The 133,439-nt window shown below is 41.8% G+C and overlaps 3 protein-coding genes across 6 annotated transcripts; 1 reads left to right on the top strand and 2 right to left on the bottom strand.

Moving 5' to 3' along the window:
• Positions 1-385: 385 nt before the first annotated feature.
• On the bottom strand, positions 386-109,238 carry LOC139471183 (endothelin-converting enzyme homolog). 4 transcript variants are annotated; one of them, XM_071253464.1, is made up of 21 exons: positions 109,127-109,238; positions 100,275-100,313; positions 34,101-34,350; positions 32,025-32,228; positions 30,985-31,271; positions 25,873-25,941; positions 22,848-22,967; positions 21,716-21,802; positions 20,723-20,871; positions 19,856-19,959; positions 17,743-17,855; positions 14,970-15,068; positions 14,031-14,108; positions 12,742-12,845; positions 10,078-10,188; positions 9,054-9,121; positions 6,484-6,608; positions 5,739-5,804; positions 3,531-3,626; positions 2,406-2,482; positions 386-1,411 (listed from the first exon to the last, which is right to left on the bottom strand). In XM_071253464.1, exons 2-21 carry the CDS (start codon positions 100,296-100,298, stop codon positions 1,312-1,314), a joined length of 2,331 nt encoding a protein of 776 aa, XP_071109565.1. In that variant the 5' UTR covers positions 100,299-100,313; positions 109,127-109,238; the 3' UTR covers positions 386-1,311. The 4 variants fall into 4 exon arrangements, with proteins under 4 accessions (XP_071109565.1, XP_071109564.1, XP_071109567.1 ...); XM_071253463.1 differs by having other exon boundaries at positions 17,737-17,855; XM_071253466.1 differs by lacking the exon at positions 100,275-100,313 and having other exon boundaries at positions 17,737-17,855.
• An 8,136-nt stretch (positions 109,239-117,374) lies between these two features.
• On the top strand, positions 117,375-118,196 carry LOC139471207 (uncharacterized). Its single transcript, XM_071253492.1, has one exon. It carries the CDS (start codon positions 117,375-117,377, stop codon positions 118,194-118,196), a length of 822 nt encoding a protein of 273 aa, XP_071109593.1.
• A 5,429-nt stretch (positions 118,197-123,625) lies between these two features.
• Positions 123,626-129,651, bottom strand: LOC139471135 (perlucin-like protein). Its single transcript, XM_071253394.1, has 5 exons — positions 129,594-129,651; positions 129,109-129,173; positions 126,620-126,842; positions 125,467-125,619; positions 123,626-123,714 (listed from the first exon to the last, which is right to left on the bottom strand). Exons 1-5 carry the CDS (start codon positions 129,649-129,651, stop codon positions 123,668-123,670), a joined length of 546 nt encoding a protein of 181 aa, XP_071109495.1. The 3' UTR covers positions 123,626-123,667.
• Positions 129,652-133,439: the final 3,788 nt, after the last annotated feature.

Raw genomic sequence — 133,439 nt, forward strand, 5'->3', positions numbered from 1 at the left:
AAGACACACCTTGAGAGATAACTGAGATATACCATGAGACACACCTTGAGAGATAATTGAGATATACCTTGAGACAAACCTTTCTTTATCAACATTACAAAGAAAACTATCCATGGCTGATTCCACATAAAATAATTCAAAGCCCATGAAAATGTGAAAAGACGTCCGAGTTTGGAATACAATAGAACGAGCCTCCAAGTACATGAGCTCGGCATATGGCATGTGGCAGCAGTGGGAGGCCAGAAGTGGACACAGATCCTAGATGTGTGAAACCATCAGCACAGAATTGGGTCTGGAAGGCTAAAGATTAATCAGGTGACTGGGATTCAAACTCATGATCAGGTCAAGGGTTGTAACTCTTGGACAACTTGGCCCCCTGTGCTAAACAGTCACAATGTGCCAGTATGTGAACAGACAAATCTATGAGCAATGAGTCACTCTCCTATATATTGTACACAACTGAAGGCTGGCCAATGTGAATGCAAATGATATCATTCATGATTAAATAGAGAATCATTCTTGCCTGAATCTGTGTAATCTATTCATAATGATTCAATGGTAAACATAGTCATCATGGTCCGATTTATCTCTTCATGATAATTCAATAATCAATCTATTCATGATTCAATAGTTAATCTATTCATTGGGATTATGATGATTCAAAAGGTAATCTGTTTATGATGATACATAAGTTAATCTGTTCATGATGATTCAATAGTTGATCTTTTCATTATGATCATGATGATTAAATAGTTAATCTGTTTATGATGATTTAATAGTTAATCTGTTTATGATGATTCAATAGTTAATCTGTTTATGATGATTTAATAGTTAATCTGTTTATGATGATTCAATAGTTAATCTGTTTATGATGATTCAATAGTTAATCTGTTCATGATGATTCAATAGTTAATCTGTTCATTATGAACATGATGATTCAATAGTGTAACTCATCATGATTCACAAGGTAATCTCTTTATCATGATTCAATAGTTAATCTCTTTATCATGATTCAATAGTCAATCTCTTTATCATGAATAAATATTTAATACCTTTATCATGATTCAATAGTTAATCTCTTTATCATGATTCAATAGTTAATCTCTTTATCATGATTCAGTTTAAGACTTGTCTTTGATAATGCTCCTCACAGTAGTCCATGAGATTCAGAAATACATCTTCAACCAAACAGTAGGTGGGTGGGTTGAAAGTTGTTGGTCACTAGAGGGCACTCCAGTCTGGCTGATAGTGACCGCTGGTCGTATCACAGTGCGTAATGTGGGACTACCTGGTCTCACGCTGTGTCATGGCTCACCACACAACACACTTCTCCTTGGGGTTCATGGGTGAGCCGACTGGACATTTGTATTCCCGGGCAAATTCTTTAGAGTTGGACAGAGTCCCAATTACCCTGAAACAGAGGATTACAAGGGTGAGTGACTGAGTGAGTGAGTGAGTGGATGGGTGGGAGTGAGTGAGTGAGTGAGTGAGTGAGTGAGTGAGTGAGTGAGTGAGTGTTTAACGCTGCAGCTAGTAGTTTCTCAGCTACTTCATATTGGCCTGCAAAGTTTGGACCAGGCAATTCAGTGATTAATAGCATGAGCATTGATCCACTAAATTGGGATACGATGACATGCATCAACCAAGTCAGCTAGCCTGACCGCCCGATCCCGTTAGTCGCCTCTTACGACAAGCATAGTTGCCTGTTACGGCAAGCATGGGTTGCTGAAGACCTATTCTACCCTGGATCTTCACGGGTGGAGTGAGTGTGTTGGGTTAATGCTTCTTTCAACAGTATTTCCCCTTTGTCGCCTCTTTAAGACAAGCATGGTCTCCTTTTACGGTGTTTTACTGGAACTACCTGTACCTACCTGTGTTCACAGTGTTTTAGGGTGGTCAGGTAGCCTAGTGGTTAAAGCGTTCGCTCATCACGCCAAAGACTCAGGTTCGATTCCCGACATTGGTACAATGTGTGAAGCCAATTTCTGGCGTCCCCTGCCATGATATTGCTGGAATATTGCTAAAAGTGGCATAAAACCATACTCACTCACTCACTCACTCACAGTGTTTTACTGGAGGTGAGGTGAAATTGGGTTTAACATCACATCCAAGATTATTGCACTTATATAGTGATGTGCATGTTCTTGTGTGTGTTTGTGTGGCTGCTTGTACTAGTCCGGACTGATGCTGATCTATAGTGGTAGCCCACTGAGACACCATGCCGCAGTTTAACATGAACACCCCACTGAGACACAGTATACTGACTCCGAACCGACCAGTCCTTGTTTTAGCCAGACAGGGTTATAACAAATACCATCTTTTAACGTCTTTTGGTATGACGCGGCCGGGTGTCGAACTCCGGACGACGGAGGCGGTCGTGTTTTACAGGAACTACCTGTACTCACCTGTATTTGGCCGGACTGTGTGGGTCACTAACGATCTGCAGGTGGTCAGCCTCCTTCGTACTGCTGGAGCACCACACCTGGAATAGCGGGCAGTCGGTCAGTCACAACTTTCCTACACAGTTTCTTCCCAGTTTCAGGTTCCTCGTTACTTGGTTCACAGAGCATCCAATCCAAATTTCACAATTGTTGAATATAAATAAATTTTTAAGAACAGTTCATGTTGTTCACATTTGAGTCTGTTACCAAATCTCAGTACTGAAAAAAAAACCCAAAGTAGACTGACCAAGCTCCTCACAGCAATAGCCGGTCCGTGGAGTTCTCTATGCTATCACAGTCAAAACTCCACACAGTGATGGGTGGCTACAACCATGTTTGGAGTTGAACTCGCAACCGACTGACTGTTATGTTTACAAACAAATGATGACTGCTGATTACTCTTACCCAAGCAAAATCAATTTCTTTGTTTGTCAATTTGAATTTCTAGTTCATTTCAACCATTAATTGGTAATTGGTATAGTAAGAATGTAAGGGGGAAGCTGGGAGATTTGCTGTTTGTCTGCACTCTCAAACCAATCTGATTAAACAAACAAAATGTTAAATACATCGGGGAAATCTGGTTAGTCGTAAACCTTTTCAAAATTCACTATGATTGCATTCCCAAAGACATAAACCAACATATAAACATTACTGGAACTACATTTTGGGTGAGATGGCAAATTTCAAGATTCTTGTAATGGCAGCTTCCACACTGACACAGCCATGTTACCGAGAGTCTAATGAAGGTGTCGAACGAAGCGGAAGGCGACTGACATGCAAAGGGAGGTAACTATACTGGCCATAAAAAACCCAAGCAACATATAATTTCACTATTTTTCCCCACTTCATATGTTAAACCATTATAATTGAACATTGACCATCTGAATTACCTACAAGCTAAGTAATTAAAACTTTTTTTCTTAAGTTTGAAAATTTCATTAGTTAGGTCTATTAGGCTGAAAAAATTAATAGTCTTTGTTCTCAAGCACTGCCCCCATCATCATAAAGTCAGCCACACGCTACACGCCCGCACTATATTTTCAAAACTCATTGCCTGAGAACAAATTCTTTAATTTGTTTAAGCCTTACCTGTGCGAATCCCATGAAGAAGAGCTGCCTGTGAGAGAGGCCTACTGCTGGCAGAGCCACCTCCTCCCCCTTCTTAGACACCCAGTCTTCATACGCCTGAGAAGCACAAAGTTCAGGTTAAGTCATGGCTAGGAGATAATGAATGATTTGATCATCCAACATTAGCTTCCACAGGAGGTTCCAGGTAAGAATAGGTCTTGCTGTAACAGGTGACTATGCTTGTTGTTAGAGGCGACAAACTCAGCTCGCTGACTTGATTGATGTCATCGTATCCCAATTGTGTAGATTGATGCTCATGATATCAATCACTGGATTGTCTGGTCCAGACTTGGTTATTTACAGACTGCCATCAAACAGCTGGAATATTGCTGAGTGCGGTGTTAAACAACAAACAAATCCTATGAGGTATCTCTTCAATGAAATCGCATCACAATGCTAATTGCAAACCATTGTGATGTCATCGGTTACCATGTCGTCAAAATTAAATGACATCACTAATCTCTCTGCTACTGCAAGTTAGCACAACCTTTAACACTCACGGCACTAGTTATTACTGCTTACAAACTGAAAAAGTTGGAATAACGACTTGGATGATAAACAGAATTTCACCCTTGGGTATTATAAGGGTAATACTATTTTTCAGAGCATTATCATTTGCAGAAGCCCCAAGGTCTTCCATTAACTGCCCAATGAAGGAGGGCAGTTGAAAAGACCGATGGCTTCTGCAAATGATAATGCCCTGAAAAACAGCGTTACCGTTATTATAGCTAAAATGGACGGAATTTGTTATCAAATAAAAATAAACAACAATATCGGTTTTGAAACATTTACTGCAATCGACACCAATGTCACTGACCAACAACTTTTACAAATATGGAAACGTCATCGAACAAACCAGATGACATCACTATTGAATGTGACGTCACCTATCCCTATCCTATGACGTCACCTAACAACGGGCGTGATAATGGCCCATTATGGGGGCATTATCAAGTTACAGTGGCCCGCTTATTATTAACATGCGGGCGGTTTAATGATAATTCTATCCATTTTAGCTATGATTTGATATAAAATATATCAACACTTAGCAAGCCATGGAGTTGTAAACTGTTATCGACTTGAGTTGATATATTTGATATTTTTATTTGGCCTCTGAATAATCATGTCTCGGCTAGGCAGATCAGTGACTGAAAACACAGACCTGATCCGAGGTTGGACACCTCGTCCTCATGACCTAAAGAAGTTACATATACCGTATCCGACGTAATAAGCGCCCAGGGCGCTCTCAAAATTACAAATGGGGGGCTCTTATTAGAATAGTATTTTGGTGGAAAAAAAGATAAATTTTGTGGTTTATGCTGACAGCCTGAAATGTTTATATACGACAGATATATTTTTCCAGCATTCAATTGCCCATAATTAAGGGTGTATATAACACACGATTGCATATTATACACAAATAAATAAGTCTTACATTGATCAATCGGAAGGGGTGCTAATTTGGATTGTCCACTAGCCAATATATTAACAAATATCGTCGTGGGCGCTTATTAGAGTGGGGCACTTATTACGTCGAATACGGTAGCAATATTCCAGCTATGTGAAGGTTGCCTGTAAATAAATGAGTTCAGACCAGACATTCCAAGTCCATATACAAGCGGACATGGAAAGGGTGTCATCTATAGAGACACTCCCTGTAAACAGAAGGCACGCCTCAAGATCCACAGCCGTGTCCTGACATTTAACTTGTTCATGAATCTGCTCAGACAAATGTTTGGCATGAAAGACGTGGCTATAAAACTGCACAGTCTCTTGTTGGAATACATTAAATGGACCTTCTGATCTGAGGTTGGATGCCTTTTCCACATAACCAAAGATTTACCTCAACAGAATTGACCCGTGAAGATCCGGGTTAGAATAGGTCTTTAGCAACCCATGCTTGCCGTAAAAGGCGATTATGCTTGATGTATGAGGCGACTGACGGGATTGGGTGGTCAGGCTCGCTGACTTGATTGATGCATGTCATCGATCCCAATTGCGTGCATTGATGCTCATGATATTAATCACTGGATTGTGTGGTCCAGACTTGATTATTTAGAGACCGCCGTCATATAGCTGGAATATTAGTGTGGCATTAAACAACCAACCAACCAACCTGAACAGAGTTATAACTTTCAGCAAGACAACTCACAAGCCTGCTCCACTTACATAGTATGCTGACTTAAGTCCTCCATTGTCTGCTATATTTTCTCCCAATGTCTGTTCCCCTCGGACCTGAAACACAAGAAGCAAGGTGTCAGGCGATCAAAGAAGCTGATGTTTCTTATTTCAAGTACCATATTCAATAATAAGCGCCTGGGGCACTCTCAAAATTAGAAATAGAGGGCTCTTATTAGAATATAATGTTGGTGAAAAAAATAAAACAAAGTTGAAAGATTGTGAATTTCATAGTTTATGTTGACAGCCTGAAAACATGATACAATAGAAAAGTCTGTGCGTATCATACATGACAGATATATTTTCCAGAATTTAATTGCCCATAATTAATGGTGCATATAACACATGAGTGTGTATTATACACGAATGAATAAGTCTTGTGTACATTGATCAATCAGAAGGGGTGCTAATTGGGATTGTACACCATCCAATATATTAGCAAATATCGCCGTGGGCGCTTATTACATCGAATATGGTAATCATAAATTTAAGTTTTTGACTCGAGATGCACCATTTGTTTGTCCAGGATTATCGTGTAAATTTTGGAAATCACGGGTAGCACATCGTGCTAAGAATAAAGACACTCTGTGGTAACACTTGACTGATTGTTACTTTTGTCATTAAGTGGTACACATTGGAAACCTCTCTTCTTAACTTACATACTTCTCTATATGTTCCTATGGTGCACATATATATATATATAAAGTTGTGTGTCAGAGCGTATGTTTCTACTTACCGCCTCTCCATTAAGCTTGTACTGAGAGTACTGTTTGATCATACATTGTGTCCGCTGTTTAAATTTCTCTATTGACTGGTTGTTCCACCAGGGACGTAGATTACCAAACTTGTCGTACTCCCGGCCTGCCAATAGATATAACACATAAAGATACATGAGTACATGGGGTACATGACGGAGTGAGTGAGTGAGTTGGGCTTAACAGTAACAGTATTTTAACAGTATTCCAGTTATATCGCGGCGTGTCAGCTTAATGTGAGAGGAAAGCCTGAAGTGATGCAGGTCTCAGACTTTTACCACTTTGGTGAAACCCACGTGCACGGGTATGGCGCTGACAAACCTAGAAACCTAATCGGGGCGAACCCACATTCATAGGTTTCTGGCGTGCCCAAGGGACGCGACTCAGCACAGCGAATTGTGGCGCCTTAGACGACTTGGCCAACCATGGCCCCGACATCCTACAGAGTATAAATGGGACAGCTTACAAGGATCTGGGATTAATTCCAATCCTCAACCATCTCTTGCAACTTTCAAACAGAGATCACATCGGTGCCCCAGTGACTACAGCCAGATAACATGAACCTCCACCAAGTGTTAGTGGGTAGCCACATGGAACTCCTTCCACAAACATCAACCCTCAACCATGGCAACAGGAACTTATCAGTTTTCTTACAACTATCGGCCATCTTTACAGCAGATACTACTGACCTCTCAACATATTTCAAAACTGGTTCAATGTACAGCTTGATCTTTTAGCATTTCTGTATTTTACCAAGTTTTATCATTTTATATTTATATTGAATAAATACAGTTTTCTTTCATGAAAACATATTTAGCAATTATTCATTCAACCCAATTGATGAGGCATACTGACACATGCAACACATGATCCTCAAGGTCACATATTTATCCATCAAAACCCCTTTTACTCGGCTCCAACCACAAGTATTGGGTACTGGGGACTTCTGGCCCAGAACCCCTTGGACTCAGCTCTCACAAGCATAGGGTACTGGGGACTTCTGGCCCAGAACCCCTTGGACTCAGCTCTCACAAGCATAGGATACTGGGGACTTCTGGCCCAGAACCCCTTGGACTCAACTCTCACAAGCATAGGGTACTGGGGACTTCTGGCCCAGAACCCCTTGGACTCAACTCTCACAAGCATAGGGTACTGGGGACTTCTGGCCCAGAACCCCTTGGACTCAACTCTCACAAGCATAGGATACTGGGGACTTCTGGCCCAGAACCCCTTGTACTCAACTCTCACAAGCACAGGGTACTGGGGACTTCTGGCCCAGAACCCCTTGTACTCAACTCTCACAAGCACAGGGTACTGGGGACTTCTGGCCCAGAACCCCTTGGACTCAACTCTCACAAGCATAGGATACTGGGGACTTCTGGCCCAGAACCCCTTGTACTCAACTCTCACAAGCACAGGGTACTGGGGACTTCTGGCCCAGAACCCCTTGGACTCAACTCTCACAAGCACAGGGTACTGGGGACTTCTGGCCCAGAACCCCTTGGACTCAACTCTCACAAGCACAGGGTACTGGGGACTTCTGGCCCAGAACCCCTTGTACTCAACTCTCACAAGCATAGGGTACTGGGGACTTCTGGCCCAGAACCCCTTGGACTCAACTCTCACAAGCACAGGGTACTGGGGACTTCTGGCCCAGAACCCCTTGGACTCAACTCTCACAAGCACAGGGTACTGGGGACTTCTGGCCCAGAACCCCTTGGACTCGGCTCTCACAAGCATAGGGTACTGCCCAGAACCCCATGTACATCAGTGTTTTATGCCTCAGTCAGCAATTTTCCAACTATTTTACTATAATCTGTAGTGAGTGAGTTTGGTTTTAACGCCACTTTTAACAGTATTCCAGTTATATCACGGCGTGTCAGCTAAATGTGGGAGGAAAGCCCGAAGTGATGCAGGTCTCAGACATTTACCAAGTCAGTGAAACCCACGAGCATGGGTATGGTGCTGACAAACCTAGAAACATAATTGGGGCGAATCGGGATTCGAACCCACAATCATAGGTTTCTGGTGTGCCCAAGGGACGCAACTCTGCACAGCGAATCGCAGCGCCTTAGACAACTGGGCAACCCGTGGCCCTACTATAATCTGTAAATAACTGAGTCTGGACCATGGCAAAGTATGCTTGACAACATGAACAATACCGGCCATGTTATCTTGAATTAGTAGACTACAAGCCTAGAATACAAGGGACCATTTTTACTCTGGAATCTTTTCACTACTGCAATAGGGACCCATCATTTGTGACTAGGTCATGGAGGTTTGTTGGAGAAATACAAGAAGTTCAGTCACAGCTACAAAACATACAATTTTGGGAGGGGAATCATTCATTCATTAACAAACACAATGAAAAACGTTTATAAATGTATCAAAACTTAATGTGATATAAAGTTTGTTAGAATGAAAATAATGTTCACAATATTTGATACCTCATGTGCAATGGCTGCATTAATTTGATTTTCTCAGTTTAAGGGCAAAATTCCTAAACCAGACACAGAAAATGCTCCTGCGTCATTAAGTGTTAGTAAAGCACCTTGATCATCAAAACCGTGAGTGAGTTCGTGCCCCATCACCACACCCATAGCACCAAAGTTTAGTGACCTGTGAAGTAAACAGTGTTATGTTAGTTACAGTGTGTGATACGAGCAATAACTTCTGGGTAAATAACACAAATAAATGCCTTTACAAGGAACACAAATGTTAAATAAACTCAAGTGCAAATGTGATTACTTTATATGCCGTTTATTCTTGACAATTTTTAAACAATGACTTAATCTCTAGTCAAGGCTAAGAGTGAGTGAATGTTTTTAACAGTAAGCAATATTTAACCTATATCACGGCTTATAATTGAGCCAAGACCGGGCACTTCTGGCTTTAGAACCAAGGATCATAGGATTCTGGCATGCCTAAGGGACTCTTCATTGCAAAACACAGCATTTTAGATGTCTTGGCCATCCCATACCAGGAATGGGGCATGAGAAAAGTTATCAAAAAGGATCTAGAATTGAGTGAGTGAGTGTGTGAGTTGGGTTTAACACCGCTTTTAACAGTATTCCAGTTATATGTGGGGGGAAAGCCCAAAATTATGCAGGTCTCAGACGTTTACCACTTCGGTGAAATCCACGAGCACAGGTATGGTACTGACAAACCTAGAAACATAATCGGGGCGAACCGGGATTCGAACCAACGATCATAGGTTTCTGGCGTGCCCGGCGAATCGCGGCGCCTTAGACAACCGGGCCACCCGTGCCCCCGATCTTGAATTGAAACACCACATAGATGTTGCAGTGCAAAGACAGCTGGGAACCAGTCTAATCCTATAACACCTACCGGTATCATGACACAATCTGGGCTTATCGGATGGGTGAGTGAGTGAGTTTTACATAACTTTAGGCAATATTCCAGCCATATAATAACATATGGGAATTAAACCCAAATCTTCAGCACAACTAGCAAGTGCTTCAACAACTGGGCCAACCAATCCGAAATTGATGGTCTAAAGTGGGATAATATGAATACGTTGCAAACTGTTGACATCTATGGCTGATTGATCTTACTTGGGAAAATTTTGATCATAAAATGGTGCTTGGAGTATTCCTGCAGGGAAGACGATCTCGTTCTTGGTGGGTGTGTAGTAGGCGTTGACTGTAGGCGGAGTCATTCCCCAGCTGAAAGTAGCAATAACATGGATCTTATAGACTTGATTGTAAACACTTCCAAGAAGTTTAAGGGACATTTTTAGCATTTTTCAAATACAAAATACAAAATATTAACTTCGAATGCCAAAAAAGGATTGCTCCCACCAGTGTAGCTCACATGGACATTACACCAGTGGAGCTCACCTGGACATAACGCCAGTGTAGCTCACCTGGACTTCTTGCCAGTGTAGCTCACCTGGACATCATGCCAGTGTAGCTCACCTGGACATCACACCAGTGTAGCTCACCTGGACATCATGCCAGAGTAGCTCACCTGGACATCACACCAGTGTAGCACACCTGGACATCACGCCAGTGTAGCTCACCTGGATATCATGCCAGTGTAGCTCACCTGGACATCACGTCGATGTAGCTCACCTGGATATCACGTCAGTGTAGCTCACCTCGATATCACGCTAGTGTAGCTCACCTGGACATCATGTCAGTGCAGCTCACCTGGACATCACGCCAGTGCCGCTCACCTGGATATCTCGCCAGTGCAGCTCACCTGGACATCACGCCAGTGCAGCTCACCTGGACATCACGCCAGTGCAGCTCACCTGGACATCACACCAGTGCAGCTCACCTGGACATCACACCAGTGTAGCTCACCTGGACATGTAGTCAACAGCTTGAAATATCAACAAAGACAACCAGTTTAAAAACAAACCAAGTTGCTGTCAGCATAAATATTCAAACATGTTTGGTATGACAATGTGCAAGAATGAATGTACTATTATTGGTTGGTTGGCTGGTTTGTTGTTTTACGTCGCACTCAGCAAAATTCCAGCTATATGACGGCGGTCTGTAAATTATCGAGTCTGGACCAGACAATCCAGTGATTAATATCATGAGCATCAATCCACGCAATTGGGATTGATGACATGCATCAACCAAGTCAGCGAGCCTGACCACCCGATCTCGTTAGTCGTCTCTTACGACAAGCATAGTCATAACATTGTTGAATATTGTTGCAATACACAACTGCTATACACAAACTTTAAACTCAGTGCCATAATATACTTCTTAGGAGAATTTTTCCAATACCAAACAAGTTTAATGATTATTTTATAAAAACACTAAAATCCAAATGATTTAATAACAAGAAAACAGTGTTATCACTATCAATTGAGTAAATGAGTGAGTTTGGTTTTACGCCGCTTTTAGCAATATTCCAGCAATATCACGGCAGGAGACACTAGAAATGGGCTTCACACATTGTACCCATGTAGGGAATCGAACCCGGGTCTTCGGGGTGACGAGCGAGCGCTTTAACCACTAGGCTACCCCACCGCACCTTATCACTATCAACCACCATGGGGCAAGTTAATATTAACTATTAAAATAAGAGTCTTAAAATGCCTTTAGAAGAGATAAGCAGTAGGATGTTTTAAGAAAATCTGATTTAATGTGAAACAATTACACAGAAAAGGCCCCTTTTAAGTATGGAGCAAGGGCCATAACTCTGTAAAAACATAACTGGCAGGAACATTGTCGAACTCAGTCTTGACAGTGTGTCTTATGTAAGACTTTTATTCATGCAACTTCAGTAGCTTCTGAGATAACGTGTCCCCATTGCATACACTAACTTGAAAAGCACAGAGAAAGGGTTGTAACTCTGTAAAAAACTAATTGATGGGACCAGTTTTCAAACTTAGTCTGTTAGGTAAGCTTGCAATGTTTCATTCATGTAACATCAGTAGTTTCTGGGAAAAGTCACCCATTGCAGACATTATGCACTAAGTGGAAAAGCACAGAGCAAGGGACATAACTCTGTAAATAAATTATTTACGGCACCAATTTTTGAACTCGGTCTTGGCAGTATCACTTATATAAGCATGCAAACTTTCATTCATTTAATTTCAGTAGTTGCTGAGAAAAAACTTCACTCAGTATGCACAAGTTGAAAAGCATGGAGCAAGGGCCATAACTCTGTAAAACAAGAATTTGCGACATTAATTTTTGAACTCATTTGAGGTCGGGACCAGTAATATCTGTGTGCAAAATTTCATTCCTCTAACTTGAATAGTTTTTGAGAAAATTTGTCACAATTGAGAAGCGGACGGACTGACGGATGGAAGGACAAACTCTGTTCCAATATCCACTTCATGGCGGGGGATAAATATACTGTCATCCTAAGGAGAACCATACGTGCTTACAGAGCCAAAAAATGTGTTTTGAGAGAATTTAAGAGCAATACATTATATTTTGAGCCAAAATTGCTACGGATTGGCCATAACTGTGGCAGAGGCATCCATATTAAGTGTCATATATAATAGTACTAGAACATATAATTGTACATTTTAGATATCTCAACACCATGAGGATTACATTCAAATGTAATATCATCCATAGGTTAATACTTTACGTATTCACTACATTTTTATCGTGTAGCAAGATTGACGGTATGATATGAGTGAGAGAGGATCTGTGCAAAGTTAGAGACAGGTGGAGGTGGTGACGTCACTTCTGAAATGGTAGAGATATGATACTCTGGACAATCAAGGAAGAGGTGAATCTTACGCATTTTTCTTTGGAGGTTTCCTGAGTTTTTCTAAGTTCTTCACAAGAGCAAATCGTAGATTTCTGAAGTTGTTCATAAAATACTCTGACTTGTTGATTTGTAACTGAAAAAAGAAAAACACAATCACGTTAAATATGAATGAGTGGTTCTAGAACCTGTTCCGCATAGAGATCATAGCGCTAAGTTAGTCGTAACTCCCATACTTTATCTTAGGCTTACGATCAACATAGCACAAAGATCGCTTTGTGGGATAGGGCCTAGGTCAAGATTTAAAAGTAGGTTTATGAGATTGTTAAAAATCTGTAGAATCTGAATTCCACAACAAAAGCGAAGGCTGAACTTGTCACGAACGAGATGGAGGGGAACAAAAAGGACTGGCAAAGTCTTCACGCAGTTGACAGTAGAAAACCTGCAGAGGGACCAGTGCTATTTGACAAAGTGTCAATCAGTGGGAGGATTTCATGTCGCTCTAGCAATATTCCAGCGGAATAACATGGGCTCCACGTATTGTACTCATGTCATTGGGGGGCCAGGTAGCCTAGTGGTTAAAGCGTTCGCTCGACATGCCAAAGACCCGGGTTCAATTCCCAACATGGATACAATATGTGGAGCCCATTGCAGGTGTCCTCCGCCGTGATAGTGCTGGAATATTGCTAAAAGCGGCGTAAAACCAAACTCACTCACTCACTGCTCATGTGGGGATTGAACCCAGGTTTTCAGTTGAGACCAGTGAATGCCTGAACCACTAAGCTAGCCCACCTCCCCCTTACAACAAGTATGGGGTACGGGAACCTTTTCTGCGAGGAAATCCCTCGTATAGGAATCAGCTTCACCAAATTGGTAAAAACTAAGGAAATGCCTTAAACATGCAATTCTTTTCCCACATCAATGTTTCATGACATAACTGAAATACTGTTGAAAGAAGCATTAACCCAACAATCACTCCACCCGTGAAGATCTGGGGTAGAATAGGTCTTCAGCAACCCATGCTTGCCGTAAAAGGCGACTATGCTTGTCGTAAGAGGCGACTAATTGGATCGGGTGGTCAGGCTCGCTGACTTGGTGGATGCATGTCATCGTATCCCAATTGTGTGGTTCGATGTTCATGATGTCAATCACTGGATAGTCGGGTCCAGACTCGATAATTTACAGACTGCCTTCATATAGCTGGAATATTGCTGAGTGCGGCGTTAAAGAACAAACAACATGGAATACATGTCAGTCTAAGTTTAATCTGCACTGATCTCCTAAAGTACTGTGTGAAGCACCAGTAAAATCTTCCTCTTACCCTCTGGTACTGTTTATCGAGACGGGTGACATTTAGGATATACTCCGGGAATCCAATCATATCCACAACTGCATTTGCCTGGAAAATATCACAAGATATGAATATGCGCCATACATGTACATCATTAATATTCAGGGTCACTTTGTCTGAAGCAGTTGTCAAAAAACAACCTATCACTAGAGCCAAGTTGAAAATACTTTCAACATTTTTTTGAGAATTAGTTATCTACTTACGTTTGTCTTACTCTTTGTGGACTGTGTTTATATAGAGATTATCACCAGAGTGTTTTTGATATCAAATATATCAAATATATCAACACTCATTTATAAAAGTGGAAAAACTCCAAGGTAGCCAGTGGTAAAATCAAGAAGTCAAGCCAAAATTGTAGCTAGCCAAAAGCATTTAAAAATGATCTTTTATCAATTAACTATCATAATATGTACAAGCCATTGCACTAGTCTTGGAATTGTATATTAATGGAAACTGTACTACATTTTTGTTACTTGTGACTTGAACAATGATTGAGCATTGTCAACTAAAATAAAGTACTAGTTCTGTTCATTGTCACCTTTAGGAGGAATTATTTGCGAGTACAATTATTAGCAGACAAGTTTTCCACGATCAGCTGTTATTTATTTTTGTGTCCACATATGTGTAGCAATAGAAATTAGTTGCCACAAGATATTTTTCAAGGTAGTCATTTAGGTCGCATTGGGGACTGTGTTAGTCGCAACTTTGAGGCCTGAATTGAAATGTTGGTTCAAGATAATGCATAATTGACAAAAGACACTCTATTCCTAAAACATAATGGAGCTTTTAAACATTAGAATGACACGTTTTAAAGAATAGAATGACATGTTTTATAGTTTTATAGTTCAGATTTGCAAAAAGCGAAATCTGACGAAAACACAGCTGCATCCGGACCTCTCAGTGATGTACCTTGTCAATAGCTGCTCTGCGTGTCTCGTCATCCATCCAATGCAAATTGGGCAAGTTTTTCTTGAAAGCCATCTTAACCTCATCAATCATCTTCTCCGCCTGAAAAAAGAAAGGGTTTTATACCAATCACCATAATAACACTTGTCACTTTCATCTAACTACAAATTACACTAAAAACATGAGAACTACATATTTATTCCACATCTACTTAATGACGAAGAGATAATCAGATAACGATTAATGACTTGACTTTTATCTTTCACAAATCTTTCTAAAATCTTATCATACATGTGATATATCCACTACCTCTTCTGATTGGCCAATTTCTGGGGAATCCCCATCCGACTCAGGGGAATCCCCTCCAATGAAAAGTACAATGTCCCTTTCAATCTGGCTTATCTATCTAACATGCATGAACGAGCACCCCAAATTAATTGCTAATCAAATTTAAGTGAAACATAATTAATCAATTATGCTTTTTATAGAAATTTGATAAATGACAATGATGGAGCCACAAACTCAATGGTGAGTGAGTCGGTTTGGTTTTACGATAGTGTTAGTAAGGCCATACTTTTTTCTACTTGCTTTACAGACTGCTAACTGTAAATTTTGTTGAAATGGAATTATTTTTTTCTAAATCTGTGCTTTTTTTTCTTATCCTGCCGATAAGCTGATAGCATATTGCACCCAAAATCTTTTTTCGAAACAAGGACTGACTGAAGTTGACCTATACTAAACATGAGAGTCAAAATAAAGTTTTTTCTCGCTCATGACATTGATAGGATGCATAGATGCACAACAGCGTTCCCGCTTGAGGTTTGTATTGCTTAAAGCAACAGCTGTGTTGCAGCCTCTCCTCCAACATTAAAACACTTATATTTTTCCTACCAGCCGACCTTTAATGGAGCAGAAAACTAAAAAAAGAAGTTGAATTGCTTCCCCCCTGCCATATCCCCCATCGACAGGTTTTTTCCTGTAAAATATCTGCAAAGCAAGGGGAAAATAGAGTGGGTGCGTCCATGTGTGCGGGCGGGCGGGCGAGCGTGCGTGCGTGCGTGCGTGCGTGCGTGAGTGAGTGAGTGAGTGAGTGAGTGAGTGAGTGAGTGAGTGAGTGAGTGAGTGAGTGAGTTGTGTTTAATGCTTCTTTTAACAATATTCCAGTCATATCACAGAATGTCAGCTTAATGTGGGAGGAAAGCCCGAAGTGATGCAGGTCTCAGACATTTACCACTTTGGTGAAACCTACCACAACGGGTATGGTGCTGACAAACCTAGAAAAATAAACGGGGCGAACCGGGATTCGAACCCACAATCATAGGTTTCTGGCGTGCCCAAGGGACGCAACTCTGCACAGTAATGAGTGAGTGGTTTTATGCTAGTGTCAGTAATGAGTGAGTCGGCTTTTACACTAGTGTTAATAATGAGAGTGGTTCTATGCCATTGGGCCGTCGGGTAGCCAAGTGGTTAAAGCGTTCGCTCGCCACGCTGAGGACCCGGGTTCGAGTCCCGACATGGGTACAATGTGTGAAGCCCATTTGTGGTATCCCCCGCCGTGATATTGCTGGAATATTGCTAAAAGCGGCGTAAAACCAAACTCACTCACTCACTCTATGCTAGTATAAGTAATGTGTGAGTGAGTTTGGCTTTATGCTAGGTTTACTAGTGAGTGAGTGAGTGAGTTTGTTTTTCTGCTAAGTTTACTAGTGAGTGAGTTTGGTTTTATGCTAAGTTTACTAGTGAGTGAGTTTAGTTTTATGCTAAGTTTACATGTGAGTGAGTTTGGTTTAACACCGCTTTGAACAGTATTTCAGTTACTTCACAGCATGACAGCTTGATGGAGGAGAATAGCCCTAAGTAAAGCAGTAGAAAGGCAAACCAAGGATCATAATGGGGTGAAACCTCTGTTCACAGGATCCTGCAATGCCTCGAGATGCATCATATACTGACTGGTCCAGGCTGTACAGTTAAGACATGAGAGCGTTGTTAAATACCCTTTCTACATGGCGAGTAATATTGTCTCAAAATATGATCATCATCAACCAAATTTACTTACCTGAATTAAGACAACAACAACAACAACAACAAACAACAACAACAACAACAAACAACAACAACAAAAAACAACAACAACAAAAAACAACAACATCAACAAAAACAAACAACAAACAACAACAACAACAACAAACAACAACAACAAACAACAACAACAACAACAAACAACAACAACAACAACAAACAACAACAACAAACAACAACAACAACAACAACAACAAACAACAACAACAACAAACAACAACAACAACAACAAACAACAACAACAACAACAAACAACAACAACAAAAAACAACAACAACAACAAAAAACAACAACATCAACAACAACAAACAACAAACAACAACAACAAACAACAACAACAACAACAAACAACAACAACAACAACAAACAACAACAACAACAACAAACAACAACAACAACAACAACAACAACAAACAACAACAACAAACAACAACAACAACAACAACAAACAACAACAACAACATTAACAACAACAACAACAACAACAAAAACAACAGGAAGCTGTGTTAACAGGAAACAAATGACCAAAGTGTTGTGCTCTAACTGCACTTTTTCCCCATAGTAGCTGAAAGTGTGTTCATAGAGTTCATGGTATGTTGTGAAACAGCTCTTAACAGTCTTTCTGAAAGTAAATGGGATATTTTCCATCCCCAATATCACATGTATGAATGATGCTAGTGATAGAACTCGCCTTTACTTTGCTAGCACCGTGGAAAGCCTCCTTCACGAACATCGACCCGAGAGCAAAGCCGAGGACAACATCGGTGTCGGTGATGCAGTAGCGCCACATCTCCTCGTTACCTGTCACACCTGAAACAACAAACCCAGAGTCACTCGACACTGACTTGCTTGCCGTCCTGGGCCCACTTGCACAAAGCGATCTTAGCGCTAAGACTATTGTAAGCCTATGTTAAAGTATGGGAGTTACGATCATCTTAGCACTAAGATCTCTTTGTGCAAGTGGGCCCTGGACCCGTCAATATCCACCTTTAATACCCTATAACAGTATCCACCTTTAATACTCTACACCAGCAACCACCTTTAACCCTCTACAACAGCATCCACCTTTGATACTCTACAACAGCATCCACCTTTAATACCCTACAACAGTATTCACCTTTAACACCTTACAACAGCATCCACATTTAACACTCCACAACAGCATCCACCTTCAATACTCCACAACAGCATCCACCTTTAATACCCTACAACAGCATCCACCTTTAATACCCTATAACAGCATCCACCAGCATCCACCTTTTACACTCCACAACAGCATCCACTTTAAACGCTCTACAACAGCATCCATCCTTAACACTCTACAACAGCATCCACCTTTAACACTCCCCAACATCATCCAACCTTTAATACTCCACAACAGCATCCACCCTTAAAGGCGCACTGATCTAACGCAATTCCCCGGGACTGGTTGTTGCCTTTGTTATTGTTTTTTCCCAGTGAGTACCCAGATGTATAGCAAAAATCTAGACTAATTCGCGACCTCTGCTGCGCAATTCGTAAGCGCATCAGTCACTTTTATGGGTAGTAATAAGGGCGTATGGTCACATTGATCAACAAAAGTTTTCGAGATAATAAGGAAATGTAGGTATATTTGTGGGTAGCATCGGTAATGGTGACGAAGTTTTGATAAGTGACTTGCTTGGTAATTTTGCGATTTTCGTTTACACTATTTTGACTTGCAACACAAAGTAAATATTTCACCTGAGCATTGCTTTTTTATAGTGTGTATATTTTTTTACTGTCAAAATGTGTAACATTTTCAAATTTATTAAAAGTGACTAAAAACATTTCCATTTGTATTATTATGTTAACGAATTCCAAACATTTTGATGTTTAATGTCACCACCAAGAGACTGAAAATGTTACGTTGAAAAGTACATGTCTATGTTGTTTGGCTTCTAATCCTACATAATAATCTGTTGTGATGTTTGTAGGCCCTGTTGATCATCTTAATCAATCTGGACAGATTTTTTAGTCAAAATGCCTGAAATATTTACACATTTTATAAATTGCTTGAGAGAATCACATTTTACAAATTGACGGTAATATATACACGCTTACACCTTTAATACTCCACAACAGCATCCACCTTTAACACTCTACAACAGTATTCACCTTTAACACTCTACAACAGCATCCACCTTTAATACTCTACAACAGCATCCACCTTTAATACTCCACAACAGCATCCACCTTTAATACTCTACAACAGCATCCACCTTTAATACTCTACAACAGCATCCACCTTTAATACTCCACAACAGCATCCACCTTTAATACTCCACAACAGCATCCACCTTTAATACTCTACAACAGCATCCACCTTTAATACTCCACAACAGCATCCACCTTTAATACTCCACAACAGCATCCACCTTTAACACTCTACAACAGCATCCACCTTTAATACTCTACAACAGCATCCACCTTTAATACTTCACAACAGCTTCCACCTTTAATACTCTACAACAGTATCCACCTTTAATACTCCACAACAGCCTCCACCTTTAATACTCCACAACAGCATCCACCTTTAATACTCTACAACAGCATCCACCTTTAATACTCTACAACAGTATCCACCTTTAATACTCCACAACAGCATCCACCTTTAATACTCTACAACAGCATCCACCTTTAATACTCCACAACAGCATCCACCTTTAATACTCCACAACAGCATCCACCTTTAATAATCTACAACAGCATCCACCTTTAATACTCTACAACAGCATCCACCTACCCCGCATATAATGGCTGACAAAGGAAAAGGTTAAGTTGAATGTTACCTGTCATGACCTGTGTGAAAGTCTTCTTGGCTTCTCGGAATGGCTTGGACAGGTATGGCGCCAGAGACTTGACTACAGACCACATCAGGTAGTTGTTTAATGTGCTGCAATGACATGAAAGAGTGAGTGAACAAGAGTCACCAGGAGATGACATATCCCCCTGGTCTGGTACATTTCGGAAATACAGTCTTGCTACTGATAGCCTTCTTTTGGTTCATTGCGACTGGATACCTCCAGTTCAGTGAAGAAAAAAGTAATGCTGGATATTTCAAAATCCCAAATCACCAAAAGGCACTAGTTCACCACCAGATTGATCTGTATACCAAGTTTCATCGAAAAATATTTCACAGTTTTACCCTCTACCCTCATTTTCAGTAAAGTTGAACTAGTTGTCATGGAAAACAAGAGTTGTAAGAACAAACATCTGACTGTTACTTTCAGTCCAACTAATCTGTCTGTCCATATATGAGAGTAGTTATGGAGTTATCAAAACAATACCATGGAATTGGGCTTTTGAACTTTCTAAAAGTTCTGATTTGTGAGTCTTTATTAGCAAAATCTTGCAATCGACCGAAATCTGCATGTGGAAATCCATGCTACTTACGAACCAGATGTTAATTTCAATATTCAAATTTGACTGGACTATGCATAGACTCGTTAGTCAGGACAAAATATAACTCGCTAATTCCCGCCTAGTTTGGCAAGGGTGGCAACTGGACTTTTACAGTCAGTTAACTCCCTTGCCTCAGGAAGATGCTTCAAGGATAAATAGAAGTTCTCAACAATAACTGTATGGAAAGCAGATTTTCTGGATTAACGGGGTCTGGACTGAAGAGGTTTCACAGTTTCAGTAAGCAATGATCTCACTTCTTGCCATCATCGGAGGACTTGGCATTACTGAGGATGGCCTTGAGGTTCTTCAGGAACTTGGGGGCATAGACGACAACTTCCTCCGAGGACTTGAGTGTGATGTTGACAACGCTCATCATGGAGTTGAAGTATTGGAGCCAGTTCAGCTGCAAACCAACAGCAGTCAGTGACTATTGTTTAATGCCAAAGGGGAACAGTTTCTGCACGTCGACTATCGGTTTCAAAGGAGAACAGTTTCTGCATATCAACTATTAGCTACAAAGGGGAACAGTTTATGCATGTCGACTATCGGTTACAAAGGGGAACAGTTTCTGCATGTCAACTATCCGTTTCTCAAAAAGGGGAACAGTTTCTGCATGTCTCTCAAAAAGGGGAACAGTTTCTGCGGGTCAGCTATCGGTTACAAAGGGGAACAGTTTTTGCATGTCGACTATCGGTTACAAAGGGGAACAGTTTCTGCATGTCGACTATCGGTTACAAAGGGGAACAGTTTCTGCATGTCGACTATCGGTTACAAAGGGGAACAGTTTCTGCATGTCTCTCAAAAAGGGGAACAGTTTCTGCGGGTCAGCTATCGGTTACAAAGGGGAACAGTTTCTGCATGTCGACTATCCGTTACAAAGGGAAACTGTTTCTGCATGTCGACTATCGGTTACAAAGGGGAACAGTTTCTGCATGTCAACTATCCATTTCTCAAAAAGGGGACCAGTTTCTGCATGTCTCTCAAAAAGGGGAACAGTTTCTGCGGGTCAGCTATCGGTTACAAAGGGGAACAGTTTCTGCGGGTCAGCTATCGGTTACAAAGGGAAACTGTTTCTGCATGTCGACTATCGGTTACAAAGGGAAACTGTTTCTGCATGTCGACTATCGGTTACAAAGGGAAACTGTTTCTGCATGTGGACTATCGGTTACAAAGGGGAACAGTTTCTGCATGTCGACTATCGGTTACAAAGGGGAACAGTTTCTGCATGTCGACTACCCGTTACTCACGAAGGGGAACTGTTTCTGCATGTCGACTATCCGCATCTTGTGGTAGTTCTTCTCCTCATCGCGTCTGTCTTTCGCTGGGATGGTGATCTGGAAACAACTCAAGCATATGTAACAGCCCAAGTGAGGTAAGCACTAGGCTTACCATACCATAGCAAAGCATACACGAGGTACATAATTGTTCCTAATAGAACCTGGCCTTTTAGTGCGAGCGCACTGAGAAACCATGCCAGGCATTGAAATACAAGAAAAATGATGTTCAAAAATCTGTGTCTTCCAGAAATTGTCACGTTTTGATACAAACTATGTATTGTTCTGTGATTTTGTGTGTGTGTGTGTGTGTGTGTGTGTGTGTGTGCATGCGTGTGGCTTGGATGATTAGATGATTTTGGTGTGTGTGTGTGTTTGTGTGTGTAGCTTGGATGACTTTGGTGTGTGTGTGTGTGTGTGTGTGTGTGTGTGTGTGTGTGTGTGTGTGTGTGTGTGTGTGTGTGTGTGTGGCTTGGATGATTTTGGTGTGTGTGTGTGTGGCTTGGATGATTTTGGTGTGTGTGTGTGTGTGTGTACTGTGTGTGAGTGTGTGTGTGTGTGTGTGAGAGAGAGTGTGTGTGTGAGAGTGTGTGTGTGTACTCTGTGTGTGTGTGTGTACTGTGTGTGTGTGTGTGTGTGCGTGCGTGCATGCGTGTGTGTGTGCATGTGTGTGTGTGTACTGTGTGTGTGTGTGTGTACTGTGTGTGTGTGTACAGTGTGAGTGTGTGTGTGTACTGTGTGTGTGTGTGTGTGTGTGTGTGTGTGTGTGTGTGTGTGTGTGTGTGTGTGTGTGTGTGTGTGTGTGTACTGTGTGTGTGTGTGTGTGCACCTGTCGATCAACTGTGGTGCCCCAGACCACAAGGCACCAAGCTGTCCCAACTTCCATCCAAATGATTTGTTCGATTTTTTCATTGTTTCACGACACACACAGCAATATTCCTTCTGTATGAAGGCGGTCTGTCATGAAGTCACCTCTTACGACAATCATAGTCGCCTCTTATGACAAGCATGGGTTGCTGAAGACCTTTTCTCTACTCGGATCTTCAAGGGTCACGTCCAAATGAAGGGGATATATATAACAAACCTGAATAAAATATTAACCTACCTCGGCTATCTTTGTCTCAAACTCTATAACTTTTATCATGTCATCTCTGGTAGCGTTGCGATCCTCAGCTCCAAGCAACATCCCCAACGTCGTCATGTACTCCAGATACCCTGACAACACCTACAACGTGAGCAACAATTACATCAATAAGCTGTTTGTGTGCCGCTAAGTCTGGTCTTCAGCGAATAAAGGTCAAAAACAGAGAAAATCAAGTCAAAAAGTTAAAATCTTCGTCCAATCTATGACACAAAAAACTTCAGCACAACGCTAATCTGATAAAGATTATTGATTATTCCAATTTTTTCACCTACATCGATGGGAAACATTATCAATTTATTGTACAAAATGGAAAGTACATAATTGGAAATTGGGCTTTTCGAAATAAGCTCAGTAGGGGACTAGACGTTTTTAGATTATCACACATTCGGGTAAACGTTTAAACCCGTAGTTACCATCTTTGCAACAGTGCAGAATGAAGGCTGCCTAGAAATAGTCACGTCTTGAGCACGCAAGCCAACAGATGGGGTATGTAACACACAAAAAGCCAGTTCATACTATGTGGCTGTTTCTTGTTGTTGTATGCAGCACTTAGCAATATTCCAGCTATTAGACAGCGGTCTGTAAATACTCAACAACTAGGCAGTCCACTGAGCAAGGATCAACGCTGTTGGGGTACGATGACACGCCACCACCCAAGGCACCCAAGCGGCTGTCGGGTAGCCTAGTGGTTAAATCGTTCGCTCGTCACGCCGAAGACCCGGGCTCGATTCCCGACATGGGTACAATGTGTGAAGCCCATTTCTGGTGTCCCCTGCTGTGATATTGCTGGAATATTGCTAAAAGCGGCGTAAACCCATATTCACTCACTCACTCACTCACTCCCAAGGCACACAAACCCCCACCAACCCCTGGATCCATTTCCGTGGGTTCTTGCGATCACAAATTACCCGCCCTTGATTTCATTAACAGTTTACCGACCAATCGAAAGTCGACATATGGGAAAGGGTAAGCGAGGTAAATTGTTTTACCTTGAAACCAAAGCCACCGCCAGTTCTAACAGACATGAAGACATCCTTTCCATAAAAAATATTTTTCAGGGCTTTCTTCTGCGTCAGTTTTCAATGTTGAATTTCTGGCGAACTCGATCATGATCAGTGAGACTGTCCAACCCAAGATTTAGGCTGGTTAGTAACTCGTATTCTGATTGGTAAACTGAACCTAGTTGCTTAACCAATCAAATTGGCAAAAGATAATATAGGGCGGGTAATTTGCAATCACAAGAACCATGGGATTGAATCCAGGGGTTGGCTTACCGAAATGCCCATCCCTACGACTGAATCCCCACGACTGAGGACCTATTTTTACCTGGAATCCCCATGGGGAGACAAGCATAGGTTGTTGGGGACTTATATTCTATCCCGGAATCCCCACAGGGAGACAAGTATAGGTTGCTGGGGACCTATATTCTTAACCGGAATCCACACAGGGAGACAAGCATAGGTTGCTGGGGACCTATATTCTTACGTGGAATACTCATGGGGAGACAAGCAAAGGTTCCTGGAAACCTATCTTCTTACTCGAAATCTCTTAAAGGTGTTACTGGAGAACTATTCTGTCTATTTAAGTATATAATAACAGTTTAACATGCCTAATATTGTATCACAAAATGATGGCTCGGGGTGCCCTGTTCAAAGCTCCTGCCATTATTATCAGTGTTAATTCCAACTTCATTTTCAGTTCCTCTGGGAGAATACAGATAAGTGATGCAATCAATCAGTACAGCCGATCCCTATACCTTTTTAAATAACGTATTCGACGTAATAAGCGCCCTGCTCTAATAAGTGCCCACGGCGATATTTGCTTATATATTGGCTAGTGAACAATCCCAATTTGCACCCCTTCCGACTGATCAATGTACACAAGACTTATTTTTTCGCGCATAATACGCACTCGTGTGTTATATGCACCCTTAATCATGGGCAATTAAATTCTGGTAAAATATATCTGTCGTACATAAACATTTCAGGCTGTCAGCAAAAACCACGAAATTTATCTTTCAACTCTGTTTTGTTTTTTTTCACCAAAATAATATGCTAATAAGAGCCCCCTATTTCTAATTTTGAGAGCGCCCAAGGCTCTTATTACGTTGAATACGGTAACAATTTCCTTACATGGACCCATAGCAGCTAATCAATGACGTGGGAAAGTTTAAATGGCAGTCTTCAAGAACCTCTGTTAAAAATCCTTAATGTTCTCATTACAAGGTCCTGAGACACCTTCAAACATCCATGGCTCTTTGTATAGTCTATATCAGGCCCATATTTACACTTTCCTGATAAACGAGAAACACATCCCAAAATCAATACACCTTTGAAACACAGCAGTGCTTTTTGCCACATGCCATTAAGGTGATGATAATGGGGCCTGGGAAAGGTTTTAAAATATTTTTTATTAAAATAATTTGTTCATGAAATTGATGGCAAAAAATTATTTTAGCAACAAAAAGTGGACTTACTGCATTGTGGGTGAAAAAAATTGAAAAAATGGTCTGGCTCCCACTTTTTGAGAGACCAGGCACTATCCTGGGTGTCCTATCTGTAACAGGGACTCAGAAATAAAATATCAATTACAAAAAAACCCAACTTTTTGAGTTGGTTGGTTGGTTGGGTGGTTTGTTGTTTAACGCAGCACTCAGAGTCTGGACCAGACAATCCAGTGATTGACATCATGAGCATCGATCCACGCAATTTGGATCGATGACATGCATCAACCAAGTCAGCGAGCCTGACCACCCGATCCCGTTTGTCGCCTTTTACGACAAGCATAGTCACCTTTTACGGCAAGCATGGGTTGCTGAAGACCTCTTCTACCCCGGAATCTTCACGGGTCCCCAACTTTTTGAGAGGCAGAAAGAGGAAAAGAACTTTTTTGGTATGTTATGGAGCTCTGACTGAAACATACTCTGTTTCAAACAAAAATCCCAATTCCGTCTCCAATGTTGAAGGATCACACCTAGATAACGTACCTTGTCTTCAGTAATGGACTTATTGAGATAGTAGTCCCGCTCAGGTAGGCCTAGGCCGCTCTGGTCAACCTGCAACAGAAGATTGATTAACACACACTTTCTCAAGAGGGTTCATTTACACTAGCACTGCTCCCAGGATGGCGTCCCAGACTCTCACCAAGGAAGGCGGTGGGGTAGCCTAGTGGTTAAAGCGTTCGCTCGTCATGCCGAAGACCCGGGTTTGATTCCTGACATGGGTACAATGTGTGAAGCCCATTTCTGGTGTCCTCCGCCGTGATATTACTGGAATATTGCTAAAAGCGGCGTAAGACCATACTCACTCACTCACTCAACAAGGAAGCATTGTATGGGCTGAAAATATACTGCTTATTGGAATCGATTTTCATAATGTTTGGATGAACCAGGGAAGGTGTAAGTGTACGGTTCTAACAAGGAGCTGTAAGTATATAGAGAAATGAGTGAGAGAGTGAATTGGGCTAAACACTGATGTCGACAGTATTCAGTCATATCATGTCACCTCACTAATATTGCTTTGAACAGTATTTCACTTATATCACATTAAGTATGCTTATCAATGAGTGAGTGAGTGAGTGATTAAGTTAATATCATAGCATGTCAGCTCGGTAATGAGTGAGTGAGTGAGTTTGGGTTTAAAACTGTTTTGAAGAATATTTCAGTTATATCATTGCACGTCAGTTTATTAATGAGAGAGTGAGTGAGTTGGGGTTTAACACTGCTTTGAGCAGAATTTCAGTTATATCATGGCAGTTCATTAATGAGTGAGTGAGTTTGGGTTTAACGCTGCTTTGAACAGAATTTCAGTTGTATTATGGCAGTTTATTAATGAGTGAATGAGTGAGTTTGGGTTTAACATTGCTTTGAAAAGTATTTCAGTTGTATCATGGCATGTCAGCTCATTAATGAGTGAGTGAGTTTGGGTTTAACACTACTTTGATCAAGATTTCAATGAACGCTGTGTAAGATCCAGACACAGGCATGTGTCATGATCACAGACTTCTGGCATGCCTAAGACACTAAACTCTTCACGATGAATATGGGGCCTTAGAAGACTTAGCCACCGTTTCCCCAGATAATTAATTGACGAGGAAAGCCCCAAATGACGCAGGTGGGTGAATTCAGTGACGTCAACAAGTTTAACAATATTGTAAATACGCATTATGACACATGTAGCGAGTGACAAGTCCTGCTTGATCACTGTGTAGCAATCTGCACTGAAATGTGCCTACAATTGCAATAAGGAAGTCGAGTATCATGTCATAAGTTAATGAAAAAGTCATCTGTGATTGCTGGAATATCGGGAAACAGGATCAGTTGTGTAACTTTAACATTGGACATCGTTTTAAGGGCTAATTACATGAAGAGGGGATATAGAACCAAATTCAGTTGGCCAAGTCTGGTGAGCATCGTCCTTCCAGTGTTATCATAAAAGTTCAACTAAGGATATTACTAAAGCAGATTGAAATACGATCCACGGTTTCCTAATTACATGACGAACAGATCAAACAGACCGATAATGTCCACTAATCCTTTTTGTGCCTCATACAAGATGAAAGCGAAGGTTTATCAAGATGGCCGCCTGGTCCGCTGAAATGTCAGCTGCATAACAGATGATGTGATAGTTTTTGGACAACGTCCGACTTGACAGTTTTCTTAATCTTCCAATATTCTGTTATTCATGATGATTATTTTAGGAATTCCACTTCAAATGAGTACACTGTGGTTATTTCTGACTTCATCACATTTGGGGGCAGTGGGGTAGCCTAGTGGTTATAGCGTTCGCTCGTCACACCGAAGACCCTCTTTTGATTTGCTGACATGGGTACAATGTGTGAAGCCCATTTCTGGTGCCCCCGCTGTGACATTGCTGGAATATTGCTGAAAGCAGCGTAAAACAATACTCACTCATGCCATTTGGTTTCTTGCTACAGCCTTAGAAATTAGTTTTTTTAAGACTATTCCAGAGGGATAGTATATACCGTATTCGACGTAATAAGCACCTACGGCAATATTTGCTAATATTTTAGCCCGTGAAAAATCCCAATTAGCACCAATTCTGATTGATCAATGTACACAAGGCTTATTTTTTCGCGTATAATACGCACTCATGTGTTATGCGCACCCTTAATTATGGGCAATTGAATTCTGGAAAAATATATCTGTTGTATATAAACATTTCAGGCTGTCAGCATAAACCACGAAATTTATCTATCGACTCAGTTTTTTTCACTAAAATAATATTCCAATAAGAGCCCCCTATTTCTAATTTTGAGAGCACCCTGGGTACTTATTACGTCGAATATGGTACCTTATTTCACTAACCCTCAGAGTAGTAGTTCTTCCTGCTTGAACAAGAATAAAATGTTCACTATGTTTACAGTTTCTGTCAGTTTTATTCAGTTTTATTTCCTAGCAAAATTGACACATCAAGACCTGGTTCAGAATTATAGCCCTCAAATCCTACTAGTCCAGTGATTGACATCATGAGCATTGATCCACACGATTGGGATACGATGACATGCATCAACCAAGTCAGCGAGCCTGACCCCCCGATCCTGCTAGTCGCCTCTTATGACAATAAGGTTGGATTAACGTAAGGATATGCGTCATTAAACTGGGGATGGGGTGGTAAGGGACGCATTAATTTCTGGATTGACAGTATCCATTTTAATAAAAGCCTAAGATACAACTAACAGGGACTGGCAGTCACATGAACTACCAGTCCAAGGCTAATTTTAAAAGTAAAAAACTGGTAATTACCGGTAAACGAGAGTGAGTGAGTGAGTATGGTTTTACGCCGCTTTTAGCAATATTCCAGCAAGATCATGGCGGGGGACACCAGAAATGGGCTTCACACATTGTACCCATGTCAGGAATCAAACCCGGGTCTTTGACATGATGAGCGAACGCTTTAACCACAAGGCTACCCTACCGCCCCGGTAAACGGGAACATTGATGCCTGATCCAATTTGTCAAGGAACACTGTGATATTTTAGATGGCAATAAGCACTGGTTCACATCACATGGTGATGAGGCAATTGAAATAACCAGAAGAGGGCCCAACATGATGTTGATTTGGTTGTCAAAGTAAAATTATTAATAATGGTTTACATTTAGTGTTTGTGATTTTTTGGGAAGGAACACCCCCACACTGTGACATTACAAATAGCCAAGGTGGAACCCCATCTTTTCTGAAATTCCTGGATCCACACCTGATCTATTCCAGCTATTACCATGGAAGTTACAGAGCATGCTACTGCATAATCAGTGTCCACGGGTTGATTTCCCAAATGAGTACAATGCGTGAAGCTGATTTCTGGTGTCGCCTACTGCTGGAGTATTGTTAAAAGTGGTATAAAACTATATTCTCTAACTCTTGTGGTACATTTTATTGTTTCATAGTTTGATTTCTTTGTATCAATCAGAGAGCAAGTGAGCGGGCAAATAAAATTACATTCAGTACTATTTCATTTGGGATTATTGTTGTGTTAGTATTGAGAGCCGGGCCCCTTTCCAGAAAGTGATCATAGCACTAAGACAAACTAACTCCCAAACTTTAACATAGACTTACAACAATCGTAGCGCTTAGACAATCCTAACTCCCATAATTTAACATAGACTTACGACAATCGTAGCACTAAGACAATCCTATCTTCCATACTTTAACATAGACTTACGACAATCGTAGCGCTTAGACAATCCTAACTCCCATACTTTAACATAGACTTACGACAATCGTAGCGCTTAGACAATCCTAACTCCCATACTTTAACATAGACTTACGACAAGTGTAGCACTAAGACAATCCTAACTCCCATACTTTAACATAGACTTACGACAATCGTAGCACTAAGACAATCCTAACTCCCATACTTTAACATAGACTTATGACAATCCTCAATCGCTTTGTGGAATGGGGCCCACCTCACCTTACTAACATCTGTAAACTGAAAAAGTCTGGCTTCAATTGGAACATTCTATTACATTCTATTAGTCAAGCACAAAAACAACTATTTTTTTTAATTTACTTAAAAAAGTTAACGAGTGAATGATACTTATGCCAAAGTCAGCAATATTAAAAGAAGTCATTTAGATGTTGGAATACATGGCACTTATTATGGACAGCAACTTCGTTTATTCAATGTCATGACGTTACAGAGCTACTTCTTGCTCCTTCATCAGGTGACTTGTGACATTGAATAAAAGAAGTTACTGTCCAGAAAAAGTGTTGAAATATTAAAATTATCGACGCATCAAGCAAATATTTATGCCACTGATTGACAATATGACCACATTCCATGCAGTCTGGGAACCTAGACACATATTCAATCAGGTCACACACTACTGAACCCTTGATTAGTCAGGCACTTTGCTGTACAGAGTTGTTTCCCCTTGACAGCCAGGAACCAAAGATCCTGGGTTCAAGTCCTTATTTTGATTCTGCTGCACCAAACTCGTAAACATCTTAGACCTGAATCACTTCATGCATTCTCCTGACAGTTGGATGGCACTAGGTCATATAACTCATATACTATTCAAAGTGGTGCTGAACCCAACACACTAGTTCATAAGTCAGCACAACCAACAAGCAGGGGCCAATGGAGATACTGCCCGTCCACAAAGCCATCTTATCGCTAAGATGATTGTGTCATATGGCAGTGAATTTGTTTAACAATGATTGTAACAATTTTACATTTCTTCTGTTGAGATTCAGTAGACGCTCACTGTATTGTGTTTGGACAGTGATCAGTTGTCAGGGGGTACTATATTTAGATGCTAGTGCGGTGCGTAAATATCCAGTTCAGTAAAGTATGTTATAGAAACATGGAAAATGTTCTATGTTGTGAGTGCACTATGTGCAATTTTCCAGGAACTGGTTAGATTCATGATAAAAAGGGACAAGACCATGTCTCTCATGCATTTAATAAAATCAGAACCAGCTTTCATGTGAGGACCACTCATCATGCCTGATTCCATGCCTAGCCCATCATGGAAGCTTGAACACTGTCCCCGCTGGTGAATATATATCATTATCACTGACGGCAAGGACCACAGGACTAGTGCCAATTTCTAATGCTGTCATTGTGTACTCACCAAGAGTATATTGCTGGAGGAATTGCGGTCGTTCCCGCCGACCCACATGTTGAACAGGGGGCTGACATCGATCATGTGCACCTTCTCCACGGCTGTCTGCAGGTTCCAGGCGTTCTGTTGCCAGGTGCCCGACTTATTGGAGATACCCCACCCCCCCAGGCCCCTCAAGATGTCCAGGAGGGGCTGGGCGCCCAGCGCCTCCACCGTCTTGTTCTTGTCCATACACGACACAAAGTAATCCTGGGCCTTCCTCTCGGCATTGCTGCGCGTCTTCACCGACACTTTTTCTACAAGAATGTATAAGACTTGTCTCAATGGTGGATTTACGTGAAGTGTGCATACCGTTTTCACAACTATACCTCCATAAACGCAAAAAGTCATTTATTATAAATAAATATGTCAACAATAATAGCTTCAGACTGATTAAACAATGACTTAATTGTGGATTTACACAACGTGTGCATGCCGTTTTCACAACTATACCTCCATAAAAGCAAAACGTCATTTATTATAAATAAATATGTCAACAATAATAGCTTCAAACTGATTAATCAATGACTTAATTGTGGATTTACACAACGTGTGCATGCCGTTTTCACAACTAAACCTCCATAAACGCAAAACGTCATTTATTATAAATAAATATGTCAACAATAATAGCTTCAGACTGATTAATGAATGACTTAATTGTGGATTTACACAACGTGTGCATGCCGTTTTCACAACTATACCTCCATAAAAGCAAAACGTCATTTATTATAAATAAATGTCAACAATAATAGCTTCAGACTGATTAATTATTCAGTAACACAAACAGGGACATAACAATACGAAATCAGCAACATTCAGCGCAGTAATGCAACACACGCCCTGCCCATTCTATCATGAGCCAATCGGGAAACTGTAGTAAAAGGGCGTGGCCTAATTTTGTTTGGTTCGGGGAACATAAACGCAAAAGATACTTGCTTGGTCAGCCAATCAAATGCTTGGGAATCGTTTGCGATTTGTTTAAGGGTACATTAACACAAGGCGGCACTTACCGATGACGTTCTTCATGACCAGCTGGTTCTCCTGCCACAACACACTGAACGTGCCCCACCTGCTGTGGCCTGATGGGATAGGGTGTGACTTGATCCACCCCCCACAGGCGTACTGGAAGAAGTCCTTGCAGGGGTCGGCGCTGCGGTCCATCGTGGTGATGATTGAGCTGGCCACCGTCACACACTCGGGGGTCATGCAGTAGTCTGAAGGAAGAGTGAGTGAGTGAGTGAGTGAGTGAGTGAGTGAGTGAGTGAGTGAGTGGGTGGGTGGTGAGTGAGTGAGTGAGTGGGATGGTGGGCGAGTGAGTGAGTGAGTGAGTGAGTGAGTGAGTGAGTGAGCAAGCAATATTCCAGCAATATCACAGCGGGGGACACCAGAAATGAGCTTCACACATTGTACCCATGTCGGGAATCGAACCCGGGTCTTCGGCATGACGAGCAAACGCTTTAACCACTAGGCTACCTGACCGCCGGAGTGAGTTTTAAACGTCTTTTAGCAATATACCAGCATTATCACGACAGGGGGACACCAGAAATGGGTTTCACACATTGTGCCCTTGGGGGGAATCCAACCGGACATTCAGCACGACATTCAATTGGCTGGGTAACACATATCACCAACAATGAGGACCAGGTCTTCAGCGTGACGAGTGAACACTTTAACCACTAGGCTATCCCACCGCCCCATCAGAAAGAAGAACAGTCACATTGAACACATAATTTCTTGTTATGGTGAGTGAGTGAGTGAGTGAGTGAGTGAGTGAGTTGAGTTTTACTCCACTTTTAGCAACATGCAGGCAATATCAGGACAGGCTGCACATCTTTTACCAAGAAGGAATAGTAACATGGAATCTACCCACAGGTTGCACTCTCCTGTGGCAGCATGCATCACTAGGCTCTCTCACCAATTCCATGTTAACAAGTATTTATATGTGTTCTTATTGAAAAGTTGTCTCTTGGAAACAAGATGGGGATGAGGAATAATGTGTATGTCTCAATTTTCATCATTGCAACAAATTTGTCTGAGCGGAGCAAGTAACGGCAACCAAAATGGCGGATACGTGATAAACTGTCACTGGCGCGACATTATGAATGGTCGGAGTGGCTGCAACTGAAGAGGTTTTCATTCATCAGCGTTTTATCACCGGGATGTTCCAGGGAAGAACATATGGTTAAAAGAAGGAAGAGTGAGTGAGTGAGTTGGGTTTAACACCGCTTTTAACACTGCTACAGTTATATCGTGGCGTGTCAGCTTAATGTAGGAGGAAAGCCCGAAGTGATGCAGGTCTCAGACGTTTACCACTTCGGTGAAACCCACGAGCATGGGTACGGTGCTGACAAACCTAGAAACATAATCGGGGCAAACCGGGATTCAAACCCACAATCATAGGTTTCTGGTGTGCCCAAGGGACGCAACTCTGCACAGCAAATTGCGGCGCCTTAGAGGACTGGACCACCTGTGCCCCCTTCCCCTACTTAAATGTGGAACGGGGCCCAGGAACTCCTTTCAACCATGCCAATATGACTCTAACCATGTTAGAGGGTAGGGAATGCCTATGCCAAATACCTTTTCACAGCTAACTCTGACACAGATCACAGGTAATTTTACCACCCATTTTACAATCATGGATAATTATTGTGTACATTAGATAGAGATGTAGAATAATTCTTATCAATCCATATCATTATCAAGTTTATATTTTCGCATCTATAAACTTGGACTGTATCTCATATTTTTGACAACTTGTCAGAAAGACCAAACTTTGGGGGTTTCTTGATATTTTTAGGCAACTGTCACCAAATGTACTACATGGTATTCCAAGTTTCGAAACAAAAAATGATAATCAATACAATAACAATTCAAAAGAAAGAAAAAAATCATTTCACAGAAAATGTGTCATTTATTTGAAAATTCAAGATAAAAGACTGATCAGATGAAACGTATCACAGCTAATTGGTAATGTTGAATACCGAATCATGGCAAATTAAAAGAGCCAATAACGAATAACGAAATAGGTATACCCTACCCACATATTACAGGTACACTAATATAGGGACATGGAAAACAAAGCTCACCTGTTCCTTTGCGCAGATCCTGTAGCTGGGACTCCCTGACGGCCAAGATGGCGGCGATGACGATGAGAGAGATGGCGAGGAGGATGAGGAGGATGATGAGGGCCTTCTCCAGGGTCGTCTTCCTCTGCCACAGCGTCAGACCTCCCTTGAACACAATCCCCGGATGGAAGTCAACTGCAGGAGGCGTGCCCCCATTCGATATTGTGTCATCGTCATCAAAGTTTGTACGCTTGTAGCGTTGGCCAGACATCTGAAGCATAAAAACAATGGATGGTAATTTCTCGTAAGCTATCTGATATTCAATAGTTGGCTTAACGCCACTTTGAACAGAATTTTAGTTAACAAGAGTCATCAGAAAGATGACATATCCCCCCGGCAGCTGTCTGTAAAGAAACCACTAGTGCAATTCTGTATGTAATGAGTCAACAGTTGAATGTTCTTTAAGAAGCATACATTGTTTACCCACTGAATGGTTTTCGAATTCTGGCCCGGAAACGAACCCGTTCCCCAATGGAGTCTAGGTCCAACTTCTTTCCATAAAAGTTGTAAAAAATAAAAATTTGTAAAAAAAAAATATCAAAAGGCACCACTTCAGTATGTGCCTGATAGCTTTGCCAAGTTTCGATCAAATACACTGAATGGTTTTCGAATTCTGCCCCGGAAATGAACCCCATCCCCAAATGAGTCTATGTCCAACTTCATTCCATAAAAATTGAAAAAAATAAAAATTAGAAAAATCCCAAAATATCCAAAGGCACCACTTCAGTATGTGCCTGATAGCTTTGCCAAGTTTCGATCAAATACACTGAATGGTTTTCGAATTCTGCCCCGGAAACGAACCCCATCCCCAATTGTGTCTATGTCCAACTTCATTCCATAAAAATTTACAAAAATAAAAATTAGAAAAATCCCAAAATATCTAAAGGCACCACTTCAGTATGTGTCTGATAGCTTTGCCAAGTTTCGATCAAATACACTGAATGGTTTTCGAATTCTGCCCCGGAAACAAACCCCATCCCCAATTGTGTCTATGTCCAACTTCATTCCATAAAAATTTACAAAAATTAAAATTAGAAAAATCCCAAAATATCAAAAGGCACCACTTCAGTATGTGCCTGATAGCTTTGCCAAGTTTCGATCAAATACACTGAATGGTTTTGGAATTCTGCCCCGGAAAAGGAAATGATTACGGACGGACGGCCAGACTGACGGGCGGACGGATGGACAGACAGACTGGCTGATCACTATATCACCCCGCATTATATGCCGGGGGATAATAATAGGCCATTTATACTGTGCTGTATCCACCACACAGGGGCATGATCAAGGTGCTACACTATTATTACCCCGGCCACTGGATCAGTGTGCACTGAACAATCATTCTCAACTCCCTGGGGAGAATACAACCCCAGCTGCCTGTAAGTCACTAGAAGGTTAACAACCACATTACCATCTCATCCTACCTGGTACCCACTCACTGCTGGGTGAACAGAGGCACATTTCGAACAAAGCCACCTGCCCAAGGAGACGCCACACGCGTTACATGTGCTTCAGTGTGGGGCAGGGCTGATGGGAAAGTTTGGGGGCATTCAGGGAAAGGTGGGGGTGGGGCTGCTTCTGTTTTTGCATGAAAACAAAGTACAACTTGGAAACAGAAAGTCCTACACCTGGAAGCTTTCGCTCTTCATGCCGAAGACCCGGGTTCGATTCCCGACATGGGTACAATGTGTGAAGCCCATTTCTGGTGTCCCCCGTCGTGATATTGCTGGAATATTGCTAAAAGCGGCGTAAAACCATACTCACTCACTCACTCACTCACTCACTCACTCACTCAAGATATAGAGGTCACAAGATTTTCGGACCGTCTTCTTCACTCAGCATGACCTTGACCTTCAACATCATTCTATCACAAATGACGTGTTATCAAGTCTCCATATCATTGTGCCAATACTTTCTGAATGAAACTATTTGCAAGTCATTTCATGAGTGAATGACCTTGAAAGTGACCCTGATATTTGAGTGAGTATTGTTTTATGACGCTTTTCGCAATATTCCAGCAATATCATGACTGGGAAACCAGAAATAGGGTTTACACATGTGACAGGTATTGAGTTCATTATTGTGAGTCTGTCATAAATGATTGGAAAACGTGCAGACTTTTCATGAAGTAATCAGAAATTTCATTAAATTTCAACCATGGTTCATGAATTGACCTCTAATCACCTCATATGGGTAACATCCACCCAAAATTGCCATCCAGCCCCAGCCTTAGAAAACTGTATACTAAGTTTCAATAAAAATGCCTTTTACAAATACAAAAGTTATCAAGTACACAAGCATAGGTCATACTGAGTGACCTTGACCTACAATGTCATGCAGATATTTCATGTCATAAAAAGATTCAACAAATTACTTTCACAAATACAAGTACACAAGCTTTTTGGATACCTGCAATGTCAAATATTTTATGTCATAAAATTTCCCTAGTCTCTAACATCTGTCAAAAGCATGTGATTGAAAAAAACAATTGCTTCAGCGGTTCCGGGGTAGAATAGGTCTTCAGCAACCCATGCTTGCCGTAAAAGGCGATTATGCTTGTCGTAAAAGGTGACTAACGGGATCGGGTGGTCAGACTCGCTGACTTGGTTGATGCGTGTCATCGATCCCAATTGCGCGGATCGATGCTCATGATGTCAATCACTGGATTGTCTGGTCCAGACTTGATTATTTACAGACCGCCGTCATACAGCTGGAATATTGCTGAGTGCGGTGTTTAACAACAAACAAACAAACAAAGCTTCAGCAGCAGAGCCAAAAAACAAGCAAACACCCCACCCCACCCCACCCCACCCCACCCCCTTACAGAGGGCATCTTAATTACTCCATCTTTGCAGCTAACACAATTGTAATGCAATTCATGACTAAAATTAAAAAACGACAAGAAAATGTTTTAATCGACAAAGAAACAAGAAACCTCATCACAAAACTCATCACCAGTTTGACCACTGACGGGTAACGTCCAGTCATCCGATTCACCACATAATACTCAGTAACATGCGTTTCATCCAATTGCAATTTCCCCTTCAAAAGGTTCAGTGGGTCTTTAGAACTTCGTAATCCTTCAAGACCTGCTCCGTTTCTTGTAGGTTGACAACTTGGGCTCGATGTGATCGATCATCGTTGGATCTCATTTGACCTATCTTCTATGTTCGATAGCATTGATGTGCCTCGTTTTGCCCATGTGCCCCGTGGCTTGTATTGATTCTTTTATCTAACCTACGTATTGCATAGCGCCATGGACCACATGAAATGGATGTTAACGAATTTGACTGCAGCTCTGCATGTCACAAAGACTGGATCACACTGTATAAATTTCACGGCTTGTGGATTTTTTACTAACAAATTATCTTGAGTAGTTTGACGTGTGGGATTTAGATTTGATAATTAACTAATGGATTTGACATACGTTAGCTACTTGTTGTTTGGTTTGTTTGTTTGTTGTGGAAACGTTTATGGTCCTAGGTCAGTTCTGCAGAGATTTAGATTTTCCTGAGTGTATGTCAAAGAGGTTAGTGTGTGTGTGTGTGTGTGCGTGTGTGGAATATATCGTCTTAGTGCTAAAATCTCTCTGAGGAACAGGACCCAATTCCATAAAGTGATCTTAGAGCTAAAACGATCATTATATTCACTATATATAGCACTAAGATAGCCTTATGGAATGCGGTCCGGGGTCCAAACAATCATTGTGGTTTAACTATTGTAACTCCCATACTCCAACAAAGACATGCAATAGTCTTAGCACACACAGGGCTCAGTTCATGAAGTTATGAATCACTATCAAATATTGACGAAACCAGGTGTTGGTGAAAAGGTGAGAATATCCTGCCCCACCAGTGGCACCATCACAAACACATGCAAAGGCAAGTCAATTGTTTGCCTGAAAAAATATGGGAACACATGGTACAATTAAATGAAGGAATTGCATCGGACATCATGTTTGTCACTGATGCTTTCAATACAGAAATGTCTTCCATAAAACATTTTGAAAGGTTTACTAAGGTCTGGAATGTTCCTGGGCAAGAAATGTAGCCTTGAGCGAGCCACTTATTAGTGAGTCATATGACACTCTTTGAAATCTTCATAGGAAGAGCACTGTACCTCAGACGTTGTGTAATCTAGACATGAAAGGCTGGAGCTGATGGAATATTGCTCGACATAAAGGGAAAGTTTATTCTGGAAAAGTGAAGTCATCCCTCTTGTCACACAGCCTTGTGGCTAGTTTTATGTCACTCTGAACCTTTAAGCCTTGATCTTAATATGAAACACTGAGAAGAGTGAGTGTGTATGGTTTTACACCGCTTTTAACAATATTCCAGCAACATCATGGCAAGGGACACCAGAAATGGGCTTCACATCATACCCATGTCGGGAATCGAACCCGGGTCTTCGGCGTGACGAGTGAACGCTTTAACCACTAGGCCACCGACCGCCCCTCATTGAGAAGAACTGGCCGTGGTCTCAGTATCCAACTAGTAACACATTACCGGTATGCAGACATGAGATATCGGCTGACCCGACAACTTGACCCTTGATATGCCTGCGGGAATAATGTGTGGGTATCGATTATCAACTGCCCCATATAACATACATAAGAGTGTCTGTTATTTCTGCTGGCCATTGGCAGACAGTTGACACCTCATCCTGTGTGGCTTTCTTCCCTGTGGGGTTTCCGGAGCAGGACACGTTCCCAGTAGGCTATGCTTGTTTTCCTGCAGAGTTTGAGGCAGAACAGGTTACCAGTAATTACCATGCTTATTCCCCAGTTAGTAGTTTTTGGCCCAGAACAGTTTCCTGGTACACCATGCTTGCTTTATCATAGGGAATTTCGGGCAGAACAGTTTTCCAGTACATGATCATTGTTTTTGGGCAGAATAGATCCCAATCGCACCATACTTGTTTCCCTGTATCGATTTGTGGTGAGGAAATATCCACAGTACTACCGTATATGACAGCGGATAAGCCGACCCTGTAGATAAGCCGAGGTGTTAATTTGACCATTGAAATACGAAAGAAAATGATATGACCCGCAGATAAGCCAAACCAGGAATTGAAAGACAAAAAACACTGCGAAGTCGGTGTGCAAGACATGTGCCGGTACTCGCAGATATTCAAAAATATAAGATGAAAAACGTTGTAATTATATTGAAAAAGTCATTATTATTTCTAATAAAGATTTAACAAACCAGTCATCCACTTTCATAACGTGGGAAGCTGTTTCTCGTGGGTTTTATTAATCTCATAATGATCGTTATATGTTGCCATCAACAAACAAGCGCCATTTTGTGAATCGGTGTATATAGAATTATGAACCCGTGAGAAAATATATCAGCTGGAGCGAAGACTTGCAGTTTGATTTCAGCATCGTAAGCATGGCGTTTTTGTTAAAAACTCATGATGAAAATGTCAGTCAGTAAAAATATAACTTTTATAACCCCCTTTACACCACTATTGTATGTTAATCCAATTGAATTAAATAAACTATCATACTATGAACACATTGAATGACCATCACTTACTCACAGGCTTTTCCAGTTTATTAAACTAATCTCTCGAAAACAAAGGAATTAAGTCCCTACTCCCAACACGATCGCACCCACAACTTGAAAATGTTTGTGTAAACAACATGACAATACCAAATGGCCCGTTATTATCAATGCTCATTTCCTTGTGTATCGTGTTGCTTTAAACAACAGGAAGCAATCACAGTGGTCACCGTTTGTGACGTCACAGGAAACAGCTGATCACGTGTTTTTGCAAATGGCGAACGGAATAACTCGCCGATACAGTTGTTTATTTGCCTCTTTCAATAAAGGTAGACACTTGTTCATTATCAATTTATGAACTTTGCAAAACGTACGTAATAGCTATTGGCGATTTTATCTGGGGATTATATATTATAGCTGTGAATTACATATATTGCTACATGTAAAGATTGTGGAGTTTACGAAGAACGATAAACTTTGAACATTCAATTGAAAACTTATTATAGGAAGTAGTAACATGCATAACATTTTTTTAATAATGACAACATTGGTGTATAATAATAACTTTATTGATAATTTATAACAATAATGGCTGTAGTCGTGGCAACTTCCAAACTTTCGGGAAGTTGTAATCTATCGGACCGTCATTCAGGCGATGTTTCTGACAGATCACGATCTGAAAAATACTATCATGAAAGTATATCCCGTGGATAAGCCGACCCCTTTCTACAGAACCTTTTTTCTGGTCCTCAAAATTCGGCTTATACGCGGTCACATACGGTACATGTTTGTTTCCCCATGGGGATTGAATACCACCCCAGCAACCTGGGATTAAATTGACCAGGTGGTCAAGATCACTCATCATAAAAAGGCTGCATCATATTGCTGGAATGTGTCAAACAACAAAAAACAAAACCCATAAAGTACTACTACTACTACTACTACATCAACATCATCAACACTCATTGTCTTTTCTTTTCCCTCGTTAAACAGTGACATGGCATCTCAGCGGACTAAATGAGCTTACGTCTGGACATGTACAAGCAACCCCACGCAAGTGCATGTGTAAATGATAAATGTTTCCAGGTCAATATGTTTCCGGAGGATAGAAAATTCACAAGGGAAAAGATTCCAGTGTTGGTAAGATACTGGCTGTGGAAATAATGATCCTTAGCAAAAATTTCTACAGGAAAGTTTTACCTAGGAAAATACTCCTGGAATGAATCCCCAAGGGGAAATTAAATATCTTGCTACAGTGAGTGAGTGAGTTGGGTTTAACGCCGCTTTTTACAATATTCCAGTAATATCGCAGCGTGTCAGCTTAATGTGGGAGGAAAGCCCGAAGTGATGCAGGTCTCAGACGTTTACCACTTCGGTGAAACCCACGAGCACGGGTATGGTGCTGACAAACCTAGAAACATAATCGGGGCGAACCGGGTTTCGAACCCACAATCATAGGTTTCTGGCGTGCCCAAGGGACGCAACTCTGCACAGCAAATCGCGGCGCCTTAGACGACTTGACCAGCCGTGCCCCCTCCTGTTACATATGCACATCGCTACGTTAGTGAAATAATCTTAAACACTACCTTAAATCTCATTTCACATCACCTGTTATCAACCATAATTTATTCCACTGATCATGGTATGTGCGGACGAGTTTAATATTAGCTACTTGAGGGAATTTGTCAGGGAAATAGAAGATATACCATTATGTCATTAAGAGCAAAACCTTCGAAGCTACTTTCAGATCAATGACCAAAAGAAATTTTTCAATTACACCAAAAAATCTCCAACACGCACGTAAGTTGAAAGAACCAAAATATCGTTCATAGTTTCAAAGAAGATATAGTGTTATTAGTCAACTGAGCATAAAGGAACAGATACTATTTCCGATCTGTCCCAGGAAAAGACCTTTGATTATCTTACAACTCGTATACAAGCTGTTATCCTGAAAGGTTTTCCCAATAATATTAAAAATTTGGTCCAAAACAAAAAATCAATGTAGACTTAGCATCTAAATATGATGACAGACAGAGATCACCGAAGAGTCTTTTGAAACAGCGGCTTCACAAGAAGTCTTCAACTTTTATCGACAAGTGTTGATATATTTGATATCAAAAGACAAAATGTGAGATTTTTATCCCAAATTATTCTTGTCTTGAGTGTAAAAAGAACAGGTAACCTGTCATCTTCAGTGGCAGAGTGTTTAGTGATGTCATTTGATTGTGATGTCATGGAATGTAAAGCACTGTGGTGCAATGTCATCTCCAGGGCCCACTTGCACAATGCGATCTTAGCGCTAAGACGATCATAAGCCTATGTTAAAGTGTGGGAGTTACAATCATCTTAGTGCTAAGATCGCTTTGTGTAAGTGGGCCCTGGAGATATCACTTGATCTCATCCAAGTGTTATCTCCTGTGGAAGCCAGTTTTCGATGTTAAATAGAGAATCGCACCTCAGTGTCTTTTGATATTAGATATATCAACACATGTAGGTAAAAGTTTAAGGTTCCGAGGTTCAGGTGATTCTTCCAACATTTTCAGTTTGTAAACAGTATTAACCTGTGTGCCTTGAGTGCTAAAAGTACAGCTAACTTATTTTAAACTTTAGTTACAGAGAGATAAGTGATGTCATTTGATTGTGACGTCATGGTAACCAACGACATAACAATGGTCTGCAAAGTTAAGTCATGCAATTTCATCGATATCTCCTGTGAGTGAGTGAGTGAGTGAGTGAGGTTTTACACCGCTTTTAGCAATATTCCAGCAATATCACGGCTGGGGACACCAGAAATGGGCTTCACACATTGTACCCATGTCGGGAATCGAACCCGAGTCTTTGGCGTGACGAGCTAACGCTTTAACCACTAGGCTACCTGACCACCCGATGACTCCTGTAAAGCCAGTATGGGATGATACAATACCATGGTGCTGTTGTACAAAACACCCTTAGCGCTACGACTGTCGTAAGTCTATGTTAAGGTATGGGAGTTACGATCACCTTAGCGCTAAGATAGCTTTGTACAATGGCACCAAGATCATTAATGTTAAGGTTAATCCCTTGTAGGGATTCTGGGTTAGATAAGATCCCAAACAACTAAGAGGTCAGAGGTAACTTAATGGTTACTTAATGGGGGTCACGCTCGGTGACTTGGTTGATAGCATGTAATAGTTCCCTGATAGCTGCTCATAACATCAATCATCGGATTGTCTGGTCCAGACATGATTATTTACAGATCATCCAGCGAAATATTACTGAGTGCAGCATTAAACAACAAACAAACAAAATATCAAAGACACAGTCTGGTTACCATACCTTTTTTCCAAAATAACACGCACAGAGGATGAAGCACTAGTTGCTTTACAGAACTGTAATTTCTCCACATAAAAAAAGCTAGATCAGGGACAGCAGCATGTTGCTAGCCATGAGTTACCACACAGTGAGGAGCGGCTCTTCGGCAAGCCCAATCAATACTCTCTAGTTCTCAGGGCATGGGGACCTGAACAGGCTGTGTCCTTCCTACCACTGCCTGACAAGATGTAATTGGGTGGAGCGAGAGGCGACGTTTTTATGACAATAACTTGGCTAAAAATATCAGTGGATGACACTCTATACAGGACCTCATCTAGGTCATCTCTGTTGTTCTAATTGAGTACTGATGGAGCGGGATGCATGATGAGGGCCAGGTTATCGGGTTGATCAGCCCTGATCAGTCGTGACTAGGGACCAACTAGTGGATATTTTTAGAAGGCCTGGGATGTTTTTAAAAAAATCATTTGTTACAGAAAATGCAAAAAAATATAATTTTGCCCAATGTTTTAGAAAAACAAACACAGGCACACACACAAATTGTTGATTGGATATGCTAGATTTCCTGAAAAAAATTTGTTTGAAAAAAATAATTGTTAAACTCCTTTCAGAGATCTATTACTGCATTGTGCATATTATTGTATTTTCATCGTGCCCATTGTTGTATTTTCATTGTGCATATTGTTGTATATTATTGTGTCTATTGTTATATTTTCATTGTGCCTATTGTTGTATTTTCATTTGGCCTGTTGTTGTATTTTCATTGTGCCTATTGTTGTAATTTCATTATGCCTATTGTTGTATTTTTATTGTGTCTATTATTGTATTTTCATTGTGCCTATTGTTGTATTTTCATTGTGTCTATTATTGTATTTTCATTGTGTCTATTAATGTATTTTCATTGTGCCTATTGTTGTATTTACATTGTGCCTCTTGTTGTCTTTTATTGTGCCTATCGTTGACTTTTCATTGTGCCTATTGTTGTCTTTTCATTGTGCCTACTGTTACATTTTCATTGTGCCTATTGTTGTATTTTCATTGTGCCTATTGTTTTATTTCCATTGTGTCTATTGTCATATTTTCATTGTGCCTAGTGTTGTCTTTTCATTGTGCCTTTTGTTGTATATTATTGCGCCCATAGATGTACTTTCATTGTGCACATTGTTGTATTTTCATTTGGCCTGTTGTTGTATTTTCATTGTGTCTATTGTATTTTCATTGTGCCTATTGTTGTATTTCCATTGTGCCTATTGTTGTCTTTTATTTGTGCCTATTGTTGAATGTCCATTGTGCCTATTTTTGTATTTTCTTCCATTGATGTGAAACGACAAGAGCAAACAGTGACATTTACTTTTCATATTTTGTTTTTCGTCATAAATTATTTATAATCATACTCAGGGTGAGAGGGGTGGGAGGTGAATTCTGACATGTTCGAGAATTAGAATCATGATAAGGAGTACCAAACAATACAGATGAGATCAATATAATCGGCACAGTGAATATGACCACAAGCAATTGATTCGTGGTTCCAGGGTTATCCTCAAAGTAATACAAATATTGTTGGATTTGGGGGATGAAGTAATAAAATTTATCAACAATTTGTATGGTCTACCTGAAAAAAAGGCTACAAAATAGAGTGAGTTGTGTTTAATGCCCCTTTTAGTCATATCTCAGTTATATCTCTGAGTGTCAACTTCTCATTATTCTGTCTTACAGAGTGTGGTTGGCAAGTATATATACAAGTAGGAAGCAATGTATCATTTGTCATAAGGCATGTGACATTGCTTCCTACTTGTATATATACTTGCCAACCACACTCAGTATATCACTTGCTTGATAAAGGTGTTAGAACCTACACCGAAACGTCGCTCTTTATTGTAATAAAGAAGTTGTTTATCCATAAATTCTTATCCTTACTTATAGCTAGGTTATCACTGAGCTAAGACTGGGTTATAGCTGGGTTATTACTGAGCTAAGACTGGTTTAAAGCTGGGTTATCACTGAGCTAAGACTGGGTTATAGCTGGGTTTTCACTGAGCTAAGACTGGGTTATAGCTGGGTTTTCACTGAGCTAAGACTGGGTTATAGCTGGGTTTTCACTGAGCTAAGACTGGGTTATAGCTGGGTTTTCACTGAGCTAAGACTGGATATAGCTGGGTTTTCACTGAGCTAAGACTGGATATAGCTGGGTTTATCACTGAGCTAAGACTGGGTTATAGCTGGGTTATCACTGAGCTAAGACTGGGTTATAGCTGGGTTATTACTGAGCTAAGACTGGTTTATAGCTGGGTTATCACTGAGCTAAGACTGGGTTATAGCTGGGTTTTCACTGAGCTAAGACTGGGTTATAGCTGGGTTTTCACTGAGTTAAGACTTGGTTATAGCTGGGTTTTCACTGAGCTAAGACTGGGTTATAGCTGGGTTTTCACTGAGCTAAGACTGGGTTATAGCTGGGTTTTCACTGAGCTAAGACTGGGTTATAACTGGGTTATCACTGAGCTAAGACTGGGTTATAGCTGGGTTATCACTGAGCTAAGACTTGGTTATATAACTGGGTTATCACTGAGCTAAGACTGGGTTATAGCTGGGTTATAACTGAGCTAAGACTGGGTTATAGCTGGGTTATCACTGAGCTAAGACTTGGTTATATAACTGGGTTATCACTGAGCTAAGATTGGGTTATCACTGAGCTAAGACTGGGCTATAGCTGGGTTATCACTGAGCTAAGACTGGGCTATAGCTGGGTTATCACTGAGCTAAGACTGGGTTATAGCTGGGTTATCACTGAGCTAAGACTTGGTTATATAACTGGGTTATCACTGAGCTAAGACTGGGTTATAGCTGGGTTATCACTGAGCTAAGACTGGGTTATAGCTGGGTTATCACTGAGCTAAGACTGGGTTATAGCTGGGTTATCACTCAGCTAAGACTGGGTTATAGCTGGGTTATCACTGAGCTAAGACTGGGTTATAGCTGGGTTATCACTCAGCTAAGACTGGGTTATAGCTGGGTTATCACTCAGCTAAGACTGGGTTATAGCTGGGTTATCACTGAGCTACAGCTCAGTTATCACTAGGCCAAGACTGGGCAAAGACTGGGTTATCACTGGGTAACTATGAGTTATCACTGTATTCATAAGTTTAATATTGGCATGAAAGTTCTGAGTCTAATGAGACTGTAGTGATGGGATGATACACCGATGCATTGATGGATCGCAATATATTTCGATAAGTATCGATCACTGTGAGTCGTACACTGAGTAAAAATATCGATTCATTCTTTAAATGTTTACTTTAATGGATGTTACACCAACACTAATTAGTAGTGAAAATTAGCATTAAAAAAGTAAATATTTTCATCCATTGTGTCATACTTGACACTGCCAACTGTAAATCGTCAGTGTACGAGGTATTTGACCATCCTGTCTATGAAAAAGATGGCTTACAAACCACAGATAAAAGTACATATGAGAATCGGGATACGTATCGGATTACACAGTTGGTGTATCGTCCCAGCCCTAAGAGACAGGCAAAACAAAAATCACGTTGCAATTATCTTGGAATGACCCATGGTCCTGCTAATGTTGTTGAACAAAACTGACTTCAAAGTCATCCTGCTTGGCCACACAACAATCTCATTAAAATCAGATCTTAGTTCTCGCTATCGCAAAACAAAGATCTGAGGACATCCCATTACGGGTCACGTCAGAACAACCTATCATCCGACCAATCAAAGCGTCGCTTACCCGATCATGAAAGTGACAGTCGGAATGTGTTTTCTTTTCATGCAACCTCGAAAACGTAAACACAGTGTATTCCAAACGACAGTTACGGCCCGTACTACTGATTCTGTCAAAATTATCGTCTATCTCTCGCTTCCATGGGATAAACATCAGAACGGAGGAGGCGTTGCACAGTACGTTGGATTCACTGCCATACAATCCCAACAATATATTAGACATTCTGGAATGATCGTTTGTTCAGTTTTCAAAATTTTAATCGAGAACTGTGTCAACATATTATTCGAGCGTAGTCTGAAATGGAAGTCACCAGGTTGAAACGAGTGCCGTAAAGCTCGAGAAAGCTGCTTCCTAATTGGCTGATGTCGACTTCTTGTAAGTAATTTCAGTGGTCGGTCGAAGTTCGCGACCCGTAAAGTCCTCAGATCTTTGTTTAGCAGCAGCGAGATCTTAGATATGATTTTAACGAGATTGGGCCACATAATCTCTGATGATGTGACCACAATGCTAAAGAGCAGGTGAAAGACGAACTAATGAGGTTTTCAGGCTCCATTAAGTCCAGGGAGCCTTTAGCACAGCTCACAAATACAACCACAAAATGTAATCAATTTTACGTGTGTTTCTTATCTAAACGATGAAGTCACAACAAAGGAATTGTCCTTTGTGCTTCATGAAACTTGTACATGAACTGTGACAATAATTAGAAACAAAAAAAACCGTACATGTTATTTCAGAACTGACTTCAATATATTTACGGAGTTATAAGCATGGCAGCCGGTGTGGACATTGTGCGTAAATCTGCTGTACCTCCGTAAACACAAAAGGACATTGACGTCAATTATTATAAATATGCAAGTCAACAATACCTTCACAGAGTGCATATATAATCATTAACAGAAAATTGTAGACATTTTGAAATCAGTGACAACATTCAGCGAAAGATTCAACACAAGCCCCGCCCACTCTGCTTTCAGTTGGGGATGTTTTAGGTTTATGGAAACGAACAGAAAACAAAAGGCTTGGTTAGCCAATCAAATGCATTGCATTATGAATTCACTTGTTATTCAAAAGGGTAAAAGCAGTACACCAGTTTCTTAAGTTCTCTGTAGCTCTGAGAGAGAGAGAGTGAGTGAGCGAGGTTTTATGCCGCATTTAGCAATAGCAATAGTCAAGCAACATAATAGCACGGCTGGGGACACCACAAATGTGCCCATAGAGAGAGAGAGAGAGAGAGAGAGAGAGAGAGAGAGAGAGAGAGAGAGAGAGAGAGAGAGATGCGAAGTGAAATTTGGTTTAACGTCGCGTCCAAGATTATTGCACTTATATAGCGACGTGCATGCACAAGTGTAGAGAGAGTGAGAATCTTGGGCCTTGGCACATTACCACATGTGCTGTCAGCAACTCAGCAGGGTCAGTGCACATACTGGATTAGTGAATGGAAGATAAATTAAAAAGAGCATTGATTACATAGGCACTATACTGTTAAACGTCATCAACACAAGTCTCCAGGGTCGGCTCCACAAAGCGTTCATTATAACGCTAAGGGGAGTTAACATAGAAGGGGTTTGTACAGATGTATAGGCTCTAAATTCACTTTTCAACATTTGTTTTCAAGGACCACTTTCATTCTTTAAAATAGAACATCGTGAACGACTAAATCATGTAAATTCACTCCCAGCAATGGCTGACTGTTTTGAGTATGAGATTGTAGGCACTTTCACAAATATCAACTTCCTTCCTGTAGGGGGCCGTCGGGTAGCCTGGTAGTTAAAGCGTTCGCTTGTCACGCCGAAAGACCTGGTTCAATTCCCGACACGGGTAATACCGTATTCTACATAATAAGCGCTCCGCTCTAATAAGCGCCCACGGCGATATTTGCTAATATATTGGCCAGTGAACAATCCCAGTTAGCACTCCTTCCGATTGATCAATGTACACAAGACTTATTTATTCGCGCATAATACGAACTTGTATGTTATATGCATTCTTAATCATGGGCAATAAAATTCTGAAAAAATGTATCTGTTGCATATGAACATTTCAGCATAAACCACGATATTTATGTTTCAACTCTCTTTTTTCCACCAAAATAATATTCTAATAAGAGCCCCCTATTTCTAATTTTGAGAGCGCCCTGGGTGCTTATTACGTCGAATACAGTATGTGTGAAGTCCATTTCTGGTGTCCCCTGCCATGATATTGCTGGAATATTGCTAAAAACAGCGTAAAACCATACCCACTCACTCACTCCTTCCTGTGGCAGCAACACATTGGTACTTTGAAATGCAGGCATGATGATAAACACTTTTCAATGATATAATTACTTTTCGAAGCTTCTGTCACATGTTGGGGGTGTCGATATAACATTAATAACCTAGCTCCATTTTAAGGGATGATAAAATGATAATTGAACTCAGTAACACAAGGCGCAAAGAATTTAACGCACCCTTTTGGGTGTAAGCGACAGAAAGTTAACAACACTTTGAAACTCGATCGATAACAATCTGGAGTAGCGATTTTGACAGATCTAGACTAATTTTATTTATATGCCAGCACTTTTCAACTACTGTCAATATGATTCCAGCACTTTCCAGCACTTCAGGATACATGACCAGTTTATGCACATTGTCAACTTTGACAAATTTATGAGACCACTGTGCAGCGTTAGAAACTGGCACTAGTCCTATAGTCCTTGACAAACTGCCCAATAGTAAAGGTATCATAAGGACCAGTAGAAATCTGGCATTTGCTAGGGGTTTGTTATATGTTATCTTCATAAGGACTTGTGGACTTAAACGGTTAGTTTCTATCCCTGCTGTGCAACTTGATTTCTTCTGGGGCATTTTCATTTTCATATCAGCATGGACCTGGTGCAAGCTAAATCAAGGATAAAAACCCCATAAAATTGAGAATAGATGCATCAAGTCCGATGTGATGCGCAAAAGTATGCAAGTTTGAATCATTAAAACTAATTGAGTTGTAGCATGCATGTTTGATCTTGTTTGTTTGTTTGTTTGTTGTTTAACACCACACTCAGCAATATTCCAGCTATATGAATGCGTGTAAATAACCTAGTCTGGACCTGACAATCCAGTGATTGACATCATGAGCAATTGGGATCGATGAGATGCATCAGGTCAACGAGCCTGACCACCTAATCCTGTTGGTCCCCTCTTACGATAAGCATAGTCGCCTTTTACAGCATGCATGGGTTGCTGAAGACCTATTCTAACCCGGATCATCATGGGATGCATGTTTGATATAAAAGATATTTCTATTTTGATAAGAAACACAATCAAACTTCAGACTGTCCATGTCCTCCTTTTTCACCAAAAGTCTCATTTCAAACAGAAATCACCATAATATGTAATTAGTGCAGGGATTCAGAAGATGAAACATGTTCATTAACATTCTTCAAAGCCTGCAACTTCTAGCAAGTCTGTACACGTCATGTATGTAAGAGTGGTCAACCCAGGTCCCCCATTTTCAGACTGCCAAATTATTCCCCAGGAAATATATAGACCCAGGTAAAATCCAGAATCATGAACAATCAAAGGAGACCACTGCAGAAGAGGAATTTAGTTATTTTTAATTCTTCCCCGGAAGACCAATGATCACACCTTCGACCACTAATTTGTCTGGGCCACAAAAGAAGTTCAGCTTGCAGAGGTTGACATAAATAATGGGGGACAACAAACGCCATGGCAGAAAGCGATAAAATCAGCAACTGATCCCATTTACCTCAGCTCTGCAGTTCATGTCCACAAATGCCTACTGTCCTGTCTCTGTTTGATCGATGATGAGGCAGCAAGTGGACTACAGCAGGGGTCTAAGCATGATGTAGACGTAATTCAAAGAGAAGGAGGATACACATGGTGAAAGGTGTGACAACCTGATTAAAGGTGAGTTTCACGTCCTTTTGATAACAAAGGAGAAAGTACAAGCCCCCTGCTGAGACCCATCCAGGGGCAAGTGGAGCTTAATACATTTGAAGATATTCTATTTTGGGTGATGCCTATTATTATGATTTATTTTCCATCTCTACTTTGAGTTGCAGTTAATGAAATATTTCTTCAAAGGTTTAGCTGGCTCCTTCATTTAATTTAAAAAGTGAGCGAGTGAGTATGGTTTTACGCCGCTTTTAGCAATATTCCAGCAATATCATGGCGGGGGACACCAAAAATGGGCTTCACACATTGTACCTATGTTAGGAATCGAACCCTGGTCTTTGGCGTAATGAGCGATGGCTTTAACCACTGGGCTACCCGACCAGGTAATTTGCTAGTACTTAATTTGGCGATAAAGAAACTATTCTTTCTATAAAAAATAAAAATGAATACAGCTGCATACATATTCTTGCTTTGTGAGAGGAAAATATGTTTTGTCCTAATTAGGATACCCCAAAATTACATCTCTCAAAATTAGAAATAGGGGCTCTTATTATTATATAATTTTGGTGAAAAAAAAAGAGATGAAAGATTGTAAATTTCGTGGTATATGCTGACAGCCTGAAATGAGAAAAGAAAAGTCTGTGTGTATTATACATGACAGATTTATTTTCCAGAACTTAATTGCCCATAATTAAGGGTGCATATAACACACGTGTGCGAATAATACACATATAAATAAGTCTTGTGTACATTGATCGGAAGGGGTGCTAATTGGGATTGTTCACTAGCCAATACATTAGCAAATATCGCGGTGGGCGCTTATTAGAGAGGGGCACTTATTACCTCGAATACGGTAGGTGCAAAATCATTGCAAATGAGACCCATCAAGATCAGGGGTAGAATAGGTCTTCAGCAACCCATGCTTGCTGTAAAAGGTGACTATTGTCGTAAGAGGCTTGACGGAATCGGGTGGTCAGGCTTGCTGACTTGGTTGATGCATGTCATCGATCCCAGTTGCGTGGATTGATGCTCATGATATTAATCACTGGATAGTCTGGTCCAGATTTGATTATTCACACACCGCCGTCATATAGATGGAATATTGCTGAGTGCGGCGTTAAACAACAAAACAAACCAAACCATTGCAGATGAAACAATTATGAGGATTAATAGGTATCGGACATCCATTAGATTATTATGAGATGAGAATAAACAGACAGGCAGTGTTTGAAGCTGACCTCAAATTGTTGGTTGTCATGCCGACCGGCAGACAGAAATATCTGCCGGTCCTGTTGGATCTCTAGTGAGTGACCAAAGGTGTACATGATGATAATCAATACAAGATGAAAACAAAGTACCAATCTGGGTTGTTTATCTTGCTGATTGAGCTGAGAGATTCCGGTGTCCAATTTGAGAAATAATCAACCATGCCCCAAAATAACAATGCCTGCTGGACCACCATTCCGTCAATGACACTGCTCCCTGAGAACATTCACTGAGGCCCATATACAAACAGGTGAATGAGTTGGATTTTAAGCTTCTTTACACAGCGATATCACTAGAGGTGAGGTCAAATGGGGTTTTAATGTCGCGTTCAAGATTATTGCACTGATATAGTGACGTGCACGCACGCATGTGTGTGTGTGTGTGTGTGTGTGTGTGTGTGTGTGTGAGTGCGTGTGTGAGAGTGTGAGTGTGTGTGAGAGATTGTGTGTGTGTGTGAGAGAGTGTGTGTGTGAGAGTGTGAGTGTGTGTGAGAGATTGTGTGAGTGAGTGTGAGTGTGTGTGGGTCTGTGTGAGAGATTGTGTGAGTGAGAGTGAGAGTGTGTGTGTGTGTGAGATTGTGAGAGTGAGTGTGAGTGTGTCTGTTTTTGTGTGTGTGTGTGCATTTGTGTGTGTGTGTCTGTGTACATGTGTGTGTGTGTGTGTACGTGTGTGTCTGTGTACGTGTGTGTGTGCATTTGTGTGTGTGTGTACGTGTGTGTGTGTGTGTGTGTACGTGTGTGTGTTTGTGTATGTGTGTGTGTGTATGTGTGTGTGTGTCTGTCTGTGTTTGTGTGTGTCCCTGTGTGTGTATGTGTGTGTGTGTTTGTGTACGTGTGTGTGTGTGTATGTGTGTCTGTCTGTGTGTGTGTGTGTCCCTGTGTGTGTGTGTAGCCTTATGGCATGTGGGGTGCATGGGTCCACGCCATCATTGTGGTTTAACTATTGTAACTCCCTTACTCCAACAAGGGTGATACTGAGATACCATGCCGCAGTTTAACAAGAATACCCCACTCAGACACAGTATACTGACTCCAAGCCAAGCTTAATGCCAAACACCAGGCAGGGTAACAAAAAGTACGATCTTTTAACGTCTTTCAGTATGACGCAGCCGGGGATCGAACCAAGGACCGTCTGCAAACGGACTGTAGACCACGGAGGGAGTCATATTCATAATGAACACAGTAACCCTGTAAGGGGTTGGGGGAAAAACATGCACACAAAAATGAGGTAAAAAGTAATAGAAATTGTCTATGACCTCTTAGCGTCAAACTGAATAAATAAAAAAAAGAAACAAATAAACAGAGCATAAAGAAGCCATTTTCCCAGAAAACAAACAATAAACTCTGGCACCTTCAACAAAATTCAAAAGAAACCTGCATTCTACGATGAGCACTTGTTTACACTAATGGATGTGAAATAGTGACAAATGATTTGCCTAAAGCCCTTGATGCCCTGAGGACACACTTCACTAATGAAAATGTTTCAAACAGGCAAGAATGTGACGTGAATCTCTACAAGAAACCCAATCATCCAACATCCAACGTCCAACATCCACAATAAAACAATAAAACATTGACTTCAGCCATAACCAGTGTGCACGCACTTGCTTCATGTCCATTGAAATGTAAGTACTACATTAAACAGTTTCACATCCGTGATAAAAACGTTGCCCACGCCTTAGTCATCGGAATGAAACGGACATGCAGAAATCCTGCATTTCAGGTCTGAGAGTGAACATGGTCTTAAAAAATACTTGAGTTTCAATTAACATGGACCCAACAGATACTGTTTTGAAATGATTAACACATATGGCTTGTTTAGAACTGATGCCAGTAACAATATTTTTGAATTTGTAGGTCACAACAGCTACAGCAATGATAATATGCATAAACATTCTTCTCTTTTCTGAATGAAAAAATCAACCAGAATTCATACCCAGTCACAGGTTCCTGGCATGGCTAAGGGACACAACTCTGCACAGTGAACTGAGGCAACTCAGATGACTGGAACACCTGTGCCCTCTTGTCTGTGAGTGAGTGAGTGAGTATTGTTTTACGCCACTTTTAGCAATATTCCAGCAATATCACGGCGGGGGACACCAGAAATGGGCTTCACACATTGTACCCATGTCGGGAATCGAACCCAGGTCTTTGGCGTGAGGAGTGAACGCTTCAATCACTAGGCTACCCCACCGCCCCTTTTCTACTGAAGGTGAAGAAAGTCCTTTGAAAGAATACCCAAATATCTCTTCAAACAAGGGGAATTATAGGTAAGTTGGGCAAGTCTGGTCTGTTATGCACTTGAGTCTAAATTATTCCCGCTGTATGACAGTGGTCTGTAAGAAATCGAGTCTGACCAGACAACCAGTGGTTGATGTCATGAAAACATCCTTTGGTGATTGATGACATAATATCAACCCAGTCCTGACCACCCAATGCAACCTAGTCACCTATTATGACAAACATGGGATGCTGATGACCGTTTGTAATCCAGGACACCATGGGGCAAATTCTCGCTGAAGGGGGTGATTGTCAGCATTTTGTCATTTGATAACAGTATAATAGTTGGATAGTCTACCATGGTAGTGATGGTTGTTTGGTTGTTGTTTAACGCCTCACTCAGCAATATTCCAGCTATTGGGTGGTCAGACTCACTGACTTGGTTGATGCATGTCATCGATCCCAATTGAGTGGATCGATTCTCATGATGTTAAACACTGGATTGTCTGGTCCAGACTCGATTATTTACAGACCGCCGTCATATTGCTGGAATATTACTGAGCGCGGCGTTAAACAACAAACCTTTGTGGCAACAGGATAACACTTGTTGATGTAACCATCACAGCTGCGTGTTGGTGATGCAGGTAGTAACATTTTTCTTGTTCTGCCAACGTTTATGAAAATTAATAAATAATTTGTATGATTATTTTCACATGTTTCCTGGATGATAAACAACATGCAATAATGCACCATATAAGCATCACTAGATCCAGGCATGATTTATAGAGCATAGCTTATAGAACTGCATCTGTCACATGCAGCCATAGGAATATTTTAAATAAATTAATACTGGTTTTACATGTTTATTTATATAAAACAACATGGGCTTAACTCCATTTTTGAGTAAGTAAGTATGCTTTATGCAGCACTTAGCAATATTCCTGCCATATCACGACAGGGGTTAATGTATCCAGGTGAGGTGAGGTGAGGTGAGGTGAGGTGAGGTGAGGTGAGGTGAGGTGAGGTGAGGTAAAATGGGGTTTAACGCTGTGTCCAAACAAATGTGTGTGTGTGAGAGAGAGAGAGAGAGTGAGTGTGTGTGTGTGTGGCGTGTGAGTGAGTGGGTGAGTGAGTGCCCATGTGGGGAATCAAACCCGGGTCTTCGGCGTGGCAAGCAAACGCTTTAACCACTAGGCTACCCCATCGCCCCTTGAGTGAGAGTGTGAGTGTGTGCGTGAGAGCGTGACGATTTTAAAGTATGAGCCCACAGAGGTGCCATGCCACAGTTTAACATGAATACCCTACTCAGACACAGTATACTGACTCTGATTGGACCAGTCCTTCTTTAACCCCCGAAAATGCTGAGCGCCAGACAGGTTAACAACAAGTACCATCTTTTAACGTCTTTTGGTGTGACACGGGGGGGATCAAACCCCAGACCTTCCGCTCTCTCGGCGGACGGTCATATCCACGGGCAGAGTTGACTACCACGTGCCCTCATTCCTGGTTTTGAGTAAGTGGCCCAGGCACATTACTGCCGAAACTGTATTGCGATATCAACAACAACGTATTCGAGATTCCGTCTGTCTTCTGTTTTCTCCTCATTTATGGACACAGGAAAAGCCACATTCCGTTTTCAACACATTTGAATCATCGCTTAAAAACATGACAGGTAAAGAGACACATTTAGACATAACTATAGAATGTTTGGGAGATTGAGTGAGCTAAACATAACAGTATGTCAGGTCAATGTGGATAGGAAAGAACAAATTCTGTATTTTGAATTCAAAACATGGACAACTGGGACTAATCAGCTTTGGATATCTGCCTCACCAGAGACAGTGAGTGTGAGTATGTTTTTACGCCGCTTTCAGCATATTCCAGCAATATCACGGCGGGGGACACCAGAAATGGGCTTCACACATTGTACCCATGTTGGGAATCGAACCTAGGTCTTCAGTGTGACGAGCGAACGCTTTAACCACTAGGCTACCCGACCGCCCTTGCCAGAGACAGAGCGATATAGAAGGGTAAAGAAGTGCCGAACATCGTATGACAGGAACACTGAAAATCAGTGATGACACCAGGTGTTTGCAAAAAGGATAAACTTGTCCTGCTCTACCTGAGTAGCACATGTACCAATTCAAACATTTACAAATTTGTCTGAAACAAGAATGCACAGACGAGAAGCTCACTGAGCAAGGATCACTATCAAGAACATCAGACATTCAAATCTAAGACCAATTGTTCCTTGCCCTCCAAGCAATTTTGCACAGTGGGTTGAAGGTCATCATTGGGGGAAATCTTGCAGATCCTGACATGGCAAAGGGATGTAACTCTGCAAAGGCGAGTTGTTGCAAATTAAAGCCATAGGGTCAGACATGCATGATTCTACAACATTCAGTTCCTCAATGCTGTATCTTACCTAGTTCTGATACCATAACATGATTATACAACAGAGTTCATGTTCTACAACAATCAGTTCCCCAATGCCATATCTTCACCTTGTTCTGATAAAAAGTTCCACAACATCAATGTTCTACAACATTCTACAACCAGTGCCTGTGTTCTACAACAATCAGCATCAATGTTCTACAACAATCAGTTCCCTAATGTTCAACAACAATCAGCATCAATGTTCTACAACAATCAGCATCAATGTTCTACAACAATCGGCATTAATGTTCTACAACGTTCTACAACAACCAGCACCTGTGTTTTACAACAATCAGCATCAATGTTCTACAACAATCAGCATCAATGTTCTACAATGACATCAATGTTCTACAACAATCAGCATCAATGTTCTACAATGGCATCAATGTTCCACAACGATCAGCATCATGTTCTACAACAATCAGCATCAATGTTCCACAACAATCAGCATCAATGTTCTACAACAATCAGCATCAATGTTCTACAACAATCAGCATCATGTTCTACAACAATCAGCATCAATGTTCTACAACAATCAGCATCATGTTCTACAACAATCAGCATCAATGTTCCACAACAATCAGCATCATGTTCTACAACAATCAGCATCATGTTCTACAACAATCAGCATCATGTTCTACAACAATCAGCATCATGTTCTACAACAATCAGCATCATGTTCTACAACAATCAGCATCAATGTTCTACAACAATCGGCATCAATGTTCTACAATGGCATCAATGTTCCACAACGATCAGCATCATGTTCTACAACAATCAGCATCAATGTTCCACAACAATCAGCATCAATGTTCTACAACAATCAGCATCAATGTTCCACAACAATCAGCATCATGTTCTACAACAATCAGCATCAATGTTCTACAACAATCAGCATCATGTTCTACAACAATCAGCATCATGTTCTACAACAATCAGCATCATGTTCTACAACAATCAGCATCAATGTTCCACAACAATCAGCATCATGTTCTACAATAATCAGCATCAATGTTCTACAACAATCGGCATCAATGTTCTACAACAATCAGCATCATGTTCTACAACAATCAGCATCATGTTCTACAACAATCAGCATCATGTTCGACAACAGTCAGCATCAACGTTCTAGAACAATCAGTTCCTGTGTTCTACAACAATCAGTATTCATGTTCCACAACAATCAGCGTTCATCTTCTACAAATCAGCATCATGTTCTACAACAATCAGCATCAATGTTCTACAACAATCGGCATCAATGTTCTACAACAATCAGCATCATGTTCTACAACAATCAGCATCATGTTCTACAACAATCAGCATCATGTTCTACAACAATCAGCATCAATGTTCCACAACAATCAGCATCATGTTCTACAATAATCAGCATCAATGTTCCACAACAATCAGCATCAATGTTCCACAACAATCAGCATCATGTTCTACAACAATCAGCATCATGTTCGACAACAGTCAGCATCAACGTTCTAGAACAATCAGTTCCTGTGTTCTACAACAATCAGTATTCATGTTCCACAACAATCAGCGTTCATCTTCTACAAATCAGTGTCTATTTTTAATCCATTGATATCACGCACAAACCGGATAATGACTATTGATCACATTTGAAATATCTGCCAAGTAAGAACACGAAGTTAATCGAGAAGTTCTCTTGCTCATAACTCAGAACAATTAATGATTCCATTAGTCACCAGCAGTTTGCTTGAACTTCCTGCACAATTAAACTATAATATTGATCATCATGCAACTATTTCAGCCCATTCTCTCAAGAGAGACCATCAAGCCTGTCTTCTGACATCTGTTTTTCATTCGACTACATCTCTGTGAATTCTGAATTCAATTGCTTAAAGTCTAAAGATGAATAAAGTCTTTGAAAGGCATTTAGAAGTGATACACATAAGGACGATAATCTATGGATGTCAACTTGACATCCATAAATTCTCTTCCTTAAAGCTCGCTGACTTGGTTGATACATGTCATCGTATCCCAATTGCCTAGATTGATGTTCATGATATTAATCACTGGATTGTCTGGTCCAGACTCGATTATTTACAAACCGCCGTCATATTGCTAGAATATTGTTGAGTGCAGCGTTAAACAACAACTAAACAAACTATTCCTTAAAGATTAATCAATAAAATTATTTTTTTAGATATCTTAATTGTATCTAATTGATGGAAATTCTATATTATTTTTTATCAAACTCTGTACACAAATTAGCGAGTATGATTTTGAACAGTTTTCAGCAATATTCTAGCAATATCACGTCAGGGAACACCAGATAGGGGCTTCACCCATTGTACCCATGTGGTTCTGACATTACCCAATTGATTGAGAGAGCATTGTAAGTTAGGCTTAAAGCTATTTTGGACAGTATTTAAGTTAGATCACGGTGTGTCAGCATAATGTCGGCGATAAATCTGAAATCATATACATTTAAGCGTAGCCGACTGGTTGAAATGTTCAACGTCTGGGTTTGATTCCCAACATGGGTACAATGTGTGAATCCAATTTCAAATTTCCCTAGCTATGACACAATGGGTACTGCTGAAAGTGTTTCATAACTCAACTCACAAACCACTCTCTGTATCATACATAGTTCCAAGACTATTCAAAATGGGGCGGTCGGGTAGCCTAATGGTTAAAGCATTCGCTCCTCACGCCGAAGACCCGGGTTCGATTCCCAACATGGGTACAATGTGTAAAGCCCATTTCTGGTGTCCCCCGCCGTGATATTGCTGGAATATTGCTAAAAGCGGCGTAAAACCATACTCACTCACTCACTCACTCACTATCTCACTCACTCTTCAAAGCATCAGTACCAGAGTCTTGCACCGGGTACGGAAATCCTCATTCTCTACAATCTCCTTGGTTCTACCTAACATGACAAGCGTCGCAGGCCACAATCAGACAAATTATTATTTACTGACTGTCCACAGCATACAGTGACAGGATTGAAATCAATGGCATCTAGAATATCAATTACCATATGCCATGGTTCCTCAGACAATCTCGCTAAGGGCACTTGCCAAAACCAGAAACCACCTGAGGCTCCATTGTTCTCACATAGGAGTCTATTCCATTTCCAGCAGTATCAGCGAGTTACAAATGAATTTACTGGATTGTATTCACTCCAACCCTTCTTGATGTCAAGAAAATCCAAAATAAACTGTTGCCATTACAAATGAATATACTGGATTGTATTCACTCCACGCATTCTTGATGTCAAGAAAATTCTAAATAAACAGTTGCCATTCACAAAAGAATTCTCACCAGAATTCCCACCTCAATACTCTAATATTTTAAAATAGTAATTAAATGTTGCATGGGGAATAGTATAATGAGAAACATCCATTATGACATTGTAGTATGTATGTATACACATGTTATAGCCTTGGATACACAATATGGGAACGTGAGATATTGTGGGATTTTAATGAGATACATGTATTTTTAGAAATTTGACATTTTTGGAGAGGGTGAACATAAAATTAACATTGGGAAAACGCTCATGGATGAAAGCAAGATGGGGATTGTGTGGTCTGCCTGGGATGAGTTGATTACGCGTCACCATACAGGGATTTATCTCAGAATCAAAACTAAGTGCCCTTTGCTGGCAAATTTGGAAAATTTGTTATTTTGTTCAAAATTGGGATTTTTTAATAGTTCATATTTCCCAAAATTCAGAGATATTTTAACTTTGAATTTTCACAATTCATTCGATGCAATAACATATTACTAGGCATTTAAGTGAGTGAGTAGTGAGTGAGTATGGTTTTACGCCGCTTTTAGCAATATTCCAGCAATATCACGGTGGGGGACACCAGAAATGGGCTTCCTACATTGTACCCATATTGGGAATCGAACCCGAGTGAATGCTTTAACCACCAGGCTACCCGACCGCCCCTCTAGACATTAAAGCCTCTTCATGCATATTGGTCCAGTTATCAGTGAAATATAGGTCCCTTCTACAAAGCCATAACATTAGTGTTAACTATAACAGTATCATCTGGCAAATATTTAAAAAATTAATTCCAATTTGGGAATTTGTACTGCCATTTTTTACAGACTTGGGGCTGAATATGATCTCTGAGCAAGTGTAGATAAATCCTTGTCAGAACTCCAAAATGTGGGATGTCAGTCGTGCTATAACCCAGTGGTGTTCCTTGCCCAAACTGGAACATATACAAGCTATAAAACAGCTTGAATGGTTTGTTCTGTAATGGCACATTCAACTATATGACTTGAGGCCTGTAAATATTGGAGTCTAGACCAGACAATCAGATAACAAAAATCCAGGCCATTAGGGTATGAAGACACCCAATTATGTATTGTTTGTTTGTTTATTTCTTAGTTTGTTGTTTTACGTCACACTCTGCAATTTTCCAGCTTATATGACAGCGGTCTGTAAATAATCGAGTCTGGACCAGACAACCCAGTGTGTGACAACATGAGCATTGATCCATGCAACTGGGATACGATAACATGCATCAACCAAGTCAGCGAGCCTGACCACCTGATCCCGTTAGTCGTCTCTTATGACAAGCATGGGTTGCTGAGGACCTATTCTACCCCGGATCTTTACTAAGGGTGAAACGATACACCGATATTCCGATGCATCGCGATACTTGACCCACGATACGATATACGATAAACGTGGGCCCATTTATCGATACGCCACGATACGGAACGCATATCTCAAGTAAAGCGTTTCCTCGCTATTGTGCCTTTCAATAAACCGCAAACTTGGTTATAGCGCTAACGCATGGCTCCCCAAAACGTACTTACATTTTTAATAAGCTCAGGTTTTACACCGACAGATATTTTTCCCCATCTCATTAAACATTATCAGCTGATCCCCGCAAGCACATAACACCGGAAATACCAGTCAGCAAATCCGAACTGAAGTACGCAATTCAATACCATTATTATACTATCTTGTTATCAAAACGTGTTCATTGTATATCTGGACTTGTGTTTGTAATATATTTTATTAATTTTACTCAAAATTTCATTTAATATTGTTTTCATTAAGTTAGGTGAAATCGTGTGTGAAGAGATACAGCAACCACGGTCAGATTACCGCTTTTGACGCTTTGAAACGAACTTTAGTTGCTAGAGAATGGATACATATATGAAAAAAGGCCCTACTTTGACTCGTCAAAGGTCATATTTGTGGCACGGGAAGTTCCTAGGATGACTGGTCAAATTGTTCCATACGTAAAAATATCCTGCAACAGCAATCACCAATACCAAAATGCTACACTTGTGGTTCTTATGATTTTAAATATATATAGTAAAACCTGCAACTAAGGTAACACGATATTGGAATATATTATTCCTGATGAAACAAAAAATTCAGATACAATTTCTTCGACCATTGCATCAAAATTCTTTGACGTTGTATCACTGGTGGAGCACATTAATTATTTTCTGGTGTTTGAACTTTGAATTGATTTTAAGGAAAGTTAGAGAAAGTTCCACTTTGAAGCTGAACAACTTCAGTAGTCTTTTTATCATAAAATAATTTTGACTGTTCCAAAATCATGAAAGATTCAATCTTGACATGCTTTAAGTTTTGTTTTTGTATCATTGCGTATCGAGATATGTATCGTATCGTGACCAGAATATCGAGATGCGTATCGTATCGTGACCTTCCTGTATCGTTGCAGCCCTAATCTTTACGGGCCAACAATCATGTAGAGGTTGCAATATATACTATAAACAACAAACAAACACAACAAACATCACATCATCCCCACCCCACCCCACCCCATCCCACCACACCCCACCCCACCCCACCCCACCCCACCCCACCCTATTATGGATGGCCAGTCTCTCATCAGATCAGCCTCATTTTTTCAAACATCACCCTACGTAACCATACATATCTTAAGATAATTCCTTGTTTTAGATTCTCGTCATTTCCTCTGCATGTTTCAGAGATGTACAACTGATGGGTAGAGGACTCTCAAGTGAGTGAGTGAGTGAGTGAGTTTGATTTTCCACCGCTTTTAGCAATATTCCAGCAATATCACGGCGGGGGACACCAGAAATGGGCTTCACACATTGTACCCATGTCGGGAATCGAACCCGGGTCTTCGGTGTGACGAGCGAATGCTTTAACCAGCATACCCGACAGCCCCAGAGGACTCTCAAAGCACCGATACAAAACTTCAACACAACAAACCCCTATGAACATTCACAAAAGCCATCTATTGTCTCTGCCAATAAGATACGTCACATCCCATTCTGTTAAACTACACAATCTCTTCATGACATCACTGTGATCTCCAAGCCATGACGATCAATAAAGAGTATTAATAAATCATTATTTTAGATTCTTGTCATATTCAAACAAGAAGCCTCTACAACCTGCTGAATATATCACTGCAAGACTACCAATTTTACACAGCCTCCATGGCCCTAAACCCACTCAGACCTTACTGGGTATAATGAAATAAAGGACAAAGCAAATTAGTTGATTACACAGCATCAACAACAACAGGATCAACAGCATCAACAACAACAACAGCATCAACAACAACAACAGCATCAACAACATCAGCATCAACATCATCAACAACATCAGCATCAACAACATCAGCATCAACATCAACAGTATCAACAACAACAGCATCAACATCAACATCATCAACAACAACAGCATCAACATCAACACTGTTGCCAAACCCAAAACTCACACAGACCTAACCTGGTACAATCAAAATTAAGGACGAAGCAAATTAGTTGATTACACAACATCAGCATCAACAGCATCAACAACAACAGCATCAACAACAACACTGTTGCACATGTCAGCCAAGGAATGCATCCCCGCCACCACGACCAACTGAAAGAGTCCCCACCACAACAACACCGTCCCCACAACCTCTTTGTTTACCACAAATGGACCCGAAAAAAACCAGCAAGGAGATCCATAACCACACAACAGGCAGGACATTAACATGTCATATCGCCACGACAACAAACATTACCGGAATATCCATGCTGGAAGTGATCTCCAAGTCCAGGACACGTTAAACTAGTCGTCTGGTGACCGTGACTTCCCAGATGTCTTTGTCCAATGCTCGGCAAAACACTCGAGCTCCCTGGATGAGGAGCTGTGGAACTGACTTGATATTTCCAAGCTCAAAAGAAGGACACAATGAAGTCAGTCAGCAAGACGATCCCTCCTGAATATAGCGTACATGAATTTGAATGCACCGTGCCAAATTACAGAGCATGCCCTGATGCCCTGTCTAAGCATGTGATATCCAAACATACAATGAATGGCGGCGTTGATATTTACGATACTGCCATACCATCAGTTTCTTCAATTATGCAAAAATCAATAACTAGGCAACAGAATTTCCAATCTCTAGGACAGCACCACACAAATGGACAACAGCCTGCACATGCTACGTCAAATCATAACTGTGTTCCCAATATCAAGGCAAAATGCTGGACGTAGAGTGCATTTATTATTTTGCATAATGTCAATAAGTGCTGTGTTGTTATTTGCATAATTAGTCTGCCTGTGGTTGAGTCCGAGACCTGGTCTTACAGAAGCATACATTTCTAACAATGGGGACTGATTTGGGCGTTGACACATGCAGTGTTAGATAACTATCACATTGACATACAGTTTCTGGAGGAAGTAATAATGCATCATGTGTCAAGTGGGACAATGATTCATTCCACGCTCATGCTCTCTATCAATGTAGCATTATTGATATTATGTTATTAGGAAAATAGTATTGAACAGTTTGCTGTACGACAAATATAGTTGTTATGAAAGCAGTTCCAGGCCTTTGTATGAAGACGATGTATAAGTGATTGATTACTCTTCATCAGGTCTTAAGCTATGTATTATATCCCCCCCCCCCCTCCTCCCCCTACTACAAAAACAAAAAACAAAAAACAAAAAATAACAACAAAAAACCCAAAAGAACATATATTTTAAATTGCACTCCAAAAAGGAATAATCATTATAGAGAAATATTGCTTTTGCCTTCCTTGTAATTGAATTGATACTACTGTGATTCAAAATGACCAAAGCGGAAAATTAATTATGTTTTTCTTTAACTATTAATGAGAATGATGACTTCCTGTCTATGACTTAGCCCTTAATATCATGGGGTTTTGCTAATGATTGTCGTTTACGTAAACTTGGTATATCTGTAACACATTTCTTCTGCGTTAATATCCTCATTGATGGCTACAAAGCATCGATGCCTGGAGCAATTCTTGTGCCAATAATAACACACATATTTCCGTCACAATAAACAAAAACTGTGTAAATCCTAAAAAAAATGGAAAGATGGAGGTTATTGGATGGGTGGGGTGAGTGGGTGGATGAGGTTATTGGATGGGTGGGGTGAGTGGGTGGATGGGGTTATTGGATGGGTGGGGTGAGTGGGTGGATGGGGTTATTAGATGGGTGGGGTGAGTGGGTGGGGTGAGTGGGTTGATGGGGTTATTGGATGGGTGGGGTGAGTGAGTGGATGGGGTTATTGGATGGGTGGGGTGAGTGGGTGGATGGGGTTATTGGATGGATGGGGTGAGTGGGTGGGGTGAGTGGGTGGATGGGGTTATTGGATGGGTGGGGTGAGTGGGTGGATGGGGTTATTGGATGGGTGGGGTGAGTGGGTGGATGAGGTTATTGGATGGGTGGGGTGAGTGGGTGGATGGGGTTATTGGATGGGTGGGGTGAGTGGGTGGATGAGGTTATTGGATGGGTGGGGTGAGTGGGTGGATGGGGTTATTGGATGGGTGGGGTGAGTGGGTGGATGGGGTTATTGGATGGGTGGGGTGAGTGGGTGGGGTGAGTGGGTTGATGGGGTTATTGGATGGGTGGGGTGAGTGAGTGGATGGGGTTATTGGATGGGTGGGGTGAGTGGGTGGATGGGGTTATTGGATGGATGGGGTGAGTGGGTGGGGTGAGTGGGTGGATGGGGTTATTGGATGGGTGGGGTGAGTGGGTGGATGGGGTTATTGGATGGGTGGGGTGAGTGGGTGGGGTGAGTGGGTTGATGGGGTTATTGGATGGGTGGGGTGAGTGAGTGGATGGGGTTATTGGATGGGTGGGGTGAGTGGGTGGATGGGGTTATTGGATGGGTGGGGTGAGTGAGTGGATGGGGTTATTGGATGGGTGGGGTGAGTGGGTGGATGGGGTTATTGGATGGGTGGTGGTTGGCGGCGCGTGAGTGGGGTGGTGTGTTGATTGGAGTTCATGCATGGTATGAGAGCACATCAGCCAAGTAGCACAGGCAGGGATCTCTTTAGAAGTTCAGAAGCCAAAGCAGATGTCAGTTAACATTCCCAAATGGGAACCCCATTGATGTCAATATAGTTATAACTAATGCAGTGGTTTAGTCGGAGTGATGTGTATTTCACTGACGGCGGGGTTATTAACACTTAACACTTAATTTTACGCTGCACTGAATACAGTCAATATACACTGATAAATTACCCCGAAATGATAAGAATTACAACTCTCAAATGACCAGCAAATTCAATCTTTTTCCAAACTGCCTGCCAAAGGTATTTAGTTTTGAATCGCAGATAAATCCGACAGGACAATTTGTCGGCCCTGTTCATCAACAATCAAGCATCTCTATTCATATTGAGCAGGCACTGCACAGCCTTAGGCTCAAGGCATCCGTCTAATGTTTAACAGAGGCAACCTGAGGGCATGCACACTGCGCCCTGATATCCCAGCTGGGACGGACACTGCGCCCTGATATCCCAGATGGGATGGACACTGCGCCCTGATATCCCAGCTGGGACAGACACTGCGCCCTGATATCCCAGCTGGGACGGACACTGCGCCCTGATATCCCAGCTGGAACGGACACTGCGCCCTGATATCACAGATGGGACGGACACTGCGCCCTGATATCCCAGCTGGGACGGACACTGCGCCCTGATATCCCAGCTGGGACGGACACTGCGCCCTGATATCACAGGTGGGACAGACACTGCGCCCTGATATCCCAGCTGGGACGGACACTGCGCCCTGATATCACAGGTGGGACGGACACTGCGCCCTGATATCCCAGCTGGGACGGACACTGCGCCCTGATTTCCCAGCTGGGACGGACACTGAGCCCTGATATCCCAGATGGGATGGACACTGCGCCCTGATATCCCAGCTGGGACAGACACTGCGCCCTGATATCCCAGCTGGAACGGACACTGCGCCCTGATATCCCAGCTGGGATGGACACTGCGCCCTGATATCCCAGCTGGGACGGACACTGCACCCTGATATCCCAGCTGGGACGGACACTGAGCCCTGATATCCCAGATGGGATGGACACTGCGCCCTGATATCCCAGCTGGGACGGACACTGTGCCCTGATATCCCAGCTGGGACGGACACTGCTCCCGGATATCCCAGCTGGGACGGACACTGCGCCCTGATATCACAGGTGGGACGGACACTGCGCCCTGATATCCCAGCTGGGACGGACACTGCGCCCTGATATCACAGCTGGGACGGACACTGCGCCCTGATATCACAGCTGGGACGGACACTGCGCCCTGATATCCCAGCTGGGACGGACACTGCGCCCTGATATCACAGGTGGGACGGACACTGCGCCCTGATATCCCAGCTGGGACGGACACTGCACCCTGATATCCCAGCTGGGACGGACACTGAGCCCTGATATCCCAGATGGGATGGACACTGCGCCCTGATATCCCAGCTGGGATGGACACTGCGCCCTGATATCCCAGCTGGGACGGACACTGCTCCCTGATATCCCAGGTGGGACGGACACTGAGCCCTGATATCCCAGCTGGGAAGGACACTGCGCCCTGATATCCCAGCTGGGACGGACACTGCGCCCTGATATCCCAGCTGGGACGGACACTGCGCCCTGATATCACAGGTGGGACGGACACTGCGCCCTGATATCTCAGCTGGGACGGACACTGCGCCCTGATATCACAGGTGGGACGGACACTGCGCCCTGATATCCCAGCTGGGACAGACACTGCGCCCTGATATCACAGGTGGGACGGACACTGCGCCCTGATATCCCAGCTGGGACGGACACTGCGCCCTGATATCACAGGTGGGACGGACACTGCGCCCTGATATCCCAGCTGGGACGGACACTGCACCCTGATTTCCCAGCTGGGACGGACACTGAGCCCTGATATCCCAAATGGGATGGACACTGCACCCTGATATCCTAGCTGGGACAGACACTGCGCCCTGATATCCCAGCTGGGACGGACACTGCGCCCTGATATCCCAGCTGGGACGGACACTGCGCCCTGATATCACAGGTGGGACGGACACTGCGCCCTGATATCCCAGCTGGGACGGACACTGCACCCTGATATCCCAGCTGGGACGGACACTGAGCCCTGATATCCCAGATGGGATGGACACTGCGCCCTGATATCCCAGCTGGGATGGACACTGCGCCCTGATATCCCAGCTGGGACGGACACTGCTCCCTGATATCCCAGGTGGGACGGACACTGCGCCCTGATATCCCAGCTGGGAAGGACACTGCGCCCTGATATCCCAGCTGGGACGGACACTGCGCCCTGATATCCCAGCTGGGACGGACACTGTGCCCTGATATCCCAGCTGGGATGGACACTGCGCCCTGATATCTCAGCTGGAACGGACACTGCGCCCTGATATCGCAGCTGGGACGGACACTGCGCCCTGATATCCCAGCTGGGATGGGGAGTGCTGCACCCAGTAGTTGAGGCCTTTTGAAGATGCTCTCGAGGCAATGATCAAACTTTTTTAATAAATGAGGTATGAACCAATGTTTTACACAATAATTCCTGATAGAAAAATGCACATTATTATAAAAAAAAATATCCTGCGATTTTCTGCTATCAAACAGATCTCTTGGAAGCATTCTTTTTATTTCATTCACAGATTCAAACTCAAGGCCTCTCTGGGCAGATTCCCACCCAAGGCCTTTCTGGGCAGATTCATACTCAAGGCCTTTTTCTGGGCAGATTCAAACTCAAGGCCTTTCTGGCCAGATTCATACTCAAGGCCTCTCTGGGCAGATTCAAACTCAAGGCCTTTCTGGGCAGATTCAAACTCATGGCCTTTCTGGGCAGATTCAAACTCAAGGCGTTTCTGGGCAGATTCAAACTCATGGCCTTTCTGGGCAGATTCAAACTCAAGGCCTTTCTGGGCAGATTCAAACTCAAGGCCTTGCATGGCAGGATATTAAATAATATCCCAACAGTACAGAAGGAAGCCCAAAGATTCCACTCTCTGATTCTTGGTTTGTCAGCACATTATCCCTGCTTTGGGGTTTCAACAAAGGGGACAACGTCTCACACGTGTTGGGGGCTGCATCGCTTCCTGCAGTTTTTACAACATGACATGTTAGAATAAACCTTATATCCTCATTTCATCAACTGCCTCAAAAAATACAAATGTAGACTCAAAAATTTAAGATATTGTGATGTGATTATTGAAATCAGTTAGCAGGAATTTAACAATTGTAATAGGTTACTAACATAAAACACATTAAACTTTCAATCTGATAATTCAGTAAGTCCGAGAAAATGTTCAAATTTTACTGGTTTGTCGCAGGATATTTTTTTGATAATGTGCATTTTTCTATCAGGAATAATTGTGGAAGACATTGGTTCATTTGTCCTTTGTTTAATGAAGCTTTGAATGTTTGAAATCACCCATCCCATTTACAGAGCCTTATGCTGAAACATATCCATCAGGCATGGTGCAGAAGTGTGCTGGATATTCAGCAGGTCAATGGTTAAGCTGGTTCCCTGTGATAACAATACTGTTCAAACAGGAATAGGGGCGGTCGGGTAGCCTAGTGGTTAAAGCGTTCGCTCCCCACGCCAGAGACCCGGGTTCGATTCCCGACATGGGTACAATGTGTGAAGCCCATTTCTGGTGTCCCCAGTTGTGATATTGCTGGAATATTGCTAAAAGCGGCGTTAAACCATACTCACTCACTCACTCAAAAAGAAATAAGCCCAACTCTCCCCTCACTCACTCCGACTCCTGATCAGTGAGTGAGTCGGGTTTAACAATGCTTTTGAGCATTGGGTCGGGTTTGAGCAGTATTATCACTTATATCATGGTGTGTCTGGTTAATATGGGAGAAAAGCCTGAAGTGATGCAGCTCTTAGATGTTTACCACTTCGGAGAAACCTACGAGCACGGGTATGGTGCAGGCAACCTAGAAACATCAATTTAAGACCTCATCACTGAGGGTTTGCAATAAGCTGGCACGCCATGACACAAATACTGTTCCAAGCAGCATTAACCCCCAAATCACTCTTCACCCACTCCAACCCATAATCAGAGGATCCTGGCATGACAAAGGGACATAAATCTGCATAGCATCTTTGCAGCACCTTGGAGCACAAAGCTGTTAGTCCTACAGCTAACCCTGAATTTTCTTCCTGTAATGAGTTGGTAACTGGATTAGATTGTCAACTCTCTGTTACACAAATCAATACAATTCCCATGTAGACACAGATGGGATGTCACCTTCTGGTCACATGACATCAGAATGCGCTCTAATTGGTCAATTAATAATTCTAGTTTAACAATCAGAAAGTCAATGAAAGGTGTTGATTTACTGTCAATTTTAGGGACCTTACTATTGTCAGTATGTTAAGTTCAATAAAACATTATAGTGTCATGCATTTCCTGTACTTAGAGCCGAGCCTTAAGCTACTTTTGATTGATTTTTTTTATTTTGGTCGCATTTGTTCTGCAGGGCTCCATATACATCTTCCAGCCATTGAATATTAACTCACACGGTGTCAGTTATACAAAAAGACGTTAAAAGATTGTACTTGTTGTTACCCTGTCTGGCGCTCGGCATTAAGGGGCTAAAACACGGACTGGTCGGCTCGGAGTCAGTATACTGTGTCTGAGTGGGGTGTTCATGTTAAACTGTGGCATGGTATTTCAGTGAGCTAGCAGTATAAATCGGCATCAGTCCAGACTTGTACAAGCAGCCACACACACACACACACTTGCATGCACGTCGCTATATAAGTGCAATAATTCCCAATTTCACCTCACCTCTGGGTATTGATATTTTTTTCTGTGTATTCAATATACAGTCAAGTCTCGTTAATCCGACACTTGTTAATCCCACAATCGGCTTTATCTGACACTAATGATGGGAACCGATTAAATCAGTGCTATTTAGACCCGTTAATCGCATTCCGAATCCGACACACCTAATTTGCAATGAATTAATCTCATTAATCCGACACAGTGATCCGCATACTCCGTGGTCATCTGCATGCGAGTACACAGCCCGTGTTTTGATGCGAGATGAGTCAGCTGGTAGCTGCATATTACAAAGCTGCAGAGATAAACTTTGCTTAACAATAAACAATTAATCACATGATTAGATGACCTCAATCTCATTAAAATCAGATACAAGTTCTCACTATCTCCGAGGACATCCCATTACAGGTCACGGCAGAATAACCTTCGCGAACTATGACTGACGAACAATGGTACTACTTAATTTCGTTTATCCGACATACTCGTTAATCCGACATAACCATATGCAACCAGCCATGTCGGATTAACGGGACTTGACAGTATTTTACTCCCTTGGGACCAGTCTGGGTATTTTTAGCTTTTACATCAATGAGTCCTGGTCGATTTTTTTATTATTTTGTTTCATGTGACTCCAAATTTGTATCTGTTCGTCTGCTGACAAAAGTGTAAAACATGTCGAGCAAACTCACAGCAGCGATAAACATGTCTAATTTAATTTATGCATTATTCACTGTAGTTGAGTTTATGCCTGCATTTGATCAACAACTATAAGATAGCTGCGCAATAAATCGCAAAGTGAGTGAGTGAGTAAGTTGTGTTTAACGCCGCTTTTAACAGTATTCCAGTTATATCACGGCGTGTCAGCTTAATGTGGGAGGAAAGCCCGAAGTGATGCAGGTCTCAGACGTTTACCACTTCGGTGAAACCCACGAGCACGGGTATGGTGCTGACAAACCTAGAAACATAATCTGGGCGAACCGGGATTCGAACCCACAATCATAGGTTTCTGGCGTGCCCCAAAATCGCAAAGAACAATGAAGAACGAAGCATGGTATATTTCATGATAAAACAATGTTCTATCATGATGTCATTTGTAGTCATTCAAATAGGCACTCGCAACTTGATGATGCATATATATTAGACGATGTTGATTTTTAGAGGGAAGTGTCTAGTAAATAGTTCCCCACAGATGTAGCTGGGCTATGCAGATAAATGCTATGACTGAACGATGGTGGGATCCAAAAGTGGGAGAGATATGACAGTGAGTGAGTGAGTATGGTTTTACGCCGCTTTTAGCAATATTCCAGCAATATCACGGCGGGGGACACCGGAAATGGGCTTCACACATTGTACCCATGTCGGGAATCGAACCCGGGTCTTCGGTGTGACGAGCGAACGCTTTAACCACTAGGCTACCCGACCGCCCTCAGAAACTCAGAACACATGAATTGTCAAATTCACTTCAGCATCCCTCAAGCTACAGTTTAATCGTCATCTAATATTTTATATAAACAGACAAGGAACAAGATAACAAACAAAATATATATTCCTGACACACGAGGTGGCACGGAGTCGCAGAAACACTCATGAATCGTGTTTTTCTTCAAGAGGTGAAAGTCACATTGTGGTATATTCTTCATCTGTGGGCACTCAGAGACAATAAATGATGTGAGGCGGCAGGGATGAAAATCTAATAAATTAATTTATTATGGCATTATTAACTTCCATCTACTTTTAGACCCGGCCAACGTTTGAGGCCTTGCAGACATTCTTTCTGTGTCTGTGACCTTCCATTCTTTGGCCAGACTCTCTATCAACTCTAGACAAGGAAGCAGTCAAAGAACATGGAAAGAAGGTGGGTGAGTGAGTTTGGTTTTACGCTGCTTTTAGCAATATTCCAGCAATATCACGGCGGGCGAAACCAGAAATCTAACCCAATATTTTGGCGTGATGAGCAAACGCTTTAACCACGAGGCTACCCAACCACCCACACACGACAAGAAGGAACAGCTTAGTTGAATAGATCTTACATTATTCATCTGATACGGGGAGAAATCCTTAGTTGTAGCTATCGGTGGATCTCGCTTTTGTACTTCTCGATAAGTATCGATCACAATCGCACACAAAGTAAAAAGTATTGATTCTTACTTTGAAAGTATTCTTCAATAAATTGTACACCAAAAACTAATAACTAGCGAAAATGAGTTGTGAAAACATAAATATTTTCATCTATTGCGCCATACTTGACACTGCCAACTGTAAATTGTTAGTATGCCAGGTATTTGGCCATTCTGTCTATAAAAAACATGGCTCACGCACCACAGAAAAGTGCACATGCAAGTATCGTGATATGTATCAGACGGTGAGCAAGGTATCGTGATACGTATGGGATCACACAGTTGGTGTATCGTCCCAGCCCTATAGTTGACCCAGGCCTTATTAAATGCCGTCATTTAATAAAGGAAATATGTTGAGATAAATTGAATTCTGTCTTCACTAATATTACAGAATCTAAAATGCCTCTTAAAGAAAATATGGTACATTGGATTATAAGGAATAATGTTTACCCAAGGCTGATCTTCAGAAAGAGTTCCATTTTATTTTCGCAATGACTTATTCAGAAACAGACAAATGTGAAGTGTTATTCAGATCGTTTAGGTTAGAAATAAATGTCCTTAAGTCATTTCTGAACTTGATAAATGCATTATCTCTCGACCAATGTTTAATCTGGGTCTGGCAGTGTCAGAGAAATATTCGGGAAACTTAGGGCTGACCAAATAATAACTTGTCTTACGGAACCTGCTCCTTTAGTTCAGCCTTTACAAGGAGTGAGTGAGTTGGGTTTAACGCCGCTTTTAACATTATTCCAGTTATATCATGGCGTGTCAGCTTAATGTGGGAGGAAAACCCGAAGAGATGCAGGTCTCAGACGTTTACCACTTCGGTGAAACCCACGAGCAGGGGTATGGTGCTGACAAACCTAGAAACATAATCGGGGCGAAGACTTTTCTAGGAGCAAAATTGTCACGACTGATAATAATTCTGTCGGCAACCTGCAGTGTTCTGCTTGTAAAAAAGCGAACATCGACAATGTTTTGATAGAAGTAGTTTATACGTCTGAAGAAGAACACAAACCTTAAATAATGTTGATATTTCTGCCCCTTTGGACTTGGTGGTAATTTTCAGTTGGAAATATGTGAAGTCAGTGTTGTGAATAAATACAGTTGAGAAAAAAACTGACAAGTTTCTGCCTTTGATAAGCTGATGAACGTTCACAAAGAAAAACAAAAGATCAACTCGCTTCCCGAGAATTACATTCATGATAATGGAAAAACTCTGAAACATCTTTCATAAAACTTATTCCTGTGATAGACATCAGTTCTACGCATTACTGTATTTTCTTCAGAATTCTAGATTGTTTCACTTGAGCACTTGAACCAAATTCCTTTTTTCCCACCCATGAAGAACCGGGGTAGAATAGGTCTTCAGCAACCCATGCCTGTCGTAAAAGGCGACTATGCTTATCCTTAGAGGCGACTGACAGGATCGGGTGGTCAGGCTCGCTGACTTGTTGATGTCATCAATCCCAACTGCATGGATCGATGCTCATGATATTAATCACTGTATTGTCTGGTCCAGACTCGATTATTTACAGATTGCCGTCATATGGCTGGGATATTGCTGAGTGCGGCGTTAAACAACAAACAAACAAAAAATCTGCATCAAGATTTTTCAAAATAATATCCTGTAGAGCAAATAAATTATTTGGTCTGCCCTTTCAACACATGGAAATCTCCATATATTCCAGAAAACAATGACATATGTTACAAATGAATAAGAATATACAAAACTTCAACAGCCAAAGTAAAAAGAGAATTGGCAGTCTCATAATTATATTAAAAGTTATCCAAACCCACTTTGTAATGTAATGTGATTTATAAGATTGAAACCATGCAATGTCCACTCAATTAACACAACGTGACTAATTACAACATTTAGACCTCGGCTGAACCTGGCAGTGGACAATGGAGCATTGTTTCTCTGCAAAGCCACAACCAGACATAGGTGTAGTTGCCACGTAATTAGCATCTGATAGCACTAATCATCTCGGAGGGCTCTCGGCTAATCGATCCTCATGCTAGACGGTTTCTCACTACACTAGAATCAGATGGAGTTAACCCTTGATTAAGGCACCGGCTCTTGCACAATGAGATTTATATGAACACATGGAGAGCATCCTTTGACATTGTATTGTAAGCTGGGCTGTTCACTTCTTTGATGAGCCATACTACAGTGCACGAGTGAGTGAGTGAGTGAGTGAGTGAGTGAGTGAGTGAGTGAGTGAGTGAGTGAGTGGGTGGGTGGGTGGGTGGGTGGGTGGGTGGATGAGTGAGTGAGTGAGTGAGTGAGTGAGTGAGTGTGGTATATTCCAGCAATATCACGGCAGGGGACACTAATAATGGGCTTCACACATTTTTCCCTTGTGGGGAATTGAACCCAGAACTTCAGCATGATGAATGAGCACTTGAACCACTGGCCTACCTCTCAGTGAGTGTGGGAATGCTTCTAAGCTTTGTTTTAATATCTTTTACTTTTTCTATTTTTTCTCATTAACTGTTAGGTCTATCTGTGGTCACAGTGATAAAAAATATTTAAGAAGTTTTATGAGATCTCACAAATTTGTCAGTTAACAGACACAGCAGGAACCAAAATAAATAATTCTTCGTATATATATAGATTTAGTGTGTGAGTGAGTGAGTGAGTGAGTGAGTGAGTGAGTGAGTGAACGAGCGTGGTATAATCTCTCTGAGCTTCGTGTACGGGAAGAAAATGTCATATTACAGTCAATGTATGGTAAGGACTTATGGCCATTAGACCAAATGTGGACAAAGCAAAGCCCGACTCTTCGTGAAACACTGTAGTGATAATAATTATACTGTAATAAAAAAATATTCATATCGATTTAGTCTTTAGATTTTCTAAATGCACTGATTTTAAAAATTGCAAATTTAGCAAAATACTGAATGTCCATGCCAGGGGTCCGGAAACCGTCATATGCGCCGGACATTTCCGATTGGGAATCTGAAATGTCCGGTTTAAAATATTGCTTACCGGACATTTAAATTTTTCTGTCCGGACATTTTAAAAAGTATTGTCCGGACATTCTTAAATTTTGACCGGACATGATCAACAGTTAGGACTGAGCAATTTCTGTCTGCAGTTGTAACACAATGAAGATTATCTACACTGACAAGCTTTGTTTGTTTTGATTGCTGTAAATACATCGTACCTAGAATGATAGTCCAATCGGTCAATCACTGTAATAGGCAATAAACTGAGTTGACACTGATTAATCGAGCATTTATTACTGAGAACATCTTGTTAATTTGAGTAAAATATGTTTACAACTGTACATAAATACCTTGCAACATCGATGTACCTCATTATCCTCACAATGCTACGATATGTAACCTCAGACAAGAAGCGAAAGCGTGACGACAGCCAGTCGACCGATGCAGATCAGTCGAGCGGATCTGCCAAACCCTCAAAGTCTGAATGAACATTTTGTAAGTCGTGGCTAACGACTTTCACTTGGTTGACATACAATGAGGATTTGCAGATTTTATTGTTTTCAGTAGATAGTCGTATATTGAATCTTCATTGACCGCCATTTTGCTTTCTGTGACGATCGATATCAAATTTTTTTATGGTCAATAATTAAGTACAGATGAAAAAGTATTCAAATAACTATTGCTATCAACGATAGTTTAGGATTTAGGATTATATTATCTGTCTTGTTTTTAAATAATCTTTAGTTTAAAAAAAACACTTTTCCCGTGAGGTCAAGTGATAACCAAATATGGGATAATAGTCTCGATCCAAATGTTACAACGCGTACACTTGAGCAGACTCATGAATATTAATTAGACCGTTCACAACGTTGACAGATCTTTATTATAACAGAAACAAACGTATGTTTTCCATATATATCTAAAATGATATTATTTGTTATTAATTGTCCGGTGAATTAAACAATTTAAATTGAAAAAATTCATAATTCATCATATTATGAATACGTAACAACTTGTAATTTGTGTGTAAAAAGTTGTTTGAAGGGGGCGTGGCATAAATGTAAATGTCCGATTGGGATTTTAAATTTTCCGGACCCCTGGTCCATGCCAACAATGTTGAAACGAAATGTATGTTCTCGTTTCCTCTACTTCTATCTATAGGTGTTACATACAGCTTCTGTCAACACTCATACAGTCATCAGTGGAAAGGTTTCCAACAATCTGAGGGGTGTGAACTTGTGACAAACTTGTGACAAACTTTTGAACTTGTGACAAATAGAACAACAGGCCAGGTGACAGGAGGACGGCTGTCTGGTCTGGTCTGGTCTGGTCTGGTCTGGTAATGGGCAGAATTGTGTCTGTAACCTATTATCTGAAATCTAAGTAACACTGACATTTTCACTATAAGTAAAAGGATTGCATTCCACCACACAGCATAGTCCAATGGATTGTGTGTATTTTACAAACAAACAATATGTCATAGGCACAATGCAGTAAAACCGATTTGCCTAGATTGGTCTAGAGGATGGTTGGAGCATGCCGCTTAATAACTGTGAATACAGTAACATTTCCAGACTAACAGAGTCCAGGCTAACAGGGTCCAGATTAACAGGGTCCAGACTAACCTGGTCCAGATTAACAAGGTCCAGACTATCAGGGTCCAGACTATCAGGGTCCAGACAAACAGCATCCAGACTAACAGGGTCCAGATTAACAGGGTCCAGTCATATAAACAGGGTTCAGATTAACAGGGTCTAGACTATCAGTATCCAGACTGACATGGTCTGGACTAACAGGGTCCAGACTAACAGTGTCCAGACAAACAGGGTCCAGACTAGCAGGGTCCAGACTAACAGGGTCCAGAATAACAGTGTCCACACTGACAGGGTCTGGACTAACAGTGTCCAGACAAACAGGGTCCAGACTAGCAGGGTCCAGACTAACAGGGTCCAGATTAACAGTGTCCACACTGACAGGGTCTGGACTAACAGTGTCCAGACAAACAGGGTCCAGACTAGCAGGGTCCAGATTGACAGTGTCTGGACTATCAGGGTCCAGACAAAGTGTCCAGATTAACAAGGTCCAGACTAACAGGGTCCAGACTAACAGGGTACAGATAAACAGGGTCCAGACCAACAGGGTCCAGACTAACAGTATCTGGAAACCTTTATATTGAGCCTTTTCGACAAATTTATCTTTACCTGTGCATTAAGTGCTCCAAAATATACACTAGGAGAAACAAACAAAGCCTAATTTCAGACCCTTACTCTACAACAAACTTTAAAAACAGTTTAAAAAAACTCACCACCTCATCTGAATCCATATTTACAAGGTAGATCAATTTAGTTGACGTATACCAGCAGTCTAGAGTAGAAACACTGCATTCAGGAAGACAGTATCTTGTGATGTGTCCGCCCACCTCATCACATTACCTGGGTGTTCTGGAGCGTTTGTGTCCAGCTAATTGTTGGTGTAAAGTATAGTCTGCTTCATGCTTGCATCCACTGGCCAATGTATAAACCATTCACAATGGGCATACACTGCTAATAATATCTTGTCATCTTTGAATCTCCATGGCACTGGTTAATGGTTACCTAATTCCTTCCTCGTATTACAAATACTTTGATGGTGGTGGTTTTCTGCGTCATATTTTCAGGTGGCTTTGTACTTCTTACATAATTATTTCAATGCATCTTCTGTTCGAAATATCAGAAATATTTTTACACACCTGATCTTACAGTTCTTGTATAGGGTACAACTTTAAAACATTTTCAGAAATAACTTGAATCATCCCAAGTGGTGAGTTTGTAGGGTATTACGCCGCTTTTAGCAATATTACAGCTACATAAAGGCAGGGGTCAGTAGACAATCAATTCTCCTTTTCTGCTAGGCTAAAGTTCAAAGATAACTTAAAAGGTCATTAAAAATACAAAATACATAATTACTCATTAACAGAGCTACAGATAAGCAGCATATTTGCGTAAAAGACCCCCCCCCCCCCCAAAATACTCAAAACCCAATTACTTTCAATTAACTTGTGTTTAAAAACGCATGCATTAAATGAAAAATTCAAATGTATAAAAACAGCTCATGTAAATTCCCAATGAAGCTTTTTCAGCATGCGTACAAAGGAGCTAATTTCCAAAACACAATTACAAGCTCATTTACTTTCCGGGTCAAGACTATTTATTTACAACAGATATATACATCTAAAACATTATTTTTATTTTTTAAAGTCTTAAAATGTTCACTAATTTCGGGAGCTTTGCGTTAACAAATGTAATTAACTATAAACTATTTTATTTACACTGACACTAGGAAATATAACCATACTTTCCATCATGACCTTGTACATGATCTATAAGGCAAGAGGGAAGAACCTGGAGTAATTACTTGGGCATCTAGCTTTTCGTCTTCGAAGCTACACATGTGTGTGAGGTCCTTAAGTAGATCATACACTCCACCTACATCTATCAGCTTCGTTAGAGTGAGGGGGACATGGGTACCCTCGTCTCAGGAGATGAGGTCCCTGAGCAGAGTTCCTTCCCTTTATACATACAGGCAGTACAGATGGTAGGGGAGGTTTGGCTTGTCTGGTCTGTAAAGATGGTAGGGAGCCCCTTGTGGAGCCTCGACTAAAACAGGCAGTACAGATGGTAGAGGAGGTTTGGCTCTTGGAGGTTTGGCTTGTGGAGGTTTGGCTTGTGGAGGTTTGGCTCTTGGAGGTTTGGCTTGTGGAGGTTTGGCTTGTGGAGGTTTGGCTAGGGGAGGTTTGGCTTGTGGAGGTTTGGCTCTTGGAGGTTTGGCTTGTGGAGGTTTGGCTTGTGGAGGTTTGGCTAGGGGAGGTTTGGCTTGTGGAGGTTTGGCTTGTGGAGGTTTGGCTAGGGGAGGTTTGGCTTGTGGAGGTTTGGCTCTTGGAGGTTTGGCTTGTGGAGGTTTGGCTAGGGGAGGTTTGGCTTGTGGAGGTTTGGCTTGTGGAGGTTTGGCTTGTGGAGGTTTGGCTAGGAGAGGTTTGGCTAGGGGAGGTTTGGCTTGTGGAGGTTTGGCTTGTGGAGGTTTGGCTAGGGGAGGTTTGGCTTGTGGAGGTTTGGCTTGTGGAGGTTTGGCTAGGGGAGGTTTGGCTTATCTGGTCTGTAAAGATGGTAGGGAGCCCCTTGTGGAGCCTCGACTAAAACAGGCAGTACAGAGGGTGGGGAGCCCCTTGTGGAGCCTCAGTTTAAATAGAAAGTACAGATGGTAGGGGCCCATTGTGGAGCCTCGGTTTATTTGAGTAAAGATGGTTCGAATGCCACTTGTGGAGCCACGTTTTATATCGCCACTACACTCCAGATGTAAGGGCCCCTTGTGGAGGTTTGGTCTATACAGACAGTCCAGTTGGTAGTGGGACATTGTGGAGGTTTGGTCTATACAGACAGTCCAGTTGGTAGTGGGACATTGTGGAGGTTTGGTCTATACAGACAGTCCAGTTGGTAGTGGGACATTGTGGAGGTTTGGTCTATACAGACAGTCCAGATGGTAGAGGAACATTGTGGAGGTTTGGTCTATACAGACAGTCCAGTTGGTAGTGGGACATTGTGGAGGTTTGGTCTATACAGACAGTCCAGTTGGTAGTGGGACATTGTGGAGGTTTGGTCTATACAGACAGTCCAGTTGGTAGTGGGACATTGTGGAGGTTTGGTCTATACAGACAGTCCAGATGGTAGAGGAACATTGTGGAGGTTTGGTCTATACAGACAGTCCAGTTGGTAGTGGGACATTGTGGAGGTTTGGTCTATACAGACAGTCCAGATGGTAGAGGAACATTGTGGAGGTTTGGTTGATACAGACAGTCCAGATGGTAGAGGAACATTGTGGAGGTTTGGTCTATATAGGCAGTCCAGATGGTTAGTGGGACATTGTGGAGGTTTGGTTATATATAGACAGTCCAGATGGTAGAGGAACATTGTGGAGGTTTGGTCTATACAGACAGTCCAGTTGGTAGTGGGACATTGTGGAGGTTTGGTCTATACAGACAGTCCAGATGGTAGAGGAACATTGTGGAGGTTTGGTCTATACAGACAGTCCAGATGGTAGAGAAACATTGTGGAGGTTTGGTCTATATGGACAGTCCAGATGGTAGAGAAACATTGTGGAGGTTTGGTCTATACAGACAGTCCAGATGGTAGAGAAACATTGTGGAGGTTTGGTCTATATAGACAGTCCAGATGGTAGAGGAACATTGTGGAGGTTTGGTCGATACAGACAGTCCAGATGGTAGAGGAACATTGTGGAGGTTTGGTCTATATGGACAGTCCAGATGGTTAGTGGGACATTGTGGAGGTTTGGTCTATACAGACAGTCCAGATGGTAGAGGAACATTGTGGAGGTTTGGTCTATACAGACAGTCCAGATGGTAGAGAAACATTGTGGAGGTTTGGTCTATATGGACAGTCCAGATGGTAGAGAAACATTGTGGAGGTTTGGTCTATACAGACAGTCCAGATGGTAGAGGAACATTGTGGAGGTTTGGTCTATACAGACAGTCCAGTTGGTAGTGGGACATTGTGGAGGTTTGGTCTATACAGACAGTCCAGTTGGTAGTGGGACATTGTGGAGGTTTGGTCTATATAGACAGTCCAGATGGTAGTGGGACATTGTGGAGGTTTGGTCTATATAGACAGTTCAGATGGTAGAGGAACATTGTGGAGGTTTGGTCTATATAGACAGTCCAGATGGTAGAGGAACATTGTGGAGGTTTGGTCTATATGGACAGTCCAGATGGTAGAGGGACATTGTGGAGGTTTGGTCTATATAGACAGTCCAGATGGTAGAGGAACATTGTGGAGGTTTGGTCTATATAGACAGTCCAGATGGTAGAGGAACATTGTGGAAGTTTGGTCTATATAGGCAGTCCAGATGGTAGAGGAACATCGTGGAGGTTTGGTCTATATGGACAGTCCAGATGGTAGAGGGACATTGTGGAGGTTTGGTCTATACAGACAGTCCAGATGGTAGAGGGACATTGTGGAGGTTTGGTCTATACAGACAGTCCAGATGGTAGAGGAACATTGTGGAGGTTTGGTCTATACAGACAGTCCAGTTGGTAGAGGAACATTGTGGAGGTTTGGTCTATACAGACAGTCCAGTTGGTAGTGGGACATTGTGGAGGTTTGGTCTATACAGACAGTCCAGTTGGTAGTGGGACATTGTGGAGGTTTGGTCTATACAGACAGTCCAGATGGTAGAGGAACATTGTGGAGGTTTGGTCTATACAGACAGTCCAGTTGGTAGTGGAACATTGTGGAGGTTTGGTCTATACAGACAGTCCAGATGGTAGAGGAACATTGTGGAGGTTTGGTTGATACAGACAGTCCAGATGGTAGAGGAACATCGTGGAGGTTTGGTCTATATAGGCAGTCCAGATGGTAGAGGAACATTGTGGAGGTTTGGTTGATACAGACAGTCCAGATGGTAGAGGAACATTGTGGAGGTTTGGTCTATATAGACAGTCCAGATGGTAGAGGAACATTGTGGAGGTTTGGTTGATACAGACAGTCCAGATGGTAGAGGAACATTGTGGAGGTTTGGTCTATATAGACAGTCCAGATGGTAGAGGAACATTGTGGAGGTTTGGTCTATACAGGCAGTCCAGATGGTAGAGGAACATAGTGGAGGTTTGGTCTATATGGACAGTCCAGATGGTAGAGGAACATAGTGGAGGTTTGGTCTATACAGACAGTCCAGATGGTAGAGAAACATTGTGGAGGTTTGGTCTATACAGACAGTCCAGTTGGTAGTGGGACATTGTGGAGGTTTGGTCTATACAGACAGTCCAGATGGTAGAGGAACATTGTGGAGGTTTGGTCTATATGGACAGTCCAGATGGTAGAGGAACATAGTGGAGGTTTGGTCTATACAGACAGTCCAGATGGTAGAGGAACATTGTGGAGGTTTGGTCTATACAGACAGTCCAGATGGTAGAGGAACATTGTGGAGGTTTGGTCTATACAGACAGTCCAGTTGGTAGTGGGACATTGTGGAGGTTTGGTCTATACAGACAGTCCAGTTGGTAGTGGGACATTGTGGAGGTTTGGTCTATATAGACAGTCCAGATGGTAGAGGAACATTGTGGAGGTTTGGTCTATATGGACAGTCCAGATGGTAGAGAAACATTGTGGAGGTTTGGTCTATATGGACAGTCCAGATGGTAGAGGAACATTGTGGAGGTTTGGTCTATATGGACAGTCCAGATGGTAGAGAAACATTGTGGAGGTTTGGTCTATACAGGCAGTCCAGATGGTAGAGGAACATTGTGGAGGTTTGGTCTATACAGACAGTCCAGATGGTAGAGGAACATTGTGGAGGTTTGGTCTATACAGACAGTCCAGATGGTAGAGGAACATTGTGGAAGTTTGGTCTATATGGACAGTCCAGATGGTTAGTGGGACATTGTGGAGGTTTGGTCTATACTGACAGTCCAGTTGGTAGAGGAACATTGTGGAGGTTTGGTCTACATAGGCAGTCTAGATGGTAGAGGAACATTGTGGAGCCTTGTTTTATGTACATATTGGAGATGGTTGGGAGCCCCTTGTGGAGCCTCAGGTTTTCTTGTCAAGTGGACCAGCCTGAGTGGAAATGTAATTTAATACATTTCCTTACCAATTCCTAGTGAGTTAATGGTGACATCCTACCAAAATTAATATGGAGAACTTGCATTTTTATGTTTTGCCAACTGGTAAAAGAAAAGGTACAACCACATTGTTTGCTGTTGTTTTTTGTGAGTGAGTGAGTGAGTGATAGTTTTACACAGCAAACAGCACTATTGAAGATTCATCACAGCAGCATGTAAATATACAGAAAAAACAGAGGCTGATAGCAGAGAAATCATCTATGTTGTTCGGGTACAATGACCCCAGTCATCGGGGTACAATGACACTTGACATTGGAGTACAATGACCATGACATCGGGGTACAATGACCATGACATCGGGGTACAATGACCATGACATCGGGGTACAATGACCCATGACATCTGAGTACGATGACCATGACATCGGGGTACAATGACACATGACATCGGGGTACAATGACCATGACATCAGGGTATAATGACACATGACATCGGGATACAATGACCATGACATCGGGGTACAATGACCATGACATCAGGGTATAATGACACATGACATCGGGATACAATGACCCATGACATCTGAATACGATGACCCATGACATCTGAGTACAATGACACATGACATCAGGGTATAATGTCACTTGACATCGGGCTACAATGACCCATGACATCTGAGTACGATGACCATGACATCTAGGTAAAACGACACAAATGGGACTAAAAATGTTAGTTTCTACCACAGCTATTCTGTTCCACAATTCTCACAGGACACACCAATGGAGCTTTTTAAAGACAGGATCATTTAACATTGATAAGCATGGGAAACTGTGGACTTATTCTGTTCCACAACTCTCACAGGGACACACGTACCGAGACATCGACACTGAAATTGGCACCTGGCTCCTGTGACGAGCATGGGGACCTACTGACCTATCACAGAGTTAGAATTTGGCACTAGACCTGTCGTCCTTGCCAAACTGCCCAATAGTTAAGGTATCATAAGGACAAGAATAAATTTGTCACTTTTTAAGGGTTTTGCTATATATCATTGTAAGGACTAGTGGACTAAAACTGTTTGTTTGTATCGCTGCTATTCTGTTCCAGAATTCTCACAGGGACTACCAAATGAGGCTGGAGTGAGTGAGTGAGTGAGATTTTATGCCGCTTATAGCAATATTCCAGCAATATCACGGCCGGGGACACAAGAAATGGGCTTCACACATTGTACCCATGTTGGGAATTGAACCCGGGTCTTCAGCGTGACGAGCTAACACTTTAACAACTAGGCTACCCGACCGCCCATTGAGACTGGCACTGACAGGATCATTTTACATGAACAAGCATGGGGAACTGAGCACCCATTCTGTTCCACAATTCTAACATAACAAACAAATGGAGACTGACACTGACTGCCGCCGACAGGCTGCTGTGACAAGCCCCTCAGATACTGGGAAACTTTGCTGTTCTAGAACTCTCACAGGGACATACAAAAGAGATTGGCACTGACAGGATCTAATGACCAGAAGACAATGCAGATATATTCTGCTCCAGAATTCTTACAGGACAAACAAATAGAGATTGGCGCTGACAGCTCTTGTGACAAGCTTGAGTATTCTCATAGGGACACACAAATAGAGATCAGCGACAGTTGTTTTGATGACCTATATAGATATATTTGTCCTCTGCAATGACCCAGAGATGTGTAAATGTTCTGTCTGACATGGCTGATCCTCTACCGGAAATTAGCACTTAAGTTGTCTTCTGACAAGAATAAAACAAAATGAAACCAAAGACAAGCAATGTGTTTTACACACTATGCAATGGTCTCCGCCATCCTGCACTTTCTGTTCTTGTCACTATTGAGGTAAGCCTGGATTTGAAGATTTCATGTGCTTCATCTCCAGATTTAGCAACTTGTGCTTCATATTGTCTTCCTCGTCGATATTTGATGTCCGCAGGTGGATTCGTTCCCAGATGGAGTCATTCTGCTTGTCAATGGTCGGTCCGTAAGTCTTGAAAAGTTTTCGTGACAACACAGAATTCCAAGGGACATGATGAGTGGGTGAGTGAGTATGGTTTTACGCCGCTTTTAGAAATATTCGATCCCCGGCCGTGCCATACCAAAAGATGTTAAAAGATCTAATGTGTTACCCTTCCTGGCGCTCTGTATTAAGGGGCTAAAACAAGGACTTGTTGACTTGTCAATATACTGTGTCTGAGTGGGGTATTCATGTTAAACTGTGTCACGGTACCTGACAATGAGCTAGCACTGTAAAATCGGCACTAACACAACTACCGTATATTGCTGTGTATAAGGCGAATTTTTCGTACCTATAATGAGGGGGTTAAGAAGGGGGGTCGACTTATACACGGAATCGAAGATCTCACGTTTTTTTTCAGGCGTTTTACTTTCAGCTTCCACTGACGATGTCAACCGGCGTTCGATAGCCAACCCAGCATTTGACAATCAAACTTTGCATTTCATCCTAAATAACTGTTCAAATAACTATTTCCATACATTAACATGATTTGTATCTGTTTTCCTTGAATAAGGTTTGATAATTTCTGCAAATAAAGTTGAAATGACCTCGCCTCGATCCAGCTGACACTGTAAAACAATCAACATCCTTGAGTAGAGAGCCGGAAGTACCGGTAAGCATTTGCATATTGCACGTGTGACCTAGACACATGCACTTGTGGATGCACGTTGCTATATAAGTGCAGTAATCTTGGACGCCCTGTCTGGCCCAGACACAATTATTCATGAAGCTGGGATAGCCACCATTGTAAAAGGAATTGAAGTGCATGCTTCAATCTGATTGGTTGAAAAACATTAAAAAAGGATTGAATCCAAGAATTATTGCCGACATTTCGCTGTGTATGAATACTTTTCAAGATAAGTATCCTTATCATGGAGATTTAAAGCACCTTATTTAAATATTATGTTTGATCAACATTTATCAAAACCACTTAATTTGACCTTCCACCATCCCATGCATACTGCTAACCAGGTGAGTTCAGTTGTTATTGCGATGTCGTCCATTTTATCTTGGCGACACTACATTCCAGGGTGATGTCATAGCATTGCAAAGTGACATCATATCAACAACTGTGAAAGCTTTTTGAGCAGCCCACTTAGGAACATGACTGACAACGTGTGTATTTTACATAAATAAACAAATGTCTTCTGATTTGCAAATTTATTGAGTATTCTATGTTTGCAAATTTATATTTAAATCTCTGGCAAATGCTGTCATTCAAAAAGAAATTTTCACGCTTCAAACAACAACAACACTCACTCATTCTAAGTCAACCAACCCTCGAAATAAATCTGCACTCGCTCTTGTTTGAAGATTGTTATCAGAAAAGGCCTATTATGAAATCTCAATACAAAAACAGTCTAAAGGCTTCGAGCATTGGAACGTCTAACACCCGTTGGACACATCATAAAAAAAATATAATGAATCACATTTAATTCTAGACATGTCCCGACACTTCTCATCGACCCACCACCAGTCTCGCTTCAATTTATTACCCTAAACCCTTACAGACATTGTAAAAGGTCTTGAGAATCTCCTAATTCTTTGTTTTAATTCTCTTGCAAACACGTCGCCTACTAGACTAGCATACTACAATGTGGTAAATGCTGCAGGTTGTGAACGCAGCAGTATGCTTGGCACAGGAGCAAATGAGATCGCAGACGACTTAGATCCCCAACACTATGGAATCGGCCAATACGGAGCTATTGATTTTCCTCAGAGGAGTGACGTGAACTATCTTACTGTCATTCCCATTTGACGGAGCTGTCGACTTCAATTTCCAATATGGTACCTATGCAACATTGGAAAAGCTATCTTAAGAGCATCGGACCTATCTAAGATTCTGGCAAGTCTTTCAAACACACATGTTAAACAATGTAAAACATATTTACCCAATGATTTTCTGTTTTTGGACACTGTTTTCAAGTTGATGTGTCAGCTTAAATTTCATTATATTTTAAAGGATTTAGAATCAACTAAACTACAGCTTTTTTTCCTAATATTTGAAAGTTTGTCATAATGTCCTAAATTTGATCACTGTCCTTCAATATTTAGAAGGCCAGTACAATTTAATTATTTCTATACATAGTTCTGCCATGAAAAAGTTGAAGGCAGGAAAGAATTTCAAAAAGAAAGAAAAGAAATTCAAAGACAAAAAAAGGGAATGACTTAATATTTTAGTGAGTGAGTGAGTATGGTTCTACGCCGCTTTTAGCAATATTCCAGCAATATCACGGCGGGGGACACCAGAAATGGGCTTCACACATTGTACCCATGTCGGGTAGGAAAAGGTAACCTTGTGATTTCAGAAGACATGTGCTTCATTCACATAACATAATGAGTGAGAAACAGTGCTATGGTTGTCACAATGGTTGTCACAAGTGATGACAGTGCTATGGTTGTCACAAGTGATGACAGTGCTATGGTTGTCACAAGTGATGACAGTGCTATGGTTGTCACAAGTGATGACAGTGCTATGGTTGTCACAAGTGATGAAAGAGCTATGGTTGTCACAAGTGATCCCAGAGCTATGGTTGTCACAAGTAATCACAGTGCTATGGTTGTCACAAGTGATGACAGTGCTATGGTTGTCACAAGTGATCCCAGTGCTATGGTTGTCACAAGTGATCCCAGTGCTATGGTTGTCACAAGTGATGACAGTGATATGGTTGTCACAAGTGATGACAGTGCTATGGTTGTCACAAGTGATGACAGTGCTATGGTTGTCACTATGGTTGTCACAAGTAATCACAGTGCTATGGTTGTCACAAGTGATCCCAGTGCTATGGTTGTCACAAGTGATGACAGTGCTATGGTTGTCACAAGCGAAGACAGTACTATGGTTGTCACAAGTGATGACAGTGCTATGGTTGTCACAAGTGATGACAGTGCTATGGTTCTCACAAGTGATGACAATGCTATGGTTGTCACAAGTGATCCCAGTGCTAAGGTTGTCACAAGTGATGACAGTGCTATGGTTGTAACAAGTGATCCCAGTGTTATGGTTGTCACAAGTGATGACAGTGCTATGGTTGTCACAAGTGATGACAATGCTATGGTTGTCACAAGTGATCCCAGTGCTATGGTTGTTACAAGTGATGACAATGCTATGGTTGTCACAAGTGATGACAGTGCTATGGTTGTCACAAGTGATCCCAGTGTTATGGTTGTCACAAGTGATCCCAGTGTTATGGTTGTCACAAGTGATGACAGCGCTATGGTTGTCACAAATGATGACAGTGCTATGGTTGTCACAAGTGATGACAGTGCTATGGTTGTCACAAGTGATCCCAGTGTTATGGTTGTCACAAGTGATCCCAGTGTTATGGTTGTCACAAGTGATCCCAGTGCTATGGTTGTCACAAGTGATCCCAGTGTTATGGTTGTCACAAGTGATGACAGTGCTATGGTTGTCACAAGTTATCCCAGTGTTATGGTTGTCACAAGTGATGACAGTGCTATGGTTGTCACAAGTGATCCCAGTGTTATGGTTGTCACAAGTGATGACAGTGCTATGGTTGTCACAAGTGATCCCAGTGCTATGGTTGTCACAAGTGATGACAGTGCTATGGCTGTCACAAGTGATCCCAGTGTTATGGTTGTCACAAGTGATCCCAGTGCTATGGTTGTCACAAGTGATCCCAGTGCTATGGTTGTCACAAGTGATCCCAGTGCTATGGTTGTCACAAGTGATCCCAGTGCTATGGTTGTCACAAGTGATCCCAGTGCTATGGTTGTCACAAGTGATCCCAGTGCTATGGTTGTCACAAGTTATCCCAGTGCTATGGTTGTCACAAGTGATCCCAGTGCTATGGTTGTCACAAGTGATCCCAGTGCTATGGTTGTCACAAATGATCCCAGTGCTATGGTTGTCACAAGTTATCCCAGTGCTATGGTTGTCACAAGTAATCGCAGAGCACTATTCTGCCCTGAAATATTCCTGTGGGAGGTCAAACGCTGAGATTTAACATGATACCAACACTTCACATGCTACTTATTCCACAAATTATATTCGCCTGAAAGGCATAAACTAGGTTAATGAGTTAATAATCGAGAACTGTCCAGTAACACCATTGCTGCCAAACGACTGGCGGTCCGCCAGTGGGTTGGTGGGTGAGTGAGTGAGTGAGTGAATGGCTTTGGGTGGGTGGATGGGTGAGTGAGTGAGTGAGTGAGTGAGTGAGTGAGTGAGTGAGTGAGTGAGTGAGTGAGTAAGTGAGTGAGTGAGTACAGTTTAAAACTTCTTTCAGCCATCTTCTAGCAATATCAGATAGAATCTATAATTTTCATGACATGAACCATCTCAATAGTTCTAATTTTTTGCATCCCCCAGGACACACACTTTACATTAGTTGCATCCATTGTCAAGTTGCATTGAATGAATATTGCTTTACACCACTTTTAGCAATATTACAGCACTATCATAGCAAGGACATCACAAATGGGCTTCAACCATTGTACCTATGCTTGGAATCGAACCTGATCTTTGGCGTGACGAGCGAACGCTTTAACCACTAGGCTACCCCTCACAAAGAGAACCATAGCACGGTTACTGAAGACACAGAAATGGTTAGTACTGAAGCAATTTTTTGTTTAAGCCTCAAGGATATAATACTTGGCAAACGCTGCCACATTTCCAGAACTCATGTGAGACAAGACAACAAATAATAGTATTAAATTTCCGGGTGTAAGTTAACCTGGTCTTTTGGTTAGGCCTAAGATGACCTGACGATGTCACTTTTTTTCTCCTTATTTTACAAATTCATTTGCATGATTCACCAACACAAATGTTTTTCCCCCAAACAGCACAATCTTTGTATTGTGGAGGAAATACATAGTCGTTGTCTCTGGTAGTAGAGCGCCCTTTCTCAGTTATTCATAAAAGTTAAGTAGAGTGATGTCAAAAGCGCATTTGACAGGCGCCAAAGGCCTTATTATAAATCTCCCATCCACCCACACACTGCATTGCACATCATGTGAAGTCTGCACTTCATCTTTGGGAAAACAGGTTTAAGTTACCTTGTCGTGTTAAAACAAGAGTCATCAGAAAGATGACATATCCCCCCGGCAGCTGTCTGTAAAGTAACCACTAGAAAATGTGCAATTCTGTATGTAATGAGTCAACAGTTGAATGTTCTTTAAGAAGCATACATTGTTTACCCACTGAATGGTTTTCGAATTCTGGCCCGGAAACGAACCCCATCCCCAATTGAGTCTATGTCCAACTTCATTCCATAAAATTGAAAAAAATAAAAATTAGAAAAATCCCAAAATATCTAAAGGCACCACTTCAGTATGTGCCTGATAGATTTGCCAAGTTTCTATCAAATACACTGAATGGTTTTCGAATTCTGCCCCGGAAACGAACCCCATCCCCAATTGAGTCTATGTCCAACTTCATTCCATAAAAATTGAAAAAAATAAAAATCAGAAAAATACCAAAATATCTAAAAGGCACCACTTCAGTATGTGCCTGATAGATTTGCCAAGTTTCTATCAAATACACTGAATGGTTTTTGAATTCTGCCCCGGAAACGAACCCCATCCCCAATTGTGTCTATGTCCAACTTCATTCCATAAAAATTGAAAAAAATAAAAATTAGAAAAATCCCGAAATATCTAAAGGCACCACTTCAGTATGTGCCTGATAGATTTGCCAAGTTTCTATCAAATACACTGAATGGTTTTTCAATTCTGTTCCGGAAACGAACCCCATCCCCAATTGAATCTATGTCCAACTTCATTCCATAAAAATTGAAAAAAATAAAAATTAGAAAAATCCCAAAATATCAAAAGGCACCACTTCAGTATGTGCCTGATAGATTTGCCAAGTCTCGATCAAATACACTGAATGTTATTTTAATTCTGCCCCGGAAAAGGAAATGATTACGGACGGACGGACGGACAGACAGACGGACAGACGGATGGACAGACAGACTTGGTGATCGCTATATCCCCCTGCATTATATGCTGGGGGGATAAAAATTAGAAAAATACAAAAGCCTTATAGAGCTTGCTGAAAATGATGCAGGTGTCATAGCAACTGATTTACGACATCCATTGTCTGAAGAACATTTAATTGCAAAGCCTCATTACCCTGGAGCTATGGCATCTATATGCCTTGAAACACTTAATTGCTGTTATTTATAAGATGCTAATCCTAATTGTTAATCCCCATCTTTGTGTACATCGACCGTCTGCCATCCTGCTGATGAATAACTGTTTACATTTATATTTATTACTAAATGTCAGGTGACCTTGGCTATATAAGCCTTGGTTGAGAGAGATTGAGGAAAAAGAAGAAAGAAAGGTCATACCCTTAGCCTAGCTAGTGTTAGGCTGGGTGCTCCGGGGCACCTAGACAACAACCACTACCACTATTTGCTGACCAGGCACACAGTGTCTTTTGTATGTATATATCTACATGTATAAAGTAAAACTGTATATACCGCAAGCCATCATCTCCAAGATGCCACTTCCTACCGGAACTCCCGGAAGCAAAGGCAGTCGTCCTATCAGACTCGCTAAGTGCACTTCAGGCCATCAGTGGGAGAAACTCAAACTCCAGGCCAAACACAGTCAACAATATTCTATACGAATATACAAAACTATCGGACCAAGGGCAACAGGTGGAGCTGTGTTGGATCCCCTCTCACATAGATATTCATGGAAATGAAAAAGCAGACTCACTGGCGAAGCTAGCTCTAGACAAAGCGGATATACAGCCTATTCCCTTTAGTAAACTAGAGATAAAAAGCAAAATCAAAGCCTCCATAGCAAAAAGATGGCAAGCCCAATGGGACGCAAGTAAGATCGGCAGATGGCTATACAAAATTCAACCCAAGGTCCAACAAAAGCCAAACTCATACTCAAATGAAAGTAAAATTGAAACTGCTATCTCACGCCTCAGACTTGGTCACAAAAAGCACTATGACAAGGTTTGCTCATCTTGCAATCAGGCTGAAACCATTGACCACCTGTTACTAGAATGTCAAGACCATGCCCCAGCCCGGGCTAGGTTAAAACAAGAATTGCAGTTAGATCCGCTATCTGTCATAGATCTCCTAAAGCCAAGAGATGCAATAGCGAAGGCCAAACTAACTCTATTTCTGAGAGATGGACAGCTGCTCGAACGTATATAAACAGAGCAGCCAAGGATAAAAATGAAAGCATATCAATATAAGAAAATAGAAATCATATCAATGCAAAAACAGAAATTATGTGAACACCGAAATCACAATAGATATGTGAACCCTTCTCACACACAGGAGTCCCAAAGAGGGACAGGTCAGCCGAAATTGCCTAGGCAGAAGGCGACCTCTTAAACACCTAATGCAACAACAGATTGAGGAAAAAGAAGAAAGAAAGGTCATACCCTTAGCCTAGCTAGGGTTAGGCTGGGTGCTCCGGGGCACCTAGACAACAACCACTACCACTATTTGCTGACCAGGCACATAGTGTCTTTTGTATGTATATATCTACATGTATAAAGTAAAACTGTATATACCGCAAGCCATCATCTCCAAGATGCCACTTCCTACTGAGAACCATACGTCAGCCCCTTGCATATACGAGTATGCAAATTATTCATTAATCAACATCATATCAGACCACACACGTTGTTACAGGACCAGAGACTAATAATACAACATTACTACAGGAAAAAAGATTAAGATAAATGAAGCAGTTTTTATGAAATACCTTTCAATCTGATTACACATAGACAGCTTTATCTTGAGGCCTAGTGGGCTCTAACTAATGCTGCTCCAAAACTTTGCAGCTAATCGAGGTAAGAAATAATCAAATTGTAAAGGCACTTGAGTTAGAGTCCCGAGCCACATTCCTTTTAAGTCTGGCCTTTATTTCCACGTCACAGATTGTTAGAACAGAGTGAGTTGGGTCACAGTGTCATTATGGTAGGTCAGTCTTTGGGGGAGGATGGTTCAAGGTCACACAAAGAAACCACTCAATTAGGCCTGGGACGTGTCAAATTTACTACCCGGGTACCTGCCCCCCCATTTCCCTACCCTACCCGGGTACCCTCTGTCGGTCTCAGGAGATGTCTCAAAATGTCCGATTGGGAACTTTTTTAGCATAGCCCTGGCAAAACATATTTAGATACATGTATTAAACAATCTGGTCATGCATACACTGAAGTTGACTTAAGTTATATCTTTATTCAACCATATGAAAAATAAGAAGGAATGGGTGCATAGTCAGAAAGAAAAGCGAACATTAATGACTTGTAGTGTAACCATAGAGTTCCAGATAATTTTAGTCATTTGACAATATATCACGTGACTAACCACAAGTCCGGGTAATCCTGTAGATACCCGGGTCCTACTCAGTACCCACCTGACCCGGGTCCTACTCAGTACCCACCTGACCCGGGTCCTACTCAGTACCAGCCTGACCCGGGTCCTACTCAGTACCCACCTGACCCAGGTCCTACTCAGTACCAGCCTGACCCGGGTCCTACTCAGTACCCACCTGACCCGGGTCCTACTCAGTACCCACCTGACCCGGGTCCTACTCAGTACCAGCCTGACCCGGGTCCTACTCAGTACCCACCTGACCCAGGTCCTACTCAGTACCAGCCTGACCCGGGTCCTACTCAGTACCCACCTGACCCGGGTCCTACTCAGTACCCACCTGACCCGGGTCCTACTCAGTACCAGCCTGACCCGGGTCCTACTCAGTACCAGCCTGACCCGGGTCCTACTCAGTACCCACCTGACCCAGGTCCTACTCAGTACCCACCTGACCCGGGTCCTACTCAGTACCAGCCTGACCCGGGTCCTACTCAGTACCCACCTGACCCGGGTCCTACTCAGTACCCACCTGACCCGGGTCCTACTCAGTACCAGCCTGACCCGGGTCCTACTCAGTACCAGCCTGACCCGGGTCCTACTCAGTACCCACCTGACCCGGGTACCTGAGTTACCCGTCCAAGCCCTAATTGAGTGGTCATGCAAGCTTGGCTCTAACAACCAGTAATGTTTTAAGCTTGTGCCATACAGACTATTTGTTTTATGTTATACACTTGCCAAATACCTCTGAAATGTTTCTGTAATTCAAAAATGTAAGTTTGCAAAGAAAGAGATGTTTTTCTCAAACACAACAATATATGGTATTGTCATGTTCATGATATTAATCACTGGATTTTTGTCTGGTCCAAACCCGATTATTCACAGACTGCCATCATATAGCTGGAATATTGCTGAGTGCGGCGTTAAACAACAAATCAACATACCTCATTGTTCTCAGTAGAATATCTCTATAATTATGCAAAACAACATGTAAAGTGCACTGAAAGGCTTGCATGAGGCAAATCTGCTCTGATTTCAGAATAAACATGTTTGTTTACAAACAAGAGAAACTTTTGGTCTTGTGATATGCAAATTAGGCTGTGTCAGTGGTGTAATGCTACATCATGACTGGAATATGCGTATTTCATGAATACGTAAACAATACATTGTACCAGCATCTTGTTTCATTCTATTTACGAACTTTAATTCATATATTGATGTAGCACATTGCTTCTGAATTCAATATTTAGAATTATACAATATTGTGATACACTCTCAACCTCCAATACCCATCCCTACAGAAACATGATCAGGGCGATCCTTTGATACAAAACCTGTAACAGTACACACATTTGGACAACAGTGCACAGTGAATTGCAGCGTCTAAGACTGGGCTGGGACAATACACCAACTGTGCGATCCCATATGTATCACGATACCTTGCTCACGATCCCATACGTATCACGATCCCATACGTATCACAATACCTTGCTCACGATCCCATACGTATCACGACACCTTGCTCACTATCCCATAAGTATCCCATTCCGATACGTATCACGATACCTTGCTCACGATCCCATACGTATCACGATACTTGGAAGTTCTCTTATCTGTGGGGCGTAAGCCATCTCTATCATAGACAGGATGGCCAAATACCTAGCACACAGTTGGCAGTGTCAAATATGGCGCAAAGGATAAAATATTTACATTTTCACTACTCATTTTCACTAGCAATTAGTGTGGGGTGAAACATTTATTAAAGGATACATTTAAGGTAAGAATCGATGCCTTTTACTTAGTGTGCAACTGTGATCGATACTTGTATCGAGAATTAAAAATCGCAATCCACCGATGCATTGGAGTATGGTACCACTACTAGTTTTAGACGTCTCGGCCAGAAATGGTCCCTGGTACAAGACTCCAAACAGCAGACGCTGTTCTAAGTGCAATCACTGATCTTACATGTGACATAACCCACAGTTATATAAATTAATCTATACACACAGGGACATATGTCTGTTCTAGTGATTAGTTCACTCAGAAATTAGTTACCCGATTAGATGCAATATGCGCCCGGGGCGCTCTCAAAATTAGAAATAGGGGGCTCTTATTAGAATATAATTTTGTCGAGACAAAAACAGAGTTGAAAAATTGTAAATTTCGTAGTTTATGCTGACAGCCTGAAATGATACAAAAGAAAAGTATGTACGTATCATACACGACAGATATATTTTCCCGAATTTAATTGCCCATAATTAAGGGTGCATATAACACACGAGTGAATATTATACAGGAATCAATAAATCTTGTGTGCATTGATCAATTGGAAGGGTCGCTATCTGGGATTGTTCACTAGCAAATATATTAGCAAATATTGCCATGGGCCTATTAGAGCGGGGCGCTTATTACGTCGAATACAGTAATTGGACAATTTCACTGGGTAATGGTATTGATTAACAAAGTTTAGCACATTGTTATCTCGTAATGTCATCGTTTAACGATTATCCTTAACAGGTCAGAGAATTGATTGATATAATAAGTACGGTATCTGGTGAATGAGGCAAGCAGCATGATATGCCACAAGATATGTGTCCTCATTATCTTGTACTTGTGTCAATCACTCTCCATGCTGCTGCTGATTTTTGTTGTCTAGACCAGACATTCCACTGACTTGTATTACAAGCAACATTCCACGCCATCAGGGTACAAGTCTGACCATCGATCGAGATGCTTCTTGCTTGGGACCTATTCTAACCAGGAATCCCCACAGGGAGGCAAATATAGGTTGCTGGTGACCTACTCTGACCAGGAATCCCCACAAGGAGACAAGTATAGGTTGATGGAGACCTATTCTAATCTGGAATCCCCACAGGGAGACAAGTATAGGTTGATGGAGACCTATTCTAACCCGGAATCCCCACAGGGAGACAAGCATAGGTTGCTGGTGACCTATTCTAACCCGGAATCCCCACAGGGAAACAAGCATAGGTTGCTGGTGACCTATTCTAACCCGGAATCCCAACAGAGAGACAAGCATAGGTTGCTGGGGACCTATTCTAACCCGGAATCCCCACAGGGAGACAAGTATAGGTTGCTTGGGACCTATTCTAATCTGGAATCCCCACAGGGAGACAAGTATAGGTTGATGGAGACCTATTCTAACCTGGAATCCCCACAGGGAGACAAGTATAGGTTGCTGAAGACCTATTCTAACCAGGAATCCCAACAGGGAGACAAGTATAGGTTGCTGGTGACCTATTCTAACCCGGAATCCCCACTGAGAAACAAGTATAGGTTGCTGAAGACCTATTCTAAACAGGAATCCCCACAGGGAGACAAGTATAGGTTGATGGAGACCTATTCTAAACAGGAATCCCCACAGGGAGACAAGTATAGGTTGATGGAGACCTATTCTAAACAGGAATCCCCACAGGGAGATAAGTATAGGTTGATGGAGACCTATTCTAAACAGGAATCCCCACAGGGAGACAAGTATAGGTTGATGGAGACCTATTCTAAACAGGAATCCCCACAGGGAGACAAGTATAGGTTGCTGAAGACCTATTCTAACCCGGAATCCCCACTGAGAGACAAGTATAGGTTGATGGAGACCTATTCTAACCCGGAATCCCCGCAGGGAGACAAACATCGGTTGATGGAGACCTATTCTAATCTGGAATCCCAACAGGGAGACAAGTATAGGTTGCTGGTGACCTATTCTAACCTAGAATCCCCACAGGGAGACAAGTATAGAATGCTGGTGACCTATTCTAACCTGGAATCCCCACAAGGAGACAAGCATAGGTTGATGGAGACCTATTCTAACCATCTCAACCTAACAACAATCTCAACCACCCACACCACTCACCCAAAACCCATCCACCTTCACTCACCCACCTTGCCCATCGTGTTTACAGTAACAACCATCACAACCACCCATACCACTCACCCAAAACCCACCCACCTTGCCCATCGTGTTTACAGTAATCCTCACCCTGATACTCGACTCTCCCCAGAACCCCAACATCAGCATGGTACAAGAGGTAATTACATTACCTTCCAGCTCCCCCCCAGCTTTGGACACCTCCAATGAAGGCTATTCTTAGGATGCTTTTTTCATGCAGACATGCTACGTTCTCGGGAGAAAAACAAGTTTTTGCCTTTCACTAAGGATACACAAAAGGTCATCAACAATCCAGGCTCATCTCTGCCAGCTGACCTATGTCACGACTTCGCCCCACGGCAGAGGTACAAAATAGTATCCTTAATGCATTCCGGGCAGAGAATGTAAACAGCTTGTCTGACCATGTTGAAAAATTCAGGCTCAGAGTCAAAAGCTGTTAGGATCAATGCCACAAAAAAAAATGTAGGCTATGTTGAGTGAGTGAGTGAGTGAGTGAGTGAGTGAGTGAGTGAGTGGGTAGGTGAGTGAGTGAGTGAGTGAGTGAGTGAGTGAGTGAGTGAGTGAGTTGGTAGGTGGGTGAGTGAGTGAGTGAGTGAGTGAGTGGTGAGTGAGTGAGTGAGTGAGTGAGTGAGTGAGTGAGTGAGTGGGTGAGTGGGTGGGTGGGTGAGTGAGTGAGTGAGTGAGTGAGTGAGTGAGTGAGTGAGTGAGTGAGTGAGTCTGTTTTTTTTCCACCAAAATAATATTCTAATAAGAGCCCCCATTTCTTATTTTGAGAGAGCGCCCTGGGCCCTTACGTCGAATACGGTAAAAAGACACAGCACATAATTGAAAATATAAGGGTATACAAGGCTTTACCTCCACTTACAAAAGTGAGGGTCTAGGGGACCCCCAATAATGAATTTTAAGTGTCCTCCAGGCAGTATGATGGTCCTGTAAAGTAATGAAATGGTATAGTGTACTGTACATTTAGATAATTACTTTAGAGCCTGGAATGAATCAGTGATCATGTGGACAGTGGTCATGATTGAAGTAACAGACACCCATAACTGCTCTTGGTGCGCTGTAGGTACAATGAATATTACTGTGCATCCCGAGGGACGCAGTACATATTCTTTTCTGGGTCGATCTCTACATTTGTGCATATGGGACGCATATTTGTGTGTTGTGTAAAACCCTGGTGTATATATGTGATGCTGTCATGTAAAGACTCGCAGGTACACAAGCTGAAAAAACACATTGGGTAATTACGCTAAGTGTCATTAGACAATTGGGTTTTGATATTATCATGCGTATTTGTATGCAAGCAACTCAAAGTTAACTGGGTTATTGTGATTAAGTGTGTATAAATTACACAAATTCACATGTGAACACATAATCTAATGTGCTACCCAGGAGGGAATTAAACCCAGTTTTGTCTTGACATGTGAACACATTCTCTACTGTGCTACCCAGGAGGGAATAAAACCCAGTTTTGTCTTGACATGTGAACACATTTTCTACTGTGCTACCCAAGAGGGAAATAAACCCAGTTTTGTCTTCACATGTGAACATGTCTCAGCGATATCTCAACAATGTCTCAGTAATATATCAACAATGTCTCCAAAATAACCCAGTTCTCAACAATGTCTCAGCAATATCTCAACAATGTCTCAGTAATATATCAACAAGTTCCGAAATAACCCAGTTCTCAACAATGTCTCAGCAATATCTCAACAATGTCTCAGTAATATATCAACAAGTTCCGAAATAACCCAGTTCTCAACAATGTCTCAGCAATATCTCAACAATGTCTCAGTAATATATCAACAAGTTCCGAAATAACCCAGTTCTCAACAATGTCTCAGCAATATCTCAACAATGTCTCAGTAATATATCAACAAGTTCCGAAATAACCCAGTTCTCAACAATGTCTCAGCAATATCTCAGCAATGTCTCAGCAATATATCAACAATGTCTCAGCAATATATCAACAATGTCTCAGCACTATCTGAACAATGTCTCAGCACTATCTCAGCAGTTACTCAGCAATATCTCACCAATATTTCAGCAGTATTTCAGCAGTATCTCTGCAATATATCTGCAGTAACAGCAATATTTGAGCAGAATGGCAATATTTCAGCACATGGTTAACCATGTGTTATGCCCATTCCTTATTATACCCACGCCATGAGCTGGAACATTGCTAAAAGTGGTGTGAAACCTCACTCACTCACTCACTCAAATATGAAACTGACACAGTCTATGAAAAACTGTTCAGTCTCCTGGTCTGAACTAGGCTTTTATCATAGATTTCTTAAGACGTGAGTGAGTGAGTTGGGTTTGACGCCGCTTTTAACAGTATTCCAGTTATATCGTGGTGTGTCAGCTTAATGAGGGAGGAAAGCCCGAAGTGATGCAGGTCTCAGACGTTTACCACTTCGGTGAAACCCACGAGCAAGGGTATGGTGCTGACAAACCTAGAAACATAATTGGTCATAAGACGGAAGTGTTATCATATTGACTTAGTAACGATTAGCTGAGCCTAGTACCACATGCATCACAAGTTTACTGGACTGAGGCTTTAGAAAAATAGCTGAAGTTGCAAGGATCATAATCAAGGCAAGACTTGGCTTCAACTCAGGATCCACAACAAACTCGACACAACATACTGCAGTGCAAGAGACCACTAGGCTACCTGTGCTGCTTCCTCATTGACACAAACACAACAGTTTTACGACACAATAGTTCTTGACACAAGAAACCACTGATCATACCTGTCGCATCGGAATCCCAAACATTCCAGCAAACGTAGACTGAAAAAACACATAGCAAACCTAAGGCAATCCATACAAATAAATCATAAAAAAAACTTTGTATATACCATTTTTCCTCTAATAAGCACCCTGGCACATATTCTTTGAACAAGCTTCCAAACCAGGGCCCGCTTGCACAAAGCGATCTTAGCACTAAAATGATCATAACTCCCATGCTTTAACATAGGCTTACAATAGTCGTTGCGCTAAGATCGCTTTGTGCACGTGGGCCCTGGTTGGTAATGGAGGCCAGGCTGTAGGAGCCCTGTCGCTTAATATTTCAACAGTGGTTTTGCATAAGCTAAAATGGGACACTTCGTTTCTAAGCTTTTATTTATTCCAGGGAGATGGACTCTAAATCAAACATAACCAGTAACTTATTAGAGGCCTGGGTCCACTTGCACAAAAGCGATCTTAGCGCTAAGACTATCATAAGCCTATGTTAAAATGTGGGAGTTATGATCATCCTAGCGCTAAGATCACTTTGTGCAAGTGAGCCCTGGCGCATATCAGAGACCCTGTGTTTATTGTGTTGTTGCTGCTTCGTACCTGGTACTTATTGGAGGCAGGCGCCGATTAAAAACCCATAAATTATTAGAGGAAATACGGTATGTGTAAATACAAACAATATTTCATTCCAGATTAAAATCAAGAAAGTTCAGGCAACATTTCAATCACAATTACATCTGAAAAATACAAGCATTATTTCACAATGTCATTAAGAAGATTCATGTATGCATTATATCAATAAAAATACAAGCATTATTTCACAATTTCATTAAGAACATTCATTTATGCATTATATCAATAAAGACAAACATCATGCATAAATTAAAAACTAAATTCAGGACTTCATTCATAAACATCCAAGCATAATCATATCTAACATTAAATTTATGAAATAAAAGAGAAGTTTGGTTTTTTTCATTAACATTAACATTAAGAACCTTCACCTTTAGAATGTTTAGCATAATAATTCAAGATAAAATTCATGCAAAGTTTAATAAGGACTTAATTCAGGGACATCCAAGCATTTTTTCATAACATGAATCTGGTAAAGTTCAAGAATAGTATAAGTCCCCATTAGGATGTTCAAGCATATTCTCAGTCCACGTATCAGCCTATCGGCCGACCGATACTGGTGGTTATAGAATGTCATGCAACATTGCTACAATGTAATGTTACAACGTAACATTCGCACAACACAACGTTTGTGTTTTGGAGTGAGACTAAACAGCTCATCCATGTTGGCAGTAAACCACTGACTATGTGCCGACTTCAGACCTATACCAGTGGTTGTAAATGTAATGTAATATTGTTACAATGTTATTTTACGATGTAACATTCCCACAGTTTATCTACAGCGTTGTGTATTTGCTGGGTTGAGTGATACACTGTGGTGGACCACGAGCTATGTGCCGATTTTAGTCACCAACGGACCGTTGAAGTTGTGTCATCTGGATTATTTCCTGTAAAAGTTAAGGTGGCGGTCGGGTAGCCTAGTGGTTAAAGCATTCGCCCGTCACGCGAAAGACCCGGGTTCCATTACCGACATGGGTACAATGTATGAAGCCAATTTCTGGTGTCCCCTGCCGTGATATTGCTGGAATATTGCTAAAAGTGGCGTAAAACCACACTCACTCACTCCTGTAAAAGTTTAAGCAAAGTTGTCATTCATACTTAATCTTGGACAGGAACGCCTCCGTGGTCTAGTGGTAAAGTGTCCGCCTGGAGAGCAGAAGGTCCGGGGTTCGATCCCCGTCCGTGCCGTACCAAAAGACATTAAAAGATGGTACTTGTTGTTACTCTGTCTGGCACTCGGGATTGCAAGGGCTAAAACAAGGACTGGTCGGCTCGGAGTCAATATACTGTGTCTGAATGGGGTATTCATGTTAAACTGCGGCATGGTATCTCAGTGTGCTAGCACTATAAATCAGCATCAGTCCGGACTAGTACAAAACAAAAACACACACACACACACACACATGTGCATGCACGTTGCTATATAAGTACAATAATCTTGGACGCGACGTTAAACCCCATTTCACCTCACCTAATCTTGGACAGCTCAAGATATAATTTAACTTACACATGAAATTGGAGAAGTGAAAACATACTTTCATTCACATATAACTCATGACAGTGATGCTCAAAACTGATCATAAATGTTATCTCAGGATAGAAGCCGACCAATAGATATTCTCGGGTGTTGATGGATAGGCGGGGTGGTCTGTGTGATTTTTAGATTGTAGTAAAAAAGTGTTTCGGAAAGAACTGGGAAAATGAAATTCATATTTTTAATATGAGGAGATCAAGCATAATAAATAATTAATTGATTCAAGTCTTTGAAAGACATTTAGAAGTGATACACATAAGGAAGAGAATTTATGGATGTCAACTTCTTTATTATGAGGAACACAACAAATTGATGAAGGAGTAAGTATATACTCCAAAACATTGTGTTCCTCATAATGTAGAATTTGACACTAATAAATTCTCTTCCTCATTAATTAGTTGTGGCAGAACATAATCAAGATAATATATATCATACGTAGAGATTATTATATAAACATGTGTGTCATATTGATTTTACGAAATGAATGTAAAAATTCTTGTATTTTACAGCGGGAGCGGGTAATACACAAATTCTTACAAGAGTTTCGCAAAATAAGTCTGACAGACAAGCTAGTGTAATAAATTATTTATTACCCATTATTCCTTAATCCTTTTGAGCTCCCCATGAGGAAAATGCACTACTCATGACCAGCGTCTTAGTAAATCACAACTGTCAAAGGACATAAACTATTTTCAGCTATGACCACAAAAGAAATTGTCTGGCTGCCATCAGGACCCAGATACTTTAGCTGCTACCGGCTCTGATCAAACTCTTCAGGCCCTCATTTAAAAAACTGCAGCTTATTGGGACAAATGAATCGACATGTAAAGCAGGATTTTACCTTGACTTACGAAAGTGGGGGTTCAGGGGACTCCCAATACTTAATGCTCAGGGTCCTTGCAGGCAGTATGAGTGAGTGAGTGAGTTGGGTTTACGCCGCTTTTAACAGTATTCCAGTTATATCATGGAGTGTCAGCTTAATGTGGGAGGAAAGCCCGAAGTGATGCAGGTCTCAGACGTTTACCACTTCAGTGAAACCCACGAGCACGGGTATGGTGCTGACAAACCTAGAAACATAATCGGGGCGAAGCAGGATTCGAACCCACAATCATAGGTTTCAGGTGTGCCCAACGGATGCAACTCTGCACAGCGAATCGCAGCGCCTTAGACGACTGGGCCACCCATGCCCCTGAATTCAAATATCGAGATTCACGACGGAATCGCCAAGTGAATGAAGTCGTCCAGGGCTTTGTAAATTTTCATAAATGTCCGGGGCTTATAAGTACATGTATTTTGCCGAGGACACATATGTTCAGCTAGTCATCACCTTTCTGGGGTAAAGGAGTTAACTGACTGTAAACGTCCAGTTTCCACCCTTGCCAAACTAGGCTGGAATATTAGTAAAATCTAAATATTTTTGACATTTATATACTTATCCTGCATCACTCCTTAATGCATTCACTGCTGACCTTACGACAACAAAACACAATGCTCAGCGCTGGTCTTGGGTGAAAAAAAGATGCTTACGTTTTCAATTCCTGCTTTTTGCATGGACCATCGCCGCTGTCATGTGACCTTGATGAGAAGTCACCTTCCTCAAATCACTGCCTGTCACCCAAGCTTAACAAAAAATCTTTTGAGGTTTCTGAAGCCAAAGTGGGGAGAGAAATCTGCGATGGGTGGGACGTAGTAATGTAGAATAGGTATACAAATGTAAAAGATATCCTTAACGCATCTGTATTGGACGGTTTGGAGGTGGGTATACCTTCAGATTTCCCAAACCTCAATAATCACACCTCAAAAACGACACATGTTTGTCAATAATCTGTGAGGTGGAAAAAGCACAGAAACGGTAGGGTTAGTTCAATCTTATTTACAGATGGAATATAAGAATTAAAAGGTAGCACCCTGTACACACATGGTAATATAGAAGGATAGCGACAGCTAATATCTTTACCTACTGTGTCCCCGAGCCAAAGCCTGATAAAAACAACCTGCGCGGAAAAGTAGACTGGCTACTGGCGAGTTAATTATTTGCGTCAAGGGTGTGTTATATGCCGGGCTACTACCAGACAGACAAAACTGTGCACGCCTTCAACGTCTTCAAGAGTCACATCGCGAAGATAATGACTAGCGAAAACTCTGTCAGATATCCAAAAACTTGCTTCCATGATCGTTTCCATTGAACAGTTTCTATGAAACGCCATGGTAGAGGCTAACGACCTGATCTCGTGAGGATTATTCGCTCTCGGTGGATAAAGTTTGGCGATGTCATAAGCCTGAAGGATGACTGTGCGTAACCATAGAGATATGGTGTTGCGACTAACTTCGGTCGTGGACACAGGAGATACAGGTATGAATAACCGTTTCCTCGAACGCCGTTGAACACGGAGAGATTGTGAATCATTCGTATCTTGTCCTTATTGTGTACCATAAAGATGTGAAAATAAAACCCCGTTGTTAACTCTGGGCTGTTTAAAATCCCTACAGCTCTTTTCCTCAACAATATCTATGTTGGATTTTAGTAGCAGATGTTACTTCCTTGGATACTTCTAAGGTGGAGGTGGAGGTCAACGGTGGAATTACCTCTACATTTAGTTGGTAGCTGTAACATAGTATGTTGAGTACGAAGTTGTCCTTGAGAATGGCCTAGTTCTGTCAAAACGTTCAGTCTCCTGCCTACAGGGCTGTCGACAATTGGGACGACTGGGGGCGGGAGTTCCCAGTCGTGACTGTCCAACACTTCAGTGTTTACCCTTCTTATCACTTCCCCTACCCTGGAATTTTACCTCTGCCACGCCCTCTTCCTCGAAAAGAATCCTGGACCCACTTGCACAAAGCGATCTTAGCGCTAAGATGGTCGTAACTCCCATACTTTAACATAGGCTTACAATAGTCTTAGCGCTAAGATCGCTTTGTGCAAGTGGGCTCTGGTCTTGACCTTTTTTGTTCGTTAACCAGAACACTAGTTCACCAAGGTTGACGTAGGAGCCTGCGCTTAAACTTGGAATCCCAGTTTGAAAGTGCTAAATACCTAAGCCTGAGTGTCACAGTAACCTCTGCTAGTGCGGCTCTGAGATGGTTCCTCATGTGGTCAATTTGACGCTGTTTGACGTCAACCACAGTTTGGAGGTCATCTAAATGGTTAGGATTGTCTTCCGTTAGATCTTATCCACAGCACTGGTTGAAGATGCCAGTGCTCACAAAGGTTTTAGTACACGCCTGATTTGTTTCAATAAACGCAAATCTGGTATCTTGGACCTTCAGAGTAGTTGGTTTCGACGAGCCCGTCATTCTTTGTAAATCCTCACCCAAACTATGAGCCATCTGCCACCGAATAGAATCATCATCTTTCCTGAACTTTGGCGGTTTGAATGATGGAGCAAGGGTGAGTCTTGAGAAATATTTGTCCAGTGCCCTAATTATACCTGTCAACATCGGCTCCACCGGAATTGAGGTGGGATGCAACCATATGGTCTCCTTCTTATCAACCCCGTTACCCGGGGAAGGCGCAACTGACACAAGACGGTCTACTACCCACTCGAGCATTTGTGCTAAGCTCAAACGTGTATTTCAGTCTGAAGAAACCGCTTGCTGAGCATTTTAAATGGTCAAAAGTCTGACTACTTAATGCTACCATCACACCAAAGTAGTTCTATCCTGTTTTTACAAAAAATACTAGAACTGGCTGTGATCACGGTAGAATGCATAGTTTGGTGTAAAATACGATGCTAGTTTGTTCATAAGCAGTCCTCAATACGTCTATCTCATTCTTATCTCATTCTTGGCCAGTCTGCAGTCCATTTTTATCCAGTTCAGATCGTGTAAAAGTGCCCGTTCACCTCATCCCGACAATGTTTCGAAGCAGTTTGAGAATGTCTGTAGCCGTTCTCCACCCGTTTAAAACCGGTTCAACCTCGTTCTACCTCATTCACAATACGTCCTCACTTGTTCGCAGTACATCCCCATGTCGTCCTAAGTGCGTGTGTTTTCGTCTGCTAGCCCGTCCTGGCCCGACTCCTATGGATACCGAGCCCATTGTAGCCTGTCTTCATTCAAGTTCAGGGCTCCGAACTGTACACATCATGCCTCCAAAGAGAAGACGACCCGGTCGGTGTGCACACATACTGAAATTTATGTCTGACTGCACCAATGCGAAATACGTCCCTAGTAGGTTCGAAGTATGGCAATTCCATTCCTTATACATCTTTCTCGGTTTAAGTATGTTGTCAATCTGACTAATTGCAGAACAGGATGGACGGGATAAAATTTTGAGCTGATTCAAAGTTCTAGAGCACCCTCCCCGTCTGAGCCCGTCCATGACGTTCGTAAAAAGACTGTCAATAGTTGCTACTACGTCCACTACGTTCATACACAGTTGGAGCCCGTTCGACAACATTTTCACGAACATACTGAGAACTAGTTTGGTGTGATGGGGATATTAATGCCAAGCGCCAGGCCGGGTCGTCCTTGGTATGACGCGGTCCGAGTACCGACCTTTCGCTCTCCGGGCAGACGCACTATCCAATACACCACGGGGGTGGTCTCAACAACATCTGAATCCACTATCCCCTACGTGTATTTAATATCACGATATAATTCGTTTGATGACAATGCATGCATCTATACGATATCATCATTTACTATCGGCACAAAATCACCCGAGGTGAATGTATGGCCCTGCTTAGGTCTCACGTGTCTCACAGAGATCGGCCTTCCCCACGTGGCCGGACATATTTATCATCATCATCCAGCGCTGCTATCAATGTTATCGACTGTTACAGATTTTGTTTAAAAAAGTAACCCTGTCCGTTAACTAGGGCAGTGTCACCCAGGGTGTGAAGACTTGAACAGTCACACATGCTGACATTAAACGGGCTGCACAGGATGGACACTAGGGGCCGAATTAGGGGCAGTTACGTATTGAGAACTAGTTTGGTGTGATGGGGGTATAAATAAACCATCTGTCAAATTTAAATTTTATCAGTCCATGACCAGTGACCGACGGCCATCTGCAACTCTGCATATTGTGATTGACCGACGCACAAATACATTATTCATGACAAATTGATTGTTGGTAGTCCAGCTCTTATGTCATCAGATCAATCAATAACCCTATCACTGTCCTTGCATAACGATCTATGAGCTGTGTCAATGCCAATCGATCCAAAAGAATATTTTTCATATTTCTTGTCTTCACTACATGTTTTAAGTTTTGACCTTGCTTGTTACATATGCAACCAGTCTTTGATTGAGCAGCCATACTGTTTGTATCAGTTGCCAAATGTTGACTTGCAAAAATGAGGTTTGGGCACTTCTTTTTTCGTGTAAAGTAAGTTGTTAACCATTAATTAACGAACATGTGTTAGATTTGCTTGTTGTTTAACGCCGCAATCAGCAATATTCCAGCTATATTCCGCCAATTTCGCTGTCTAGATCAAATAGCAACCACACTGTGGAAGCCTCTGCTCCTTATTCAGAGTTCACTTTTGATGAGTGAGTGAGTGAGTTGGGTTTAACGCCGCTTTTAACAATATTCAAGTCATATCACGGCGTGTCAGCTTAATGTGGGAGGAAAGCCCGAAGTGATGCAGGTCTAAGACCTTTACCACTTCGGTGAAACCCACGAGCACAGGTATGGTGCTGACAAACCTAGAAACATAATTGGGGCGAACGGGGATTCGAACCCACAATCATAGGTTTCTGGCGTGCCCAAGGGACGCAACTCTGCACAGCTAATCGCGGCGCCTTAAGACAAATAGGCCAACCGTGCCCCCCACTTTTGATGAAAAAGGTATACACATGTACAAGCGATTAAGGAAACGATTGCTTTATTTATTTAAAAACTATTTTGTCATTCAGAGATGTAGAAGCGTGCAATATATTCTACATAGCGCACAGGCAGACTTTCCTTACAGCATGCTCAATCCATACCCCACAGTAGTGACATACAAACAATGACTGTATAAGGGGTACACCAGCGACATCAGTATTCAGGAATTTCTTCTTGGATTTATAATGGTATGTTCCATCTTTAAATGAATGTTTTTAATAATCATGTCATAATTGTGTCTGTCATAAAAGGGTTAAACCACTTTTGTAATTGAGACACTGCAACTTTATCGTCAATAATATATCCTTATCAAAACTTATATTTAAAATATATTTATTGAGGAAATATATCGGAATTGAAAGTCCTAGTCAAATTAAAGCCATTCCCACCCCTATATTCTGTTGTCAGTTATCTCAAGTTCAATATTATTACCATCAATCTAGTAGTTAATGATTATGCCCTAATAACAGGAAATAAAGTCTGGGAATCATACATGCTCTAATCTATAATCTCACAGTTAGATAGGAAATGAGCATATTACATGTAGGCCTATTAGGTTGCCAAAAACACAGATGTTAATCAAATAATTCCATCGGTGCCTGTAACAAGTATTATGTTTCTTGGCCTTATCAAGTTTATACCAAAAAAATAGACCGTAAGAAAAATGTGGATAAAGTTTAAAGAACTCGTCAATTTAGTAGTTGAAGACATCAGTAGAAAATTCACAACATCAGATTTTTTCAAGTTTGACATGGGTTCACGCCCATGGTTTGACAGTCGCTGACCTGCCCGGGGGTGATAAGCTGGAACATATCCCTGCCAAATGTTGGCCTACTGAAACACCTCCCTCGTGCATCTACTCACGTTTTTTTCTCCAGTTCCCTGACCGACTGTGACAAGAAGATCGACTCTCTTCCCTTCCTGATGAAAGTCCAAGAATATCAGGCTGATCGACTTATGTGTTTATGTTTTCATTTGCCGCCATCTTCCCTCACGTATACTCTCGTTGGCAAAATGCATACAGAGTAAATATCCCCTTATTATTGCAATTGCTTGAAGATAGGGTAAGATTTTCGTATTTCCACCCTACATAACTGCATTTGTAACTATTGAAAAATACAGTAATATCCTGAAAGGCATTTTATTTAGCATGTAAACGAAACATGGTTCACTCTAATATAAGCCGACAAAAGTTGTTTCCCTTCACAGTTTTAATCAGACGCTCCACCACTTTCGAAGAACAGTTTGTAGAGAGTCTGGATCGATAACTTGGACAGGACACGGACCAGTATCAATTCGTGAAATCATTAAATAAGTTTTATAATGTGGGGTATACTTTATTTTCTCATATTAGTAATATTACTTCCTCCCGACCTACTTTTGATGGGGACTGAGACATTCTATGCGATTTTTATTTATCATCCAAAACTGGCTCCCACAGGAGATATCGCTTGGGTGAGATCAAGCGATATCTACACTGTAGATATCGCTGCAATGGAATTACATCACAATGCTTTGCTGACCATTGTGACGTCACTTACCATGACGTCACAATCAAATGACATATCTAATGGCTCTGCTACTGAAGCTGTTAGCAGTACTTTTTTTACACTGAAGTCACTGCTAATTACTGTCTACAAATTGAAAAGGTTGGAAGAATGATGTTGGATGATAAATAAAATCTCACCTTGTGTCTTTTGATATCAAATATATCAACACTCGTTGATAAAAGGGGAAAAGATCCTCGGCCAGCCTCGGAGTTTTCCCACTTTTATCAACTGGTGTTGATATATTTGATATCAAAAGACACTCGGGTGAGATTCTCTATGTATCCAAACAATATACTGTACGTCAATTATACATAACCCAACCCATGCTTGTAAGCAGGAAATACAATTTTGTGAGTAGATATAGTTCAGCGAAGATCATCCTTTAGTAATTTAAAAATAATAATAATGGTTGATCGCATTTACTTGGTTCGCATTAAGGTCTACATTTGGTCAGACGTATTGTTTTCGAGCCGTATTGTATTTGTGTTTTACAGTAGTAAAGAAACCATATAAATAGTAATTTATGATTTAATATGTGGATGCATGCGTGTGTGAAAACAATTCAGTGAACAGATCTTTGTAAAATAACTCGGTGAATATATCCTTATAAAATAACTTTGTCCTTTTGACTTCTGTGAATAAGATTTTAAAACTCATACACGTCACTGTCCATTGCACGCATTGGGCAAACGGCCTGCCGCCCTATGCACGCAATGGGCAGATGCACAGACTTGGTGTAACAAATATATTAACCCCCGTAGGAATTCCTGGTTAGAACGGATCCCAGCAACCTCATTCGTGACCAACTCGTGTTATTCCGGGACAAGCCGAATAGCTATGCAGATTACGGAAAGGGGCGAGTGGTGACGAATGCAGCAACCCATGCTTCTCTAAGAGGCGACTTAATGGATCTGGTATACAGGCTTGGTGTCTTGGTTAATTGCATGTCATCGTATCACAATTGTGCCGATCAATGGTCATTGTATCAATCACTGGATTGTCTGGTCCTGGAACAGTTATTTACAGTCCCTCGTCATATCCCTGCAATATTACTGAAAGCGGCTTTACAGCAACTAACAACCAATCATATACTTTAAGTAGAAATATCCCTATCAAAAGGAAACCGATACACATGCATTTCCTGAAAATCATTCTTTATTACGCGCCCGTGAAGAGATCACTCGTTTAATAAACATACAGCTGTATTTTACATTGTGTAATACCAAAGCGCGTGCTTATGTACTGCGGGAACAAATTTCACTAATGAATATTGAAAACTCCAAACATCCCTGGGCTTTTTCAATGACATTGCGCGTAGAGATGATAAATCACTGTGAGGAGCTCGATGGCACCAGCAACCCTGTTGCTAGGCTCACGTCACATAGTATTGTTTTGCCGGTGGATCTTGCAACAAAATTCCACAAATTACGTCATAGGTAAATTTGTGGTGCAGGACCCCGTTCCACAAAGTGATCTTAGTGCTAAGACCGCCGTAAGTCTATGTTAAAGTATGGAAGTTACGATCGTCGTAGCGCTACGCTACATATGCTTGTTCACAAAGCGATCTTAGCGCTACGATGACCGTAAGCCTTCGTTAAAGTTGCCATCCATATAGTATCTCTGCTTTAAATTGTCATCCGTCAACTTCTAAGTAATGCCAATCAAAACAATTCGTTCAGCTCCCGTGTAATACCAATTTTATGAAACGAGGGAATATATAGTAGTCTATATTAAACAGTGGCGATCGGGTAGCCTAGTGGTTAAAGCGTTCGCTCGTCACGCTGAAGACCCGGGTTCGATTCCCGACATGGGTACAATGTGTGAAGCCCTTTTCTGGTGTCCCCCGCCGTGATATTGCTGGAATATTGCTAAAAGCGGCGTGAAACCAAACTCACTCACTCACTATATTAAACAGCTGCGCCTAAAAGGGACTCGTATATATAGAAATCACAATACACTATATTTAGACAATCAGCGCTTCAATAATCTCAAAGTCAGCGTTGATTCTGTTGATGGTTCTGTACTGCTTAACAGTACGGAAATAAGTGTCAACCAAGCGAAGTGCCATATCAAATCGGCCCAGGATCCCTTTTGACTCTAATGGGATTGACAAGATTCGGGAAAAACATGGCAAATATGCAGACCTTACTTTCGAAATGTCACGCTTGCATCCCAGGTACCAAATTGTCCGACTCCACATTGTCCTCGGTGCTTTAGGTTTGGTACCTCCCAATCTGGTGACTGACATTGGGAGAGTACCCGGGTTTGCTACCAGGAATACAGCCCTTTTGACAATCTTGGTAATGCAGAAGGCTGCGGTGTTCGGGAGCAACTTTTTTTGACAGGCGGGGGCAAATAAGGTTATTTATTTCTTATTCAAATTAACACCCCTCCAGCGCTATCATTATCCCCCATCATGGGGCTCTTTAGAATTTTGTGAGGCGACTAAGTGCCACTTGTAAATTGTGGTTTTGTGGGGTTTTTTTTCACCTTGTACAAGTTTCTTGGTCAAGTGTTTTACAGCTCAACTGGATAATAAGGTAACAGTTCTCAGACAACCCTGGGTGGATCTTTTTGTAGAAAAAAAACCCCAAAGCATGCCAATTTCAGTACTATGTTAATATGGGTAAACAGTTTCATGGGTAATATATATAAACAATCATGGATATATGATACACTACAACCCATCTGTAGTTATATTCCGGAAACGAATGCTACCCTTTTTTCAGTCTTAGTCCGGTTAGTTGCGATGGAAACAATTATTAAATATTTTTTTTAGAAAACAAAACATCAAAACATCCCAATTACATAGATCAATGCTCATGATGTCAGTCACTCGATTATTTACATACCGCCGTCATAAAGTGGAAATATTGCAGAGTGCGGTGTTAAACAACAAACAAAGTGAAAGCTGCGAGCACATTAATTTCTCTGAAAGATCAAACCTCATCCATCCACAGCAAGCCAGGCCAGATATCAGCAGATACTTTTCAACCACTCACTGTACCAGTCTTGGCAAGACAGATTGCGTCGAATTATTCGCTTGACGCTGACAAGAATGCATCACACCTGCAAGAACTCAAGCCTGAAGGACACTGAACAACAGCAACAGCGGGATCAGAACCCGAACTGGTCCTCATCCATGACAGTTGTCCTGAATCCAGGGATAGAGTTGTTGTGTTTGCCACCACAAGAGCCCGGATCCAGATGTGGTTGGGTGTGGGAAGGGGTGGGGTGGGGTGGGGGTGGGAAACTACCCCCACCCTACCCCCAGCCCTTTTGAAAACCAAATGTAGTAGGTATATTGTAACTATATTGTAGGCAGTAAAATTATCTTGAGAGAGGATTTTGATATTTTGGACCCCACTCTTTTCTGGATCCGCCCTTGCTACTTCACCTTGCAGCGCCCAAACCTGGTTCTTGCGTGGAACATTTACTTCAGCGCCTTCGATTTTCCTCCACATTTCCATCAGAAGAGAGACCGCCACCGTGGTCTAGTGGTAGAGCGTCCGCCCGGTGAGCGGAAGGTCCTGGGTTCGATCCCCGGCCGCGTCTTACCAAAAGACGTTAAACTATGGTACTTTTTGTTACCCTGTCTGGCGCTAAAGGTGCTAAAACAAGGACAGGTCGGCTCGGAGTCAGTACACTGTATCTGAGTGGCTTATTCATGTTAAAACTGGGGCATGGTATCTCAGAGGGCTAGCACTGAAAACCGGCATTAGTCCGGACTAGTACAAGTTGGTACTTTTTGTTATCCTGACTAGCATATGATGGGCTAAAACAAGGACTGGCCGGCTCGGACTCAGTACACTGTGTCTGAGTGGGGTATTCATGTGAAACTGTGGCATGGTATCTCAGTGTGCCACACACACACACACACACACACACACACACACACACACACACACACACGTGCATGCACATGCATTCACGTCGCTATATAAGTGCAATAATAATGGACGCGACGTTAAGCCCCATTTCACCTCACGTCATCTCTAAGGCGACACTGCTGTCAGTGTGTTTGGACTTCTGACACACAGGAAGACACAGGCTCTGTATGAGGATTTTTTTCCAAAGCCATTGTCATCAAGTGTTAAGAACAAGGGTTTGATGTTCATCTAACACTGGGTACAATGTGTGAAGCCCATTTCTGGTGTCCCCCGCCGTGATATTGCTGGAATATTGCTAAAAGCGGCGTAAAACCATACTCACTCACTCAAAGTAGGCGACCAACTTATCAAGCTCCCCTAGAACATGTTCTTTGATGCTACCTGCATGGACCTCAGCAGGATTTACATCATCCCTTCAGTTGTTGCCGACGATTAGGGAATTTAGCTGAATTTAAAAGAACATATATTCTACGATTAAAACTATGATAGGAATAACAGACTTCGAATGATATGGACTTACTATGCCCTCTCAGGGGGTGGGAGAACATGAATACACGACACATTTTATGGATAGCGATGTCTTTTATTCTTTGTACGACGTTACAGAGCTACTTCTTGCTCCTTCATCAGTTGAATGCTTAGTAGGTCCATATAAAGATAGATAGAAAAGCCTAAAGATGAACTGTATAAAGCCGATGGGATGAAGCGCCGCTCATGAAAAGAAACTGCCAGTACCCTCTATACACACGTATATACGTGTTATACACAGATAGTAGACACACGCATCACACCCCGGGGAAGATCAATCTGTGTACGTAGGATATACTTGGAATATATACCACACAATGCAGGCATGCACACGGGAGAATCTTACTTAGCGGCGCGCCTTTGTACTTTCGCGGTGTTGTCATCGTATTAGATATACATATCTCCGCCGAGACGCTCCACATAAACAACGCATGTGATTGGTTGTTATAAACCACGCCCTCTACATGTCATATGTTAATATAAACTGAAGACTAGCACGTGTTCCTTTGTTTTTATATTCCGAGTGCAAATGAATCTTCGACCTAAACAAACACACGAGAGAAATTTGAATATGATTACCAAACAATTATTCTGGCAAGAATTTGAAAAAAACTCGATTCAGATTAATCAATCTGAGGTTATCAAATAAGAATATACCTGATCTGAGCCGACTTGACGGTCACATCACCAAGGAAGCTAATATTTTTAAAATAATACTTCTTTTTAAGTCATATATTCGGAAGCATTTAACTTTGTTTTAGCATTACGAATACAAGAACAGAAAAACACGCGTCAGTCTTAATTGCTTATTATCGGAGATTTAACGTGCGCGTTCAAACATTATGCGTATTTCACACACGGGCGCTTCACTCTTACTTACCTAATTTTACGCGCGCTTTCCGACTGTAAGCGTATGTCGCTTCAGTCTTCCGTTCATAACTAGAAATATGGCATGTAGGAAGAGGGCGTGGTGTAAGCTAGCCAATCACACGCGTTGTTTATATGGAGTAAACAACATATGGTGGCGTTCGTTTTCGGTTCGGAAATAGATCATAGGACCCGCCCCCATGCAAAACATGTGCATACTGTATAAACACTATCACCACTTTAGTGGTTTACGTGTAGCCTACTCTTGGGGAATTATAGATCTGATCCATCAACACAGATTTAGATTATTCTTTGTAAATAAACCCATCAGCTGTGGACCATGAGTAATATTAATCGACAAATTAAATACTATTTAGCCAAGATGACTCTACCGGCAAAAGGGGCTAAAACAAGGACTGGTCGGCTCGAAGTCAGTATACTGTCTGAGTGGGTTATTCATGTTAAACTGGTATGGTATCTCAGTGTGCTAGCACTTTAAAATCGGCATTCGTCCGGACTAGTACAAGCAGCCACACACACGTGCATGCACATCGCCATATAAGTGCTATAATCTTGAACGCGACGTTAAACGCGATTTCACCTCACCTAAGGATTACAGAAAACGTGAGATTTTGAGGCGTTACATAATTATTTAAGTGGGGGTAGATTAGAACCGCCTGAGGGGCGTCGGGTAGCCTTGTGGTTAAAGCGTTCGTTCGTTCAGCCGAAGACCCGGGTTCGATTCCCGACATGGGTTCAATGTGAGATGCCATGTTTGTAGCATTTTTAGCCATGCGCACCATCAAAACCAACATACGTGTAACCTTGTTTGTTTGTTTGTTGTATTAACGCCGCACTCCAGCTATATGACTGCGATCTATAAATGTTTGGGTTTGGACCAGACAACTCCAGTAATTGACATGATGAGCTTCGATCTACGCAACTGGGATACGATGACATGCATCAACAAAGTCAGCAAGCCTGACCACCCGATCCCGTTAGTCGCCTCTTACAAGCACAGTCGCCTTTTACGGCAAGCATGGGCTGCTGAAGACCTATTCTAACCCTGAGTTTAATGTGTGTATACATTTAAGTAGAAATGAACAATTCTGAAAATTTAGTGCAATAACAGCAATAATGTATAGTATTATAAAATATAACGCGCTTCCACAGTGAAAGTTCCTCAGGGGTTGTATCGAGATTAGATATTCTTCAGCGAAAGCTACGGTACCAGATATTTTTCATATTTACAACTGTGATCCTGGATTGGGTTTTTTAAAAGATAAACACCTTGCACAATGTAGTTTTTGTGGCAGGATACTTCTTGTTTTTTCAAGCGCCTAAAGCATAATTATTTTTGTTTAGAATTTTCGGGGACAATTTAGTTTTTTCTCGATAAAGTCCCAGCCTCCCGCGCCCTCCCCTTCTCCCCCGCCCCCCTTTATCCTTTTACATAAAGATGGACCATGTATGTATGTATGTATGTATGTATGTATGTATGTATGTATGTATGTATCATAGGGTTGACTTTAGCGTATGCTTCAACCACTTCTTAGCATTTATAAACGCAAACAATCATAGTTTAATGTTATTGTTTAATTTTAACTGCGTTAAATATGGCCGCGGATTACTAATGTACTTCGCCAACAATGTTGTTCCACCCTAATAAACGTGTCTCTTTGTAGATCATTGTACCATACAGATGATGTTTTCAATGTCAAGAAACAAGCGGTGATATTTGAACAACGTTTCATCAAATCAACGCAAATTGCATGTGCCCCATGGCTTGTGGACATCACATCTTCAGTGACGGTGCCTGTTTCAGCCTCCCCACCTCCCCCCTTTCACCACCCCTCCCCCATTTCATCCCCCCCCCCCCTCACGATCCGCACGTTCACCCGAGCAAGTGTCACCTGATTGGCTGGTCACAAATTGAAGGTGGGAGAGGGGGGAGGTTGGTTGGCAGGATCTCTACATTGTATCCTTAGGGAGTAGAGCTATATGGAGACTATCTATATCATAACATTTTGCGATTATCTACAGGTGTGCGTACTTGATAAATATATATAAGAGCTGTATGACCATGGTTGTGTGATATAATAACAAATACTCACCAACAATATGCTTCATTGTAAAAAAGAAACAACCTGACCACCCTTGCCAGTGCTGAAATGGATTCGCCTAAAATACTACCATTACTACAAGGGATGTTAATTTCACTCGTGTCAGCTGTTTTGCTCGGTATAACTGCATTCACGTTTTCTTGTCCACACAACCATGGCAGGCTATTCCCCTTTCAAAGACTACCTTGGATTTTCAGGTCTTCTTTTCTCCGAAGAAACGGAAACTAACTCCGGTCGCGGAGACCCATTCAAGTTCCATCGTGAAGGGTCACCCGTGCAAATTGGAGCCGAACGATCAGTTTTGCAACCAACATCAGTGGTCAAGGACCGTCCCCGGAAAACATCCCTGTCGTCTATTGAGACCGACGTCAGTGACGACACTTGCGCCAGTCGGGACAGCGAGTCAAGCTTCAGCTTCTGCCTTCCGAACATCCCCGAGTTCTCCCGACCGATTCTACCTCAGAAGCAAAGCCAATCCGTGCCAACGTCGCCAACGAACTCCGAACAGCTTTTGAACCCAAGCCCGTGTCCAGAAGTAGAAGATCGAACCTTCCCTGCTCCTGATTATGATCGAGAGGACGTCTTATCGTCTGCTGCTGATCTTCGAAGCTCCCTACATCGTCACGACGTCTCCGCAGCCGCGTCAACCGTCACAGGTATGATGGAGAAGCTGGTTATGGACGCTGTGGAGAAGAAAATGAGGGACTCAGCCGAAAAATTCAACCGTCCTACTGTTTGTGTTTTCTGTCAACGCAATGGAGAGACAGTTGAGTATTACTCGACTCATCTTCTGAAGGACAACCGAGGCAAAGTGATATGTCCAGTCTTGAGGAAGTACGTATGTCCGAAATGTAAGGCCACGGGGGACAACGCGCACACTGTCCGTCACTGCCCCCTGTCCAGGAGTGCGCTGTCCATTGCGGATACATTCAAGACCCCTCGGACTAGCTGCGGCTTCAGGAAGAGTACATTCTAGAAGAAACGGACGACTTGTGTCACCATGGTAACTGAATCAACGCTATCGAATACGGACTCGCGAGACTTTATAAAAGGGACAAACATTAAATATTTCTTTTGGTGAAGCTGCTGCTTGTGAAATAATATTTGAAGAGACGATTCATCTTTATGTGGAATACGTAGCAGACGATACTTTTATGGACGAAGAAACGTACTTCTGTGAAGCACTGATTCAGCTCATATGTGTTTCCGTCAACCGAGAGCAGACGACACTTAGTGATGACGTCATCAGATTTGGCCTGGAACGTGTACTGGCTGTTGAAAGCCGATCATACTGGACGCTGACGTCTTCATATTTGGCCTACAAAGTGTATTGGCTGTTGAAAGCCGATTATACTGGTTGATGACGTCATCACATTTAGCCTGGTACGTGTATTCGCTGTTGGAAGCCGATAACACCAATGCATTTCATTTCGTGGACGTTTATATCATTGCTACTGATTGACATATCCTACAGAAACAATTCCTTGAAAAGAAACGTATACGTTCGGCTTTTATATCAGGTTCTATATTAGGGACTGGTCAGTTGTTACGGGCATGGGGTGGGGTTCACAGGTTGTTTTTTTTAGATGTACTGAAACTAGTAGTAACAACCCCCCCCCCCCCCCCCCCCCCCCGCGCGATTTGTAATGTTTATTGTTACCCTCCCCTGATGATTTTCGTCTTTTTTAGTATTTTTTAGTATTTTTAGTAAAGTATACCTTTATAAAGTTATGTGAGCGTCCTATTATACTTTTTTGACAGATTATAAAACATCTTACGTTTTAGAATGACCATGTTCTCATTTTTCTTCATTATCTTGCCTGTAATTTGTTATTATTACAGTGTTTATTGCTGTGAAACTTCCATCTTTTTTTCAATTCTTTTGAATATTGTTTCACCCTATAATGACACTGGTTAGCAAATGTGCTCACTGTTTCTTTCGTTCTTTGATATCGCTATTAACAAAATGCCGTGTCATTGCTGCAAAAGTATCACTTAAGCATGTTTTTAATATTATGAAAATCATATTCCCTTGGACCAAGTGTAAATAAGGATTTTGGTGCTTTGAAAATGATATAGATATTGAAAAGTATTGTTATTGATTATTTCCAATGTTACTGTTATTGTAATCCAGTAATAATGATATTCTTTGTTTAGTTTAGTTTCTCATAAAACATCCTTCAAAAGTATGCAGTACCCCGAAATATGTTTACAACTATTAAGAGTGTAATTTTACTTTTATCAAACACCTACCACATCACTGAACTTTTAATATATACTACTCAAAAGAAGTTAAGGATCACCCGATTCTTTCATATTGGTGATGTTAATCTGTCATGGCATGAGAGATTAACTATTGTAATATGAAAGAATCAGGTGATCCTTAACTTCTTTTGAGTAGTATATATCTAAAGAATATTATATTTTGTTTATAGCCCAACCAAGGCACCAACATTATTTGATTAAGTCGCTATCTACTTTTATGTTATCCATATTTTATTCTTATCATATTATCAATACTATAGATCATATAAGTAATGCGACATTGACGTGGTTATAATACACTGAAGGGCAAAAGAAACTATACCTCTCAGTTGATTTTATCATATGTTTGATATTCAGTTGAAAATACCTTAAGTTGGCGATATTATGAAAATATTTTACTGCATCTTAGTCAGCACTCAAAGAATAATTCTACATGGTTTTTATTTTTTTAAAATATAATTTGATTTAATTTTTTTTAAACGAATACATGTTTTCGCATAATACACAAATACTGATGGATATCTTTAATCTTCTCTTTGAAAATCAATAAATTTGCTGGTTTCGGCACAAATTTACAACATTGTAAACATGGCAGCGGTCACGTGGTTACCCAAGTCTTCCTTAAACCAACTTGTTTTCACACAAATTATCCAGCCACAGATTACTTTTTACGAACTGTTGCAGGAATGAGTGATGGTTGAATAGTTTAATCAAATTTAACAACAGTTCCTTCAATTTCAAATAGTTTCGAACAAACTGGGTATTCTTTCTTTTGTCCCTCAGTTTGTTTTGATACACTGCATGTTTATTAAATTATGATGTATTTTACTCGCTAGATATATTAGTACGTTGGTTTGTGGTCAACTTCATCAAGACATAATATCATGATACTCTGCCATTTCATGTTCATTGGACCTTGCATGGTTGCCATTTTACGGAAATATACTACTTTTAAATTTATAAGTTTTGTATTTATCTATTTATATGGAACTGAATATATACAAATATTGACATACGTGGTTACATATACCACATGTTGTATAATTTGTTATTGTAGGCTTATATAGTATTATACACCCATTGTTTTATGACCTATGTTAATGCATGTTAGGTATAGGTTAGATGTGATATGACCAATGAAAATGCATGTTAGATGATTTCAACGCTGTTTGATTGGATAGTGACTTTCTGATTCAGTTTTATATTGATTTTTTACTGATTAAAATTATAATTGATTCTATTGTGCCTTCTTGCATGCATCGCTCTGTTCTCAGCAGAGAAGTCCACTAAGTGTGTGTACTTAGTTAATTATAGAATAAATCGCGTTTGTCACACTTTTGTTGAGCAATTCATTCGTGTTAGTGTGTTCCTGTGTTATACGGATGTGTCGAGACTCCATGAAGTTAAGCCAGACCTCGTGACAACCCGTGTCTGTCCGAGACAAGCCGAAGGGCCTTGCAGGTTACGAAAAGGAGTGATATTGTTTATTGAGTGAGTGAGGGAGTTAGGTTAAACGCTTTGAACATTATTACAGTTATATTACGGCGTGTTAACTTGATGTGTGAGGAAAGCCCGAAGTGATGTCAGGTCTTAGACGTTTACCACTTTGGTGAAACCCACGAACACGGGTATGGTGCTGACCAACCTAGAAACATAATCGGGGGGAACCGGATTCGAACCCACAATCATAAGTGACGGGCGTGCCCAAGGGATGCAACTCTACACAGCGAATTGCGGCCTCCCAGACAACAGGGCCACCCGTGACCCCAGATAGTGTGTATTGTGAGATCCCACTCTGGCCAAGTTTTTATTCAAACGTATATTTTTGTTTATCAAAATGTCTATCGGGTTCCGTCTATCGGGGTTTTGTCTATCGGGGTCTTGTCTGTCGGGATATTGTCTATCGGGGTTTTGTCTGTCGGGGTCTTGTCTGTATGGGTTATGTCTATCATGGTTCTGTCTATCGGGGTTTTGTCTAAACGAGGTACTGTCTATCGGGGTTCTGACAATCAGGGTTCTGTCTATCGGGGTTCTGTCTATCAGGGTTCTGTCTATCGGGGTTCTGACAATCAGGGTTCTGTCTATCGGGGTTTTGTCTATCAGGGTTCTGTCTATCGGGGTTCTGACAGTCAGGGTTCTGTCGATCGGGTTTTGTCTATCGGGGTCCTGACAATCAGGGTTCTGTCTATCGGGGTTCTGTCTATCGGGGTTTTGTATATCGGGGTTTTGTATATCGGGGTTCTGACAGTCAGGGTTCTGTCGATCGGTTTTGTCTATCGGGGTTCTGTCTATCGTGGTTCTGACAATCATGGTTCTGTCTATCGGGGTTCTGTCTATGGGGGTTCTGTCTATCGGGGTTTTGTCTATCAGGGTTCTGTCTATCGGGGTTCTGTCTATCGGAGTTTTGTTAATCGGGGTTTTGTATATCAGGGTTCTGACAGTCAGGGTTCTGTCTATCGGGGTTTTGTCTATCGGGGTTTTGTCTTTCGGGGTTCTGTCTATCGGGGTTTTGTCTATGGGGGTTCTGTCTATGGAGGTTCTGTCTATCGGGGTTCTGACAATCAGGGTTCTGTCTATCGGGGTTCTGTCTATGGGGGTTCTGTCTATCGGGGTTCTGACAATCAGGGTTTTGTCTATCGGGGTTCTGTCTATCGGGGTTTTGTCTATCGGGGTTCTGTCTATCAGGGTTCTGTCTATCGGGGTTCCGTCTATCGGGTTTTGTCTATTGGGTTCTGTCTATGGGGGTTCTGTCTATCGGGTTCTGTCTATGGGGGTTCTGTCTATCGGGGTTCTGTCTATCGGGGTCCTGACAATCAGGGTTCTGTCTATCGGGTTCTGTATGGAGCCACGTCCCCTACGGGACGGCACTGTGCGTTTCGTGTTGCTAGGTAGGGAAAGGGACTCTGTGATGGACTAGGTACCAGCAGCCCGTGTGGATCATAGTAAGTCCTGCTGTACTGATGACCGGTGGGCCTCAATGTAGGTGAGTGAGTGAGTTGGGTTTAACGCGCGGCTTTTAACAGTATTCCAGTTATATCACGGCGTGTCAGCTTAATGTGGGAGGAAAGCCCGAAGTGATGCAGGTCTCAGGTGTCTACCACTTCGGTGAAACCCACAAGCACGGGTATGGTGCTGACAAACCTAGAAACATAATCGGGCCGAACCTGGATTCGAACCCACAATCATAGGTTTCTGGCGTGCCCAGAGGACGCAACTCTAATAGGTCACCAGCAACCCATGCTTGCGAATATGCTTGTCGAAAGAGACGACTAACGGGAGCGAGTGGTCAGGCTCGCTGATTTGGTTGATGCATGTCATCGTATCCCAATTGCGTGAATCGATGCTCATGATATCAATCACTGGAATGTCTGGTGCAGACTCGATTATTTACAGACCGCCGTCGTATAAAGCTGGAATATTGCTGAGTGCGGCGTTGAACAACAAACAAACAAACAAGACGGTCCCGGAAAGTTTGATTCGATTTAGCAATTCTGGAACAGTCTAAGGGAGTTTTAAACAACAAACAAATAAACAAATAAACAAACACTCAGAAAACCTAGGAACCCATCCTCAAACTTACTTATTTATATCACGTTTACTAAAACTAGCTTCCCATTCCGCTCTTAAAATTATGGTAAAAAAATATCTATTTGGTTTGATACATTGTCAAAGCTCTCCCAGAGAAATGTCAGCAAATTGGCCCTAGTACTGTTTCAGAGTACATGTATCAAGGCTATCGGGTTTCATCTGGCACCAAGCTTGTCACATCAAGGTCCGAGCTCACGCGGGAAACCACTAAAGCACGTGCTCTTCTCGTGCATTTTGGCACGTAGCAAAAGATTGGATCTTATATTTAAGGGATTTACGAAATACCATCACGTGGCGGAACAAAAGCAGTATTTATATAACGACAGTTTTTACAAATGGTCGAGTCTGGACCAGGCACACCAGTGTCATTTTGTTTTGTTTGTTTGTTTGTTTGTTTGTTGTTGCCGCACACAACAATATTCCAGCTCTGTGACGGGGGTCTGTAAATAATCTGTAGCCTGTATAATAATGACAAATTAACTGCTTTGCTACATAATTGGCAATGTTTTCATCTTCAAAGTTTATTTATCACCTGTACACGGAGGCAAAAGCAATACTTTTTCATAGCCTCGAACAGAAGTTAGATATTGCGGTTCACACTTTCGGCATCACCGGAAGACTGGATGTTGTCGACATCATATCTGTAACACAAAGCAGAGTCATTCGTCACCACTCGCATCTTTCCGTAACCTGTAATCTCCATTCGGTTTGTTCCGTAATGGTACGAATCATTCGTGACCAACTCGTGTTATTCCGGGACAAGCATTCGTGACCAACTCGTGTTATTCAGGGACAAGCCGAATAGCGACTCGTGCCCCTCACATGGCCATTTTTGCGACCGGGATCCGTCTTAGCGCAAACGGGCATACCAAAAACAATTGTCAACTGGTTGCGTAATGGTTCACATATATTTCCCCATATATTATATATATTTCAGATGCAATTTAAAGCACATCGGGACATGCGGATTTATACAGTATGATTGAACACATGAAACTGTGTCTTGGGTATATTTTTAGATGCAAGACATATGTAAAATCAAAACTTATTTCTGAGGGGTTCTTTGACCAAGAATTTTACTTGAAATCATACGCGCATTCCTGATTGGTTTGTCGTATTTTCGCACATAACATTTATCGATAGGGGGACGAGTCTTCTTGCAGGTTACGGAAAGGGGCGAGTGGTGACAAATGGCTGTTTTCCTGTGCCAGGCGTTTCTACTCCTCTAGTGGTTATATATCATTATTAATTGATTAATGGTGAGTGAGTATTGTTTAACGCCGCTTTTAACAATGTTCTAGCAATATCACGGCGGAGGACACCAGAAATGGGCTTCACATTGTACCCATGTGATGAATCGAACCCGGGTCTTCGGCGTGACGAGCGAACACTTTAACCACTAGGCTACCACAGCGCCCCAATTGATTACTGGTTCCGCCGACCTAAAGGTTCACAAATGTGGTATATCATATAAATTGGAGAAGTCTGTTTTCCTCCCATCGTATCTGCTGATAAATTTCAGTACATTCCGACATGGTAAGGGAAGTAACTCTTTTGAAATACTCCGTTTAAAAAGGGGAGGAAGGTAGCCTAGTAGTTCGTTCGTCACGCTGATGCGCCGGGTTCTATTCCTAACATTTGTATAATGTGTGAAACCCATTACTGGCGTCCCGTCTCGTAATCTTGATAAAATGTTGCTTAAAGTGGCGTAAAACCCACCTGTTTCACACCCAGACATGAATTAAGCGCTCGTTCATCAGACACCGCGAATCTTTCCTGTAATATACAATAAACTACGTTTATAACGAACACGCTTTTAAAGAGCTGCCGGGTATAACGAACATATTGTTTGGCCCCGACCATTTGTTATATATATGCTGTACATATGCTTATAACGAACTACGAACTAAAATTAGTGGCCCCTTTCAGTTCGTTATAACCGTAGTTTACTGTACCATCAAATGAAGCTACGTTCCCCATTCACCAAGAAATCTTGCTACCGAAATGCTAAAAATTCAATCAGTTAAGGACCGCCTCCGTGGTCTAGTGGTACAGAGAGCAGAAGGTCCGGGGTTCGATCCTCGGTCGCGTCATACAAAAATACTTTAAAATATGGTACTTCTTACCCTGCCTGGCGCTCGGCATTAAGGGGCTAAAACAAGGACTGGTTGGCTCGGAGTCAGTATACTGTGTCTGAGTGGGGTATTCATGTTAAACTGCGGCATGGTATCTCATTGAGCTAGCACTATAAATCGGCACCAGTCCGGACTAGTAGAAGCAGCCACACACACACGTGCATGCACGTCGCTTTAAAAGTGCAATAATCTTGGACGCGACGTTAAACCCAATTTCACCTCACCAACGTTCTCGTGCGAAATCACAAGTCTTCCTACCGTATTCACAAATGAAGCCGTAAGTGTCCCAGAAAACACCGCATGGCAGTTCTATCCATTTTCCATCGACGGATCGTAGCAGAGCGCAATCTTCCGCAAAACCCAGTATTCCTCCATGGTCGCGTTCCCAGTTGCTGTAGGACGCTGTGCTGGCTGGGGAAACAAACACGGCGTCATGACAACCAGGGATGCTATCAGCCTCATACCCGGAGACTAAAATATATATTCACATCGTACACAACTACAATATATACGGTTTGGAAGCGGCCAGCCATTAGATATCCAGGGATGGGGGCGGTTAGGGATGGGGAGGTTGTTCTGTTTTTCTTGTGTTCTGTTCCCGATAATGCTGGACTGAAAAGAATGAGTGATTTGGCTTTGAACAATGTTTCTGGAATATCAGAGAGTGTCAATTTGTTGTAGAAAAATTCAAAGTGATCAATCAATTTGCAAACGATGTAAGTTGGTGCTTAGAAGTGAGAATCCAAATGCTCCTGTTAACATTTTCCTAGCCTTAAGTGAGAGAGTGAGTTTGGCCAAACACCGCTTTTAGCAGTGTTTCAGCTATAACATGGCGAACCGTGAAGATCCCGGGTTATAATAGGTCACCAGCAACCCATGCTTGCGAGAAGAGGCGAATATGCTTGTCGAAAGAGGCGACTAACGGGATCGGGTGGTCAGGCTCGCTGATTTGGTTGATGAATGTCATCGTATCCCAGTTGCGCGGATCTATGCTCATGATATCAATCACTGGATTGTCTGGTCCAGGGCCCCGTTCCACAAAGCGATCATAGCGCTACGACTGTCGTAAGCCTATGCTAAAGAATGGGAGTTACGATCATCTTAGCACTACGATCGCTTTGTGGAACGGGGCCCTCACTCGATTATTTACTCATATAGCTGGAATATTGGTGACATCGGCATTAAACAACAAACAAACAAATTATATCATGGCGTGTCAGCCTGATGTGAAGTGATGCAGACCTAAACTTGTTTACGACTTTGGTGAAACCCAATTGTACGGGTAAACAAATATGGAAACATCATCAGGATGACCAGGGATTCGAACCCACAATCATAGGTTTCTGTCACTCTGTCTCGAAGAGGGGCGCCCCTCGTAGCTTTTACCATTCAAATCGAAATGAACTCTGACCTTTGACCCACTTCCAACTACCCTCGTTCTCGGAATCGGTCAAGCCGATCCACATCCCCTTCTCGGTGTAGCCCACATTTTTAATGGTGGCGAGAATGAAGTCTTGCGTTGATTGGTCAGTGATGATCGCGAGGGACCCTCCTTGACCTTCACATGACATCTTCGCCGTGTTCCACGTTCTGTCGTCGTAGGTGACGAAGTCGTAACACTTGTCTCGGAACGCCTATTAACAAACACAAGGCTAGAACAATGATTTATCATCCAAAACTGGCTCCCACAGGAGATATCGCTTGGATGAGATCAAGCGATATCTACACTGTAGATATCGCTGCAATGAAATTACATCACAATGCTTTGCAGACCATTGTGACGTCACTGTTACCATGACGTCACAATCAAATGACATCACTAATGGATCTGCTACTGAAGCTGTTAGCAGTACTTTTTACACTTAAGAAACTGCTTATTACTGTCTACAAACTGACAAAGTTGAAAGAATGATGTTGGATGATAAATAAAATCTCACCTTGTGTCTTTTGATATCAAATATATCAACACTCGTTGATAAAAGTGGAAAAAATCCTCGGCAAGCCTCGGAGTTTTCCAACTTTTATCAACTCGTGTTGATATATTTGATATCAAAAGACACTCGGGTGAGATTCTCTATATATCTGAAACCTATCCTCGATTATCCATTAACTCACTCACTCCTCGACTATCCAGTGTTTTATATACGATTTAAAGGGGGATACTCGGAATATTTTTTTTAAATTCCAAAATTGTAAGAGATATCAGTTTCTAGTAATAGTCGTCTCATAATAATGAATGAAATGGGAACACATTACGAAAAGTGGTGAAGTATGACAGTAGACGTTATGAGTGCGTGAGTGAGTATAGTTTTACGCCGCTTTTAGCAATTATCCAGCAATATCACGGCGGGGGACACCAGAAATGGGCTTCACACATTGTACCCATGTGGGAAATCGAACCCGGCGTCTTCGGCGATATTGAAGGACGATTGGGGAAAAGATGGGAAATTTCAAAGTTGACGTTTTGAATCAGTAGTGCGTAATGACGCTACGATGTGCAAACTTTCATTCACTCGACGAGGCATACAGCGTATGCGTCTCCCAATGGCGATATGAGGGAGTCTGTCCCACGCCTCTTGCAGCGCCTGGCCAAGTTCAGCCAACGTGGTCGACGGCCTATGACGTTGGCGCACACGTCTCCGTGTCAAGTCACAGACGTGTTCCCATAACAGGGCTTGATCTCCAATCGCCAGCAGTGGTTTATTCGTAGTGGTTTATTTTTATTTACGCAATCTGATTGGCTTGCTGAGAGTGGAGAGCTGTGTAATCGCGTTTGTGTAACGCACGGGGGAGAACGGCTGAGGCACATTGCTGGCCATGGCTTTCTTTGAATCTTGTGCTGTGGAAGTGAGCTTTGATGATTCGTGTCCTGAAAGACAAAACGTCGACCCACACGGTTGTCAGTATGTACTGACCAGTGACCCTTCCTCGCTCCATACGGAGTGGGGTTCGCTCAGTACAAAGCGATACTACCCTTCACCATTACCGATCCACCCGCAAATCGGTCATGCGGTTGACATTGGCTTGACGTTCATGTCGACGTCGTCAGACACGACAAAGCCTATCAAGGAAGTACAAAGTGAATCGGGAGCAAAGCATGCCACGTGACCAGCGACGATTACCCCAGTGTCGATGTTGTGTACACCATGGACGTCTATGACAACTTGTAAGGGGCGGGGGGCATAACACGTGGCCGTCGGGCATGGAGATGAGCTACATGTAGACGATTTCTAACCGGTGTCTGACCGGTAACTCCTACTCTAGTAGCCTGATGAATGTTTGCTGCAATCTGATTCGCCGTTTGAGCTCGATTTCGTATTGACATTTCCATTAACATTATCATGTATGTGTATGAATGTATTCTACATTTACACATTATTTTACAGTCTCCGTGATCAACATCAACAACATCTCATCACATTGGGTTTTTTTACTTTGAGAGATGGGTACACACACACCCTCCTCCCAATCACCCATTTTCATCACTCCCAGATCCGACCCGTGAAGATCCGGGGTAGAATAAGTCTTAAGCAACCCATGCTTGCCGTAAACGGCTACTATGGTTGTCGTAAGAGGCGACTAACGGGATCGGGTGGTCAGGCTCGCTGATTTGGTTGATGCATGTCATTGTATCCCAATTGCGTGGATCGACGCTCATGATGTCAATCACTGGAATTATTTACAGACCGCCGTCGTATAGCTTGAATAATACTGAGTGCGACGTTAAAACAACAAACAAACAAACAAACACGACCAGGGCCCACTTGCACAAAGCGATCTTAGCGCCAAGATGATCGTAACTCCCATACTTTTACATAGACTTATATGGTACAACAGTCGTAGCGCTAAGATCGCTTTGTGAAAGTGGGCCCTGACCAGCCTCTGGAGAGAGAGTTGCACCTTTAAGTACGCTCCTCTGTTGAGTTGTGTCGGACATCGGTCCAGGTTCCCGTTCTGACATCTTCCTGCCAACACAGACACGTGACACGGAATTAACTTAACTACCGGACCCGGAACAGGGGCAATAACAGCCTGGTTCCCTTGGTATGCTGCGCTGTCAGTGTAGCGCCAGCGCAGCATACCCATGGAACCAGGCTGGGGCAATATGAGAACATAGTAGTAATATAATTACAGTTTCGCACGATATACTGGCAATGAAACTGTTCTTTAAAACTACACACACTCTCTAAGACGATGTCGTCCGCCTTCCTGAACCTTTGAAACTCCTAGACGACTGCTGTCACAGGCAAAATTTGGGGCTCGTTGTTATATGCAGTATTTTTTACTAAGTTAGCGTGATATGAGACATATGTTATCGGTTTGACAACAGTTTCATCACAAAATGATCAATCGTACACGAGATAACACAATTTGACAAGACTTACCTGTAAATAGGCAGGTAGTTATTACAAGAACAGTTGCTAGTAAGGACGCGCGGGTCATGGTGAGAGATGTCCCAGCTATTTATACATGACACCGTGGAGAATTAAAGCACGTGGTGTCCCTGGTTGTACAGTGAGTGAGTGAGTGGATGGGTGAGTGATTGGGTGGTTTGGGTGAGTGAGTGAGTGTGTGGGTGAGTGAGCATAGGTCAGTGAATGTATGGGTGAGTGAGTGTTTGGGTGAGCGAGTATATGGGTCAGTGAGTGTTTGGGTAAGTGAGTGTATGGGTGAGTGAGTGAGTGAGTGTATGGATGGGTGAATGAGTGTATAGGTGGATGAGTGCGTGAGTGTATAGGTGAGTCAGCGTATGGGTGGGTGAGTGAGTGTATGGGTGAGTGAGTGAGTGTATGGGTGAGTGCGTGAGTGAGTGCATGTGTGATTGTCTGGTGCCGGACTCCATTATCTACAGACCGCCGTCATTTAACCGGAAGATTGCTTAGTGCGGCGCTAAAGAACTAAACAAATACTCAATTTTGTGAGATTTTACAACCGCTTGGGCGCAGTCGACGCGGGACTGTCGCGGGACTGTCGCGGGACTGCCCTTCGGAGAGACGTGGTTTCTGTCTGAAATATGTCTTCTGTGTATGGAAAATGGTTACATATGAAAAATATGTTGCATATAAAAAAGACGTATTCCATCTATGTCTGATACATCTGAGGCATGTATATGTGTTCTCCGCGTGCTTGATACAGCAAAGGGCTGGTATATAGAGAATCTCACCCGAGTGTCTTTTGATATCAAATATATCAACACGAGTTGATAAAAGTGGAAAAATTACGAGGCTTGCTTGTCTTATCAAAAGACACGTGGGTGAGATTGTTTTTATCATCCAACATCATTCTTTCAACTTTTTCAGTTTGTAGACAATAATTAGCAGTGTCTTCAGTGTAAAAAGTACTGCAAACAGCTTCAGTAGCAGCGCCATTAGTGATGTCATTTGATTGTGACGTCATGGTAACCAGTGACGTCAAAATGGTCTGCAAAGCATTGTGATGTAATTTCATTGCAGGGATATCTACAGTGTCGCTTGATCTTATCCAAGCGATATCTCCTGTGGAAGCCAGTTTTGGATGATAAATGTTAACCGCATTCAAGTACACAAGTTTGTAGATGAATTGCTGGACATGATAGATTCTTTCTAAGTAAAGTACAGATTCTAGTGCTGTCTTGGGGGAGTCCCATCCGGGATTAGAACACACTCTGCCAGAGTAAGGAACCCAATCGCCAGCACACAAATCGAATCCCGAGTAGGTTATATCGCTGAATTTGAGTGCTGGCGATTAAGTGCCTCGCTCTGGCAGTGTGGGTTCGAATCCCGGAAGGGATTCAACCTAAACAAGTACTAGAATTTGTAATTTACTTAGAAAGTGTTATCCCAAATATAACATTTACATTCGACGACTTTCTAAAATGCACTGTGTATTCATGACAGATTCGTAAACAAAGTTACTTTTCAAATAATGCATGGACCAAAGTTTTACAACCGAGTTATGTTCACATTCGGGATAAGCTATTGCTTTTGTAATTTTCCTGAGAATCTTTTAAATGCTCAACAATATCTCTTTATATATTGACGAAACCTATTCGTATTTTAACAGCGGCGGATATGAGGAGAGCGTGTGTCGTAGGGGTATGGGTTATGAATTGGTCCAAACTGCAACCACTGTAGGCGTGTGCTATCCATACCCCGAAAAGGCATTTCGTGGATAAGAGTTCAACAATGTCAAGTATTAGTGTTTAGATCCTTCTATATTTACACGAAGAGGATGACAAAGTAGACACAATTTATGGATAACAACTTCTTTAATACTGTAATGGCGACGTTTCGGAATATATCCTTATACAACGGTATGAGGATCTATACACGAACGTTGTTAAAGCGTTCGCTCGCCACGTCGCAGACCCAAGTTCGATTCCTCACATTGGTACAACGTATGAAACTCTTTCTGGGGTTCCCTGCCGTGGTATTGCTGGAATGTAGTCGGCGTAAAACTATACTCACTCATAGAAAATGGTTATAGTATGTGTAACAGTGTGCTAATATACATTTTCTTGAATTCTAAATACAAGTAGAGGTTTAATCTCTATTCTAACAAGTCAATAATAAGTGTTAATCCTGCGTTATACCCATCGTATGATCTATTTTGATTATCTTATTCATATGTTAAAAGTTGCATTTGTGTGATATAAACTCAACAACAAAAGTTCCTGTGACACCAATATTTAAGTGTATTTTTCAAACAAGTAAAGTTTGGTTTTCAATATTGTAGTACATGTATGGAATCAAGTCACAAAAACGCAACTGCTACAGAAAATCATGCATTCCATGCAAAAGTTAACTTTTATGCAAGCCCCATGCATTTCACTACCCAAGAATGGGTATAAAAACAAGTGCGTTAACGGTATTCCATATGCATTGTTTAGCATCGTGCTGACAACTACCACTCAATAAAAACAACAAAATGACGCAATTATTCAACATTACCAAATGCCACGCCTGTCCGAAAATGAGCGTCTGCGAGCCATTGGTATGCTTGAAGCAGGATCGAGTCAATGTGATGTTGCAAGACAATTTAACGTCCACAGAAACATCATTTGGTGTTTATGGCAACGTTGGCAACAGACGAATGCAGTCAGAGACCATCCTCGGAGTGGCAGGCCACGCGTTACCAATAATCGACAAGACAACTGGATTCGAACAACACACCTACGAAATAGATTCCAGCCAGCAACAATGACTGCAAGAAGCATCCCTGGCCTTCGACGAATATCTTCACAAACCGTACGTCGTCGCCTCAGATGTGCAGGGATTGTCGACAGAAGACCCGCCAGACGTCCCATTTTGACAGGAAACCACCGTCAAGCACGTCTACAGTGGTGCAGACAGCGTCTACGCTGGACGGCCATGCAGTGGGGACAAGTTCTTTTCATTGACGAGTCTCGTTTTCACCTCAGCCACAGCTATGGACGGATTCGAGAGTACCGACGTCGAGGTGAACGTTACATCAATCAATGTGTCATGGAAGAAGATCGGTTCGGGGTCGGCAGCGTTATGGTATGGGATGGGATTACAGCAAGACAGAGGACCCGTTTGATAGTGGTAGAGTGAAATCTCAATGGACAGCGCTACCGCGACGAGATCATCGGCCCTGTTGTTCTACCGTTTTGGCGTCGTCAAGGCCCAGGCATTACCTTTCAACATGACAACGCCCGGCCTCATATTGCTCGACTTGTTCAGGATTCTCTTCAACAAAACAACGTGAATGTCATCCCCTGGCCGGCTCGCTCCCCTGATTTCTCACCAATGGAGCACATGTGGGATGAGATGGATCGGCGCCTTCGACGTCAACCACGTGTTCCACAGACACTCCAGGAACTTCGAAACATGCTCGAGCAGATATGGACAGATATCACACAGGACTTTGTGCGTCGCCTGGTCCATTCCATGAGACGACGGCATGTTCATGGGTTTTTTTTATATGAAATCACGCATTTTCTGAATTCAGTATGGCAAATTAAACCATTTAAACATTTACAGGTGTCTTTTATCTGTTGCAAACCGAAATTGTTTCAGATTTGGTAAAAAACATAACTTGGCATTAAATCTTATTCAATGTCACAGGAACTTTTGTTGTTCAGCAAATGTATTGCACACAACCGGGAAGATCCGAGATGAATAGGTCTTCAGCAACCCATATGCTAGCCGTAAAAGGCGACTATGCTTGTTGTAAGCGGCGACTGACAGGACCGGGTGGTCAGACTCGCTGACTTGTCGTATCCCGATGCT

Source organism: Haliotis cracherodii, unplaced genomic scaffold (genome assembly GCF_022045235.1).
Source record: "Haliotis cracherodii isolate W230 unplaced genomic scaffold, xgHalCrac1.p SCAF_22, whole genome shotgun sequence".
Taxonomy (NCBI): Eukaryota; Metazoa; Mollusca; class Gastropoda; order Lepetellida; family Haliotidae; genus Haliotis; species Haliotis cracherodii.

Bases quoted from the DNA above. Each gene is read 5' to 3' on its own strand.
- LOC139471135 (XM_071253394.1), bottom strand. From the start codon at position 129,651: ATGACCCGCGCGTCCTTACTAGCAACTGTTCTTGTAATAACTACCTGC. The intron at 129,174-129,593 runs GTAAGTCTTGTC...CTGTGTTGGCAG, and splicing joins AACTACCTGCCTATTTACAG to GAAGATGTCAGAACGGGAAC. The intron at 126,843-129,108 runs GTGCAACTCTCT...GTTTGTTAATAG, and splicing joins ACAGAGGAGCGTACTTAAAG to GCGTTCCGAGACAAGTGTTA.
- LOC139471183 (XM_071253463.1), bottom strand. From the start codon at position 100,298: ATGTTTGGGATTCCGATGCGACAG. The intron at 31,272-32,024 runs GTAAGTGCCGCC...ACATTCTTGTAG, and splicing joins GGTCATGAAGAACGTCATCG to AAAAAGTGTCGGTGAAGACG. The intron at 17,856-19,855 runs GTAACATTCAAC...TTGTTGTTTCAG, and splicing joins TTTCACACAGGTCATGACAG to GTGTGACAGGTAACGAGGAG.
- LOC139471207 (XM_071253492.1), top strand. From the start codon at position 117,375: ATGGCAGGCTATTCCCCTTTCAAAGACTACCTTGGATTTTCAGGTCTT.